Below are 144,179 nucleotides of genomic sequence, written 5' to 3'. Positions count from 1 at the left end.
AGCTTGTCTGGCGGCAGTGTGTTGCGGTGTCTCCCGTTTCCGACATTGTCTGTGAGATTCCGCATCCTGGGCTTGTCTGGCGGCAGTATGTTGTGGTGTCTGTTGCTCTCGACGTTGTCGTTGTCTTGCTGCTTCTGCTGCTTTTCTGTCTTCCTCCGTGGCGTATTTTCGCTTACGACCCATTATAAAACAGGAAGTGTAAAGAAGTATCTCTTTAGCGCGCTGTCACTGGCAGAACGTGTTCAGTAAACCTGACAGAAGTCCCTCGCACAGTGTGACTGAAGTCCCTCGCACAGTGTGACTGAAGTCCCTCGCACAGTGTGACTGAAGTCCCTCGCACAGTGTGACTGAAGTAACCTCGCACAGTGTGACTGAAGTCCCTCGCACAGTGTGACTGAAGTCCCTCGCACAGTGTGAGTGAGAAAACCTGCTCAGTACGTTATGAGCAGTTTGTGAGTCACATGACCACATGGGCGGAGTTAGCCCTGCTATCTCCCGAAGGTGGCGTAGCTATTTGAAATGTTGCGGTAATTGGCCGGAGAGCGTGTTTAAAATTGGCGCGAAAATCTGTGATTGGTTGCGGGCGGCGTCCGCGACCAATCATAGAAGCGGGTTTTAAATCTCGCGTGCCATGTTACTAAGGAGCGGACAGCGAATTTCTGGTCGCGCCCTCCTGCCGCGACCAATCAGCGTATCGTATTGGTGAGGACCAGGGAGCGGCTGCCTGTGCGGTTACTTCTGCTGCGAACAGTCGCTCATGTCCCGGCTTCTCGGAGCGGAAGTATCCCGACCCGCAGCGGCGCTCCCCGTTCCTCCCTTCACACCCTAGCCGCATGGATGTCAGCGCCGCTCCCCAGTCCTCCCTTCCGCATGGATATCAGCGTCGCTACCTGTGCGGATACTTCCGTTGCGAGATGCCGTAACATGAGCGACTGCTCGCAGCAGAAGTATCCCGACCTGCAGCGCCGCTCCCCGGTCCTCCCTTCACACCCTAGCCGCTGATCTCCCGACAGTAGCCGCATGGTGTTACTAAGGACCGGACATTTGTGTCAAAAATCTCTGATTGGTCGCGAGCGCTGCCCGCGACCAATCACCGATTTGGGCGCCACATTTAAATAGCGGCCGCGACCAAACACAGATCTTGCAGAGAAATTTAAACACCGCTGTGCTGATTGGTCGCCGACGCTGCCCGCGACCAATCACCGATTTGGGTGCCACATTTAAATAGCGGCCGCGACCAAACACAGATCTTGCAGAGAAATTTAAACACTGCTGTGCTGATTGTTCGCGGACGCTGCCCGCGACCAATCACCGATTTGGGCGCCACATTTAAATAGCGGCCGCGACCAATCACAGATCTTGCAGAGAAATTTAAACACTGCTGTGCTGATTGTTTGCGGACGCTGCCCGCGACCAATCACCGATTTGGGTGCCACATTTAAATAGCGGCCGCGACCAATCACAGATCTTGCAGAGAAATTTAAACACTGCGGGCAGCGTTGGCAACCAATCAGCACAGCAGTGTTTAACTTTAGCGGCAAGATCAGTGATTGGTCGCGGCCGAAGACCAATCATCGAATCGTATTGGTGAGGACCGGGGAGCGTCGCTGCCTGTGCGGCTACTTCCGCTCCGAGAACCCGGGACATGAACGACTGCTCGCAGCAGAAGTATCCCGACCTGCAGCGCCGCTCCCCGGTCCTCCCTTCCTCATGGAGGTCAGCGGCGCCGGCGGTTGGGGTCCTTCTGCTGCTACCGGCCGGGAGATGAGCGCCTCGCGCCGGTCATCTCCCGGCTGCATCTCCGTCCCGCAGATGAGCCGCTAACGGCCGCCATCTTTTTTCAGAAATCCCGCGGCGCTGATTGGCCGCTGCCAGACCAATGAGCGACGCGGGATTTCCAGGACAGACAGAAAGACAGACAGACAGACAGACGGGATAAGACGATTATATATATATATATATATAGATGTATCAGTAAGTGTAACCTAAAAGTGTGTCCTCCACCCTCACCCACTACATGGTTCCCCCTATCTTTGGTCCCCCCCCATCTCCTTTATCCCGGCTGGGGCAGCACCCTGGTGCATATAAGCCCCCCACAGGACAGGAGTGGTGTAGTGTTGAGTTCTGAGGCTGGGTCCCGTGTGGTGCTCCATCCTTACCTTGGAGAGGAGATACCACACCTCGGTCTGAGGTGCAGTACCCATGTGGCGACTGAACCCTCAGGGGCGCCACAGTTCCAACCGATTCATATAGAAACTACACTTTTAGATATCTGCCTAATTGTTTCTAAGCATGGCTTTGAAAGAAGGGGCATGGCTTTGAATTAAGGGGCATGGCTCTGAAGGAAGGGGCATTGCTTTGAAAGAAGGGGCATTGCTTTGAAAGAAGGGGCATGGCTTTGAAGAAGGGGCATGGCTTTGAAAGAAGGGGCATGGCTTTGAAAGAAGGGGCATTGCTTTGAAAGAAGCGGCATGGCTTTGAGGAAGGGGCATGGCTTTGAAAGAAGGGGCATTGCTTTGAAAGAAGGGGCATGACTTTGAAGAAGGGGCATGGCTTTGAAGAATGGGCATGGCTTTGAAAGAAGGGGCATGGCTTTGAAAGAAGGGGCATTGCTTTGAAAGAAGGGACATTGCTTTGAAAGAAGGGGCATGGCTTTGAAGAAGGGGCATGGCTTTGAAAGAAGGGGCATGGCTTTGAGGAAGGGGCATGGCTTTGAAAGAAGGGGCATTGCTTTGAAAGAAGGGGCATGACTTTGAAGAAGGGGCATGGCTTTGAAAGAAGGGGCATGGCTTTGAAAGAAGGGGCATTGCTTTGAAAGAAGGGGCATGGCTTTGAAGAAGGGACATGGCTTTGAAAGAAGGGGCATGGCTTTGAAAGAAGGGGCATGGCTTTGAAAGAAGGGGCATGGCTTTGAAAGAAGGGGCATTGCTTTGAAAGAAGGGGCATGGCTTTGAAAGAAGGGGCATGGATTTGAAAGAAGGGGCATGGTTTTGAAAGAAGGGGCATTGCTTTGAAAGATGGGCATGGCTTTGACAGAAGGGGCATGGCTTTAAATGCCACAGCATGCACTAAATTGTTTGAAAATTGGGGGGCAAAAAAAGTGATGCAAGGCAAGCCAGCAAAAGAGTCTAAAGTATGACACATTTTCTCATTTACATGTCCATATTTAACCACGTACATGGAAAAAATGGCCCTGGTGTCAGCAGTGTTTGTTCCGTGTGTCATCAGTGTTCGGTCTGTGTGTCCGTTTTTCCCATCAATGTTTGACGGATGGATAAATAAATCCTTGAATTACAGAGCTTCTCCTATTCTTTGCCATCCGGGTGCTGAATGTTTTTGCACAGACCCATAGACTTGTATCGGCTCTTTTCATCTGTGATATCGGAAAAAGACAGACAGATGCACAACAATCAGACACAATCCGTGTGGCAGGTATGTTTTACCGGACGCACTGCATAGATTACATAGGAAAGTGTGTCTGGCCTTCTATTAGGTTTTTTTTTAGTTATGGATGACAAATGGACGCTGTACGGATCAAAAATGGCCTTTTTTTCCCCTGAACACAAAGCATTGTGCTTGTGTGAATTTGCGCTTCGGCAGGGAATTGTGCACTGAGCCTATATGAAGGCGTTTTGTGCGCTGCCGCCAAAATGCAACATTCAGTTGGACGCAGCAATATTTTATGTGTGAATACTGTTTAATACAGATTTTAGCATTTCCCTTTTTCTGAAAATGCGTCGGGCCTCATGCAGAAACAAACTTTTTGTCGAAACGGACAGTGATACCCATAACAACCAATCAGAGCTCTTCTTTTATTGTCCTGGTAAAATGAAACGTGGCATCTGGTTGGCTGTCATGGAGAACACTGACACATTCTGAAACTTAGTGCCGATTCTTCCACACTTCATGCCACACGTACAGTGTAAAAACTGATCGTCTGAATGGTCTCTTTACAGCAGCTGTTGCCTATGATGGCACAGAGAGGCATTGCACCAAACATCCATACCTTTTGCAATCTCGCTAGGGCATGCCTTAAAGAAAAAGATGGTTTACAGCTCCTGGAAGACATGGCGGTAATGACATTGCTAGTTTACATAGTTTATTTAGTGTCTTTTTTTTTTACTCCTACTTGATAAAGTCTAGAAAATAATGTCATTTTTAAACTGATTTGCCTTTTTATAGAAAACAAGTGACAAGGATCTTTTTGCATATCTGATCGGTAACTTGTTTTACAGATTTGTGGATTCCATCCAAATATCAATGTATACAGCACATTGATTAATGCGGCCATAAAGAGGTTAGATGACGTCTACTTGACCAATATTCTGCGGGACATGAGGAACAGAAACGTGGCTCCTAATGAAGTGGTGGTCCGTCAGCTGGAGTTTGCAGCACAGTACCCACTAAACTTTGATAAAGTGAGTATACGATCTGATAAAACCAATAATGGAGGCTGGTGAAGAGGAGGGAATTCGCCTCCATATCGGTAAAAATGTGTTGTTTTTTATCAAAATGGAAACTTGTATTCGGTAAAAATACTCCGCACCACACGCCATCAACCAAGAAGGCCAATAACTAGTAATAGATTAGAAACAAGCGTTTGAAGACTTTTCCTGTTGTGAACATGATCCTTTAAGTTAAAGGGAACCTGTCACATTGGATAACGCTATTAACCTGCTGATGTAGGGTTAATCTGCAGGGTAATACCATTAGGAAGTGCTTGGCCACTATACTGAATGTGCAGCACATGGGAGTAAATGAACTTTATTCCTCCCGTGAGCCGCCGGCTTTCAGTCATGCAGGGCGTGCCTTTATTCACCACTCCATACAATGTGAGCAGTGGCAGTAAGCACGCCCTGGAACTTCCACTGACAGGTGGCTCTGCACTGATGCACTGTAGAGCTAGCTGTCAGTCAAAGGGCTGGGGCGTGCTTACAACCATTGCTTACTGTGTACAGATTGGTGACAAAAGGCACACCTGCATGACTGAAAGCTGGCGACTCACAGGAGGAATGTGCTCATTCTGGGGATGGCAGCCAGTCACCTTCCTAACGCTATTAACCTGGAGATTAGCCCGATGTCTGCAGATAAGTCATGACTAAGGGTGATCTGTCACCTGAAACGCGTTGACGTCGCATTCCTTCTGGCTGTAATGCTAACCTTGTACTCTGTTACGCACTTTGTGTGAAAAAGAGCCTATTCACGGTTCGTTGAGCTGGATTATCTTCATTTTATGATTCCCTTTAAAATGACTAGCAATTTGTATATAACAAAAAATATATAACAGGATGGAGGAATAAAGGGGCTGTCCGAAACGGATGACTTTATTTCGACACCTGCACACTCACTGAATGGATCAGTTACATGTTCAAGGCCCCAAGAGTGACGAAATAATGTTAAAATATCACATTATTTATCCCACAGCTGTGACAAATGCAGAGATTGCCTGTCAAACAGGCAATCTCTGCATGTATCACAGCTGTCTAACAGCCGTGACACTTGCAGGCGCAGCGACATTAAAAGAAATGCTAAGCACACCAAAATACTCGGCGAGCACACGAGCATGCTCACAGAAAGAGTTAATGAAACCTACTCGCTCATCACTAGTACTGACATGAAAGGAGTTAACATATCATTGCTACTGCACTGTGAATGCCGTAACAAGACCAAAGCATTAATGGCAAATTGTGTGTGTTCTTTTTTTCTTTTTTTTTTCATGTTTCACCCCACAACATTTACAGCGCCTTTCCACTGAACCTTTCCGTCAACCTTCCCACATTTTTTCATGTTACACCCATGAACTTAAAGTATTTTATTGGGATTTTATGTGATTTACCAACACTAAGTAGCAAGTATTTGTGAAGTGTAAAGGAATTGATACATGGTTTTAGAATTACTTTTAAAAATATAAATCTGAATATTGTGATGTGCATTTGTATTCAGCCCCCCTGAGTCAATACTTTGTAGGACCACCTTTTGCTGCAATTACTGCTGCAAGTCTTTTGGGGTCTGCCTCTACCAGCTTTGCACATCTAGCTCTTAAGGGTTTTTATCAGAAATAAGCCAGAAATGGGCCAGAAGTGACCAGAAGGTACGAGTGACCATCTACTAATTGTGCTTAGTTTCTCTTTCTCAATCAAATATAGATTGGGAAGGGAAAAGAGGAAAAGATGGATATGGATCACAGGTTAGCCAGAGAAGCTTTAATCAGAGTTGCTCAGAATGTTACACTGTTATTCATTGGTATAATCAATTTCCCTATCCACCTATACTATCAGAACACGGGACTCGGTCCCTGACGCGCGTTTCGCCGGTATACCGGCTTTTTCTAAGGGCCTCATTGGGCTAATTTAGGTGTATAATATACAGCCATGACCCAATAATTAGGGGCTGGGTTAGGCATTTCTAATACTATTTTATCCACCTCACTACGGACCGGGTTTTGTGGGTCACCATTTGGAAGCTGGTGACCCTGTATGCATTTATTAATGCACGTTTTGCACAAATGTATCTATTTTAATAGTAATTTTCAATAAACGTTATATTTTATTTTCCATTCACATCTTTTCCTCTTTTCCCTTCCCAGTCTATACTCGATATAATTATGGTGGTGTACACCAGTGAATGGTAGTCTAATGAGATATGATCCTCTTTTCTTTCTCTTTCTCATTCACACTTAAACCTTCATTATACTTACATACGCCCTTAGTTTCTTGGCACCACTAAACCTTACTCTCCTTCGCTGTCCTCAAACCCCAGCACCCTCTAACCAAATAATCATCTCTCCTTCCCTCTTACCTCCCCACCTGACCTCATCTGCAGACCTGCTCCTCAAGCTCAGATCTATCCTAACAAAACATAAAACAAGCCGGACACTCTCCTTCTCCCACCTGCTCTCCCTCTCTCTGCTTCTCCTCACTGCTGGCGACATATCTCCCAATCCTGGACCCAAACAGCTCACACCTCCCACCAATACCCCCTCCTATCGCTTCCAACCAACTGCAAACTACCGCAACCTCTCCTACTTAAAACCCATGCCGCTGATGCCCACCCACCCTGCTCCCTCTCTTTGGAGCACTCTGGAACGCCCGCTATGTCTGCAACAAGCTCCATGTTATTTAATATAGGCCCAATGTTATTTAATATCTTTATTAACGACATAGTCAACGGGATAAATAGTAAAATATCAATATTTGCAGATGACACAAAGTTATGTAAAACAATTAATACAAAAGAGGACAGTGCAGACCTACAGAGGGATTTGGATAAGCTGGGTAGGTGGAGCATTAAATGGCAAATGAGGTTTAACGAGGAGAAATGTAAGGTCATACATATGGGAAGGAAAAATGGAAGTCACCAGTACTCACTGAATGGGAAATCATTGGGGAATTCAGAGATGGAGAAGGACTTGGGCATCTTGATTGATAGCAAACTAAATTGGAGTGCCCAAAGTCAGGCCGCTGCTGTAAGGGCAAACAGGGTAATGGGATGTATCAGAAGAGGTATAGCTGCAAAGGATGAGAACATTGTTCTTCCACTGTACAAAGCACTGGTCAGACCACACTTGGAATACTGTGCTCAGTTATGGGCCCCAATATATAGAAAGGATATAAATGAGCTTGAAAAGGTACAAAGGAGGGCAACAAAATTAATAAAGGGAATGGAGGGACTGCAATAGCCAGAGAGGTTGGCAAAACTAGGACTATTCAGCCTGGAAAAGAGAAGGTTGAGGGGGGACATAATAAATGTGTACAAATATGTTAGGGGACAGTATAGAGATCTTGCTCGGGATTTGTTCAAAAGGAGGGATATTACGGTAACAAGAGGGCACTCACTAAGACTGGAAGAGAAAAGGTTTCAGCACCAGCATAGGAAGGGGTTCTTTACGGTAAGAGCAGTGAGAATATGGAATTCACTGAGTGAGGAGACGGTAATATCGGATTCACTAAACCAGTTCAAGCGGGGACTGGATGCATTTCTAGATACCAGGCAGATTTCAGCATATACTTAAAAATAAAATAAAATAGTATGTTGATACAGGGATTTATTCTGACTGCTGGTTTCAGAGTCGGGAGGGAATTTTTCCTCAGGTGAAGATTGGCCAAATCATTTGGGGTTTTTGCCCTCCTCTGGATCAACTTTAGCAATTACAGAACTAACAGGTCGAACTTGATGGACGCAAGTCTTTATTCGGCTTTACTAACTATGTAACTATTTTGTCCACGACCTCTTTACCTCTCGTTATCTCTTTTTCCTGGGCATCACAGAGACATGGTTGACACCCTCCGACACTGCCTCCCCTGCTGCGCTGTGTTACAGTGGCCTCCACTTCACCCACACTCCTCGCCCTGGTAATAGACATGGCGAAGGAGTGGGTCTTCTCCTTTCTACCAACTGCACCTTTAGCCCTTTCCCACCTCTACCCTCCCTTACTCTCCCTTCTTTTGAAGTCCACTCTGTCCTCATCTACTCTCCTTCCAAGTAGCTGTCATATACTGACCTCCAGGCCCAGTCACTGCCTTTATTGACCAATTCTCCACCTGGCTTCTTTACTTTCTCTCTGCTGACATTGCACAATCATCATGGGCGATTTCAACATCCCCACTGACACTCGCCAGTCAAAAGCATCCAAATTCCTGTCGCTTACTTCATCCTTTGGACTTACTCAGTGGTCCTCCTCAGCCACCCACACAGACGGAACACACTAGACCTCATCTTCTTCACCCAACTCTGCTCCCTATCTAACCTCACAACCTCCCCCCTACCCCTATCTGACCACCGTCTACTCACTTTCTCATCCCTGTCCTCCTCACCTGTCACACATGTCCAGCAACTAGCACACCCCCTCAGAAACCTTGCATATCTAGACACTCACACACTCTCTGACTCTGTTCTACCACTGACATCCATATCTTTACTCCACGACACTGTCAGCACCACTGCTTTCTACAATGCCACTCTCGCATCAGCTATTGACTCAGTCGCCCCTCTTGTGCATGGCAGAGTGCGACAAGTCAATAGGCAACCCTGGCACAACACCCTCACTAAACCGCTTCGGCAAGCGTCCAGGGTTGCGGAACGGCGTTGGAAGAAAAAACAATCGCAAGATGACTTCACTGCATTCAAACAACAACACTCGCATTCAAATCAGCCCTCGCCTCTGTTAGGCAGGCCTACTTCACAACCCTCATATCTTCCTTATCCTACAACCTCAAACAGTTATTCAACACTTTTAACTCTCTCCTCCGCCCACCACTGTCCCCTCCGACCTCCGTCATCTCTGCTGAGGAGTTCGCCACACACTTCAAAAACAAGATTGACCAAACACGGCAAATCTTTACTATCCGACCACCACAACCCCTTTGTTTCCCAGACCATTGCCCTTCCCCCATAACCTCCCTTTTCAACATCATGGAAGGAGACCTCACTCGTCTCCTTTCCAAATCACATCTCACCACTTGTGCACTCGACCCCATCCCATCCCCCCCAACCTCACCCCCACACTCATCCCATCCCTAACCCATCTTTTCAACCTATCACTAACTTCTGGTACCTTCCACCCTGCCTTCAAACATGCCACAATCACTCCCATTCTCAAAAAGCCATCTCTCAACCCAACCGCCTTGTCCAGCTACCGCCCCATATCACTTCTCCCATTTGCCTCCAAACTCCTTGAGCAACACGTTCACGCTGAACTTTCCTCTCACTTCTCATCTATCTCTCTTCAATAACCAACAATCTGGTTTCCGCCACCACCATTCCACCAAAACTGCCCTTACAAAAATTACTAATGACTTTCTTACAGACAAAGCTAACAGACAATTCACTGTACTGTTTCTTCTTGACCTGTCCTCTGCCTTCGACACAGTTGACCACTGCCTCCTACTGCAGATCGTCTCTTCCTTTGGAGTCAAAGACCCTGCCCTATCCTGGATCTCCTCATACCTTTCCAACCGCACATTTAGCGTCTCCCACTCCCACACTACCTCCTCATCCCCCCACCTCTCTGTTGGAGTCCCTCAAGGTTCAGTCCTAGGACCCCTACTTTTCTCAATCTATACCCTTGGCCAGGGACAGCTCATAAAATCCCATGGCTTCCAGTCATGAAGAGCATGGTCAGTCATCCTTTTGATGAGGACACAGAAGTCTTGCCTGTTAGCAATCTGGCACGCATGGCTGAGTTTATGTTACACTGCCTTTCCCCTGATCCTTGCTTTGTCCAAACTTTGGATGACAGTCCTTACTGGTTGGTGACACTTCTAAACCCTCGCTACAAGGAGAACTTTCTGTCTCTTATTCCCTTGCAGGAGAGGCCTAATAAAATGGTGCAGTACGAGAAGGCTCTTGTTGCGGAATCATTTAAAAAATTCCCATCTGAAAACGCTGGCGGCAGAGGTCACAGTTCGTTTGACAACCAAGGAGTACAGGCGAGAGAGACACAAATTCAATCCAGCAGAGGCAGGGGAACACTGTCAAAGTTCTGGGACAGTTTTCTCAGACCCTCCCACCGCACAGGTCCTGAGGCACGGGGTACTCTCCCAAAGAGGGGAAAGTTTCGGAAGATGGTGAGGGAGTACCTTGCCGGCTGTGCCAACGTAGTCCTTGATTCCTCTGTGCCTTATAATTATTGAGTATCCAAGCTGGACTCGTGGCATGAACTGGCTCTATACACCTTGGAGGTCCTGGCCTGCCCTGCCGCTGTCAACTGAAAATGCTGACAGGCTGACTCATAAAAATTATCAAAGGCTGGTTTGGGCCAGACTTCTCAACATCACTGAATGATAGCAGCGTAACATAAACTCAAATACAGTGTCTTTTTTGGGGAGGTCTAACTGTATTCCCATGCACCTCTGTCTTCACACCCAGACATGGGTATACGCTTCCTGATTTTGTCTATTTGCTCTTGTCCTCCTCCTTCTCCTCATCCTTCACATCCTCCTCCATATCACTACCATATCACCGTATCTACGTCTCTTGCAAGGGGCATTGGAGTTCCTCCAAATTTTTGGCAGCCGTTGCATTCACTGCATAGGCAAAGAGTATGGGAGACCCACTTCCTAATAATGGGAACATTGTTTTCTGGAGGCCCTCCAACCTCTACATCTCTTGCAAGGGGCATTGGAGTGCCTCGTAATTTTTGGCAGCCTTTGCATTCACTGCATAGGCAAATAGTATTGGAGACCCACTCCTTTTTAATGGGAACATGTCATACTCATTACTGTAGCCCAGCTCCATGTGTCTTTAAATTGGTAATAGGGTTTTTTCTAAATTTTGGCAGCCGTTGGACTCACTGCATACCCTATAACTGGATAGGAGACCCTCTCCTTTCTAATGGGAACATGTCATTACTGTGGTCCAGCTCTATGTGTCTTTAAATTGTTAGTGGGGTTTTTCCCAAATTTTGGCGGCTGTTGGACTCACTGCATACCCTATAACTGTATAGCAGATCCTTAACCTTTCTAATGGGAACATGTCATTACTGTGGCCCAGCTCTATGTGTCTTTAAATTGTTAGTGGGGTTTTTCCCAAATTTTGGCAGCCCTTGCAGTCACAGCATGGGTATTACCACTATAGGAGACCCACTCCTTTATAATGGGAATATTTTTTTTTACTGAGACCCTCCTCTATGTCTCTTCAAAGAGGTATTGGGTTGCGTCCAAATTTTTGGCAGCCCTTGCAGTCACTGCATATGCAATAACAGTATAGGAGACCCACTCTTTAATAATGGGAACAACAAAGCATAGCCGACTGCTGGCCCTTTAAGAATAGTAAGGCAGTAAAAACAGTGTTTGTGACTTTCACAATCCCTACTTCATAAATGAAACAGGATGTGTCTGATGATGTTTCACACACCACATGGCCAGATAAGGTTGTAAAATGTTAAAATGCCATTTCCCGGTGAATGCATTTGTCACGGTTGAAAGCAATGCAAAAATGCAAAAAAACGCATCAAAAACGCTATGTGTGAACATAGCCCAAGGTGTGAAGGAGCATTTTTGTTTTTGGTTATTTATTTTGCCTTGTATACAATTCATTACCCTGGAAAGGATGTTCCTTAACATATTTCCCAGGAAAATCCATTTTGGTTTAGTTTTTGTATGTTTTATTGTGAGTCTGTAAAAGTGGCGTAATACCTCTGACAACATTGTTGATATTATTGACCTGGGAGTCAGAAATGCTTCCAGGAGTCTTCCCCATGCTGTTCCCATGTCATTTTAGTACTGTTCCCATCGATTTGGGCAATTTTTAGGCCCTCTGCAGACCACCGGGGGGGGGGGCCGCCGAAAGAATGCTCGAGTTTCCCATAGACTTACATTGGGCTCGTTACTTGGACCGAGCACCTGAGTATTCCAATTTGCTTGACTTGAGCAGCGAGCACCCGAGCATTTTAGCGCTCGCTCGTCACTAGTTTTCAGCTATACCATTTCTATTTCCATTCAACTTTTTGATCGTGTTTTATTCCACTCTTTGTTTGGTGGTAAGATGAAAAAGAATAGTTTTTTTTTTTACAGTGTTCACTGAAGGCGTTAAGTAGTGTGATCGTTTTATAGGCCATGGACGTGATGATAACAAATATGTGGACCTTTTTGGTTTATTTTAGTTTTTATATGAATTTACCCATTTATTGATATAACATTATTTTCATTTTCTTTTCTGTTTATTTTTTGATTAGGTTTTTTTTATATTTTTTCACATTCTTTTTTTTACTTTTTCATTTAGTCCCTCTATGGGACTAGCTTTTATTAGTATAATCACTGTTATAAAGCATTGCAATGAATTCTACCTGTCAGTGTTACAGTGATAGAAGCCTCTGAGACCATGCTCCTAGCTCGGTCTAAGCAGGCCACCGTCGCTGGGATACCTGGAGGCTCGGGTTGTCATGACAACAGGATCACTGACTAAGGGCGTAACCAGAAACGCGTCGAGATTGCGTCTCCGCTATCATGGACTTTTATATATTTTAATATTTTGCACCAATAAAGTGAGAATTATTTTTTATTGGAGACTTTTCCCACTTTCTCCTTATGTACACTGGCCGAGAGTCACGGCATTGTGGGTCTGAGCCCAGAAGATATGAGCAGCAGGATGGATTAAATGCATGGTGAGGCATATATTGTTTTTTTGTAAAGAATTGTCCAATCAGTCAGTAAGGATTTAGGGCCCTTTTACATGGCGATATTTTGCATCAGTATTTGTTAACAGACGCCACGAGAGGATCCAAAACACAGAAGAGGTGAGAGTGGTACAGTTATTATTTTTCTCTGTGTTTGTTCCCCTCTGGTTTTTAGCTTACAAATACTAATGTAAATTACTGCCCAAAATACTCCCTGTGTGAATGAGGCGAGGAAGCTGCTTGTAATACTGTAATATAAGTCCTTATTCTGAGGATGAGCGCTCACTTGCAGGTGCTGTGCTGTAATGCTTATCTTCTCTGCTCCATCATACTCCCCAGAGCAGGGGCGACCCCTGGGGCTAAACTGCGGCCGGCAGATGTCAGACGTGTCACTCAGTGATATGTGATGGAGCCCGACTCCCAAACAAAATCAGACAGAAGCATACAAAATAAATACATGAAGCATTGCAATTAGGTGTCAAACGTTCTCAACTTTATTTAAATTTACATGACACTGAACCATCACCTATCAGGATAAAGAAGATTCTGTGTAGCCTCTGTTCCTATAGACCATCTTGCTTGCAGCCTTCTCCATTGAAGACTACGGAAATTACACGAATAGATGAGTAATCTGCTTATACTGCTGTAATACAATTCTTTTATCCAATGATGAGAGCATGCGTCCAGGAGTTGTGCTGTAATGTTTGTCTCCTCTTCACCATCATCATCAGAGCAGGGGCGACCCCTGGGGCAAAATGTGCTTACTGGGATCTGTGCAGCCGGCAGATGTCCAGCCGTATGTGATAGACCCCGTCCCCCAAACAAAATTAATCAGACAGAAGCACACAAAATAAATACACGAAGCATTGCAATTAGGTGTCAAATGATCAAAATTTTATTTAAATTTACATGACACCGAAAATAGCACAACCCCCGACTCACGAAGAGTCACCCTCCAGCACTCAGGAGAGGAAAACCCCCTGTGGAGGAAACCTCTATGGAACCATGGATGGAGGGCTGCCCTTCCATTGGGCTTAGAGAGTTTGTGCCAATATATAACAGATGTAACTGCAGAATTGTACAATTTGTACATTTTACCAGATTTACAAAGAATGACATAACAAATACAGACTATAAATGTGATAAAGCGGATGTGGGAGAGATCTGGCTGCAATATCTGTCACCACATTGATTGATGGAGCGAATTTGGTTGATCTGATTGGCCAGGTGGATGTATAATTTCTCCCTTACAGATCCAGGTCCGCCTCTCAAAAAATTGGACATTTGGTTACAGTTCGTTATGCCTAATCCCTAATAGGATAAATAATCCCTCCCAATTTATCACCCATTAAAGTCATAGATCAGTCCATGAACTCCCAAAGGAGAGCTGCTCTATATAGAGGGTAACAGAAGGGGATCCTGGTCTAGGGACCCCCCTTTGTTACCTTCCCATGCCCTAGGGGTGTCTAAAGCAGACAACCCCTTTCCCTGCTAGAACCTCCAAATTACACCAAGTTTGGCACATTACGTGGGTGGTCAAGCTCAAGGTCCTCAGGCGCATCAGTAATGGCGCTGATCGTGGCAGCGCGGAATTCTTTTATGGAATCTTCTTTATGACACTGGTTTATGACCTCATAACAGTTGTCATGGTGACTACAGGGTCTATTACTGATGCAGGGCACAAGTATTAACCCTTTCATCATTGGTAATTTGCTATTGTTATAGAGGCAGATAACTGCACTTGTTACCAAGCAGGGGCCTTATCATTATTGCTTCCCTTAGGCACCATAAGAAATACAGATTACAAATTAAACGTGCAAGTTTGTCATGAGTGTTTTGCACTTTCTAGATCCAGAGATTGGGTTTATTACTAGCACTTTACAAAGAAAAAAAAAAAAAGAGGAAATTACTTGTAAAATAATATTATTGGGAATTGCATTTCAAGCATTTTCCTAATGTGCATTCTACATAGTTACATAGGTTGAAAAAAGTAGGGGTGGACATTAACAGCTTGGGGCCCAAGTGCAAGAAATGTGTCCGAGCCCCCATCTTTTTATGGCGACAAAGCTACAGATATATATATATACACACACACAGTGGGGGAAATAAATGTTTGATCCCCTGCTGTTTTTCTAAGTTTGCCCACTGACAAAGACATGAACAGTCTATAATTTTAAGGGTAATTTTAACATTGAGAGATAGAATATCCCCCCCCCCAAAAAAAAATAAAAAATCAAGAAAATCACACTGTATAAATTAGATAATTTTTTTTTGCATTTTGCAGTGAGAAATAAGTATTTCATCCCCTACAAACCATTATGAGTTCTGGCTGCTACAGACCAGTTAGACGCTCCTAATCAACTCATTACCTGCAGTAAAGACAGCTGTCTTACATAGTCACCTGTATAAAAGACTCTTGTCCACAGACTCCATTAATCAGTCAGACTCTAACCTCTACCACATGGGCAAGACCAAAGAGCTTTCTAAGGATGTCGGGGACAAGATCATAGACCTGCACAATGCTGGAATGGGCTACAAAACCATAAGTAAGACTCTGGGTGAGAAGGAGACAACTGTTGGTGCAATTGTAAGAAAATGAAAGAAATACAAAATGACTGTCAATAGACATTGATCTGGGGCACCATGCAAAATCTCACCTCGTGGGGTATCCTTGATCATGAGGAAGGTGAGAGATCAGTCTAAAACTACACGGGGGGAACTTGCTAATGATCTCCAGGCAGCTGGGACCACAGTCACCAAGCAAACCATTGGTAACACATTACGCTTTAAAGGTTAAAAATCCTGCAGTGCCCTCAAGGTCCCCCTGCTCAAGAAGGCACATGTGCAGGCCCATCTGAAGTTTGGCAATGAATACCTGGATGATTCTGTGAGTTATTGGGAGAAGGTGCTGTGGTCAGATGAGACAAAAATTGAGCTCTTTAGCATTAACTCAATTGGCCGTGTTTGGAGGAAGAAGGAAGTACAACCCTAAGAACTTCATTCCAACCGTGAAGCATGGTGGGGGAAACATACCTTGGGGGTGCTTTTCTGCAAAGGGGACATGACGACTGCACCGTATTGAAGGGAAGATGGATGGCGTCATGTATCGCGAGATTTTGGCCAACAACCTCCTTCCCTCGGTAAAAGCATTGAAGATGGGTCGTGGCTAGGTCTTCCCAGCAAGGCAATGACCCAAAACATACAGCCAAGGCAACAAAGGAGTGGATCAAAAAGAACTACAGTAAGGTCATGGAGTGGCCTAGCCAGTCTCCAGACCTTAATCCCATAGAAAACTTATGGAGGGGGTTAAATCTCCGATTTGCCAAGCAACAGCCTCAAAATCTTAATGATTTAGAGATGATCTGCAAAGAGGAGTGGACCAAAATTCCTCCCGACATGTGCACAACCCTCATCATCAGCTACAAACAACGTCTGACTGCTGTGCTGCCAACATGTGTTTTACCACCAAATATTAAGTGTTGTTTTCCAGAGGGATCAAATACTTATTTCTCACTGCAAAATGCAAAAAAATGTATCTAATTTATACAATGTGATTTTCTTGATTTTTTTGGGGATATTCTATCAATGTTAAAATTAACCTACCATTAAAATTATAGACTGTTCCTGTCTTTGTCAGTGGGCAAACTAAGAAAGACAGCAGGGGATCAAATAATTATTTCCCCCACTGTGTATATAATTATATATATACAGTATGTAGATTGTATGTATCTACCTCCTTCTAGGTTGTGCCTGGATATGTACACCCACTATATACTGTGTATGTGTGCACCACTTCAGTGCAGTAAGGCGACATTACTGACCACGGAGCAGCCGTGCTCTTTAGAGCTGATGTATTTTTATTTTTGTGAATTGTTTCAGCTGCCTGAAGACCATTGCTCGCCATCTACCATGGGCATGCTGCAGATCCTCGCTAAGTTGCCATCTTACTCCCTGGCATCAGGATGGTTAATAACAGTACAACCCATGTGCAGACAGATTTGTCTGACTCCTTACCGGACTCCAGCAACGCATCGGCTGTGATCCCAGCAGAGAGTACTGCGATTCAGGACTATCTCCCACCATGCCGGTCGTGGTCATAATTCACCGGTATCAGAGGAGGACAACTTTGGGACATTGTCCAAGACATACTCCTCAAGAACTGTGTTTAAGAAATCGTCTCCAGAGGTCCAGGACTTGAGATATGAAGAGGGTGAGGACATTACTGGGGGCACACAACCCACTCATAATAGGTACAGGGGAAGAAGAAACACTCCGTACTGGTACTTCCTCCAGTGTAAGGCCAATATAAAGGAGGGCAAGGTAAGAATGTCTATATTGTTATTCTACTGGGGATCCGCAGGGGAGGGATCGTACATCACAATGCTAGTTTACAATGAGGCATACTGTAGCGCCGGCGTCCCTGCCCTCTGCTAGGCAGGGACGCTGTTCCCCTCACCGCTCTGCTCCGTGCCCGGCGTCCCTCTCCCGCTCTGCTGGCAGCTCGCGCTCCTTCCCGGCCACTGTGCTTAGGGCGCGCGCGCTCTCCCTCCCTCTTAAAGGGGCCGCGCGCGCCGTCCTAAGGAGTCCCCGGCCAATGGCCGGAGGACTTCACCATATATAAGGCACCTCCTCCAAAATGGAGGTGCCCGAGCAATGTTGTTGCACTGTTCACTACTCTGCTTCAGCCCTCAGGTCCCGTTGTCAGTTACCTGCCTGATTCCTGCCAGCCTGCTGACTTATTCCTGCCTGATTATCTGCTACCTGCCTGCTAGTCTGAGGTCCGACGGTCTGCCTTACTACTCCTGTCAGTCTGTCTAAGGACCAGCCTGCCCGCTCACCTGGGAGCGCACATCAGCCACCTGCCTGCTTGCCTGAGGTCCGACGGTCTGCCTTCCAACTCCTGTCAGTCTGTCTATGGACCAGCTTGCCCGCTCACCTGGTAGCGCACATCTGCTACCTGCCTGCTAGCCTACCTGGAGGCTCCGCCGTCACGTGCTGTGACCACCTGCCTGTCCAGTGACTCCTGCCCGCTCACCTGGGAGCGCTCATCTGCTACCTGTCTGCTAGCCTACCCGGAGGCTCTGCCGTCACGTGCTGTGACCACCCGCCTGTCCAGAGACTTCTGCCCGCTCACCTGGGAGCGCTCATCTGCCGCCTGTCTGTTGGTCTTCCCGGAGGCTCCGCCGTCACATGCTGTGACCACCCGTTCATCCAGAGACTCTCGCCTGCTCACCTGGGAGCTCACGTCTATCATCAGCCGCCACAGGTCGTACCAACCCTTTACCTAGAGACTGCCCCGGTCACTTGCCGTGACCATCTGCCCGTTCATTCAGAGACTGCCCTGGTCACTTGCCGTGACCACCAGCCCGTTCATCCAGAGACTGCCTCGGTCACTTGCCGTGACCTCCAGCCCGTTCACTCAGAGACTGTCCCGGTCACCTGCTGAGACTTCCTGCCCGTCTTCCCTGGTCGCCACCCGCTCCCTTACAAGGACCGCCCCCTTGTATAGTAGCTCAGAGGTTCCGCCTCCCAGACCCGTTACAGTTTGCTCGGGCCATGGAACCCGGTGGCACCCAAGCTCCCTCGCTCTCGGACCTGTGTCATGAACTGTCCCGTCAAAGGTCCCAACAGGAGTCCATCCTGGGTCACCTGCGGAATGTCAATACTCGCCTGGACACTCTGACTGCTCCACCAGCAACCTCCGCCTGTGCCATGTCTCGCAATCCGGCAGCTCCGCTGCCCACTAATACCATGGTATCTTACCCCGGACCCCGGCTTTCTGCACCTCCTCGCTTCGGAGGCGACTCCGCCCAGGCTCGGGGCTTCATAAATCAGTGCACCCTGCACTTTGAACTATTGTCTCACCAGTTTAACTCCGACCGGGCCAAAATTGCATTCATCATGTCCCATCTCACCGGGGAGGCCCTGGCCTGGCTAAATCCTCTATGGGAGAGAGGAGACCCCCTGGTGTCCAACTTGCCTGCTTTTCTCACGGCTTTCCGGAAAGTCTTCGACGAACCCGGACGGAGGACCTCATCCGCATCATCACTGCTACGCCTCCGTCAGGGAGGTCTCACCGTGGGCCAATATGCCATACGGTTCCGTACCCTTGCCTCGGAGCTGGCCTGGGATAACGACGCTCTGGTATCCGTCTTCTGGGAGGGTCTGTCCGGCCGTATTAAAGATGAACTTGCCGGTCGGGACATTCCTACCACTCTCGATGACCTAATAACTCTTGCCACCCGGATTGACCTACGGTTCCAGGAGCGTGCCAAAGAGGTCACCCGTGAGAGGAGGTTACCACGTCTAGCTCCTACTTTTCAGAAACCCGTCACTCCCTCCGTCTCTACCCAGGTACACTCTCCTGAGCCTATGCAGGTCGACCAGACCAAGATGCTCAAAACCCGTCAGGACTTACGCCGTGCCGAGGGGAGCTGCTTCTACTGTGGCAGTAAGGAGCACCGGATCCGTGCCTGCCCGGAGAGGTCGGGAAACGCCTGTGTCTAGGTTCGCTCAGAGAGGTCGACCTAGACAAGAATAAATCCTCTCCATCTCTGCTGTTGTCAGTCTCAATCGTCTGCGGGGAGAACCATTATTTCGAACTAGCCCAACTTGACTCTGGAGCAGCCGGGAATCTTATTTCACAGTCCCTGGTAGAGAAATACCGCATCCCCACCAAACCTCTGGCTGTACCCTTGTCTGTTGCTGCCGTGGATGGGGGTCTCTTACCACGCCCCATCCAACTCATCACCGAATCCATTACTCTGCAGGTGGGAATGCTGCATTCTGAGAGTATCTCCTTTCATGTTCTGCCTGGACTCTCTCACGCCCTCTTGCTAGGCCTACCTTGGCTCCAGAGACATGCACCCGTGCTTGACTGGCAGACCGGAGAAGTCCTTCGCTGGGGACAGGACTGCCATAAGACCTGTCTGGTTCCCGTCCATCCCGTCCGTCCTTCTCCTACCCCAGCTAATCTACCTGGACTTCCGATTCCTTATTGGTCTTATGCTGATGTCTTTAATAAAAAGGAGGCAGAGACACTACCCCCTCATAGACCATACGACTGCCCTATCGACCTGTTACCTGGTACTACTCCTCCCCGTGGGCGTATTTATCCTTTATCCGCTGCTGAGACCCGGTCGATGTCCGAATATATTGAGGAGAATCTGGCCAGAGGATTCATCCGGAAATCTACCTCCCCGGCGGGAGCAGGCTTCTTTTTCGTCAAAAAGAAGGACGGCTCTCTCCGTCCCTGTATAGACTATAGAGGTCTTAACCAGATCACGGTGAAGAATAAGTACCCCCTTCCGCTCATTCCGGAGTTATTTGATCGTCTGAGGGGGGCTAGAATCTTCACCAAACTGGACCTCCGTGGGGCGTACAACCTGGTTCGTATCCGTCAGGGGGATGAATGGAAGACGGCATTCAACACCCGGGACGGCCACTATGAATATCTGGTAATGCCCTTTGGCCTCTGTAACGCTCCTGCCGTCTTTCAAGAGTTGGTCAATGACATCTTCCGGGACCTTCTCTACTCCTGCGTAGTGGTGTACCTGGACGACATCTTGGTCTTCTCTCCGGATCTCCAGACTCACCGGAGGGACGTTCGTCAGGTCCTGCTCAGGCTCAGGCAGAATCACCTCTTCGCTAAATACGAGAAGTGCCTCTTTGAGCAGACCTCGCTTCCGTTTTTAGGCTACATTATTTCTCAGACCGGCCTACAAATGGATCCAGAGAAACTGTCTGCCATCGAGAAATGGCCTCGACCGGAGGGGTTGAAGGCCATTCAGCGATTCCTGGGCTTCGCCAACTACTACCGCCTCTTCATACCACACTTCTCTTCCCGGACTGCCCCAATTTCCGCGCTCACCCGTAAAGGTACTAATCCCAAAGAGTGGCCACCCGAAGCTGAGGAGGCCTTTCTTTCCCTAAAACAGGCCTTCTCTTCCGCCCCGGTGCTGCATCGCCCAGATGGCAACAAGCAGTTCTTCCTGGAAGTTGACGCCTCCTCCTCTGGAGCCGGAGCGGTACTTACTCAAAAATCATCTTCCGGGAGAATGGTAACTTGTGGCTTCTTCTCTAAACTCTTCTCCTCCTCAGAGCGCAATTATTCCATAGGAGACCGAGAGTTATTGGCCATCAAACTGGCATTGGAGGAGTGGCGTTACCTGCTCGAGGGGGCTCTTCACCCGGTAATAATTTACACCGACCACAAGAACTTGGCTTACCTCCAGCATGCCCAGAGACTTAACCCGCGCCAAGCCCGGTGGTCCTTGTTTTTTGCTCGCTTTGATTTTGTTCTTCATTTTCGCCCGGCTGACAAAAACGTCAAAGCAGACGCCTTGTCCCGATCCTTTCTGGTGTCCGATCTCGAGGAAGAACCTAAACATATCATCGATCCCGCCAGAGTAATGCAGGTGGCTCCCGTGAGTCTAAATCGTCTCCCTCCCGGTAAGACGTTTGTTTCAGTACCTGATCGGGAGAAGATCCTACACTGGGGCCATTCGTCTAAACTAGCTGGCCACGCCGGTCAGAAAAAGACCCTCCAGCTTATTGCCCGGCACTACTGGTGGCCTACCCTGCACAAGGACGTAATAGACTTTGTTTCTACCTGTGTGTCCTGCGCCCGCAACAAAGTCCCGAGACACCTGCCAGCCGGTCGCCTCCTTCCGCTTCCTGTGCCTGCTGCCCCCTGGCAGCATATTGCTATGGACTTCATAACTGATCTCCCCGTCTCTGCCGGTTGTACGGTCATTTGGGTGGTCGCTGACCGCTTTTCCAAGATGGCTCACTTTATTCCCCTGCCAGGCCTCCCGTCTGCACCCGAGCTGGCTAAAGACTTTATCCGCCACATCTTCCGTCTTCATGGCCTGCCCCTCCACATCGTGTCGGATCGTGGGGTACAGTTCACCTCACGTTTCTGGAGAGCCACTTGTAAACTGCTAGACGTCACCCTGGACTTCTCTTCCGCTTACCACCCACAGTCCAATGGTCAAGTGGAGCGGATCAATCAGAACCTGACCAGTTACCTCCGGCACTTCGTTAATGCCCATCATTCAGACTGGGTGGATCTCCTACCATGGGCCGAGTTCTCTTATAATAATCACCAGAGCGAATCCTCATCCAAATCCCCGTTTTTTGTAGTCTTCGGTCAGCATCCTCGGATTCCTTTTCCTGTCTCCACCTCTGTGGACAACCCGGCTGCGGAATCTCTCGTTAGCAAATTTTCCTCCATTTGGGAGAGTACCCGATCCGCACTCCTTCAGTCGTCCGAACGGATGAAAAGACACGCTGACCAAAAACGCCTGGATCCTCCACAATTTCGTCCTGGAGATAAAGTCTGGCTCTCATCTAAATATGTCCGACTCAAGATACCTTCTTACAAGTTAGGGCCTCGGTTCATCGGCCCTCTGGAGGTCATCAGTCAGATCAACCCGGTGGCCTATAAATTGAAACTCCCGGCCAACTTACGGATCCCTAACTCCTTCCATGTATCTCTCCTCAAACCTGTGGTTCTTAACTCTTTTTCCAAGTCTACAGGTACGCCTCCTGCTCCGGTTTCTGCTGAGGACGAGTTTGAGGTAGAGAACATTCTTGCCACCAAAAGGGTAAGAGGAAAGACCTTTTTTCTAGTAGATTGGAAGGGGTTTGGTCCTGAGGAGAGAACGTGGGAGCCCCGGGAGAACATCCATGCCCCTCTTATCCTTGCTAAATTCTGTCTGGCCTAAAGAAGGGGGGGCCTAAAGGGGGGGGTACTGTAGCGCCGGCGTCCCTGCCCTCTGCTAGGCAGGGACGCTGTTCCCCTCACCTCTCTGCTCCGTGCCCGGCGTCCTCCTCCCGCTCTGCTGGCAGCGCGCGCTCCTTCCCGGCCACTGTGCTTAGGGCGCGCGCGCTCTCCCTCCCTCTTAAAGGGGCCGCGCGCGCCGTCCTAAGGAGTCCCCGGCCAATGGCCGGAGGACTTTACCATATATAAGGCACCTCCTCCAAAATGGAGGTGCCCGAGCAATGTTGTTGCACTGTTCACTACTCTGCTTCAGCCCTCAGGTCCCGTTGTCAGTTACCTGCCTGATTCCTGCCAGCCTGCTGACTTATTCCTGCCTGATTATCTGCTACCTGCCTGCTAGTCTGAGGTCCGACGGTCTGCCTTACTACTCCTGTCAGTCTGTCTAAGGACCAGCCTGCCCGCTCACCTGGGAGCGCACATCAGCCACCTGCCTGCTTGCCTGAGGTCCGACGGTCTGCCTTCCAACTCCTGTCAGTCTGTCTATGGACCAGCTTGCCCGCTCACCTGGGAGCGCACATCTGCTACCTGCCTGCTAGCCTACCTGGAGGCTCCGCCGTCACGTGCTGTGACCACCTGCCTGTCCAGTGACTCCTGCCCGCTCACCTGGGAGCGCTCATCTGCTACCTGTCTGCTAGCCTACCCGGAGGCTCTGCCGTCTTGTGCTGTGACCACCCGCCTGTCCAGAGACTTCTGCCCGCTCACCTGGGAGCGCTCATCTGCCGCCTGTCTGTTGGTCTTCCCGGAGGCTCCGCCGTCACATGCTGTGACCACCTGTTCATCCAGAGACTCTCGCCTGCTCACCTGGGAGCTCACGTCTATCATCAGCCGCCACAGGTTGTACCAACCCTTTACCTAGAGACTGCCCCGGTCACTTGCCGTGACCATCTGCCCGTTCATTCAGAGACTGCCCCGGTCACTTGCCGTGACCACCAGCCCGTTCATCCAGAGACTGCCTCGGTCACTTGCCGTGACCTCCAGCCCGTTCACTCAGAGACTGTCCCGGTCACCTGCTGAGACTTCCTGCCCGTCTTCCCTGGTCGCCACCCGCTCCCTTACAAGGACCGCCCCCTTGTATAGTAGCTCAGAGGTTCCGCCTCCCAGACCCGTTACACATACCAGACAATATATGTCCTTCTATAATATATCCTCATATAATTTCCTATTGTGTCAAATATTATGCAATTACATTGTCCTAAATGATTGTATTTGCTGATCGTAACCTTAACGGTACGATGGTAGAGTCACCACTAGCACCTAAGAAACACAGTGAAGCCTGGTAAGTGTCCGGACGGAGGAGATAGCCATTGATGAGAAGCATTATTTTTTAGGATCATAGCCATGACTGTTATAGCATTTGCATAAGTCGCCCTTGTGCCATGTTGTTCTCCTTTTTTCAAGCAATGTCTGTAATCACAGTAAAACTATTGCAGTCTTCACAACACAGCCCGGCTCTGCTACGATTATGGAAGTCATGTCCAAGAGCAATAAAGAAAAATATTCACATGTGTTTTTAAGAAATTGCTACTGTTTTTTTTTGTTTGGATTATTTATTTCTTTTTTTATGTTTGCATTATTTTGCATTATTTTGTCTTTTTGCTACTTTTGTTGCATCTGTGCATTTTTACGTTTTTTCTTTTGTTGCTAATCACAGCATGTTCTAAGTTTCGTGATTTACTTATTTTTTTTCTTTCTTTGCTTTTTCTATAAATTTTACCATTAGAAAATGCACCTAAAAAAATCATACACCTGTCTGTGTGTGTCAGAGTTGTCTTGGGGTCTCATCTGTTTATTTAGTAGAGTAAAGAGGGAGGAGGTGAGTAAGGACATAAGTGTGAAGTGCTGGGTCCTGATTGCTTGTACAGTTAGGTCCATATATATTTGGAGAGAGACAACATTTTTCTAATTTTGGTTCTAGACATTACCACAATGAATTTTAAACAAAACAATTCAGATGCAGTTGAAGTTCAGACTTTCAGCTTTCATTTGAGGGTATCCACATTAAAATTGGATGAAGGGTTTAGGAGTTTCAGCTCCTTAACAAGTGACACCCTGTTTTTAAAGGGACCAAAAGTAATTGGACAGATTAAATAATTGAAAATAAAATGTTCATTTCTAGTACTTGGTTGAAAACCCTTTGTTGGCAATGACTGCCTGAAGTCTTGAACTCATGGACATCACCAGACTCTGAGTTTCCTCCTTTTTGATGCTCTGCCAGGCCTTCACTGCGGGGGTTTTCAGTTGCTGTTTGTTTGTGGGCCTTTCTGTCTGAAGTTTAGTCTTTAACAAGTGAAATGCATGCTCAATTGGGTTGAGATCAGGTGACTGACTTGGCCATTCAAGAATATTCCACTTCTTTGCTTTAATAAACTCCTGGGTTGCTTTGGCTTTATGTTTTGGGTCATTGTCCATCTGTAGTATGAAATGACGACCAATCAGTTTGGCTGCATTTGGCTGGATCTGAGCACACAGTATGGCTCTGAATACATCAGAATTCATTCGGCTGCTTCTGTCCTGTGTCACATCATCAATAAACACTAGTGAGCCAGTGCCACTGGCAGCCATGCATGCCCAAGCCATCACACTGCCTCCGCCGTGTTTTACAGATGATGTGGTATGCTTTGGATCATGAGCTGTACCACGCCTTCGCCATACTTTTCTCTTTCCATCATTCTGGTAGAGGTTGATCTTGGTTTCATCTGTCCAAAGAATGTTCTTCCAGAACTGTGCTGGCTTTTTTAGATGTTTTTTAGCAAAGTCCAGTCTAGCCTTTTTATTCCTGATGCTTATGAGTGGCTTGCACTGTGCAGTGAACCCACTGTATTTACTTTCATGCAGTCTTCTCTTTATGGTAGATTTGGATATTGATACACCTACCTCCTGGAGAGTGGTGTTCACTTGGTTGGCTGTTGTGAAGGGGTTTCTCTTCACCATGGAGATTATTCTGCGATCATCCACCACTGTTGTCTTCCGTGGGCGCCCAGGTCTTTTTGCATTGATGAGTTCACCAGTGCTTTCTTTCTTTCTCAGGATGTACCAAACTCAAGATTTTGCCACTCATAATATTGTAGCAATTTCTCGGATGGTTTTTTTCTGTTTTTGAAGGTTAATGATGGCTTGTTTCACCTGCATGGAGAGCGCCTTTGATCGCATGTTTACTTCACAGCAAAACCTTCCAAACGCAAGCACCACACCTCAAATCAACTCCAGGCCTTTTATCTGCTTAGTTGAGAATGACATAACGAAGGGATTGTCCACACCGGTCCATGAAATAGCCTTGGAGTCAATTGTCCAATAACTTTTGGTCCCTTTAAAAGCAGGGTGTCACATGTTAAGGAGCTGAAACTCCTAAACCCTTCATCCAATTTTAAGGTGGATACCCTCAAATGAAAGCTGAAAGTCTGAACTTCAACTGCATCTAAATTGTTTTGTTTAAAATTCATTGTGGTAATGTCTAGAACCAAAATTAGAAAAATGTTGTCTCTGTCCAAATATATATGGACCTAACTGTATATCCTGCTCTGCTTCTAGCACTTCTATTGCTCTCCTCTGAAGACATGTCCCTCTTGTGTGCAGCTGGCCGAAGCCCTGGACCTCTTCCAGGAACAGATGCTGAAAGAGGAGCGGCTGCAGCCGGAGGAAAGTAACTACACTGTTCTCATCGGAGGCTGCGGAAGAGTTGGATATATCGTATATATAACGTATTGACGGCTCTGTCTGACAGTCTAATATGTATGGGGTCCCGGACAATTTTTTGGGGGAGTTAATGATCCAGCATAACTGATCATTTAATTTGGCTGATCATTATGTTCTGGAGATAAGGTGCCAGTAGACATGTCTGGTGGTGACTCTCATAGAGAACACAGGAGTGTATGGGAGAGATGGCTGCCAGACAACTGTTAAGCGCGGGCCGTCTTTCATCCAAGAGCCATCTAATGTGTGTGGCGGGCTTTATAAGGTTGATCTGTGACCCCTTGATAATGAGCCATGATAAAGCAGCATTGGGTAAGCTCCAAGGAGTGGCCAGTAAAGTCCTTCTGCCTGTGTTCACATGGATGGGATTAGCCGGGGTCCATGCCGTGGTGGCTGTGCTCATCAGGCCCTGGACACATTAGTCAGATCTGTACAGCATGTTGCAGCTTATTCTGAAATATTTATAACAAAGCCCAGATAATGGTCACATTAACTGTGGCATGTTTGTAGCTTTTTAATGATTTAATACCAAAATGATCTTATTTACTCTGTGAAACAACCTTTAAAGGGACTTTCTTGTTTCACAAAACCGCTGTTCCTGGCTGCAGTTTGTTTAAAGAAATTACAAAAACAGTCTGTTCTCTATTCATCCTCCCCAGGTCCAGCGCAAAGTTTCTCCTGCTGCTCCCGCTGTCTGTTATTGTCTGCAGCGCTGACAACACATCTACAGCTCTGCAGCCTGTAGCTACGCTCAGCGGCTCGTGCCGTTAACTCGGGCCGACCTTCAGAGCTCACTGACTGACTGCAGTGCTTTCACCGTCACGTCAGCGCTGCAGACAATGACTTACACCAAAGCATTATTATTATTACTATTTATTATTATAGCGCCATTTATTCCATGGAGCTTAACATGTGAAAAAGGGGATATACATAACAAACAACAAGTACAATAATCTTGAACAAAAATGCAACGGCAAACTGTTACAGAAGGAGAGAGGGTCTCCCCGCGAGGGCTCACAGTCTACCAGGGATAGGTGAGGGTACAGCAGGTGAGGGTAGAGCTAGTCATGCAGCGGTGTGGTGGAGCGGTGGTTACTGCAGGTTGTAGGCTTGTCGGAAGATGTGGGTCTTCAGGTTCCTTTTGATGGTTTCCACGGTAGGCGAGAGTCTGACATGTTGGGGTAGAGAGTTCCAGAGTAGGGGGGAAGCACAGGAGAAATCTTGTATGCAATTGTGGGCAGAGGAGATAAGAGGGGAGTAGAGAAGGAGATCTTGTGAGGATCGGAGGCTGCGTGCAGGTAAGTACTGGGAGACTAGGTCAGAGATGTATGAAGGTTTATAAAAAATTTCAATAAAAAACATTGAAACACAGATATATGGGGGAGACAGGTTGTGAATGGCTTTGTATGCCATGGTTAGGGTTTTGAACTGGAGTCTCTGGGTACATGGGAGCCAGTGCAGGGATTGACAGAGAGGAGAGGCCGGGGAACAGCGGGGGGACAGGTGGATTAGTCAGGTAGCCGAGTTTAGGATAGATTGGAGGGGTGCAAGAGTGTTGGAAGGGAGGCCACAGAGCAGGAGGTTGCAGTAGTCGAGGCGGGAGATGATGAGGGCGTGCACTAGTGTTTTTGCAGATTCGTGGTTGAGGAATGTGCGGATCCGGGAGATGTTTTTGAGTTGACGTTGGCAGGAAGTGGAAAGGGCTTGGATATGTGGCTTGAAGCACGGTTTGTTTCTTAAAAAAAAGAAATGCTGTGTTGGAATAAGGGTTGTCTGAAATAGGATAACCCCCTTAAAGTGAATCTGTCACCAGGTTTTTGCTATCTAATCTGACAGTAGCATAATGTATGGGCAGAGACCCTGATTCCAGCGATGTGTCATTTACTGGGCTGCTTGCTGTAGTTTTTATAAAATCACAGTTTTATCAGCAGGAGATTATCACTAGAGGACTAGTAAGCCTTCTGCTAGGTAGTCCGGGGCATTCATGTGCTCTGTATAACCCCATCCCCACCACTGACTGGAGGAAAGCTGCTGATCAGTGGTGTGGGTGGGGTTATACAAAGCTCAGCATTCAGAGAACTACTAGAGCTGCAGCAGATAAAACACTGATTTTATCAAAATAGCAGTAAGCAACAAAAAGCGTGAGATATCACTGTAATCAGGGTCTCACCCCTTATATCATGCTGCTCTCAGATGGGGCATCTAAAACCGGGTGGCAGATTCCCTTATGATTTAACAGCACTTTCAGATGACTTTTTAGAATAAGGAGAACTATATAAGGAATAATTGCCACTCATTATACACTCCTGAGTGTACATGAATGTATGGGGAGTGTACATTATATGATGGGTATCCTGCATTTTTTCTCTACATTATAAGCCTCAGCATTTACCTTTTCTGTGCTTTGCTTTTTATCCCTCCGGCTCCCCCTTCCATAGGTTTATAGGGGCATCGCAGACATTTTTGTTGAAATGAACCTGTCGCGTTCCTCCCGGTAGCGTTCGACTTCCAGTCACCGGGGTGGCACTGCTCTGTGTATAGAAAGTGGCGCCTGTAACTGCGACCCCTGTAGTGACTGATGGCAGCTCAGCATTAGGGCCGGCTGTCAATCAGGGCTGGGGGCACGGTTACAGCCGTCACTCTCTATACACAGAGCGGTGACTGAACCAGTGCCGCCCCCATGACTGATACCCAAACACTACTGTGGCACCCTGCTACCCACAGGTACCACAGGACCCAAAAGGGTGCATGGACGGACTTCTCCACAAGAGGCCCTTACTACACACAGACACCTCCACCCTTCCACCTCATACCACCAGAAGGAGCCCTGTTAGGGATATATATATACTGGAGGGTGGAGTTAGGTAGGGAGAGTGTGCTCGCACTTGAGATCAGTGAAGAGGCAGCACCTGTTGAGCTGCTGTGCTGAGGGTAAGCTAAGGCCTAAGCACGTGCTGAAGCCTGAGGGCCTAGAGCGTGGCCGGAGGCAAGGAGAGAAGAGAGGAGTTAAGGGGGCAGAGGAGCATCATAAGCTCACCCCAGAACACAAGCCGGACGCCGGGTCCGTGCCTATAGGGTCCTCTATGCCCAGTAGGAATAACTTGTATATCAGGAGGATTCCAGACCCCTCTTCAACCTGAAGCTACAATCATCTACAGAAATAGGAACCACGAAGGCCCCAGCATCCAGGGATAGTGGTAGCCAGAGAAAAGTTCTTACTACCAAGCAGACAGGTGAGAGAGTGAAACAGTACAGATGCTAGGTCTAGTTCCAGGCTGGTCAGGAGCTTCAGAGAGAGAGAGAGGAAGAAACCGATCAGGAGTCCTACTACCTGCTCACTGGGGAGATTTCAGAAGTGCACCCTTCCTATCAAGTACCCTGGACCATACCTGCCGTTTACAGCAGTAAAGGTACTGAAGCGAATCCCCTCTGTGCGTGCCTGTTATTCTCCCCTGACCCAGCTGGGCCACCTCTCACCTGTGTCCCTTCCATCAAGCCTGCCCTGGGGCCCACTCCGCCTGCGGGGAGCAGAAACATCTCAGCTGCCATCCCATCACCCCTGGAGGTCTGCAGCGCGCTGGTACCCATTACGAGGAACCACAGGTGGCGTCACGAGACAAAACTGTTATTCATCCCTTCATGTAACAAACCCCTTTTAAAGAGTGACCTCAGGGTATGGGCCCCGGAGCCGACTGCCGTGACAGCCCACAGAAGGTCAAGGCCTGGGTACCGAGTTTCCCCCATATCCCCCTGGGCGAGTCACTACCAGGTACAATAAAGTTCATTTCCTCCTGGCAGAGGGAGTCTAAATGCCGGCACCGGGCAGTTTCAGAATGCTATTAACCTGCAGAGTAGCCCCATATCTACAGGTTGATAGCGTTTGTTCACGTGACAGGTTCCCTTCCCTTCTCCCACAGATTTAGCAGATATTGAGAGTGAATGATTAGTGCAGGAGACCAAAAAATGTCTTTTAAGTGACAAAAGAAGAAGGTTTATCTGATAATGTATATTACAAAGTGTCTTATCTTTACTTGCACTATTGATTAATGAAATCAGGTTAGGCTGGAGCAGGAGCACAGTGATAGGACAATCAGAGGGAGACACGGGCAGATCGTGCTGCAGCTTATTCTAGTAAGGAGTTTATCTCACTTCAGTGCTGAGCACTTCTACACAACCATATCACTGCCACTGCTTCTGAACATGTGCTGAATGGAAAGCGGGAATCCCTCCCGCCTGTGTGCGATGTGTACGTGAGCAGACAGTGCAGCATTCTCTACCCACTAGCTGAGAGATAACTGAAGCTTAGCGCTAGAGCCTGCAGAGGGGAGAACTGGTGACAATTGCAGGACACACAGGGGCCAGAATAGAATATACACATAGCAGTAGCCACCTGACATGACTGTTATGCCCTCAATATAACATTCATTGTGTACGCTGTCCATCAGTGTACAAGCTGTGGGGATCTGACCGAGGCCGGCAGTACCAGGCGCACACACTTATATGGATCTTGCTGTGAAGGGGCGTCAGCGCCCCAGTGAGCACCATGGACCATTTGTTCTGTTAATTGGGAGGACCAATAACGTAATGCAGTAAAGTACCTGTACATTATCTGATAATGCCCTGTATATTATGTACTTACATTATTATTGCTATTATTACATACAGTTTTTACAGTACAGACTCATTTCTTGTTACATCATTTAGATGAAAAAGCGAGGTCTGGTTCCCACAGATGCCACATATACTGCCCTGTTCAACGCCTGCGCGGAGTCGCCATGGAAAGACTCGGGTCTGCAGCACGCACTGAAGCTGCGGAAAGAATTGATGGACAAGAACATTGAGCTTAATCCCATCACTTACCGGAGCTCGCTGAAGGTCTGCACACTGAGCTCAGGACTGCAGGGGAGCTGTGAGCTATTTAAGGTAAGTCAAGGTCACAGTCCTGGTCACCCACAATGGAGTCCTTATAAGATGCCCCTATCGTAGATTAACCGGGAGGGAACAGCATCATTGTAATCATTCCGCGGGGAATCACCAGTGCACCATGTCTGGCCGGGGACTTAGCAGCCATCAGAAGGCACCACCAGAGTTCAGTTCTTCTGTGGGGACCAGGGGGTCACTTACTAAATCTGAGAAAAGTGGACAGCTTTGTACTATCTGCTACCAACACATCCACTGTCAGCTTAGGAGATAGGAAGATGGTGCTGGGGTGTAAATTTTCAGCTAGTTAGTATGTGACCTGTTAGGGGGGCACAGGGACCCCACTGATCCTGGGCACTGGTGCAGCACTGCGCCCCCTTCACTGTGTTTTTCACTGGCCACCCGGCTGTTCTGAGAACGGCAAAGTGACACTTTCCCTGAGATTTTGATTTTTGTTAGATTTCTCTTGCAATACTCAAGCAGTGATGTCGCGAGCTGGATAATAACAAGCTAATATGGTCTTCTTGGGTTTATAGGAAATTGCACAAAAATTCCGTGTCGTTGGCCCTGAAACATTCAGCGTCCTGTTTATGGGATGCATAAAGGATGAAGAGCTGGGCTTCCTACAAGCTCTGCAGGTATGGCTTGCTGCACACATCCTACATCCTATATCCGTACAGTGCACACTTACCTGGGAATTATGTCTCACACTTCCGACATGATGAGAGACGCAAAAACATTGAGGAATCATGGAGCAACTGTTCATTTTACTAATACAGATATTTCTTGCTGCAGTATTTCTGCTGAAGTGACGATGGGGCATGCCGGCTGAGGGTGGGACTCTTGGATTCTCTGATGACTCTGTTGGGCTCGGTGCACATTACGTTTGTGGCCATTGTTGGGCGCATACACATAGAAGGTGTGTGCCCCCTAGTGGCCACTGTCAGGATGGATGATGAGGCATCCCTCCACTATTGGGACCCATTGTAAAGAAATGTATACCGCATTGCAGAGGTCGCTCTACATTTTTTACAGAAGAGTAAAAATCCTCCTCATAGTATTTTTCAGGAGTATTTTTAGCCAGTCTTTGAATATTAGAGAAGAGGCTGCAACCTGTGCTTTGCTCTACCGCTTCACCATCTTTGACGTATATTTATGTCAAAGGTCGTGTCTCTGCCTTTGATGTGATCTCGCACACCGAGCCCACATATTTCCCTGCACATGATGACTGATTTAATCAACCATCATCTGCCTTTAATAGCTGCTGATGTACTGTTGCTCCGCCTGCTGCTATTAACCCGTTAAATCCAGCTGTCAATCGCTGACAGCGGGATATAGCGCACGTCGGCTGGAAGCGCGTCATACATCCTGCCACGTGATTGTGGGGCACCGATGGGTTGTCATGACAGCTGGGGGTCTGCTGATGACCTCCCATACATGTCATTATGACCCTCCTATGGGCCGGCGTTCATAGGAGATGGTGATTTCTGCTATAGATAGCAGTGTATGTACAGCACAAGCGATCAGACGATGGCCGCTCCAAGTCTCCTAATTAATCTGATCAGTAAACATTGTAATGGGGAAAAAAAACAAAATGCCAGAATGACGTTTTTTTTGGCTGCCACAGCATTGCAGTAAAGTGCAACATCAAAGTGGTTGCAGGGAGTATATAAGGATATGTAGCTCACAAACTCCTAAATATATGATGTTTTCATTTACAATGTATCTAATTTATACATGTATATAGAGAGTACTGAGCATGGATTTGTAAGGTTTCATAACTTCCATGCTAGACAAAATTCTATAAAATAAATAATGTGACAATTCTTTCATGGCCGGAGGTGATAATAATCTGATATAACAGTGTACACTAGTAATTAGAATTCCCTGGGCTCGGGGGTAAGAGGCAATATTCCTGATGATCAGGGTCCCGTGTAGGGACGGTCACTGCTGTATACCATCTAGTACAGAGATACAGAAGCTGGCGGCGCTCCCATAACCTCCGGGCTGCTGGATTCTATCAAACATCTCCATGTTATTCTGTATACAGTTATATTCTTCTTTCCATCACAATGCGGTGGGATATCACTACAATATGCCAACATGGTGTGATTAGTGGAGGGCGGCTGTCAGTATCCCCCGACTTTAGAATTAGATTGAATAATCCTTCAAAGGGGGTGTACAAAGTTTAAAAGATATCTCCTATCCATAGGATAACTTCCCGATGGATGGGGTCTGACTGCTGGGAGCCTCACCAATCCTGAAAACTGGGGATTTGAAGAGTCCTTAGTGACTGATGTGATGGTCGATCATTGCTGCACCATACATTCTCTATGGGACGACTGTAGCTCTGTGCTCGGCTGGTCTTCAGCACTCCCATTAAGAATGAACGGAGCGGCAGTGCGTATACTCAACCACCACTCCATTCATCGTGTGTGGGACTGCCAGAACTAGTGGAGCACTGCTCTTGGCTATTTTTGGGCAGTCCTATAGACAGTGAATCCTGCCAAAGGAACACAGTTATTCCTGCACCGGACCTGCATCTCCGGTGTGCGGCGGCCGGGAAGGTGCCCGCTCTCCTCAGGGAAGATGCTGACGGCCCGCAGGCACATACCCGTCCTTGTGCCAATGCACAGGAGATAAAGCAGGACATTTATCTAAGTAGAGATGTGGCGTCTCCCACCCGCCTGTCATATTTGTAGATGACGCGTGGCGGAGGGCAGAAGCCGGGGCAGGACTCCTGTCCGGCTGCAGAAGTCTCATGTGTAGTGATACTCATGTGACTTTTCTAAAAGCATAAATCGGCCCGCAGAGGTGTCAGCGACGCTGGCTCAGACGTTACTGTGAGCGGAATAACAAGGCTTTGGTAACAGTTTCACCTCTTTATATTGTATTAGCTCCTTTACTTAGTCCTAGTTCAGACTGGTCTAAGAGATCGCCTGCTGATTCCTTTCTTGCGATTCTGATAGGAGATTTCTGTTAGAAGTTTGGCGCAAGGCTAGTGATTAGACTGGCTAGTGATTAGACTGGCCAGTGATTAGACTGGCTAGTGATTAGTCTGGCTAGTGATTAGACTGGCTAGTGATTAGACTGACTAGTGATTAGACTGGCTAGTGATTATAGACTGGCCAGTGATTAGACTGGCTAGTGATTAGACTGGCTAGTGATTAGACTGGCTAGTGATTAGACTGGCTATTGATTAGACTGGCTAGTGATTAGACTGGCCAGTGATTAGACTGGCTAGTGATTAGACTGGCTATTGATTAGACTGGCTAGTGATTAGACTGGCTAGTGATTAGACTGGCCAGTGATTAGACTGGCTAGTGATTAGACTGGCAAGTAGATAAGGATTTTGTGCCAGATTTTTAGTAACAAAGGGAATACAGCGGTCAGCCACTTTAGGTGGACTGTTCCAGTAGGCAGCATGCTGATAAGTTATTTTTTGACGTTTTGCATGATTTCCGCTGTCTTTGGTTGGCATATCCCCCCCCAATGGCACTTCCATCTGCAACCTGTAATGGCCAGTCGGGATACCCGCGCTGGCATCGGGGTCTTATTGCATGGATAGGCACGCTGGTGACTCGCCCCCAGGGGGCCGGTGGCTGATCGCCGGGGTTATATCACGTTGGCTGGCCCAGGGCGGTCAGTACACAAAAAGGGGGTATAAAATTCTAATAAAAGTTCGGGGAATTCGTAACGCCACCTGTGGTGTCTGGTGAAGGTCACCAACGCCGCAACAGTACTCCGAGGCCGGTGTCAGGGCAGCTAAGATGAAGCGGGCCTCAGGGCAGTATAGAACGATGCAGTTTGCGCTGGGCGTTGTGGTGCAGGGAGAGGACGATAGCGCAGCAGAAGTAACGGACAGAGACAGGGGGTTTGCTTTGTTACCTTTTACTGGTACAGCTGTTAAGTACGGTCCGGGGTACTCCAGGTGAAGGGCACACTTTTGGACTTCTCCCCAGTGAGCGGGTATAAGGCCTCCTGTCTCTATGTATGCTCCTGGCCAGCCTGCAACTGGGCCTAGCTTATGTGTCCTGCTTTTTCTTAACCTGTTGCTCTGAGGTAGGACCTGCGGTTGGTAACCACTTTCCCTGGACGTCGGGGTTCCTGGTCCTGTACGTGTCTATCTTCAGGTTTGCCAGGGACTTGTAGTCCTCCTGGGATTCCGGTTGTTCCTACTGGGTGTAATGGATCCCTGTAGGCACGGACCCGGTGTCCGGTAAATATAGCGGGGTGAGCTTACTGATCTCCTCTGCCCACTTGGTTTCTCTCTCTTTATCTCCTCGCCGTCGGCCACGCTCGGGGCCTTCACTACAAGGCAGCTGGTGTGCTGCGTCTTCACCGCTCTCTGAGCGTCGGCACGCTCTCAGACACCTTCTGTCTGACTGCTCTGCACACTCACTCACTGCAGACTGAAGACTAATCTGTTCTGAAGACTGAGCTGCCTGGCTCCACCTTCCCTTTATATATCCCTATCCGAGCTCCCTCTGGTGGTATGAGGTGGAAAGTGGAGGTGTATGAAAGTAGTGAGGGCCTCTTGTGAAGAAATCCAGCCATGCCCCCTTCTGGGTTCTGTGGCACCATGCGCAGCAGGGCACCACATTCCCCCCTAGTAAAACTCAGTACTCCCGGACTGAAGCAATTTTGCAAAACAGGTTAAACAATAATAACATTTCTTCCCTTTTTGGGAGGCACATCTCTTGAACATTACAGGTGTAAAAACATAATAAATATATACAAATATAGAGCGTCCTCAGAATTTAAGTCTGTTCCGGTGAGGTCCCCTGACAGGGTGTCCATCTCACAGGTAAAGTACAAGGGTAGCTTGAGGGACCTGTCCAAAGCAAACCCTCCACGTAGGCCCTTGGGTGGCTGCAAGGCATGGCGATTCTGAGTTGGACCTCCACTTCTGCCACCCAGACAGGTTTTTATTCTGAGGTCACCTAAAGGGGGCACTCCAGGGAGCGCAATTATTTACAGGAAACAGTTTTTGGGCTGCACACAGTCCTCTTCCACAAACTTCTTTATGTATATACCCTTACTGGTAACTAGATGCAAGTTAAGTGTCCATATCACTTGAATTGTTCATTAGCAAGGCAAAAACACATATGAATAATGAAATACACGAAAATTACATACAAATAACATACCCCAGGGACAACTATCTACACTGTCAGAGTTTCCTTTCTATTCTCTCTATCTGACAGGGGTCTGACCTTTGGTGCTACATGTCGACCTACGTGGTACTGGGATGCTTGTGGTACTGGTAGTTGCACTACTTTCCATTCTGTCAGCACTAGGTGTGGAGGGGCTACAAGACTGCCTTGACCTCTCTGCGGGACTGGCAAGTGTACCATTAGTTGGCCTTCTTGCTCTGCTCCAACCTGGGATCCTTCTTCCGGGGATTCTTCTTGAGCAGGCTCTTCTGGGGCACCTACAGGTTCTTCTTGCTGTGGGTAGAAGGTGATTACAGGTATGATTACTGCTCCTCCTAGTTGGGGCCAATCTGCCGGGAAATCTCCTAATTCAGTATGTATTACTGCTTCTTTAGGCTCCTCTGGTACGGTGAGAGGCACTTCCTCCTGGGGCTTTAGCAGACCTGGACACAACTTCAGATGGTCTCTGGATACTGTTGCAGTCGTTCTTCCTCCGTCCTTAGTTATTAAACAGGTCTTCCGGTTATCAAACCTTGAGTTTAACACAGTGTAGGGTTCTCTCTCCCACTGGTCATCAAGTTTGTGGTTTCTCCTTTTTCTTTTTAACACCACTTCTCCTGGTGTGACGGGTTCTGCGGGCGCACTTCTATTGTAGTGGGCTTCCTGTTTGTCCCTCACCCGAGTGAGACTGTCTTCGACACAGGCCTGTACTCTTCTGTACTGCTCTTGTCTGGTCGTGTCCCAGTCCTCAGTGGACATATCTGCTTCGGGTTCTACTACACCAAGCTCCAGGTCCATGGGCAACTTCCCGGGTCTTGCTCGCATGAGATATGCTGGAGTACAATTGGTGGAACTCACAGGTATGTGGTTGTACAGATCTACCAGGTCAGGTAGTAGGTCTGGCCACTAATTTCTCTCCTCTAGTGGTAGGGTCTTCAGCAGGTCGATGATGATGTTGTTCATCTTTTCACAGAGACCGTTGGTTTGGGGGTGGTACTGTGTAGTCCGGATCTTTTTACACCCGTACAGATGGCAGAACTCCTTGAACAATTCGGCCTCAAAGGCTGAGCCTTGATCTGTCAGCACCTGCTCCGGGTATCCATGTGGCCTGTTGAAGTACGCCTGAAACGTCTTTGGCACGGTTTCTGCCGTCAGATCCTTGCGGGGGCGACCACCAGGAACCGGGAGTAGTGATCCACCATGGTCAGTGTTATGCACATGCCCGGACTGACTGGCGTGTGCGTGTTTAGTGATCCCACTGGACCAAGAACCGGAGAGTGCCTGGAGGGGCGTAACTAAGTATCTACCCGATCCGACCAAGGTCGCACGACGGCTAACGACGCCAGTGCACCAGGGAGGAACTGAGCAGAGGGACCAGGTGCTACTCCAGGTCAGACCCCGGACACGGCTGTTGACCCACACCGGAGAATACAGGAACAGGCAGGTTAGGCTGGCACACTGACTGGTGGGTATAGGCAGGCACGGCTGGTATGCAGACAGGCGGGCACTGGTAAGCACGACTGGTATGCAGGCAGGGGGTACTGGCAAGCACGGCTGGAGTGCCGACAGGGAGGCACTAGCAGGTTGGAGCACAGACTGGATAAGTTCCAGTACAGACTGGGACTCAGGAACAGAACCGCAGATGCGGTAGACAAGCAGAGCAGAGCGAGACCGCCTGGAGCGGCGAGCAAAGGCAGAGCAGAGCGAGACCGCCTGGAGCGGCGAGCAAAGGCAGAGCAGAGCGAGACCGCCTGGAGCGGTGAGCAAAGGCAGAGCAGAGCGAGACGGCCTGGAGCGGCAAGCAAAGGCAGAGCAGAGCGAGACGGCCTGGAGCGGTGAGCAAGGCAGAGCAGGCAAGAACCGCCGGAGCGGTGAGCAAGGCAGAGCAGGCAAGAACCGCCGGAGCGGTGAGCAAAGGCAGAGCAGAGGGGACAGGGCTCTGTTCACACGGAACAGACTGGAAGGAAAGGCAGAACCAGATACACACAAGATACTTGCAATGAAATAGCGAGTGGACTCTAAACTCACAAACGGGAGTACAGGGACAACGAGTAGGAGTTAGGTACGGGTTCAGACTCTGCAGGAAAAGGGAAGGTACGGACATAGAGAAAAACAGGTAACAGGCTAGGAGAGTATTCAGACAAGAACAGACACAGCAGCAAGATACAGGAGCGGGTCTAGGTATGCGGCCCCTAAAAGGCGGAACGAACAGGCTAGGAGCGTGTTCAGACAGGAACAGGCAAGATACAGGAGCGGGTCTAGGTATGCAGCCCCTAGAAGGCGGAAAGAACAGGCTAGGAGCGTGTTCAGACAGGAACAGGCTAGATACAGGAGCGGGTCTAGGTATGCGGCCCCTAGAAGGCGGAAAGAACAGGCTAGCAGCGTGTTCACACTGGCCTGGAAATACAGCCTCCAGGATAGGCAGACAGACAACAGGCTAGAATATAGTTCAGACAGGACCTGGCACATCAGCAGCGAAAAGCCATCTGACGGAATGCATTGCTCAGGCACCAGCTTGTATGAGGAGCTGGTTTAAATATCCAATGACTGATAGCAATAGGCTGAGGACGCATTAGGGGTGTGCCCACAGCAGCTACACGAAACAGGAAGTGACCGGGCCGCCGCCCTAAGCAGCCAGAACAGAGGCAAGCAGACAGCATGGAAAGAAGCCAGGCTAGCAGACTGGACTGATGATCAAGTTTGCGATCTTGCATATTGGGAGATGGTGCCCTATGCAAGAACGCCGCCAGGTATGTTAGAGTCAGGGCATAGGAATATCCTGACCTGCTGGGTGACAGCTTGACATGATCCAGGGCCACGATCTCCAAGGGTCGAGTCGTCTTGATGGGTTGCAGGGGTGCCTTCTGGCTGCTGTAGTCTTTTCTCCTGAGGCTACGGGGTCCACAGTCCCGGCACCACCTCTCAATGGAACTGCGCATTCCTACCCAATAAAACCGACACTTCAGCAGGGCTTCTAGCTTCTTCCAGCCAAAGTGCCCCGCCTGATCGTGGTAGGTCTCCAACACCATCTGGATGTCCATCCTGGGCACTACAATCGGCCATACCATCTCATGGGTCCTCGGGTTGACGTACCTCCGGCACAGCTTCTCTCTATAGATGAACAGCCGGCTTCTCTCATTCCACAGTTGCTTGGCTTGTAGAGACGCGTCTTTCTCCAGGGAGGAACCTTCCTGGGTTATCAGTTCCTTAATACGACTGACAACCGGGTCACTGTCCTGGGTCTCCTTCCAGCTGTGGTGAGGCAAAGGGTTTAACGTCCTACCGCGATGGCTACTGGAGGCTCGTTGCTCTTGGACCATTCCATTACGGTGAAAGGCAGGTAGCTCAATCTCCTCCAGGTCATCCACTTCCTCTTCAGTGTCCGACTGGTGAGGCCTCCTGGACAGGGCATCGGCGTTGGCATTATTGCGGCCTGCCCGGTACTTAACTGCTTCCCGACCGCCCACTGTATATAAATGTCGGCGCTGCCTGGGCTCTGTGCAGCGCCGACGTTTAAAAACGGTGGTTGGTCCCGCAGTGCTCAGGACCCCCAGGGTCCTGCAAGCGCTGCGGGTGCGGTGCAGAGCGATAGCTCTGACAGGGGACATCATCGGGACCTGATTGGATCAGGTCCCAATGATGTTAACCCTTTGCTATCTTCTATATGCCGCAATCTATAGTGATGGCGGCATATAGAAGATAGTGAGAGGAGAGGGGGTCGTCCACTTACCTCTCCGACGGCCCCCTGATACCTTCCAGGACCTGCCGTTGAAATGGCAGCTGGAGGTCACATGACCGCCTCCAGATCTGCCATATACGGTGTCCTGCTAGGCTCAGCCTGCAGCTGAGTCGAGCAGGAGAAGGACAGTGTGAAACTGTCAGCATAGATCTCAACCAATGCAATACATATCTATTGCATTGGATGAGATCAGTGATTAGAAAAATAAAAATTAATATCCCATACAGGGACTAAATAAAAATGTAAAAAAAAAATCACAAAATAAATAAAAATAAATAAATAAAATATTAAACCAATAAATCCATATATTTATGCAAAAACAAAAAAAGTACACATATTTGGTATCGCCGCGTCCAAAACAACCCGATCTATAAAACTGTCACACTAATTAACTCCTGTGCACACCGTAATAAAAATAAATAAAAAACGGAGCAAAAAACTATGCTTTTTCATCATATCGCCAAACAAAGAGTCGAAAAAAATGCGATCAAAAAGCAAAATGGAAATAAAAATGGTACCGCTGAAAACGTCATCTTGTTCCGCAAAAAAACGCTCCATACAGCTCCATCAGCTGAAAAATAAAAAAAGTTATAGCTCTCAGAATAAAGCGATGCAAAAAAAATATTTTTTCTATAAAATTGTTTTATTGTGTAAAAGCGCCAAAACATAAAAAAATATACAGTAAGTGTAGTATCTCTGTAAACGTACAGACCCGAAGAATAACGCTGCCTTATCACTTTTACCACACACAGAACGGCATAAAAAAAACTCAAAAAACAATTCCTGAATTGTTGGTTTTTGTTAATTTTACCTCACAAAAAACAGAATAGAAAGCGATCAAAAAATGTCACGTACCCAAAAATGGTACCAATAAAAACGTCAACTCGTCCCGCAAAAAACAAGCGGTCACATGACTCTGTAGGCCGAAATATAGAAAAATGATAGCTCTCAAAATATGGCGATGCAAAAACTAGATTTTGCAAAAAAAAGCGTCTCTTAGTGTGTGACAGCTGTCAGTCATAAAAACCCGATATAAATCTGGTATCGCTGTAATCGCACCGACCCGAAGAATAAAGTAATCTCATCACTTATACCGCACGAGAAACGGCGTAAAAAAAAAAAATAAAACCAATTCTTCACCTGCTACTGATTTTGTTTATTATGTCTCCCAAAGATCGCAGTAAGGCTCTGCTCACATTTATCCTGCGCTCTGCGCTGAGCACTTACACCAGAGTTTCCGTGTAAATCTCTGAGATACGTGATTCAGACGGAACCCATGACGGAAGATTCCCTGTAATGAGGCAGATATAGGCCACTGTGGATGCCATCTGGCCTGTGAGCCCACGGTGTCAGTTTTTTAGGCGTGCATAAAAGTGCGGTTGACCACAGTTTTGTGCACTTCTGAAAAAAAGGACACCGCTAAACAGAGGCCAGACGGAGTCCAGAGTAACTCTGCTGCCTCATTACAGTGAATGGATCCCACAGGGGTTTCATCTGAATTACATCACTTGGAAATTTAGATGGAAACCCCGATGTAAGTGCTCAGCCTCGAGCGCCGGATAAATGTTATTTAAAATGTTCCCAATAAAAGCTTCAACTCAGTCCTCAAAAAAAGCTAGTCCCCACTCAGGTCCGTCATCTGTCAAAAATATTCCAAGTTACTGGTAGCAGAAAGGCTCTGGAAAAGCGAAATGGCCCTTGCCCCCCAAAAGAAATTCAGAAAATTTGGTGCTCCCAAATCCAAATGCCTATTCTACAATAATTTGTTCTCCAATTGTCAAATAGCGCTCCGTCCCTCCCAGATCTCGCCGTATGGCTGAGCGGTACGATACAGCCAGATATGGGGTATTGCCACTTTTAGAAGAAATTGTGTGACGCATTTCGGGACCATTTTTACCCATTGCCCTGTGTGAAAACGTAAAATCTGAGGGTAAAACATTTTTTTGTGGTAAAAATACAATTATGTTTTCTTCACTGCCCAATGGTATAAATTTAAAAATTAAAAAATACTCACTACTTCCCTAGATGAATTCCTTGTGAGGTGTAGTTTACAAAATGTGGTCACTTGTCGGGGTTTCTGCTGTTTCGGCATGTCAGCGACTCTTCAAATGTGACATGGTGTCTGCAACCTATCCCAGCCAACATAGCGCTCCTTTCTCTTCCGAACCCTGCCGTACACCAAAGCAGTGGTTTTCCTCCACATATGGGGTATCGGCGTACTCAGGAGAAATTGCACAACAAATTTCATGGTGCAATTTCTCCTATTACCCTTATGTTAATCCAAAATTAAGGGATGAAAAACGTTTTTGAGGGAAAAATGTGAAAATTTTATTTTTACAGCTCAATATTATAAACTTCTCTGAAGCACCTGGGGGTGCGAGGTGCTCACCAAACATCTAGATAAGTTCCCTAAGGGGTCTAGTTTCCAAAATGGTGTCACTTGTGGGGGATTTCCACTGTTTAGGGGCATCAGGAGCTCTCCAAACGCAACATGGCGTCCGCTAATTATTCAAGCAAATTTTACATTGAAAAAGTCAAATGGCGCTCCTTCCCTTCCAAACCCTGCCGTGCGCACCAACAGTGGTTTTCCTCCACATATGGGGTATCGGCGTGTTCAGGAGAAATTGCACAACAAATTTCATGGTGCAATTTATCCTATTACCCTTATGATAATGCAAAATTAAGGGATGAAAAACGTTTTTGAGGGAAAAATGTGAACATTTTATTTTTACAGCTCAATATTATAAACTTCTGTGAAGCACCTGGGGGTGCAAGGTGCTCACCACACATCTAGATAAGTTCCCTAAGCAGTCTAGTTTCCAAAATGGTGTCACTTGTGGGGTGTTTCCACTGTTTAGGGACATCAGGGGCTCTCCAAACGCAACATGGCGTCTTCTAATTATCCAAACAAATTTTTCTTTCAAAAAGTCTAATGGCGCTCCTTCCCTTCCGAACCCTGCAGTGCGCCCAAACAGTGGTTTTCCCTCACCTATGGGGTATCAGCGCGCTAATGAGAAATTGCACTACAAATTGTATATTCCATTTTTTCCTGTTACCCTTGTGAAAATAAAAAAATTGGGTCTAAAGTAACATTTTTGTGAAAAAAAGTTAAATGTTCATTGTTTTCTTCCACATTCCAAAAATTTCCGTGAAACACCTGAAGGGTTAATAAACTTCTTGAATGTGGTTTTGAGCACCTTGAGGGGTGCAGTTTTTAGAATGGTGTCACTTTTGGGTATTTTCTGTCATAAAGGCCCCTCAAAGTCACTTCAAATAAGATGTGGTCCCTAAAAAAATGTCTTTGTAAATTTTAATGGAAAAATGAGAAATCGCCGGTCAACTTTTAACCCTTATAGCTTCCTAACAAAAAAAAATTTTGGTTACAAAATTGTGCTGATGTAAAGTAGACATGTGGGAAATGTTATTTATTAACTATTTTGTGTGACATATCTCTCTGATTTAAGGGCATGAAAATTCAAAGTTTGAAAATTGGATAATTTTCAAAATTTTCACCAAATCTCCGATTTTTTCACAAATAAACGCAAGTGATATCGAAGAAATTTTACCACTATCATGAAGTACAATATGTCACGAAAAAACATTCTCAGAATCAGAGGGATCTGTTGAAGCGTTCCAGAGTAATTACTTCATAAAGTGACAGTGGTCAGAATTGAAAAAATTGGCCCGGTCACGAAGGCAAAACCAGGCTCTGGGGCGAAGTGGTTAAATAAATATTGATTTTATTGGCATCTGTGCTTCATTTATCTTGATTGGATTGCTCTAAGACTGAAGTATTGCATTTAATAGACCCCTTTACGCTTTTGGATTAAAATGTGATATGTTGCAGTTGTGAAAAGTACTTTTGCAAAAGACATGTAAATTATACTTGTGACGAATGCAAACAGTAAATTTAGCACCGTGAACCTTATTTACCATTTTATATAGAAAAAACTGAACTTTTTTTTTTTAAATATATTTACATACAGTTTGATGTGATTAGTGATAGTCTACAGTTATATAAAGATTATTTTTTTATGTGCAAATGTGCAATATGCATGAATATTGCAATAAGGCCATGTAACATATTTTGATACAAAAAAAAAAAAAAATTAAGTTTTTGATTTAATTTTTCATTTGTTTATGGACAACCATGTTCACATACAGTATAATAATGCAACAGGTATTCAAAGAAAACACTTAAATTAGCTAAAAATCAAGACTTTAATATGTCCGGTCAAAAATGACCAGAACATTATAAGTGTATAGTCGAACAGAACAGCAGGGTTAAGTCAAAAAAAATTTGAGCAGCTCGGAATTTGTTTTCCATTTTTTAGACTTTTTAAGTTTGGCTGCAGTGGCACAGAGAACGCGGACTCAGTGCTACAATAAAACAAGTTGTTTATTAACTATTTACAAAATTATTCAATTATATATCAGTGACAATACAGACAGTGTAGAGCGACCTCTGCGCTCTCTCTCTGTCTCGTGCTTGTGGTCACCGTCTGGCCCTGTTTATGGGCCTGGTTATCTGAACGATGCCCTATAAAATATCAAACCCAGCGCTACAGCACTAAGAAGTATGACACCAATAGCTTAGTTGTCGACTATATATCCTTGATTTTCCCTGATACAGGTAACCACTGTCTGTTAAGCTCACTAAACCTTGCGTGGCTCGGTTATACTCCTACTGAGCTTCACACCAAGAACATGTACTGAGTACAATTACCGCTGTAACATCAATATTCACATAAAGTATATGCAACATACATCGTTGTATGAATATTGGTATAAATGCACACTAACCTATAATAGTTAAAGATACACTGGACTGTCAGCCAATAGTGTCTGGGTCGAATCAGTATGGGCCTCCGTCAACCCGCTGTATTTTCCAATGGCAGTCGCCACCCCAGACCCTAACAGGTGCCCACACTACACTTTCCTGCAAGGATGAAAGTCTCACACTGTGGGCCACAGTCAATTTCTTCTACCACAGACCTTCTGTCCTTGCCTCCAATTTCCAGAGAGACAACTCATGCTCCCTTCTGCTCACATAACCGAATTTCTGTCCTTCCAATTGGGTCTACGCTCACACGACCGAATTTCCATTTCTGCAATAGGGTCTGCGCTATCTGCTATCTTTAGCCTCGACAATCAGGATCTCTTAGCCTTTGTAAGGACTCTGCACCCCTTGCTTAATCCACTTCCAATACTGATCTTGTGTTTCTGGACATACTCATCACCTACGTCAGGCCTAGCTACCACAGGTGACTTGTTACAAGTCGGGACGACGACTGACTTCCTGGCCTGACCCCTGTGGCTCTTGTATTTTTCTGCTGCAGATCACATGTCCCCTGTGCACCTAGCTCTGCTTTCCTCTCATTCAGCCGGCCTTCTGTCCCTTGGTTCCAATACCATTTCAGGTTCCTACACCTAAAGTCTCTGATCACTACATGACAGCATCTGCCCACAAATACCTTACAGCTCATTTCTATTATATGAGTCACTCACTCTCCTTACATTCCTCCACTCTTTAAACTCACCATTACTTGGATGAGAAAGGTTACTTATGCTTTAGACGCTCCTTGGTGGTGGTCTCAGAGTCGCCAATATCCAAACACACTCCTGTGTCTGCTGTATTACATACTGCCATATGAAATCATCTTCTGCATACCTCCTGGGTGAAACACCAGCATTGGTACATTCAGATCTGTGAAGTCCCTCCTGACCTGTCTCTTCTGGAACACTTAGGCCCTGAGACACTCTTCCTGTGATTTTGACCTCTAGCCTACCCTCTAAGCTAGCCCCGGTCATTCTCTCTTCATCAGACACATGTGGCGGTAGCATGTAAGGGTGCCGCACTCTCTCTGGTGCGACGCCTTCTCCTTTCGGGGTGTACTCTCCTTGTCACTCGATGAGGAACAGCCTCCCACGTGTAGTCCAATTTTCCCCAAGGGTGCTTCACTTGAACCAAAACTCGATTCCCCAGCTGTAATGGTGCCTCCTGCACAGGAGTTACTACAGGATGCCTTTTCCCCTGGGGCTTCTGTACAATCTTAAGTCTCAGTGTCTCTAACCGATGATGGTGTTTCCACACCAAAGTTGTGGTGTTTATCTTCGTACTATCTTCCTCTGGATCAAGCTCTAGCTCAGTAACCTTACGGCTGTTACGTCCAAACAGCAACGTGTAATGCGTGTACCCTGTCATGGCATGAACCTGGTTACTGTACACCCAGACCAGTTCTGGTACAAATTCAGGCCATTGCATCTTCCTGTGTCACGGTGTAGGGGAATGCTGGTGAGGAAATAGCAGATACGGGCTGGGTGAGCAGGGAAAACTAATCTGTCCCTGGGAACCCTGAATAGCCCTGACCCCGAAGGTATCTCTGATGGTGAGAAGGTTTGGGTCTCCACCCTAAGCCCTAACTCCTTCACAAGCCCTGCACTAATTCCCCTAATCTCCCTCCTCAGAACAAAGGTACAGCAATCTCAAAGGAAAGGACTTCAGCGGCACAAAAAAACAGGACTGCACAGCACGGCTTCCACGTATAGAGTGAAACTCTATCAGCTGCACCACCTGGTGGAAGGAGAGGCTGCTTAAAGGCTAAGGGGAGTAGACTCACACAGAAACTCACATCCACCAGGACATGTCAATAGAATTGGCATTAACCCATGCAGTACAAGAGGGAATTTCACAGTTTAAGTTACAGCAGCATCTAGAATAGACCGCAGATACACAGCGCTAGACAGTGTGTGACATCCTGTCATCTTCCTGTTGTCCTCCACAATTCTCAGAATGTAGATAAAGTTATGTTGAAACGTTCACAGTCCCCATTTCCCTGTGGGTGCTAGGGTGTAGTCCTGGAATTCTCAATGTTGTACAGTTGGTGCAATTCATCCATGACTTTTCCATGAAAACAGGCTCCTAGCTCAGAGTGAATTCTTTCTGGACACCCGTATACCCACATGAAGTCATGACAGATGGCACAGGCCACTGACTCGGCTGTTTGATTCCCAGTGGGAGTCATGACTGCAAACTTTTTAAAATGATCCATCATCACCAGACAGTACAAACAACCATTATCGGAGCGGCTGATCATAAGATAGTCCACCATCAGCACTTCCAATAGGAAAGAAATCCTCTTCACCTATATAGATGTTCTGTGTTTAGGGGGTTTAGTCATCTCACCCTGATGGGATTTCCGGTAATCTTCTTTCACCACTCGATTTACTTGTGGCCAATACAGAAACCGTTGTAGTCATTGGAAAGTTCTCTCTGTTCTGAAGTGGGTATCACTCTCATGGGCTTTCTTCTTCACTCTGGGCTTCATTCCTTGTGAAATCATTAGCAGACTACAATGAGGCAATCTGGGCTACCGCCCAGGGCCAAAGGCTCCTGGGTACTTTGGCCATATTGTCCTCATTATAATGCATTTTTTCACCACTGTCGGCGGTGCACATCTCCGGACAGGTAGCTTTCCTAAAGCTCAGCTGCCAGCAATTCACAATGGTTTACTGGCATCTACAAGGCTATGTGTGTATGTACTCTTAGGAATAACAGAATCTTTGGTCCTCTCCTCCACTTTTAGCTGAGGTTTAGAGGATTAATCGGAGACATAGAACTGCTGTTCTCCACTTTGGAATCCTACCCTTCAGATATATGGTACATGATGTATAGTATTGATATACCAAAAATATCAGTAATAATCAATTAAATTCTGAAAGACATTAATCAATTTAAAATTTGTATTTATTTAGTTTAATTAAATCTTGCATGGAAGGATGAAGACGTGTTCTTGGAGAAGCCTTCAACTTTAGCAGGTGTTTCTTGCTGGTCAGGAGGCCACGGGTAGATGGTTCAAATCCTTCCATACAGGTACAGCATTGATGGTGGACATGCTGTAGTTTCTTCAGGGAGCTAGATGTGGGGGTTTTCTGTCCTCGAGATGTCTAAGGTGCCCTGGTGACAGCAGGCAAAAATGCAGCTTCCTCTGACAGCGCGAGCAGCCCTGGATAATCCACGCCGGCAGGATGATATCATCCGGCGGAAGATGGAACCTATGAGAAAAGATGTAAAACTAATGTAAGTAATGGGACTCCATATTAGAGGGTACTACTGTGGTGTCACTGTGGGAGAACGTTAGAGGAATCTCATCACACAGAGGGCAGGGATCTTTGCCAGTCATCATACATGTGACAATCCCACCACTGATAGATAACATCTGCTCCACATGACTTCTTCTCACTGACATCATACAACATGGAGATTATTGTCACACTTACCTCGCCTACTTTCCCCCTCTTCTACTTTCTCTGTTTTTTCTTGTCTTCTCAGTTTTAGAAAATATTTTCTTTTCTTCTGAACTGGAGATTCTAATCAAAAAGTCAGAAACAAATATTAATTATAAACTTCTAAAATATTTTCTTTGTATCTATATAGAGTTATGCAACTGATTAATATGCACCTGTAGCATTTCTGTGTGCCGCCATGTGGTGTCTCCAAGGAACTATGTCCCCTTATTATCATGACATTACTTGCAGCAAGCCACTGTGTTATTATATAATCAGTTAGATAATAATTCAATGCAACTTTAAAGAGGACCCGTCACTACATCAAAAGTGTCTGAGATTCACTATTATCTTATGTCTGCTTCTTCCCCGAGTATTCTGATATTTGTTTTGCTAAAATCCACCCTATGGTTGTAGAGATATGGGCATTTATATTTAGTGCTAATTTTTATGGTCTTTTCCAAGGGGGCATGGCTCACAATTTTATATTGCAGAGCAACCTAAAGACACGCCCCAGAGGATCCTGTGAGCACTGCCCTCTTGGAAAAGACGATAAAAATTAGCACTAAATAAGACCCGTAACTCAAAAAACGGAATACTCAGGGGAGCAACGGGAATAAAGTAAGTAATTTTTGGAGCCTTCATGTGCTGATTCACATTATAATTTTGGATTATAGGCTATAATTGGATGGCCTATAAACCTGTACATACCTGACAATGAGGACGAGGATGACTCGTTGTTTTTAGCAGTGAAACTCTGATTGTCTCCATTAGTTTTGGAAGAGGAAGACTCTTTCTGCCTGTTTGGTAGAAGAAAGACCAGTAAATTAAAAGGAAAAACAATAGAAAAAATGAAGAACACCTGTTTGTGAGGCCAATTAGGACAACCTAGAGGGGATACCCTGCCCAGGCCCTCAACTAGTAATATTGGCCTGAAATGAGCAGGAAATGAATGGCTGGTCACAATCATCAACTGTTATTGCAGTGTTATCACAAGCCAGATGCACAGAGGGGTGGTGGATGCTGGATTTAGATTTGTGTTACTCGTGTCTTGTATTTGGTTCTGAACATATATCAGAACTAAATCTCATAATAATAATAATCTACTCACATGTCTGAGTGTTTTTCACTGTTCTCTTGGGAACACTGTGGAGGTGACATAGGCTCTACATTGGTCATCATCCCGGTATTGGTGATATTTAGCTAAAACACACGGAGAAAAATAAATTGATTTATTTTTAAGCATTTTTGTAATTATAGGTTTTAGACATATTAGTAGCCACATACTTACTTTAGAAAACCTTTGATAATATGATACAAAGTTTTTTATTTCTGGCCAGTCATTGTCCTCTCTTGTGTCTGCCTCATCTGAATTCATGTGTCTGCTACAACGAGCTACAAAGTACAAGTGTTATCAGAGATAATTAGTATAAGACCCGGTCAGACAGTCACCCTGCTATCACTAATAATGATGAGAATTATTTTCACATAAAATGAAAGACAAGACACACAGCAGTTTTCTGCAGATGACGTCTCATTTTACTTACTGATAAAGTAGCGGGTGTCCTCATCTGACTTTAGCTCAGGAACGAACAGGGGCTTCTGACTTAGAAGATTGTCAAAGTCTAAGTGATGCAGAAATGGATGCATTTTGATCTCATTTGCTCCTCCTGGAAAAGGAAGACAAGAAAGAAAGTGATAGTCATTTTTAGAGAAACTGCTCCATATCGGTACAGTTTATGTTAACCTGAACTGAAGATGTAACAGCAGACATGAAGGAAATGTACTGAAAGTCATAGCATGAAAAATGGGGAATGGATAAGTAGGTAGAATACTGAACCTCATGGACGCAACCATTTGTCTGGTCACAGAGGTGTAATAAGTCATAATACTATTATAATATTACCTGTCCCAAGTCTATCTGCTGGATCTTTTCTGAGCAGCTGAGTGATGATGTCCTGAGCATCGGGTGGAGTAGAGTATTTATGATATGTCCAAATTAATTTATCTGTTATATAAAAAGCAAATATTACAGGAAATGAAACATTTTCATTTATTTTCATAAAAAATGTCCTTAATAAGGCTAGAAATTAAACCAGAAAACCAATGAAACCAAATAACAGTGACATCACAAGCATTCAGATTATTTTACTTACCCTCAAGGACACTGCGTAAAATATCTCTTTTTAAAGCCCCTTTAAATGGTGTACGTCCAAAAAGAAATTTATGTAGGGTGATCCCTACTGACCACCAATCAACGGGCCTTCCATAGCCTTTCCTTTGGATAATTTCTGGGGCCATGTAACTAGGGGTGCCAAAAGTCTGGAAACCAACAGAAGAATGAGATGATGATCAATAAGTATAATTGCGTCAAATAAGATCAGTGCAAACGTTTTATAGAGAAATTGTCAGAGAAGGAGAAAGAGATGAAATCTGTAAAGTGCAAGATCTTGTAAGTAAAGCCTACCTCTTCATCAAGGAACTCGCTGGTGATGTCCTCAGTTGAAGCCTTGTAGATATCTGAGCTTGGTCTCATGAGGCCGAGTTTTGAAACCCCAAAATCGGTGACCTTAATATGTCCTGTTGATGATATCAGGAGGCTGTGAAAGAAAGAAATGGTGTCAGACCCAAGTAATTACCCATAGACTGTATAAAAATTATATATTTTTTTCCCCTTTATTATACTACTGGGGTCACTTACTTGCCAGGCTTCAGGTCTCTGTGCACCACACCATAACTGTGCAGGTATTCTACAGCAAGAACCGTTTCCGCAATGTACATACGGGCCAGGGGGACTGGTAAAGGACCCCTGCGCTTTATAAGACTGGCACAGTCTCCTCCTATAGAAGAAAGCAAATATGAGAGGTGAGGGTTTGTTACAATGTAAATTACACATGATGAGGGTGAATATGAAATAAGTGGAAATATTGGGACAAGATGGCCTATATAGAGATATACTGTGTAATGTAGAGCGTATACTGTATAATACATGTAGCCATCCATGTGGGCACATTATGGTCATATATAGGTGCTAGGATTAAACAGATGTGGGCTGGATATAGATACAATGGATGTGTCCTACCTGGTACATACTCCATGACCATACACAGATGAAGTTTAGTTGGAAAAGAGCAGAACATGGAGGCCACAAAGGGACAATCGGCGAATGCTGAGATGTCCCTCTCCAGAAAGGCCAATTCAAGTCTCTTTGGCTTTTTCAGGTTCTCCTTGTCCATTGTCTTCATAGCACAAATCTGGTTTGTGTCTTTATGGCGCACTAAGTGGACGGCCCTGGAGACGAAGAAAATCCATGATTTATTACAAATTCTTATTAACAGTCCATCTATAGACCTCATCAAACGATCTCCTGTACTAATGGTTAATACTAGATGTGAGGCCATCACTATAAATCCATGTCTAGAAATGCATAAAATAATACTCCATAAATGATTATCAATGGAGGGTCCACATCCACGTCACATCCTAACTGACCTGACAGATAGATGTGGACAGTGATGTGGACTCCTGATTTCTCTATGGGAATATTACATGGGCAGGACACCGAGGCATCATCATAAGGAGCCCTGGGAAATAAATATTATACCAAAGTAAAGCTCACCCAAAGGCGCCACTGCTGATCAGTTTGATCGGTTTATAGTCGCTCTTACAAGGATTTCTCACTTGGTTCAATGATCCGATCAAGGCCTAAAAAGGAATAAGAAATGACATTAAGACAGAAAATGCAGGAGAATAAAAGCTCAAGATGCAGGAACGTCTCTCTTCTATATTATGTCCCCACTGATTACACTGTAGAGAACGTGATACCAGCCGGACCCTCCACAGACCCCATTATATTATAAAGGGAAATCCCCCATACACATAAATCAATACTGCAGGGAAGGATAAGGGACATCACACAGAGGGGGCAGGAAGAATAACGCCATTATCACACATAATATGTCTGATCTACATGACGAACAGTGATATCCCATTGTCATATGGGATATAACATGGGATGTATAATTCACACCCGTCATCTGATGATATACAGACGTCCCTCTGATACTTACACTGGCAGATTCCTGGATGATCTCTGGTGTCTCACATATTCCACCATCAGTATTTGCCGGCACAGTTATTCCTAAAATAATGAAGAAACGTCATTTATTAAATGTCTGTATCAGCACTTAATAACCAAAAGAAAAGGAAGCAAAAAAGTCAAATATCAAAAAACATAACAAATTGTATTGATTAATCAGCACAATTCATGATAAAAAAATAATAAGAGAATGTCAGACACAGAGAACGCTCTCTCTTTCCAACCAAGAACAACTGATCAAAATCACTTCAAAACCTATTCATAATCGTATTCATACAAGTTTGTGTCTGTTTAGAATGTAGAAGATATAGGAACAATCTGTAGTCCTCAAAATAAATAAGACAAATAAAAAAGAGAAACCTGTACAGTCTGGGAGGGTGGGGAGCAAGACCCCGACATGTGTTTCGCATAGGCTTCTTCCAAGGGGTATTGAAGAAGTTTTGCGTAGGCTTCTTCCAGGGGGTGTGGAAGAAGCCTAGATGAAACGCGCATCAGGGGCTCACTCCACACCCTCCCAGACCATGCAGGTTTCTCCTATTTATTTGCTTATTTATTTATACAGAGGATGAAGAATAAATCAACATATTCTTTGCCGTTCTCAATAATGTAATATTTGAATGTAAAATATTAGATGATCGTTTTACCTTCTATCAGATCGGATTTTGGCCCTGGCTGACTGTTATCAGGGTCAGCAACATTTAGGATTTGCCCCTCTGCGGAGTCGCCTTTTGATGTTTCCTGATGGATATAAGATATACAATTAATATAACATTTCTCAAACACTAGATTACCATATATATAAAGCGGGAAGGATTAAACCTGGATTTACTTGACAAGTTCAGTATTGGACGGACAATTCACGGCCGCTCTATCAAGCAAATTTACATTAATATTTAAGGGACTTGTATCTACAACTGTTCTCTAATAACTTCTATCAGAACTGCAGCATTTACAAGGAGGAAGATTGTGATGATGGAGTGAGACAGAGGTAGAAATACAAGCTCCGCACCGCTGAGTGCAGACTATCACCACCGAGGATGGAGCCGCAGAGACAGGCCGCCATAGAATATCCTGTGTCTGCCTGGAGCGGAGAGGGGAAGGCCTCTACCATCATAAATCTGACCTTCTGCTATATGACTGGTAATCTGGAGAAGATCAGACAACAAGGACATGAGATGTAGAAGATGATGGATCCTTACCAGGCGCTCCAGTGAGTAGGCCGGATACTCCAGTACATACAGGACATTCTGGGCCAGTTGTTTAAAAAAGGCCAATTCTCCACTTTGGGATTTTTCTTCAGCCTATAAAGATGAAAATTAATAAGAAATGAAAATAATCAATAAAATTCATGAACATATATGGTATTGCCACGTTTGTTAAAGTCTGATCTGATAGGTGTTTGGTATCAATAAAAAACTGAGTTCACTTCGCAAAAAAAGGCTTTACTTAGTCCTATCAACAGAAAAATTACAATGTTATGGGTCTCTGAATATAGTGACACAAAGAACCATTTCATCTCAATTGGAATTTTTTTCCCCTTGTTTCAATACAATGTATGGTAAATAGGATGGAGCCATTGAAAGCTGCAACTCATCCCAAAAAAACAAGCCCTCACATGTCTATGCCAATGGAGAAATAACAAAGTTATGGCTCTTGAAAGAGAGTGAGGAAAAAATGAGAGCGGAAAAATGAAAAATTTTGTGGTCCATAAAGGGTTAACCAATCCTATTCCCTCCTCCCCCCGCATCCAGGACCTTCCCACCCCTAATTCAACTAACCCTTTAGATCCCACCCTCTCCTTTGTCATGTAGCCTGATTGCCCTGTTTTGACTCCAGGCTATTCTTATCTGGGTATTTGGCACAGGTTAAACTTAAACTTGTGTTCCATTATTATTTTCCATTATTATTATATATAATTTGTGCAGATTGTCTGCTACTTACCTGCTGTACTAATGTCCAGATGTTCTGCTGTAAATGCTCAAGATATTCTGAGCTTATACAACCTTGGTGGTATTTGGTCAGGCAATCTCTCACAAGCTCCATAACCAGCCGGTAAGTGAAGCTGAGGACGCCATCGGGTAGTGGTAGCACAAAGTCAGGGTCATAGGTGGTAAGAATCCCCTGGAGTAGTGCTAACACCTGAAGTCTGTCTGGAGGAATTCCAGACATTTCAAGTAATCCAAGTGCGGTCAGTATATGACTAGCTATATGGCTTATCACACCAACAGCAATGACACCGGAATGTCAAAGTGACAACAGGAGTGTAAAGACTTGTAGAAGTAGTGATGGTTAATTGTGATGTCATAATGGAAACTTGTGTTCTAATCTTAAAGGGGCATCTTACCTTATAAGGAAGTTGCCTTGCAACCCTTAAGTAGGCAACAATACAGGCTCAGCATCAGTACCAGATGCAGGCAAGGAGGAAAGCGCTATAGGTGCTTTACTCTTCTGATCAATTAGAGTCTTTTTATGTGAGATAAATTATTTATATCTGTTATACATAATAAAAATTATAGCATTTGTATCAATAAGAAATTCAGATTCCAGCGTCCAGCGTGAGCGTCCGAGCGTGAGCGTCAGAGTGTCCGAGCGTGAGCGTCAGAGAGTGAGCGTCAGAGCGTGAGCGTGAGAGTCCGAGCGTGAGAGTCCGAGCGTGAGCAGCCGAGCGTGAGCGTCAGAGCGTGAGCATCAGAGCGTCAGAGTGTGAGTGTCAGAGTGTGAGAGCGTGAGTGTCTAAGGGTGAGTGTCTGAGGGTGTGAGGGTGAGTGTGTGAGGGTGAGCGTGTGAGTGTGAGCCGCTAAAAGGCCGCCATCTTGTTCTGAAATCCCGCGTCGCTGATTGACCGCGGCCTGACCAATCAGCGACGTGGGATTTCCAGGACAGAAAGACAGACAGACAGAAAGACAGACAGACGGGATAAGGCAATTATATATATTAGATTACTATGAGGCTGATTCCACGGTATTACTATGAGGCTGATTCTATGGTATTACTATGAGGCTGATTCTATGGTATTACTATGAGGCTGATTCTATGGTAATACTATGAGGCTGATTCTATGGTATTACTATGAGGCTGATTCTATGATATTACTATGAGGCTGATTCTATGGTATTACTATGAGGCTGATTTGATGGTATTACTATGAGGCTGATTCTATGGTATTACTATGAGGCTGATTATATGGCATTACTATGAGGCTGATTCTATGATATTACTATGAGGCTGATTCTATGGTATTACTATGAGGCTGATTCGATGGTATTACTATGAGGCTGATTAAATGGTATTACAATGAGGCTGATTCTATGGTATTACTATGAGGCTGATTCTATGGTATTACTATGAGACTGATTAAATGGTATTACTATGAGGCTGATTCTATGGTATTACTATGAAGCTGATTCTATGGCATTACTATGAGGCTGATTCTATGGTATTACTATGAGGCAGATTCTATGGTATTACTATGAGGCTGATTCTATGGTATTACTATGAGGCTGATTATATGGTATCACTATGAGGCTGATTAAATGGTATTACTATGAGGCTGATTAAATGGTATTACTATGAGGCTGATTAAATGGTATTACTATGAGGCTGATTCTATAGTATTACTATGAGGCTGATTCTATGCTACTACTATGAGGCTGATTAAATGGTATTACTATGAGGCTGATTAAATGGTATTACTATGAGACTGATTTTATGGTATTACTATGAGGCTGATTTTATGTTATTACAATGAGGCTGAGTATATGGTATTACTATGAGGCTGATTCTATGCTACTACTATGAGGCTGATTAAATGGTATTACTATGAGGCTGATTAAATGGTATTACTATGAGGCTGATTCTATGGTATTACTATGAGGCTGATTTTATGTTATTACAATGAGGCTGAGTATATGGTATTACTATGAGGCTGAGTATATGGTATTACTATGAGGCTGATTCTATGGTATTACTATGAGGCTGATTATATGGTATTACTATGAGGCTGATTTTATGGTATTACTATGAGGCTGATTATATGGTATTACTATGAGGCTGATTTTATGTTATTACAATGAGGCTGAGTATATGGTATTACAATGAGGCTGATTATATGGCATTACTATGAGGCTGATTTTATGTTATTACAATGAGGCTGAGTATATGGTATTACCAAGATGCTGATTATATTTTATCACTATGAGGCTGATTCTATGGTATTACTATGAGGCTGATTATATGGTATTACTATGAGGCTGATTACATGGTATTACCATGAGGCTGATTCTATGGTATTACTATGAGGCTGATTTTATGGCATTACTATGAGGCTGATTATATGGTATTACTATGAGGCTGATTATATGGTATTACCAAGATGCTGATTATATTTTATCACTATGAGGCTGATTACATGGTATTACTATGAGGCTGATTTTATGGCATTACTATGAGGCTAACACTATAAAGTTGACATGGTCATTACTAAGAGGGTGACATGGTATTATTATAATCATGAAAGCGCTCATATCATGTGGTGCAAGTGTACCTCTCTATATTCCTACAACTTTCAGAGAAGAACGGTGAGAAAATAACTTTCTGCCTCGAGCAAGACAAGACTGGCATCACCATTGCCAACAAGCATCTTAAGAAAACTAATCCCATATCTCACTGCCAAAAAGTATGTCATCCTTTCTTAAATTATCTTTTTTTTACGCTACTACCACTCTTACTTTAGAAAACCCAATGTTATACAAAATTGTTAAATGTGATCATTCAAATGGCATTAGATGTGATTTTTAGCAGGGCAATAATACACACAAAATACAAGGTTTTATCTCTTTTTTGAGATTGTGAGCATGTGCGACCACCAATCCTATAGTAAATAGAGCTGTGGTCGCACATGCTCACTAAGGCGTCATTCACACGATGCTCTTTGGGATCCTCGTTCTCATGATCGGAGACGGTCCCAGCGATCAGACCCTCATTGATCGTACATTCATCACCTAACCTGTGCATAAGTGATATATGTGTTGATTATGAGATAGCCCCTTTAATAGGCAGCCATATTTGGTTTCAAGATCATCCTAAAATAATAGGGAATCCTTTTTCTTACCGAGACAGAAGAGTAAGATGACGCAGAGAAGACACAGACCTCCCATGGCGCCCTGGAGTCGTTCTCAGTAACGATTCCAGTAATGTGAAAGCCGCTGGTGAATTTAATGTGCGGGGGAGGTGACACCTGCAAGGCAATAGCAACTGAATCCTCTTAATTGCATTGTATAAAAATTGCATAGAAATCACGTGTCTCATTAAATGTAGAATTTATATTTATTTTCTATTATTTTTTTTTCTTTTGGATCCCAGCCAGGGAAGAAATTAATGTGGATCCTTATTTACCTCAAAATCTGATGCAATTTAACCCATGCATGCCCTGGACCATAGGCGGATTATGAGGGCAATCTGGGCTACCGCCAGGGGTCTGATGCTACGGGGGAGCCCATGGCCAGATTGCCCTCAATATGGTGGTGCACATATCCCGGCAGGGAGCTTTCCTGGAGCTCCGCTGCCGACAATACAGAATAGCAGCGCAGCTCCGGGAGAGCCCCTGTCGCCTGTGCTGTGACGTGCCGACGCAATGACATCATCAGCCTGCACGCGCCATGCAAGGTTAGCATCTGTTTTTTTTTATTAATATGTGTATGGGATGTGTGCCTATATATATGGGCTATGTGAGGGCTCGTACTGTATATAGGAGCCTATGTGGGTGCTTATTCTGTATATAGGAGGCTTTGTGGGGGCTTATACTGTATATAGGAGGCTATGTCAGGGCTCATACTGTATATATGGAGGCTATGTGGGGCTCATACTATAGATAGGGAGCTATGTGCAGGCTCATACTATATATTGAAGGCTATGTGAGGGCTCATACTGTATATAGGAGGCTATGTGGAAGCTCATACTGTATATTGAAGGCTATGTGGGGGCTCATACTGTATATTGGAGGCTATGAGGGGGCTCATACTGTATATTTGGGGTTATGTGAGGGTTCATACTGTATCTAGGGGGCTGTGCGGGGGCTCATACTGTATGTAGAGGCTCAAACTGTATATAGGGGAACTGTGTGTGGGCTCATATTGTATGTAGGGGCCATGTGGGGGCATATTGCCCTGGGCTTCTGAGCTGTTATCCTTATTGCAGTACGGCTTATGGTGGTCTCCTTTTCTTGTCCTGATTGAAGGAATTCCCTGATGAACCACTGAATGACCAAAAGAGGGGAAAACGCGTCGGAAGAAGATGCCATTAAGCTAAGTACATAACTGTTTAGGCCATATAGGGTATATATGTATATGTATGTAAAAACACATCTGTTTAGACAAGCCTATCACCTCAACTCACCAACCTAACTCTCCCCTGTCCCCTCCTAAATGTTAATCTTAATCTGCTCCTGCCTATTCACCTGTCTCCACATCCTCCATGCCCCCAAATACCACACGGTAAATGCCCTTAGACAAATTCTGACTGATGACCATGTTCTTCCTATTGTGTCCCCCTATTTCCATATAGATTGTAAGCTTGCGAGCAGGACCCTCACTGCTCCTGTAACTGTTGAAATGTCATACATTGTATTGTTTATATTGTCTGTACATACATATATATATATATATATATATATATATATATATACAGTACAGACCAAAAGTTTGGACACACCTTCTCTTCTGCTAAGGACAGGCAACAAGCAGAAGAGACTTGTTTGGGCTAAAGAACACAAGGAATGGACATTAGACCAGTGGAAATCTGTGCTTTGGTCTGATGAGTCCAAATTTGAGATCTTTGGTTCCAACCACCGTGTCTTTGTGCGACGCAGAAAAGGTGAACGGATGGCTCTACATGCCTGGTTCCCACCGTGAAGCATGGAGGAGGAGGTGTGATGGTGTGGGGGTGCTTTGCTGGTGACACTGTTGGGGATTTATTCAAAATTGAAGGCATACTGAACCAGCATGGCTACCACAGCATCTTGCAGCGGCATGCTATTCCATCCGGTTTGCGTTTAGTTGGACCATCATTTATTTTTCAACAGGACAATGACCCCAAACACACCTCCAGGCTGTGTAAGGGCTATTTGACCAAGAAAGAGAGTGATGGGGGCTACGCCAGATGACCTGGCCTCCACAGTCACCAGACCTGAACCCAATCGAGATGGTTTGTGGTGAGCTGGACCGCAGAGTGAAGGCAAAAGGGCCAACAAGTGCTAAGCATCTCTGGGAACTCCTTCAAGATTGTTGGAAGACCATTTCCGGTGACTACCTCTTGAAGCTCATCAAGAGAATGCCAAGAGTGTGCAAAGCAGTCATCAAAGCAAAAGGTGGCTACTTTGAAGAACCTAGAATATAAGACATATTTTCAGTTGTTTCACACTTTTTTGTTAAGTATATAATTCCACATGTGTTAATTCATAGTTTTGATGCCTTCAGTGTGAATGTACAATTTTCATAGTCATGAAAATACAGAAAAATCTTTAAATGAGAAGATGTGTCCAAACTTTTCGTCTGTACTGTATATATGTACAATGGGGAAAAAAGTATTTAGTCAGCCACCAATTGTGCAAGTTCTCCCACTTAAAAAGATGAGCGAGGCCTGTAATTGACATCATAGGTCGACCTCAGCTATGAGAGACAAAATGAGAAAACAAATCCTGAAAATCACATTGTCCGATTTGGAAAGAACTTTTTTTTTAAAATTTTGGTGGAAAATAAGTATTTGGTCAATTACAAAAGTTCTTCTCAATACTTTGTTATATATCCTTTGTTGGCAATGACAGAGGTGAAACTTTTTCTGTAAGTCTTCACAAGGTTGGCACACACTGTTGCTGGTATGTTGGCCCATTCCTCCATGCAGATCTCCTCTAGAGCGGTGATGTTTTGGGGCTGTCGCTGGGAAACACGGACTTTCAGCTCCCTCCAAAGGTTTTCTATAGGGTTTAGATGTGGAGACTGGCTAGGCCACTCCAGGACCTTGAAATGCTTCTTACAAAGCCACTCCTTCATTGCCCTGGCGGTGTGCTTGGGATCATGGTCATGCTGAAAGACCCAGCCACATTTCATCTTCAATGCCTTTGCTGATGGAAGGAGGTTTGCACTCAAAGTCTCACGATACATGGCCCCATTCATTCTTTCATGTACACGGATCAGTCGTCCTGGTCCCTTGGCAGAGAAACAGCCCCAAAGCATGATGTTGCCACCCCCATGCTTCACAGTAGGTATGGGACCCAGACATGTAATGGCTTAAGCAGGGGGACACATCTGGCTCTGCAGGATCCCTGGCGGAGTAGTGTGTTACTGATGGTAGCCTGTGTAACATTGGTCCCAGCTCTCTGCAGGTCATTCACTAGGTCCCCCGTGTGGATCTAGAATTTTTGCTCACCGTTCTTGAGATCATTTTGACCCCACGGGGTGAGATCTTGTGTGGAGCCCCAGATCGATGGAGATTATCAGTGGTCTTGTATGTCTTCCATTTTCTAATTATTGCTCCCACAGTTGATTTCTTCACACCAAGCTGCTCGCCTATTGCAGATTCAGTCTTCCCAGCCTGGTGCAGGGCTGCAATTTTGTTTCTGGTGTCCTTCGACAGCTCTTTGGTCTTCACCATGGTGGAGTTTGGAGTGTGACTGTATGAGGATGCGGAAAGGTGTCTTTTATACTGATAACAAGTTCAAACAGGTGCCAGTACTACAGGTAATGAGTGGAGGACAGAGGAGCCAGTACTACAGGTAAATGAGTGGAGGACAGAGGAGCCAGTACTACAGGTAATGAGTGGAGGACAGAGGAGCCAGTACTACAGGTAATGAGTGGAGGACAGAGGAGCCAGTACTACAGGTAAATGAGTGGAGGACAGAGGAGCCAGTACTACAGGTAATGAGCGGAGGACAGAGGAGGCAGTACTACAGGTAAATGAGTGGAGGACAGAGGAGCCAGTACTACAGGTAATGAGTGGAGGACAGAGGAGGCAGTACTACAGGTAAATGAGTGGAGGACAGAGGAGCCTCTTAAAGAAGAAGTTACAGGTCTGGGAGAGCCAGAAATCTTGCTTGTTTGTAATTGACCAAATACTTATTTTCCACCAAAATTTGAAAAAAAAAATTCTTTCCAAATCGGACAATGTGATTTTCAGGATTTGTTTTCTCATTTTGTCTCTCATAGTTGAGGTCGACCTATGATGTCAATTACAGGCCTCGCTCATCCTTTTAAGTGGGAGAACTTGCACAATTGACGGCTGACTAAATACTTTTTTCCCCATTGTGTATATATATATATATATGTGTATATATATATATATATATATATATATATATATATATATATACACACATACACACACACACATATACATTACCAACGGGCCTCACGAGAGACTGTTGTGGAGGCCACATCAAAAGGCTGAAACTAATTCTGCTCAATATTAATATTAACATATTAATTATAATTTTTTTATATTAATTGTATGACTTCATATTGAGCAGAATTAAGTATGCTGATATCCCCTATATACAGTATGAGCCCCCACGTACAATATATATATATATGATAGTCCATATCCATAGAAACATTACTATGAGGTATATGGGTTTTTAAACTAACTAAACAGAGAATTTTTTAATGTTTTAATTTGTTATGGTTTACATGTTTAAGGGCCCCATGGGTTGACTGCTTTGGTTGTTGATTGAGGGGGCTATGTGGGGGCTCATACTGTATACAGGGGATGTCAGCATACTTAATTCTGCTCAATATTAAGTCATACAATTAATATAGAAAAACAATTATAAATAATATGTTAATATTAATATTGAGCAGAATTAGTTTCAGCCTTTTGGTGCATCCTCCACAACAGTCTCTCATATGGCCCCTTGGGAAAATTAATCTCCCCCCTGCTCTATTATGAATAGCGCTAGGTTATGTATTCTGTTGTGCGATGCGCTTTGACATGTGATGTGATACATCGAGTATCGAGAGGGGGGGGGGCACACCTTCTAAACTGCCCAGGGTCCTGGCTACTCTTAGACCACCACTTCTCTGGACAAATGGGAACGCATTATGACACATGACTTTGGGATAATCTGCAACAGAGTGACTGCCATGGTGCAGTTTTAAGGTGAATGCTGATGAAATCTGTAACAATGATACTCACTTGGGAGCGATGGGAGGTAAAACAGGAACCGTTTGTATTTAAAGTCTGGCTGGTTTATTTAAGTCCTCATAAACCGCATCACAGAAAAATTTCCTGCAGGGCTCTCCTCACCGCCTTCCGGATAGAAAAATCATCAGCTGACTTTGGGAGTCAGAGCTGCTACCATGCCTTGAACCTCCTCTGTAATTCAATCTGCAGCTTTTGCTGAAGCAGTTTACTTGTCTGTTGTGCCAGCTGTCGCGGCTGTAGCTGTTGCGGTTGCAGCTGATGGGCTTGCACCAGGTGTTTAATCAGGTCCTCCATGCTGCCTGATGCTGCTCCGTGGCCTATAGCCACCGTCACCCACGACATGCAGTACTTCTGTAGTAATCACACGTGTTCCCTAGGAACGCTGCCCGCATTCTAAACCAAATGTAACAATGCTACTCACTTGGAGGCGATCCGAGGAATAACAGGAACCTTTACTATTTAAAGTCCGGCTGGTTTATTTCAGTCCTCATAAACCACATGACAGAAAACTTAAATACCACCTTTGTCCAGCAGCAAGTAAAACATAAAGTAATAAGTCCATACAATAGTGCTGGTTAGCCCAGCTGGCTTCTTAGTCCTTTAGCAAATTAACACAATCCAGGCGATCTGCAACCTCCATACCCCCAGTATGTGTGAGACAAACAGCTCTCAATTTACCCAGTGAATCACACCCAGGGGAGGAGACATGGTGAGCAGCCATTTAGCTGCTCATAATCAACCTGTCATGGATGATTAATCCCTTTTAGTCCTATATGCACTAAGGCATTACTCCAAGTTTATCTCCCAGACACTAGGTGTCTGACAGTCACCTTACACAACAGTGTTTATTTTACCGTTCAAGGTACAAAAAAGTGGGAAAAAATAAGACCAAGTGTAAAATGTTGAAAATAAACCGCAATTCCGCCTGTTTGAGTTTTGTACGGCAGGTCAGTATGATTATGTATTATATATATACAAAACTGATTTTTAAAATTCAGAATTTTGTAAAAACATTTGTTTTTTGTTGCCAACTACTATTTTACTTCTCTGTGGAGGTAGCTGTAGGTTTTATTGCTACCATTTTGGAGTACATATGATTTTATAACTTTTTATTGCATTTTTTTTTTTTTAGACTTGCAGCAACTAAAAAAACTGCATGTCTGGCACTTCATTTTTTGGTCTTTATATCATTTATGGGTTAATTAATTTTATATTACAATGAATCAGTATTCTGCCACCGATGTACGTGGGTGAGATGTGTCTGGGGGATGTGAGCACGGATCTCTGTACATGCAATGACAGGTAGTGTTACTCGCTAACCTCCACCCTTATTCTTGACCGACTGCATGTGGTAAATCCGGGAAGGACGATGTAGTGATAGTGAAGAATTTTAAGAACTTTAATTCACAGCACCTTGATGAGATGAGGGAAGATGAAGGGATGAAGATGAGGTAGAACGTGGAAGGTGGAGCGTAGAGGTGACACGAGAATCCTCTCTAAAGTCCTAATGCACGTGTTGCCAATATGGCTCTGACCACAAGAAAGGATGTGAGGAAACAAGATAGAAGGAGTTAAATAGAGAGAGGCATTGTGGGAATTACAGCTTCAACTTTATTATAACAATGGCCAAAAGATGTCAGCAAAGTACAACAAACACTGTGACCATAATATCTATATGTAAAAGATGATAGCAGTAAACCATATAACATTAGTCAAATGTCCCTGAAATGGCTGAAAGCTTTTGCAGACGATTAGCTAACAGCACAATCAGACTTTTATGGGTGTAGAAATAACAAATATACCTCCCTTTTGTTATGTTATTCACTTCTTTATTTTTAGGTTGAGGAAAAGGAGTTAGTTTTAAACTTATAAGGTCCCCGTCGCCCCAACGCGCGTTTCGCCCTTTCTTCATCAGAACCTCATGTGTACCACCTTCTATCTATGTAAGTGCAATTATTCACCTTGACCCTCTTTTCTTTGGTGCTTATTATGGCATTTCTCTATAATAATGACAAGTAGATCTATGAGATGACGGTGTATATTTCTTTTTGTTACCTAAATCATAACTATACCAAGGCACTTGTCACTTTATATATTACTATGGTTTGGTAATTTAAAGCGCACCTGTCAGCAGGATTGTGCTTAGTGAACCACATACACTGCGAGGTGGGCGCCATTACACTGATTAAAATGATACCTTTGTTGATGAAATCCGTCCTGTGGTTCTTTTTTAATCTTTATTTTCATTCCTGAGATAATGAGATGCTCGTGCTTTGGGGCAACCTGTGAGGAGGGGCTATAACTGGTGCTCTGCTAATGTATTCCTATCTCTGCCTTCTGACAGGTCACTGTGCCTTCAGTGACCTGCCTCCTATTTTAAATACTGTCTTTGTAATTGTGGTAGAAATCTAGAAATTTACGTGTAGCAAATCGGCCCCGCCGCCCGCACATGCGCAGTAGCATCTCTTGTTCGTCGAGAGATGCTACTGTGCAAGCGCGGCCCGTGGTGCCATACTGCTGCAGGCAAATTTCTTTTTCTCCAGAGAAATGGTACCGCTAGCAGCGTTTGCTCAGTAGCATTTCTCGTCAACCGATAGATGCTACTGCGCACGCGGTCCAAAAATGACTTGCAGTCCTCTACTACTGCGCAGTGCGTAGAGCGAGTGGTTATGGAGCGGTTCGTGCATTCCCTGCCCAGGCCAATACAGACTTGGGTTGCCCAGGGTGATCCCCGGAACGCTGATGAACTGGTTGGTCTGGTCGAGAGGTATCAGGGGGCCGAGGGTTCCTTGGTAAAGCAGCTCACTCCATAGTGGGGAACTCACCAGGGGGCGGAGGCCCAAAAAGGGGTAGAGCGTCCAAGGGCCAAAGGGTTGGGGGAGGTAATGCCCAAGGTCCCTGCTGAAGATATATGTTGGAGATGTCACGGCCCAGGCCATATAGCCCCCCGCTGCCCCCTGGCCCCCGAGCAAATGGATGTAGCCTGGGCCGCCAGTGTTCTTACTATGCCTACCTCACCTGCAGTGTGGACAATCAGCCCAGTGAGGGGCCACAGCAGCATTGCTAATCTGCCCTACTGGGCACTTTCCCGGTGGGCCGCGGTGTGGCACTGCTTGGGGGGCCGCCAGCCCGTTTTTACGGCTGCCGGCCCCTATAATTTTCTGGGTGCCTGCCCAGGTAGCTCGGCATCACCGGGGGCAGGGCGCTCGCGCACACAGCGAACGCTGTGACGCACACAGGTGGCTGGAGCTGGGAACGCACTGACACTGCTAAGTGTCAGCGCATTCTGTGAGCAGAGAGCATGCACTCTGCTCTCCCACCCGTGGCCCCAGGTCGCCCGCACACAAAGCAGCAGCGGCCTCGCCGGAACTGCAGGAAAAAAGGTAAACAGTACTTTGTGGGGCCATCATACCAAGGGGGCCATTGTATGTGGGGGCCATCATACCAAGGGGGCCATTATATGCGGGGGCCATCATACCAAGGGGGCCATTATATGTGGAGGCCATCATACCAAGGGGGCCATTGTATGTGGGGGCCATCATACCAAGGGGGCCATTGTATGTGGGGGCCATCATACCAAGGTGACTATTATATCATCTTTATCAATGATTTAGGTGAAGGAATTGAGGGTAAACTGATTAAATTTGCTGATGACACAAAGCTAGGAGGGATAGCTAACACTAGAGAAGAGAGAGAGAGGATTCAAAAAGACCTAAATAAACTGGAGCAGTGGGCAGCAACTAACAGAATGTTTTTTAACAGGGAAAAATGCAAAGTACTACATCTGGGCAATAAAAATGAAAAAAGCATATACAGAATGGGAGGAATAGAGCAAACAACAGTACATGTGAAAAAGACTTAGGTATACTAATAGATCATAGACTGAACATGAGTCAACACTGTGATGCAGCAGCAAAAAAGGCAAATACAATTTTGGGATGTATTAACAGAAGCATACAGTCTAGATCACGTGAAGAAGAGCGACCGGAATGCTGACCGGTCTGCAAACCATGTCCTATGAGGAACGTTTACAGGATTTGGGAATGTTTAGCTTGCAAAAAAGAAGACTGAGAGGAGACTTAATAGCTGTCTACAAATATCTCAAGGGCTGTCACATTGAAGAAGGATCATCTTTATTCTCATTTGCACAAGGAAAGACTGGAAGCAATGGGATGAAACTGAATGGCAGGAGACACAGATTAGATATTAGAAAAAACTTTTTGACAGTGAGGGTGATCAATGAGTGGAACAGGCGGCCACGAGAGGTGGTGAGTTCCCCTTCAATGGACGTCTTAAAACAGAGGCTGGACAAACATCTATCTGAGAGGGTTTAGTGAATCCTGCTTTGAGCAGGGGGTTGGACCAGATGACCCAGGAGGTCCCCTCCAACTCTACCACTCTGACTCTATGATTCTATATGGGGGCCGTCATACTATGTACAGGGCTGTATGTGGAGCCATCATACTATGTACAGGGCTGTATGTGGAGCCATCATACTATGTACAGGGCTGTATGTGGAGCCATCATACTATGTACAGGGCTGTATGTGGAGCCATCATACTATGTACAGGGCTGTATGTGGAGTCATCATACTATGTACAGGACTGTATGTGGAGCCGTCATACTATGTACAGGACTGTATGTGGAGCCATCATACTATGTACAGGACTGTATGTGGAGCCGTCATACTATGTACAGGGCTGTATGTGGAGCCATCATACTATGTACAGGGCTGTATGTGGAGCCATCATACTATGTACAGGACTGTATGTGGAGCCATCATACTATGTACAGGGCTGTATGTGGAGCCATCATACTATGTACAGGACTGTATGTGGAGCCATCATACTATGTACAGGGCTGTATGTGGAGCCATCATACTATGTACAGGACTGTATGTGGAGCCATCATACTATGTACAGGACTGTATGTGGAGCCATCATACTATGTACAGGGCTGTATGTGGACCCATCATACTATGTACAGGGCTGTATGTGGAGCCATCATACTATGTACAGGGCTGTATGTGGAGTCATCATACTATGTACAGGGCTGTATGTGGAGTCATCATACTATGTACAGGGCTGTATGTGCAGCCATCATACTATGTGCAGGACTGTATGTGGAGCCATCATACTATGTGCAGGGCTGTATGTGGACTCATCATACTATGTACAGGGCTGTATGTGGAGCCATCATACTATGTACAGGACTGTATTTGGACTCATCATACTATGTACAGGACTGTATGTGGACTCATCATACTATGTACAGGGCTGTATGTGGACTCATCATACTATGTACAGGGCTGTATGTGGACTCATCATACTATGTACAGGGCTGTATGTGGACTCATCATACTATGTACAGGGCTGTATGTGGACTCATCATACTATGTACAGGGCTGTATGTGGACTCATCATACTATGTACAGGGTTGTATGTGGACTCATCATACTATGTACAGGACTGTATGTGGACTCATCATACTATGTACAGGGCTGTATGTGGAGCCATCATACTATGTACAGGGCTGTATGTGGAGCCATCATACTATGTACAGGGCTGTATGTGGAGCCATCACACTATGTACAGGGCTGTATGTGGAGTCATCATACTATGTACAGGGCTGTATGTGGAGCCATCATACTATGTACAGGACTGTATGTGGAGCCATCATACTATGTGCAGGACTGTATGTGGAGCCATCATACTATGTACAGGGCTGTATGTGGAGCCATCATACTATGTGCAGGACTGTATGTGGAGCCATCATACTATGTGCAGGACTGTATGTGGAGTCATCATACTATGTGCAGGACTGTATGTGGAGCCATCATACTATGTACAGGACTGTATGTGGAGTCATCATAATATGTACGGGGCTGTATGTGGAGCCATCATACTATGTACAGGACTGTATGTGGGGCCATCATACTATGTACAGAACTGTATGCGGGCCATCTTATTACATGCAGAACTGTATGCGGAGCCATCATACTATGTACAGGGCTGTATGTGGAGCCATCATACTATGTACAGGACTGTATGTGGAGCCATCATACTATGTACAGGGCTGTATGTGGAGCCATCATAATATGTACAGGGCTGTATGTGGAGCCATCATACTATGTACAGGACTGTATGTGGGGCCATCATACTATGTACAGAACTGTATGCGGGCCATCTTATTACATGCAGAACTGTATGTGGAGCCATCATACTATGTACAGGGCTGTATGTGGAGTCATCATACTATGTACAGGACTGTATGTGGAGCCATCTTATTACATGCAGAACTGTATGTGGGGCCATCATACTATGTACAGGGCTGTATGTGGAGTCATCTTATTACATGCAGAACTGTATGTGGAGTCATCATACTATGTACAGGACTGTATGTGGAGCCATCTTATTACATGCAGAACTGTATGTGGGGCCATCATACTATGTACAGGGCTGTATGTGGAGCCATCTTATTACATGCAGAACTGTATGTGGGGCCATCATACTATGTACAGGACTGTATGTGGAGCCATCTTATTACATGCAGAACTGTATGTGGAGTCATCATACTATGTACAGGGCTGTATGTGGAGCCATCATACTATGTACAGGACTGTATGTGGAGCCATCATACTATGTACAGGGCTGTATGTGGAGCCATCATACTATGTACAGGGCTGTATGTGGAGTCATCATACTATGTACAGGGCTGTATGTGGAGTCATCATAGTATGTACAGGACTGTATGTGGAGCCATCATACTATGTACAGGGCTGTATGTGGAGCCATCATACTATGTACAGGACTGTATGTGGAGCCATCATACTATGTACAGGACTGTATGTGGAGCCATCATACTATGTACAGGACTGTATGTGGAGCCATCATACTATGTACAGGGCTGTATGTGGAGTCATCATACTATGTACAGGACTGTATGTGGAGCCATCTTATTACATGCAGAACTGTATGTGGAGTCATCATACTATGTACAGGACTGTATGTGGAATCATCATACTATGTACAGGGCTGTATGTGGAGTCATCATACTATGTACAGGACTGTATGTGGAGCCATCTTATTACATGCAGAACTGTATGTGGAGCCATCATACTATGTACAGGGCTGTATGTGGAGCCATCATACTATGTACAGGACTGTATGTGGAGTCATCATACTATGTACAGGGCTGTATGTGGAGTCATCATAATATGTACAGGACTGTATGCGGGCCATCTTATTACATGCAGAACTGTATGTGGAGCCATCATACTATGTACAGGACTGTATGTGGAGTCATCATACTATGTACAGGACTGTATGTGGAGTCATCATAATATGTACAGGACTGTATGCGGGCCATCTTATTACATGCAGAACTGTATGTGGAGTCATCATACTATGTACAGGGCTGTATGTGGAGTCATCATAATATGTACAGGACTGTATGCGGGCCATCTTATTACATGCAGAACTGTATGTGGAGCCATCATACTATGTACAGGACTGTATGTGGAGTCATCATACTATGTACAGGACTGTATGTGGAGTCATCATAATATGTACAGGACTGTATGCGGGCCATCTTATTACATGCAGAACTGTATGTGGAGCCATCATACTATGTACAGGACTGTATGTGGAGTCATCATACTATGTACAGGGCTGTATGTGGAGCCATCATACTATGTACAGGACTGTATGTGGAGCCATCATACTATGTACAGGGCTATATGTGGAGTCATCATACTATGTACAGGACTGTATGTGGAGCCATCATACTATGTACAGGGCTGTATGTGGAGCCATCATACTATGTGCAGGACTGTATGTGGAGCCATCATACTATGTACAGGGCTGTATGTGGAGCCATCATACTATGTACAGGACTGTATGTGGAGCCATCATACTATGTACAGGGCTGTATGTGGAGCCATCATACTATGTACAGGACTGTATGTGGAGTCATCATAATATGTACAGGACTGTATGCGGGCCATCTTATTACATGCAGAACTGTATGTGGAGTCATCATACTATGTACAGGGCTGTATGTGGAGCCATCATACTATGTACAGGACTGTATGTGGAGCCATCATACTATGTACAGGACTGTATGTGGAGCCATCATACTATGTACAGGACTGTATGTGGAGTCATCATACTATGTACAGGACTGTATGTGGAGTCATCATACTATGTACAGGACTGTATGTGGAGTCATCATAATATGTACAGGACTGTATGCGGGCCATCTTATTACATGCAGAACTGTATGTGGAGTCATCATACTATGTACAGGGCTGTATGTGGAGCCATCATACTATGTACAGGACTGTATGTGGAGCCATCATACTATGTACAGGGCTGTATGTGGAGTCATCATACTATGTACAGGGCTGTATGTGGAGCCATCATACTATGTACAGGGCTGTATGTGGAGCCATCATACTATGTACAGGGCTGTATGTGGAGTCATCATACTATGTACAGGACTGTATGTGGAGCCATCATACTATGTACAGGGCTGTATGTGGAGTCATCATACTATGTACAGGACTGTATGTGGAGCCATCATACTATGTACAGGGCTGTATGTGGAGCCATCATACTATGTACAGGGCTGTATGTGGAGCAATCCTAATATGTACAGGACTGTATGCGGGCCATCTTATTACATGCAGAACTGTATGTGGAGCCATCATACTATGTACAGGACTGTATGTGGGGCCATCATACTATGTACAGGACTGTATGCGGGCCATCTTATTACATGCAGAACTGTATGTGGAGCCATCATACTATGTACAGGACTGTATGTGGGGCCATCATACTATGTACAGGACTGTATGCGGGCCATCTTATTACATGCAGAACTGTATGTGGAGCCATCATACTATGTACAGGACTGTATGTGGGGCCATCATACTATGTACAGGACTGTATGCGGGCCATCTTATTACATGCAGAACTGTATGTGGAGTCATCATACTATGTACAGGACTGTATGTGGAGCCATCATACTATGTACAGTGCTGTATGTGGAGCCATCATACTATGTACAGGGCTGTATGTGGAGTCATCATACTATGTACAGGGCTGTATGTGGAGCCATCATACTATGTACAGGGCTGTATGTGGAGTCATCATACTATGTACAGGACTGTATGTGGGGCCATCATACTATGTACAGGACTGTATGCGGGCCATCATACTATGTACAGGACTGTATGCGGGCCATCTTATTACATGCAGAACTGTATGTGGAGTCATCATACTATGTACAGGACTGTATGTGGAGCCATCATACTATGTACAGTGCTGTATGTGGAGCCATCATACTATGTACAGGGCTGTATGTGGAGTCATCATACTATGTACAGGGCTGTATGTGGAGCCATCATACTATGTACAGGGCTGTATGTGGAGCCATCATACTATGTACAGGACTGTATGTGGGGCCATCATACTATGTACAGGACTGTATGCGGGCCATCTTATTACATGCAGAACTGTATGTGGAGCCATCATACTATGTACAGGGCTGTATGTGGAGCCATCATACTATGTACAGGGCTGTATGTGGAGTCATCATACTATGTACAGGGCTGTATGTGGAGCCATCATACTATGTACAGGGCTGTATGTGGAGCCATCATACTATGTACAGGACTGTATGTGGGGCCATCATACTATGTACAGGACTGTATGCGGGCCATCTTATTACATGCAGAACTGTATGTGGGGCCATCATACTATGTACAGGGCTGTATGTGGAGCCATCATACTATGTACAGGGCTGTATGTGGAGCCATCATAATATGTACAGGGCTGTATGTGGAGCCATCATACTATGTACAGGACTGTATGTGGGGCCATCATACTATGTACAGAACTGTATGCGGGCCATCTTATTACATGCAGAACTGTATGTGGAGCCATCATACTATGTACAGGACTGTATGTGGGGCCATCATACTATGTACAGAACTGTATGCGGGCCATCTTATTACATGCAGAACTGTATGTGGAGCCATCATACTATGTACAGGGCTGTATGTGGAGCCATCATACTATGTACAGGACTGTATGTGGAGTCATCATACTATGTACAGGGCTGTATGTGGAGCCATCATACTATGTACAGGACTGTATGTGGAGCCATCATACTATGTACAGGGCTATATGTGGAGTCATCATACTATGTACAGGACTGTATGTGGAGCCATCATACTATGTACAGGGCTGTATGTGGAGCCATCATACTATGTACAGGGCTGTATGTGGAGCCATCATACTATGTGCAGGACTGTATGTGGAGCCATCATACTATGTACAGGGCTGTATGTGGAGCCATCATACTATGTACAGGGCTGTATGTGGAGTCATCATACTATGTACAGGGCTGTATGTGGAGCCATCATACTATGTACAGGACTGTATGTGGAGTCATCATAATATGTACAGGACTGTATGCGGGCCATCTTATTACATGCAGAACTGTATGTGGAGTCATCATACTATGTACAGGGCTGTATGTGGAGCCATCATACTATGTACAGGACTGTATGTGGAGCCATCATACTATGTACAGGACTGTATGTGGAGCCATCATACTATGTACAGGACTGTATGTGGAGTCATCATACTATGTACAGGACTGTATGTGGAGTCATCATAATATGTACAGGACTGTATGCGGGCCATCTTATTACATGCAGAACTGTATGTGGAGTCATCATACTATGTACAGGGCTGTATGTGGAGCCATCATACTATGTACAGGACTGTATGTGGAGCCATCATACTATGTACAGGGCTGTATGTGGAGTCATCATACTATGTACAGGGCTGTATGTGGAGCAATCATAATATGTACAGGACTGTATGCGGGCCATCTTATTACATGCAGAACTGTATGTGGAGCCATCATACTATGTACAGGACTGTATGTGGGGCCATCATACTATGTACAGGACTGTATGCGGGCCATCTTATTACATGCAGAACTGTATGTGGAGCCATCATACTATGTACAGGACTGTATGTGGGGCCATCATACTATGTACAGGACTGTATGCGGGCCATCTTATTACATGCAGAACTGTATGTGGAGCCATCATACTATGTACAGGACTGTATGTGGGGCCATCATACTATGTACAGGACTGTATGCGGGCCATCTTATTACATGCAGAACTGTATGTGGAGTCATCATACTATGTACAGGACTGTATGTGGAGCCATCATACTATGTACAGTGCTGTATGTGGAGCCATCATACTATGTACAGGGCTGTATGTGGAGTCATCATACTATGTACAGGGCTGTATGTGGAGCCATCATACTATGTACAGGGCTGTATGTGGAGTCATCATACTATGTACAGGACTGTATGTGGGGCCATCATACTATGTACAGGACTGTATGCGGGCCATCATACTATGTACAGGACTGTATGCGGGCCATCTTATTACATGCAGAACTGTATGTGGAGTCATCATACTATGTACAGGACTGTATGTGGAGCCATCATACTATGTACAGGACTGTATGTGGAGCCATCATACTATGTACAGGGCTGTATGTGGAGCCATCATACTATGTACAGGGCTGTATGTGGAGTCATCATACTATGTACAGGGCTGTATGTGGAGCCATCATACTATGTACAGGGCTGTATGTGGAGCCATCATACTATGTACAGGGCTGTATGTGGAGCCATCATACTATGTACAGGGCTGTATGTGGAGCCATCATAATATGTACAGGGCTGTATGTGGAGCCATCATACTATGTACAGGACTGTATGTGGGGCCATCATACTATGTACAGAACTGTATGCGGGCCATCTTATTACATGCAGAACTGTATGTGGAGCCATCATACTATGTACAGGACTGTATGTGGGGCCATCATACTATGTACAGAACTGTATGCGGGCCATCTTATTACATGCAGAACTGTATGTGGAGCCATCATACTATGTACAGGGCTGTATGTGGAGCCATCATACTATGTACAGGACTGTATGTGGAGCCATCATACTATGTACAGGGCTGTATGTGGAGCCATCATAATATGTACAGGGCTGTATGTGGAGCCATCATACTATGTACAGGACTGTATGTGGGGCCATGATACTATGTACAGAACTGTATGCGGGCCATCTTATTACATGCAGAACTGTATGTGGAGCCATCATACTATGTACAGGGCTGTATATGTACAGAACTGTATGCGGGCCATCTTATTACATGCAGAACTGTATGTGGGGCCATCATACTATGTACAGGGCTGTATGTGGAGCCATCATACTATGTACAGGACTGTATGTGGAGTCATCATACTATGTACAGGGCTGTATGTGGAGCCATCATACTATGTACAGGACTGTATGTGGAGTCATCATACTATGTACAGGGCTGTATGTGGAGCCATCATACTATGTACAGGACTGTATGTGGAGTCATCATACTATGTACAGGGCTGTATGTGGGGCCATCATACTATGTACAGGACTGTATGTGGAGCCATCATACTATGTACAGGGCTGTATGTGGAGCCATCATACTATGTACAGGACTGTATGTGGGGCCATCATACTATGTACAGGACTGTATGTGGAGTCATCATACTATGTACAGGGCTGTATGTGGAGTCATCATACTATGTACAGGGCTGTATGTGGAGCCATCATACTATGTACAGGACTGTATGTGGAGCCATCATACTATGTACAGGGCTGTATGTGGGGCCATCATACTATGTACAGGACTGTATGTGGAGCCATCATACTATGTACAGGACTGTATGTGGAGCCATCATACTATGTACAGGACTGTATGTGGAGCCATCATACTATGTACAGGACTGTATGTGGAGCCATAATACTATGTACAGGGCTGTATGTGGAGCCATCATACTATGTACAGGACTGTATGTGGAGCCATCATACTATGTACAGGGCTGTATGTGGAGCCATCATACTATGTACAGGAATGTATGTGGAGCCATCATACTATGTACAGGGCTGTATGTGGAGCCATCATACTATGTACAGGAATGTATGTGGAGCCATCTTACTATGTACAGGGCTGTATGTGGAGCCATCATACTATGTACAGGGCTGTATGTGGAGCCATCATACTATGTACAGGGCTGTATGTGGAGCCATCATACTATGTACAGGAATGTATGTGGAGCCATCATACTATGTACAGGACTGTATGTGGAGCCATCATACTATGTACAGGGCTGTATGTGGAGTCATCATACTATGTACAGGAATGTATGTGGAGCCATCATACTATGTACAGGACTGTATGTGGAGCCATCATACTATGTACAGGGCTGTATGTGGAGTCATCATACTATGTACAGGACTGTATGTGGAGCCATCATACTATGTACAGGGCTGTATGTGGAGTCATCATACTATGTACAGGAATGTATGTGGAGCCATCATACTATGTACAGGGCTGTATGTGGAGTCATCATACTATGTACAGGAATGTATGTGGAGCCATCTTACTATGTACAGGGCTGTATGTGGAGTCATCATACTATGTACAGGGCTGTATGTGGAGCCATCATACTATGTGCAGGGCTGTATGTGGAGCCATCATACTATGTACAGGACTGTATGTGGAGTCATCATACTATGTACAGGGCTGTATGTGGAGCCATCTTACTATGTACAGGGCTGTATGTGGAGCCATCATACTATGTACAGGACTGTATGTGGAGCCATCATACTATGTACAGGACTGTATGTGGAGCCATCATACTATGTACAGGGCTGTATGTGGAGCCATCTTACTATGTACAGGGCTGTATGTGGAGCCATCATACTATGTACAGGACTGTATGTGGAGCCATCATACTATGTACAGGGCTGTATGTGGAGTCATCATACTATGTACAGGACTGTATGTGGAGCCATCATACTATGTACAGGACTGTATGTGGAGCCATCATACTATGTACAGGACTGTATGTGGAGCCATCATACTATGTACAGGACTGTATGTAGAGCCATCATACTATGTACAGGACTGTATGTGGAGCCATCATACTATGTACAGGAATGTATGTGGAGCCATCATACTATGTACAGGAATGTATGTGGAGCCATCATACTATGTACAGGAATGTATGTGGAGCCATCATACTATGTACAGGAATGTATGTGGAGCCATCATACTATGTACAGGAATGTATGTGGAGCCATCATACTATGTACAGGGCTGTATGTGGAGTCATCATACTATGTACAGGAATGTATGTGGAGCCATCTTACTATGTACAGGGCTGTATGTGGAGTCATCATACTATGTACAGGGCTGTATGTGGAGCCATCATACTATGTGCAGGGCTGTATGTGAAGCCATCATACTATGTACAGGACTGTATGTGGAGCCATCATACTATGTACAGGACTGTATGTGGAGTCATCATACTATGTACAGGGCTGTATGTGGAGCCATCTTACTATGTACAGGGCTGTATGTGGAGCCATCATACTATGTACAGGACTGTATGTGGAGTCATCATACTATGTACAGGGCTGTATGTGGAGCCATCTTACTATGTACAGGGCTGTATGTGGAGCCATCATACTATGTACAGGGCTGTATGTGGAGTCATCATACTATGTACAGGGCTGTATGTGGAGCCATCATACTATGTACAGGACTGTATGTGGAGCCATCATACTATGTACAGGGCTGTATGTGGAGTCATCATACTATGTACAGGACTGTATGTGGAGCCATCATACTATGTACAGGGCTGTATGTGGAGTCATCATACTATGTACAGGGCTGTATGTGGAGTCATCATACTATGTACAGGGCTGTATGTGGAGTCATCATACTATGTACAGGGCTGTATGTGGAGCCATCATACTATGTACAGGACTGTATGTGGAGCCATCATACTATGTACAGGGCTGTATGTGGAGTCATCATACTATGTACAGGACTGTATGTGGAGCCATCATACTATGTACAGGACTGTATGTGGAGCCATCATACTATGTACAGGACTGTATGTGGAGCCATCTTACTATGTACAGGGCTGTATGTGGAGTCATCATACTATGTACAGGGCTGTATGTGGAGCCATCATATTATGTACAGGACTGTATGTGGAGCCATCATACTATGTACAGGACTGTATGTGGAGCCATCATACTATGTACAGGACTGTATGTGGAGCCATCATACTATGTACAGGGCTGTATGTGGAGCCATCATACTATGTACAGGACTGTATGTGGAGCCATCATACTATGTACAGGACTGTATGTGGAGCCATCATACTATGTACAGGACTGTATGTGGAGCCATCTTACTATGTACAGGGCTGTATGTGGAGTCATCATACTATGTACAGGGCTGTATGTGGAGCCATCATATTATGTACAGGAATGTATGTGGAGCCATCTTACTATGTACAGGGCTGTATGTGGAGCCATCATACTATGTACAGGACTGTATGTGGAGCCATCATACTATGTACAGGACTGTATGTGGAGCCGTCATACTATGTACAGGGCTGTATGTGGAGCCATCATACTATGTACAGGAATGTATGTGGAGCCATCATACTATGTACAGGACTGTATGTGGAGCCATCATATTATGTACAGGAATGTATGTGGAGCCATCTTACTATGTACAGGGCTGTATGTGGAGTCATCATACTATGTACAGGGCTGTATGTGGAGCCATCATATTATGTACAGGACTGTATGTGGAGCCATCATACTATGTACAGGAATGTATGTGGAGCCATCATATTATGTACAGGAATGTATGTGGAGCCATCTTACTATGTACAGGGCTGTATGTGGAGCCATCATACTATGTACAGGACTGTATGTGGAGCCATCATACTATGTACAGGACTGTATGTGGAGCCGTCATACTATGTACAGGGCTGTATGTGGAGCCATCATACTATGTACAGGAATGTATGTGGAGCCATCATACTATGTACAGGACTGTATGTGGAGCCATCATATTATGTACAGGAATGTATGTGGAGCCATCTTACTATGTACAGGGCTGTATGTGGAGTCATCATACTATGTACAGGGCTGTATGTGGAGCCATCATACTATGTACAGGGCTGTATGTGGAGCCATCATACTATGTACAGGGCTGTATGTGGAGCCATCATACTATGTACAGGGCTGTATGTGGAGCCATCATACTATGTACAGGACTGTATGTGGAGCCATCATATTATGTACAGGAATGTATGTGGAGCCATCTTACTATGTACAGGGCTGTATGTGGAGTCATCATACTATGTACAGGACTGTATGTGGAGCCATCATACTATGTACAGGGCTGTATGTGGAGTCATCATACTATGTACAGGGCTGTATGTGGAGCCATCATACTATGTACAGGGCTGTATGTGGAGCCATCATACTATGTACAGGGCTGTATGTGGAGCCATCATACTATGTACAGGGCTGTATGTGGAGTCATCATACTATGTACAGGACTGTATGTGGAGCCATCTTACTATGTACAGGGCTGTATGTGGAGCCATCATACTATGTACAGGACTGTATGTGGAGCCATCTTACTATGTACAGGGCTGTATGTGGGGACATCATACTATGTACAGGGCTGTATGTGGAGCCATCATACTATGTACAGGGCTGTATGTGGAGTCATCATACTATGTACAGGGCTGTATGTGGAGCCATCATACTATGTACAGGGCTGTATGTGGAGCCATCATACTATGTACAGGGCTGTATGTGGAGCCATCATACTATGTACAGGGCTGTATGTGGAGCCATCATACTATGTACAGGACTGTATGTGGAGCCATCATACTATGTACAGGACTGTATGTGGAGCCATCATACTATGTACAGGGCTGTATGTGGAGCCATCATACTATGTACAGGACTGTATGTGGAGCCATCATACTATGTACAGGACTGTATGTGGAGCCATCATACTATGTACAGGACTGTATGTGGAGCCATCTTACTATGTACAGGGCTGTATGTGGAGTCATCATACTATGTACAGGGCTGTATGTGGAGCCATCATATTATGTACAGGAATGTATGTGGAGCCATCATACTATGTACAGGGCTGTATGTGGAGTCATCATACTATGTACAGGAATGTATGTGGAGCCATCTTACTATGTACAGGGCTGTATGTGGGGACATCATACTATGTACAGGGCTGTATGTGGAGCCATCATACTATGTACAGGGCTGTATGTGGAGTCATCATACTATGTACAGGGCTGTATGTGGAGCCATCATACTATGTACAGGGCTGTATGTGGAGCCATCATACTATGTACAGGGCTGTATGTGGAGCCATCATACTATGTACAGGACTGTATGTGGAGCCATCATACTATGTGCAAGACTGTATGTGGAGCCATCATACTATGTACAGGGCTGTATGTGGAGTCATCATACTATGTACAGGGCTGTATGTGGAGCCATCATACTATGTACAGGGCTGTATGTGGAGCCATCATACTATGTACAGGGCTGTATGTGGAGTCATCATACTATGTACAGGGCTGTATGTGGAGCCATCATACTATGTACAGGACTGTATGTGGAGTCATCATACTATGTACAGGGCTGTATGTGGAGCCATCATACTATGTACAGGGCTGTATGTGGAGCCATCATACTATGTACAGGGCTGTATGTGGAGCCATCATACTATGTACAGGGCTGTATGTGGAGTCATCATACTATGTACAGGGCTGTATGTGGAGCCATCATACTATGTACAGGGCTGTATGTGGAGCCATCATACTATGTACAGGGCTGTATGTGGGGCCATCATACTATGTACAGGACTGTATGTGGAGCCATCATACTATGTACAGGGCTGTATGTGGGGCCATCATACTATGTACAGGACTGTATGTGGGGCCATCATACTATGTACAGGGCTGTATGTGGAGTCATCATACTATGTACAGGGCTGTATGTGGAGCCATCATACTATGTACAGGGCTGTATGTGGGGCCATCATACTATGTACAGGGCTGTATGTGGGGCCATCATACTATGTACAGGGCTGTATGTGGGGCCATCATACTATGTACAGGACTGTATGTGGAGTCATCATACTATGTACAGGGCTGTATGTGGAGCCATCATACTATGTACAGGACTGTATGTGGAGTCATCATACTATGTACAGGGCTGTATGTGGAGCCATCATACTATGTACAGGGCTGTATGTGGAGTCATCATACTATGTACAGGGCTGTATGTGGAGTCATCATACTATGTACAAGGCTGTATGTGGAGCCATCATACTATGTACAGGGTTGTATGTGGAGCCATCATACTATGTACAGGGCTGTACGTGGAGCCATCATACTATGTGCAAGACTGTATGTGGAGCCATCATACTATGTACAGGGTTGTATATGGAGCCATCATACTGTATACAGGGCTGTATGTGGGGCCATCATACTATGTACAGGGCTGTATGTGGAGTCATCATACTATGTACAGGGCTGTATGTGGAGCCATCATACTATGTACAGGGCTGTATGTGGGGCCATCATACTATGTACAGGGCTGTATGTGGGGCCATCATACTATGTACAGGACTGTATGTGGAGTCATCATACTATGTACAGGGCTGTATGTGGAGCCATCATACTATGTACAGGGCTGTATGTGGAGTCATCATACTATGTACAGGGCTGTATGTGGAGTCATCATACTATGTACAGGGCTGTATGTGGAGCCATCATACTATGTACAGGGTTGTATGTGGAGCCATCATACTATGTACAGGGCTGTACGTGGAGCCATCATACTATGTGCAAGACTGTATGTGGAGCCATCATACTATGTACAGGGTTGTATATGGAGCCATCATACTATATACAGGGCTGTATGTGGAGCCATCATACTATGTACAGGGTTGTATGTGGAGCCATCATACTATATACAGGACTGTATGTGGAGCCATCATACTATGTACAGGGCTGTATGTGGAGCCATCATACTATGTACAGGACTGTATGTGGAGCCATCATACTATGTACAGGGCTGTATGTGGAGCCATCATACTATGTACAGGGCTGTATGTGGAGCCATCATACTATGTACAGGGCTGTATGTGGAGTCATCATACTATGTACAGGACTGTATGTGGAGCCATCATACTATGTACAGGGCTGTATGTGGAGCCATCATACTATGTACAGGGCTGTATGTGGAGCCATCATACTATGTACAGGGCTGTATGTGGAGTCATCATACTATGTACAGGACTGTATGTGGAGCCATCATACTATGTACAGGACTGTATGTGGAGCCATCATACTATGTACAGGGCTGTATGTGGAGTCATCATACTATGTACAGGACTGTATGTGGAGCCATCATACTATGTACAGGACTGTATGTGGAGTCATCATACTATGTACAGGGCTGTATGTGGAGCCATCATACTATGTACAGGACTGTATGTGGAGCCATCATACTATGTACAGGGCTGTATGTGGAGTCATCATACTATGTACAGGACTGTATGTGGAGCCATCATACTATGTACAGGACTGTATGTGGAGTCATCATACTATGTACAGGGCTGTATGTGGAGTCATCATACTATGTACAGGACTGTATGTGGAGCCATCATACTATGTACAGGGCTGTATGTGGAGTCATCATACTATGTACAGGGCTGTATGTGGAGCCATCATACTATGTGCAGGAGTGTATGTGGGGCCATCATACTATGTACAGGACTGTATGTGGAGCCATCATACTATGTACAGGACTGTATGTGGAGTCATCATACTATGTACAGGGCTGTATGTGGAGTCATCATACTATGTACAGGGCTGTATGTGGAGTCATCATACTATGTACAGGGCTGTATGTGGAGTCATCATACTATGTACAGGGCTGTATGTGGAGCCATCATACTATGTGCAGGACTGTATGTGGGGCCATCATACTATGTACAGGACTGTATGTGGAGCCATCATACTATGTACAGGGCTGTATGTGGAGCCATCATACTATGTACAGGACTGTATGTGGAGTCATCATACTATGTACAGAGCTGCATGTGGAGCCATCATACTATGTACAGGACTGTATGTGGAGTCATCATACTATGTACAGGACTGTATGTGGAGTCATCATACTATGTACAGGGCTGTATGTGGAGTCATCATACTATGTACAGGGCTGTATGTGGAGCCATCATACTATGTACAGGGCTGTATGTGGGGCCATCATACTATGTACAGGACTGTATGTGGAGCCATCATACTATGTACAGGACTGTATGTGGAGCCATCATACTATGTACAGAACTGTATGTGGAGCCATCATACTATGTACAGGACTGTATGTGGAGTCATCATACTATGTACAGAGCTGCATGTGGAGCCATCATACTATGTACAGGACTGTATGTGGAGTCATCATACTATGTACAGGACTGTATGTGGAGTCATCATACTATGTACAGGGCTGTATGTGGAGTCATCATACTATGTACAGGACTGTATGTGGAGCCATCATACTATGTACAGGGCTGTATGTGGGGCCATCATACTATGTACAGGACTGTATGTGGAGTCATCATACTATGTACAGGACTGTATGTGGGGCCATCATACTATGTACAGGGCTGTATGTGGGGCCATCATACTATGTACAGGACTGTATGTGGAGTCATCATACTATGTACAGGACTGTATGTGGAGTCATCATACTATGTACAGGGCTGTATGTGGAGTCATCATACTATGTACAGGGCTGTATGTGGAGCCATCATACTATGTACAGGGCTGTATGTGGGGCCATCATACTATGTACAGGACTGTATGTGGAGACATCATACTATGTACAGGACTGTATGTGGAGCCATCATACTATGTACAGAACTGTATGTGGAGCCATCATACTATGTACAGGACTGTATGTGGAGTCATCATACTATGTACAGAGCTGTATGTGGAGTCATCATACTATGTACAGGGCTGTATGTGGAGCCATCATGCTATGTACAGGACTGTATGTGGAGCCATCATACTATGTACAGGGCTGTATGTGGAGCCATCATACTATGTACAGGGCTGTATGTGGAGCCATCATACTATGTACAGGGTTGTATGTGGAGCCATCATACTATGTACAGGGTTGTATGTGGAGCCATCATACTATGTACAGGGCTGTATGTGGAGCCATCATACTATGTACAGGGCTGTATGTGGAGCCATCATACTATGTACAGGGTTGTATGTGGAGCCATCATACTATGTGCAAGACTGTATGTGGAGCCATCATACTATGTACAGGGTTGTATGTGGAACCATCATACTATGTACAGGGTTGTATGTGGAGCCATCATACTATGTACAGGGCTGTATGTGGCGCCATCATACTATGTGCAAGACTGTATGTGGAGCCATCATACTATGTACAGGGTTGTATGTGGAGCCATCATACTATGTACAGGGCTGTATGTGGAGCCATCATACTATGTGCAAGACTGTATGTGGAGCCATCATACTATGTACAGGGCTGTATGTGGAGCCATCATACTATTTACAGGGCTGTATGTGGAGCCATCATACTATGTACAGGGCTGTATGTGGAGCCATCATACTATGTACAGGGCTGTATGTGGAGCCATCATACTATGTACAGGACTGTATGTGGAGCCATCATACTATGTACAGGACTGTATGTGGGGCCATCATACTATGTACAGGACTGTATGTGGAGTCATCATACTATGTACAGGACTGTATGTGGAGTCATCATACTATGTACAGGACTGTATGTGGAGTCATCATACTATGTACAGGGCTGTATGTGGAGTCATCATACTATGTACAGGGCTGTATGTGGAGCCATCATACTATGTACAGGGCTGTATGTGGAGCCATCATACTATGTACAGGGCTGTATGTGGGGCCATCATACTATGTACAGGACTGTATGTGGAGCCATCATACTATGTACAGGACTGTATGTGGAGCCATCATACTATGTACAGGACTGTATGTGGAGTCATCATACTATGTACAGAGCTGTATGTGGAGCCATCATACTATGTACAGGACTGTATGTGGAGCCATCATACTATGTACAGAACTGTATGTGGAGCCAACATACTATGTACAGGACTGTATGTGGAGTCATCATACTATGTACAGAGCTGTATGTGGAGTCATCATACTATGTACAGGGCTGTATGTGGAGCCATCATGCTATGTACAGGACTGTATGTGGAGCCATCATACTATGTACAGGGCTGTATCTGGAGCCATCATACTATGTACAGGGCTGTATGTGGAGCCATCATACTATGTACAGGGTTGTATGTGGAGCCATCATACTATGTACAGGGTTGTATGTGGAGCCATCATACTATGTACAGGGCTGTATGTGGAGCCATCATACTATGTACAGGGCTGTATGTGGAGCCATCATACTATGTACAGGGTTGTATGTGGAGCCATCATACTATGTACAGGGCTGTATGTGGAGCCATCATACTATGTGCAAGACTGTATGTGGAGCCATCATACTATGTACAGGGTTGTATGTGGAGCCATCATACTATGTACAGGGTTGTATGTGGAGCCATCATACTATGTACAGGGCTGTATGTGGAGCCATCATACTATGTGCAAGACTGTATGTGGAGCCATCATACTATGTACAGGGTTGTATGTGGAGCCATCATACTATGTACAGGGCTGTATGTGGAGCCATCATACTATGTGCAAGACTGTATGTGGAGCCATCATACTATGTACAGGACTGTATGTGGAGCCATCATACTATTTACAGGGCTGTATGTGGAGCCATCATACTATGTACAGGGCTGTATGTGGAGCCATCATACTATGTACAGGGCTGTATGTGGAGCCATCATACTATGTACAGGACTGTATGTGGAGCCATCATACTATGTACAGGACTGTATGTGGAGCCATCATACTATGTACAGGACTGTATGTGGAGCCATCATACTATGTACAGGACTGTATGTGGAGCCATCATACTATGTACAGGGCTGTATGTGGAGCCATCATACTATGTACAGGGCTGTATGTGGAGCCATCATACTATGTACAGGACTGTATGTGGAGCCATCATACTATGTACAGGGCTGTATGTGGAGCCATCATACTATGTACAGGACTGTATGTGGAGCCATCATACTATGTACAGGGCTGTATGTGGAGCCATCATACTATGTACAGGACTGTATGTGGAGCCATCATACTATGTGCAGGGCTGTATGTGGAGCCATCATACTATGTGCAGGGCTGTATGTGGAGCCATCATACTATGTACAGGGCTGTATGTGGAGCCATCATACTATGTACAGGGCTGTATGTGGAGCCATCATACTATGTACAGGACTGTATGTGGAGCCATCATACTATGTGCAGGACTGTATGTGGAGCCATCATACTATGTGCAGGGCTGTATGTGGAGCCATCATACTATGTACAGGGCTGTATGTGGAGCCATCATACTATGTGCAGGGCTGTATGTGGAGCCATCATACTATGTACAGGACTGTATGTGGAGCCATCATACTATGTACAGGGTTGTATGTGGAGCCATCATACTATGTACAGGGTTGTATGTGGAGCCATCATACTATGTGCAAGACTGTATGTGGAGCCATCATACTATGTACAGGGTTGTATGTGGAACCATCATACTATGTACAGGGTTGTATGTGGAGCCATCATACTATGTACAGGGTTGTATGTGGAGCCATCATACTATGTACAGGGTTGTATGTGGAGCCATCATACTATGTGCAAGACTGTATGTGGAGCCATCATACTATGTACAGGGTTGTATGTGGAACCATCATACTATGTACAGGGTTGTATGTGGAACCATCATACTATGTACAGGGTTGTATGTGGAGCCATCATACTATGTGCAGGGCTGTATGTGGAGCCATCATACTATGTACAGGGCTGTATGTGGAGCCATCATACTATGTGCAGGGCTGTATGTGGAGCCATCATACTATGTACAGGACTGTATGTGGAGCCATCATACTATGTACAGGGTTGTATGTGGAGCCATCATACTATGTACAGGGCTGTATGTGGAGCCATCATACTATGTACAGGGCTGTATGTGGAGCCATCATACTATGTACAGGGTTGTATGTGGAGCCATCATACTATGTGCAAGACTGTATGTGGAGCCATCATACTATGTACAGGGTTGTATGTGGAACCATCATACTATGTACAGGGTTGTATGTGGAGCCATCATACTATGTACAGGGCTGTATGTGGAGCCATCATACTATGTGCAAGACTGTATGTGGAGCCATCATACTATGTACAGGGTTGTATGTGGAGCCATCATACTATGTACAGGGCTGTATGTGGAGCCATCATACTATGTGCAAGACTGTATGTGGAGCCATCATACTATGTACAGGGCTGTATGTGGAGCCATCATACTATTTACAGGGCTGTATGTGGAGCCATCATACTATGTACAGGGCTGTATGTGGAGCCATCATACTATGTACAGGGCTGTATGTGGAGCCATCATACTATGTACAGGACTGTATGTGGAGCCATCATACTATGTACAGGACTGTATGTGGGGCCATCATACTATGTACAGGACTGTATGTGGAGTCATCATACTATGTACAGGACTGTATGTGGAGTCATCATACTATGTACAGGACTGTATGTGGAGTCATCATACTATGTACAGGGCTGTATGTGGAGTCATCATACTATGTACAGGGCTGTATGTGGAGCCATCATACTATGTACAGGGCTGTATGTGGAGCCATCATACTATGTACAGGGCTGTATGTGGGGCCATCATACTATGTACAGGACTGTATGTGGAGCCATCATACTATGTACAGGACTGTATGTGGAGCCATCATACTATGTACAGAACTGTATGTGGAGCCATCATACTATGTACAGGACTGTATGTGGAGTCATCATACTATGTACAGAGCTGTATGTGGAGTCATCATACTATGTACAGGGCTGTATGTGGAGCCATCATGCTATGTACAGGACTGTATGTGGAGCCATCATACTATGTACAGGGCTGTATCTGGAGCCATCATACTATGTACAGGGCTGTATGTGGAGCCATCATACTATGTACAGGGTTGTATGTGGAGCCATCATACTATGTACAGGGTTGTATGTGGAGCCATCATACTATGTACAGGGCTGTATGTGGAGCCATCATACTATGTACAGGGCTGTATGTGGAGCCATCATACTATGTACAGGGTTGTATGTGGAGCCATCATACTATGTACAGGGCTGTATGTGGAGCCATCATACTATGTGCAAGACTGTATGTGGAGCCATCATACTATGTACAGGGTTGTATGTGGAGCCATCATACTATGTACAGGGTTGTATGTGGAGCCATCATACTATGTACAGGGCTGTATGTGGAGCCATCATACTATGTGCAAGACTGTATGTGGAGCCATCATACTATGTACAGGGTTGTATGTGGAGCCATCATACTATGTACAGGGTTGTATGTGGAGCCATCATACTATGTGCAAGACTGTATGTGGAGCCATCATACTATGTACAGGACTGTATGTGGAGTCATCATACTATGTGCAAGACTGTATGTGGAGCCATCATACTATGTACAGGGCTGTATGTGGAGCCATCATACTATTTACAGGGCTGTATGTGGAGCCATCATACTATGTACAGGGCTGTATGTGGAGCCATCATACTATGTACAGGGCTGTATGTGGAGCCATCATACTATGTACAGGACTGTATGTGGAGCCATCATACTATGTACAGGACTGTATGTGGAGCCATCATACTATGTACAGGACTGTATGTGGAGCCATCATACTATGTACAGGACTGTATGTGGAGCCATCATACTATGTACAGGGCTGTATGTGGAGCCATCATACTATGTACAGGGCTGTATGTGGAGCCATCATACTATGTACAGGACTGTATGTGGAGCCATCATACTATGTACAGGGCTGTATGTGGAGCCATCATACTATGTACAGGACTGTATGTGGAGCCATCATACTATGTACAGGGCTGTATGTGGAGCCATCATACTATGTACAGGGCTGTATGTGGAGCCATCATACTATGTGCAGGGCTGTATGTGGAGCCATCATACTATGTACAGGGCTGTATGTGGAGCCATCATACTATGTACAGGGCTGTATGTGGAGCCATCATACTATGTACAGGACTGTATGTGGAGCCATCATACTATGTGCAGAACTGTATGTGGAGCCATCATACTATGTGCAGGGCTGTATGTGGAGCCATCATACTATGTACAGGGCTGTATGTGGAGCCATCATACTATGTGCAGGGCTGTATGTGGAGCCATCATACTATGTACAGGACTGTATGTGGAGCCATCATACTATGTACAGGGCTGTATGTGGAGCCATCATACTATGTACAGGGCTGTATGTGGAGCCATCATACTATGTACAGGACTGTATGTGGAGCCATCATACTATGTACAGGGTTGTATGTGGAGCCATCATACTATGTACAGGACTGTATGTGGAGCCATCATACTATGTGCAGGGCTGTATGTGGAGTCATCATACTATGTACAGGGTTGTATGTGGAGCCATCATACTATGTACAGGACTGTATGTGGAGCCATCATACTATGTACAGGGCTGTATGTGGAGCCATCATACTATGTACAGGACTGTATGTGGAGCCATCATACTATGTGCAGGACTGTATGTGGAGCGATCATACTATGTGCAGGGCTGTATGTGGAGCCATCATACTATGTACAGGGCTGTATGTGGAGCCATCATACTATGTGCAGGGCTGTATGTGGAGCCATCATACTATGTACAGGGCTGTATGTGGAGCCATCATACTATGTACAGGGCTGTATGTGGAGCCATCATACTATGTACAGGGCTGTATGTGGAGCCATCATACTATGTACAGGACTGTATGTGGAGCCATCATACTATGTACAGGGTTGTATGTGGAGCCATCATACTATGTACAGGGCTGTATGTGGAGCCATCATACTATGTACAGGGCTGTATGTGGAGCCATCATACTATGTACAGGGCTGTATGTGGAGCCATCATACTATGTACAGGGCTGTATGTGGAGCCATCATACTATGTACAGGGCTGTATGTGGAGCCATCATACTATGTACAGGGCTGTATGTGGAGCCATCATACTATGTACAGGACTGTATGTGGAGCCATCATACTATGTACAGGGCTGTATGTGGAGCCATCATACTATGTGCAGGGCTGTATGTGGAGCCATCATACTATGTACAGGGCTGTATGTGGAGCCATCATACTATGTGCAGGACTGTATGTGGAGCCATTATACTATGTACAGGGCTGTATGTGGAGCCATCATACTATGTGCAGGACTGTATGTGGAGCCATCATACTATGTGCAGGGCTGTATGTGGAGCCATCATACTATGTACAGGGCTGTATGTGGAGCCATCATACTATGTACAGGGCTGTATGTGGAGCCATCATACTATGTGCAGGACTGTATGTGGAGCCATTATACTATGTACAGGGCTGTATGTGGAGCCATCATACTATGTACAGGACTGTATGTGGAGCCATCATACTATGTACAAGACTGTATGTGGAGCCATCATACTATGTACAGGGCTGTATGTGGAGTCATCATACTATGTACAGGACTGTATGTGGAGTCATCATACTATGTACAGGGCTGTATGTGGAGTCATCATACTATGTACAGGGCTGTATGTGGAGCCATCATACTATGTACAGGGCTGTATGTGGAGTCATCATACTATGTACAGGGCTGTATGTGGAGTCATCATACTATGTACAGGGCTGTATGTGGAGTCATCATACTATGTACAGGGCTGTATGTGGAGTCATCATACTATGTACAGGGCTGTATGTGGAGTCATCATACTATGTACAGGACTGTATGTGGAGTCATCATACTATGTACAGGGCTGTATGTGGAGTCATCATACTATGTACAGGGCTGTATGTGGAGTCATCATACTATGTACAGGACTGTATGTGGAGTCATCATACTATGTACAGGGCTGTATGTGGAGCCATCATACTATGTACAGGGCTGTATGTGGAGCCATCATACTATGTACAGGGCTGTATGTGGAGTCATCATACTATGTACAGGGCTGTATGTGGAGTCATCATACTATGTACAGGGCTGTATGTGGAGTCATCATACTATGTACAGGGCTGTATGTGGAGTCATCATACTATGTACAGGGCTGTATGTGGAGTCATCATACTATGTACAGGACTGTATGTGGAGTCATCATACTATGTACAGGGCTGTATGTGGAGTCATCATACTATGTACAGGGCTGTATGTGGAGTCATCATACTATGTACAGGACTGTATGTGGAGTCATCATACTATGTACAGGGCTGTATGTGGAGCCATCATACTATGTACAGGGCTGTATGTGGAGCCATCATACTATGTACAGGGCTGTATGTGGAGTCATCATACTATGTACAGGACTGTATGTGGAGTCATCATACTATGTACAGGGCTGTATGTGGAGTCATCATACTATGTACAGGGCTGTATGTGGAGCCATCATACTATGTACAGGGCTGTATGTGGAGCCATCATACTATGTACAGGGCTGTATGTGGAGTCATCATACTATGTACAGGGCTGTATGTGGAGCCATCATACTATGTACAGGACTGTATGTGGAGCCATCATACTATGTACAGGGCTGTATGTGGAGCCATCATACTATGTACAGGACTGTATGTGGAGCCATCATACTATGTACAGGACTGTATGTGGAGCCATCATACTATGTACAGGGCTGTATATGGAGCCATCATACTATGTACAAGACTGTATGTGGAGCCATCATACTATGTACAGGGCTGTATGTGGAGTCATCATACTATGTACAGGACTGTATGTGGAGTCATCATACTATGTACAGGGCTGTATGTGGAGTCATCATACTATGTACAGGGCTGTATGTGGAGTCATCATACTATGTACAGGACTGTATGTGGAGTCATCATACTATGTACAGGGCTGTATGTGGAGTCATCATACTATGTACAGGACTGTATGTGGAGTCATCATACTATGTACAGGGCTGTATGTGGAGCCATCATACTATGTACAGGGCTGTATGTGGAGCCATCATACTATGTACAGGGCTGTATGTGGAGTCATCATACTATGTACAGGGCTGTATGTGGAGTCATCATACTATGTACAGGGCTGTATGTGGAGCCATCATACTATGTACAGGACTGTATGTGGAGTCATCATACTATGTACAGGACTGTATGTGTAGCCATCATACTATGTACAGGGCTGTATGTGGAGTCATTATACTATGTACAGGACTGTATGTGGAGTCATCATACTATGTACAGAGCTGTATGTGGAGTCATCATACTATGTACAGGACTGTATGTGGAGCCATCATACTATGTACAGGACTGTATGTGGAGTCATTATACTATGTACAGGACTGTATGTGGAGTCATCATACTATGTACAGGGCTGTATGTGGAGTCATCATACTATGTACAGGGCTGTATGTGGAGTCATCATACTATGTACAGGGCTGTATGTGGAGTCATCATACTATGTACAGGGCTGTATGTGGAGCCATCATACTATGTACAGGGCTGTATGTGGAGTCATCATACTATGTACAGGACTGTATGTGGAGTCATCATACTATGTACAGGGCTGTATGTGGAGTCATCATACTATGTACAGGGCTGTATGTGGAGCCATCATACTATGTACAGGGCTGTATGTGGAGTCATCATACTATGTACAGGACTGTATGTGGAGCCATCATACTATGTACAGGGCTGTATGTGGAGTCATCATACTATGTACAGGGATGTATGTGGAGCCATCATACTATGTACAGGGATGTATGTGGAGCCATCATACTATGTACAGGGCTGTATGTGGAGCCATCATACTATGTACAGGGATGTATGTGGAGCCATCATACTATGTACAGGGCTGTATGTGGAGTCATCATACTATGTACAGGACTGTATATGGAGCCATCATACTATGTACAGGGCTGTATGTGGAGTCATCATACTATGTACAGGGCTGTATGTGGAGTCATCATACTATGTACAGGACTGTATGTGGAGTCATCATACTATGTACAGGGCTGTATGTGGAGTCATCATACTATGTACAGGGCTGTATGTGGAGCCTTCATACTATGTGCAGGACTGTATGTGGAGCCATCATACTATGTACAGGGCTGTATGTGGAGCCATCATACTATGTACAGGGCTGTATGTGGAGCCATCATACTATGTACAGGGCTGTATGTGGAGTCATCATACTATGTACAGGACTGTATGTGGAGCCATCATACTATGTGCAGGGCTGTATGTGGAGCCATCATACTATGTACAGGACTGTATGTGGAGCCATCATACTATGTACAGGACTGTATGTGGAGCCATCATACTATGTACAGGACTGTATGTGGAGCCATCATACTATGTACAGGACTGTATGTGGAGTCATCATACTATGTGCAGGGCTGTATGTGGAGTCATCATACTATGTACAGGACTGTATGTGGAGCCATCATACTATGTACAGGACTGTATGTGGAGCCATCATACTATGTACAGGACTGTATGTGGAGCCATCATACTATGTACAGGACTGTATGTGGAGCCATCATACTATGTACAGGACTGTATGTGGAGTCATCATACTATGTGCAGGGCTGTATGTGGAGCCATCATACTATGTACAGGGCTGTATGTGGAGCCATCATACTATGTACAGGACTGTATGTGGAGCCATCATACTATGTACAGGACTGTATGTGGAGCCATCATACTATGTACAGGACTGTATGTGGAGCCATCATACTATGTACAGGGCTGTATGTGGAGCCATCATACTATGTACAGGGCTGTATGTGGAGCCATCATAGTATGTACAGGGCTGTATGTGGAGCCATCATACTATGTACAGGACTGTATGTGGAGCCATCATACTATGTACAGGACTGTATGTGGAGCCATCATACTATGTACAGGGCTGTATGTGGAGCCATCCAACTATGTACAGGACTGTATGTGGAGCCATCATACTATGTACAGGGCTGTATGTGGAGCCATCATACTATGTACAGGGCTGTATGTGGAGCCATCATACTATGTACAGGACTGTATGTGGAGCCATCATACTATGTACAGGACTGTATGTGGAGCCATCATACTATGTACAGGGCTGTATGTGGAGCCATCATACTATGTACAGGACTGTATGTGGAGCCATCATACTATGTACAGGGCTGTATGTGGAGCCATCATACTATGTACAGGGCTGTATGTGGAGCCATCATACTATGTACAGGGCTGTATGTGGAGCCATCCAACTATGTACAGGACTGTATGTGGAGCCATCATACTATGTACAGGACTGTATGTGGAGCCATCATACTATGTACAGGGCTGTATGTGGAGCCATCCAACTATGTACAGGACTGTATGTGGAGCCATCATACTATGTACAGGACTGTATGTGGAGCCATCATACTATGTACAGGGCTGTATGTGGAGCCATCATACTATGTACAGGGCTGTATGTGGAGCCATCATACTATGTACAGGGCTGTATGTGGAGCCATCATACTATGTACAGGGCTGTATGTGGAGCCATCATACTATGTACAGGGCTGTATGTGGAGCCATCCAACTATGTACAGGACTGTATGTGGAGCCATCATACTATGTACAGGACTGTATGTGGAGCCATCATACTATGTACAGGGCTGTATGTGGAGTCATCATACTATGTACAGGGCTGTATGTGGAGCCATCATACTATGTACAGGACTGTATGTGGAGCCATCATACTATGTACAGGGCTGTATGTGGAGCCATCATACTATGTACAGGGCTGTATGTGGAGCCATCATACTATGTACAGGGCTGTATGTGGAGCAATCATACTATGTACAGGACTGTATGTGGAGACATCATACTATGTACAGGACTGTATGTGGAGCCATCATACTATGTACAGGGCTGTATGTGGAGCCATCATACTATGTACAGGACTGTATGTGGAGCCATCATACTATGTACAGGACTGTATGTGGAGCCATCATACTATGTACAGGACTGTATGTGGAGCCATCATACTATGTACAGGGCTGTATGTGGAGCCATCATGCTATGTACAGGGCTGTATGTGGAGCCATCATACTATGTACAGGACTGTATGTTGAGCCATCATACTATGTACAGGGCTGTATGTGGAGCCATCCTACTATGTACAGGACTGTATGTGGAGCCATCATACTATGTACAGGGCTGTATGTGGGGCCATCATACTATGTACAGGGCTGTATGTGGAGCCATCATACTATGTGCAGGGCTGTATGTGGGGCCATCATACTATGTACAGGGCTGTATGTGGAGCCATCATACTATGTACAGGACTGTATGTGGAGCCATCATACTATGTACAGGGCTGTATGTGGAGCCATCATACTATGTACAGGACTGTATGTGGGGCCATCATACTATGTACAGGGCTGTATGTGGAGCCATCATACTATGTACAGGACTGTATGTGGAGCCATCATACTATGTACAGGGCTGTATGTGGAGCCATCATACTATATACAGGACTGTATGTGGAGCCATCATACTATGTACAGGGCTGTATGTGGAGCCATCATACTATGTACAGGACTGTATGTGGGGCCATCATACTATGTACAGGACTGTATGTGGAGCCATCATACTATGTACAGGGCTGTATGTGGAGCCATCATACTATGTACAGGGCTGTATGTGGAGCCATCATACTATGTACAGGACTGTATGTGGAGCCATCATACTATGTACAGGGCTGTATGTGGAGCCATCATACTATGTGCAGGACTGTATGTGGAGCCATCATACTATGTACAGGACTGTATGTGGAGCCATCATACTATGTACAGGACTGTATGTGGAGCCATCATACTATGTACAGGACTGTATGTGGAGCCATCATACTATGTACAGGACTGTATGTGGAGCCATCATACTATGTACAGTTCTGTATGTGGAGCCATCATACTATGTACAGGGTTGTATGTGTTGCCATCATACTATGTGCAGGACTGTATGTGGAGCCATCATACTATGTACAGGACTGTATGTGGAGCCATCATACTATGTACAGGGCTGTATGTGGAGCCATCATACTATGTACAGGGCTGTATGTGGAGCAATCATACTATGTACAGGACTGTATGTGGAGTCATCATACTATGTACAGGACTGTATGTGGAGTCATCATACTATGTGCAGGACTGTATGTGAAGTCATCATACTATGTACAGGGCTGTATGTGGAGTCATCATACTATGTGCAGGGCTGTATGTGGAGCCATCATACTATGTACAGGGCTGTATGTGGAGTCATCATACTATGTACAGGGCTGTATGTGGAGCCATCATACTATGTACAGGATTGTATGTGGAGTCATCATACTATGTACAGGACTGTATGTGGAGTCATCATACTATGTGCAGGACTGTATGTGAAGTCATCATACTATGTACAGGGCTGTATGTGGAGTCATCATACTATGTGCAGGGCTGTATGTGGAGCCATCACACTATGTACAGGGCTGTATGTGGGGCCATCATACTATGTACAGGGCTGTATGTGGGGCCATCATACTATGTACAGGGCTGTATGTGGGGCCATCATACTATGTACAGGGCTGTATGTGGAGCCATCATACTATGTACAGGGCTGTATGTGGGGCCATCATACTATGTACAGGGCTGTATGTGGGGCCATCATACTATGTACAGGGCTGTATGTGGAGCCATCACACTATGTACAGGACTGTATGTGGAGCCATAATACTATGTACAGGGCTGTATGTGGGGCCATCATACTATGTACAGGACTGTATGTGGAGTCATCATACTATGTACAGGACTGTATGTGGAGCCATCATACTATGTACAGGGCTGTATGTGGAGACATCATACTATGTACAGGACTGTATGTGGAGCCATCATACTATGTACAGGGCTGTATGTGGGGCCATCATACTATGTACAGGGCTGTATGTGGAGACATCATACTATGTACAGGGCTGTATGTGGAGACATCATACTATGTACAGGACTGTATGTGGAGCCATCATACTATGTACAGGGCTGTATGTGGAGACATCATACTATGTACAGGACTGTATGTGGAGCCATCATACTATGTACAGGGCTGTATGTGGGGCCATCATACTGTGTACAGTGCTGTATGTGGAGCCATCATACTATGTACAGGGCTGTATGTGGAGACATCATACTATGTACAGGACTGTATGTGGGGCCATCATACTATGTACAGGGCTGTATGTGGGGCCATCATACTATGTACAGGGCTGTATGTGGAGACATCATACTATGTACAGGACTGTATGTGGGGCCATCATACTATGTACAGGGCTGTATGTGGGGCCATCATACTATGTACAGGGCTGTATGTGGAGCCATCATACTATGTACAGGGCTGTATGTGGGGCCATCATACTATGTACAGGGCTGTATGTGGGGCCATCATACTATGTACAGTACTGTATGTGGAGTCATCATACTATGTACAGGGCTGTATGTGGAGCCATCATACTATGTACAGGGCTGTATGTGGAGACATCATACTATGTACAGGACTGTATGTGGGGCCATCATACTATGTACAGGACTGTATGTGGAGCCATCATACTATGTACAGGGCTGTATGTGGAGCAATCATACTATGTATAGGACTGTATGTGAAGTCATCATACTATGTACAGGGCTGTATGTGGAGCCATCATACTATGTACAGGGCTGTATGTGGAGCCGTCATACTATGTACAGGACTGTATGTGGAGCCATCATACTATGTACAGGACTGTATGTGGAGCCATCATACTATGTACAGGGCTGTATGTGGAGTCATCATACTATGTACAGGGCTGTATGTGGAGTCATCATACTATGTACAGGACTGTATGTGGAGTCATCATACTATGTACAGGACTGTATGTGGAGTCATCATACTATGTACAGGGCTGTATGTGGAGCCATCATACTATGTACAGGGCTGTATGAGGAGACATCATACTATGTACAGGACTGTATGTGGGGCCATCATACTATGTACAGGACTGTATGTGGAGCCATCATACTATGTACAGGGCTGTATGTGGAGCCATCATACTATGTACAGGACTGTATGTGGAGCCATCATACTATGTACAGGGCTGTATGTGGAGTCATCATACTATGTACAGGACTGTATGTGGAGCCATCTTATTACATGCAGAACTGTATGTGGGGCCATCATACTATGTACAGGGCTGTATGTGGAGTCATCATACTATGTACAGGACTGTATGTGGAGCCATCTTATTACATGCAGAACTGTATGTGGAGTCATCATACTATGTACAGGACTGTATGTGGAGCCATCTTATTACATGCAGAACTGTATGTGGAGTCATCATACTATGTACAGGACTGTATGTGGAGCCATCTTATTACATGCAGAACTGTATGTGGAGTCATCATACTATGTACAGGGCTGTATGTGGAGTCATCATACTATGTACAGGACTGTATGTGAGTCATCATACTATGTACAGGGCTGTATGTGGAGTCATCATACTATGTACAGGGCTGTATGTGGAGTCATCATACTATGTACAGGGCTGTATGTGGAGCCATCATACTATGTACAGGACTGTATGTGGAGTCATCATACTATGTACAGGACTGTATGTGGAGCCATCACACTATGTACAGGACTGTATGTGGAGTCATCATACTATGTACAGGGCTGTATGTGGAGTCATCATACTATGTACAGGGCTGTATGTGGAGTCATCACACTATGTGCAGGACTGTATGTGGAGCCATCACACTATGTACAGGACTGTATGTGGAGTCATCATACTATGTACAGGACTGTATGTGGAGCCATCTTATTACATGCAGAACTGTATGTGGAGTCATCATACTATGTACAGGGCTGTATGTGGAGTCATCATACTATGTACAGGACTGTATGTGAGTCATCATACTATGTACAGGGCTGTATGTGGAGTCATCATACTATGTACAGGGCTGTATGTGGAGTCATCATACTATGTGCAGGACTGTATGTGGAGCCATCACACTATGTACAGGACTGTATGTGGAGTCATCATACTATGTGCAGGACTGTATGTGGAGTCATCACACTATGTACAGGGCTGTATGTGGAGTCATCATACTATGTGCAGGACTGTATGTGGAGTCATCACACTATGTACAGGGCTGTATGTGGAGTCATCATACTATGTACAGGGCTGTATGTGGAGCCATCATACTATGTACAGGGCTGTATGTGGAGCCATCATACTATGTACAGGGCTGTATGTGGAGCCATCATACTATGTACAGGGCTGTATGTGGAGTCATCATACTATGTACAGGGCTGTATGTGGAGTCATCATACTATGTACAGGGCTGTATGTGGAGCCATCATACTATGTACAGGGCTGTATGTGGAGTCATCATACTATGTACAGGACTGTATGTGGAGCCATCATACTATGTACAGGACTGTATGTGGAGCCATCATACTATGTACAGGGCTGTATGTGGAGCCATCATACTATGTACAGGGCTGTATGTGGAGTCATCATACTATGTGCAGGGCTGTATGTGGAGCCATCATACTATGTGCAGGGCTGTATGTGGGGTCATCATACTATGTACAGGGCTGTATGTGGGGTCATCATACTATGTACAGGGCTGTATGTGGAGCCATCATACTATGTACAGGGCTGTATGTGCAGTCATCATACTATGTACAGGGCTGTATGTGGAGTCGTCATACTATGTACAGGACTGTATGTGGAGTCATCATACTATGTACAGGACTGTATGTGGAGCCATCATACTATGTACAGGACTGTATGTGGAGCCATCACACTATGTACAGGGCTGTATGTGGAGTCATCATACTATGTACAGGACTGTATGTGGAGCCATCATACTATGTACAGGGCTGTATGTGGAGCCATCATACTATGTGCAGGACTGTATGTGGAGCCATCATACTATGTGCAGGACTGTATGTGGAGTCATCATACTATGTACAGGGCTGTATGTGGAGCCATCATACTATGTACAGGGCTGTATGTGGAGTCATCATACTATGTACAGGACTGTATGTGGAGCCATCATACTATGTACAGGGCTGTATGTGGAGCCATCATACTATGTACAGGGCTGTATGTGGAGTCATCATACTATGTACAGGGCTGTATGTGGAGCCATCATACTATGTGCAGGACTGTATGTGGAGTCATCATACTATGTACAGGGCTGTATGTGGAGCCATCATACTATGTACAGGGCTGTATGTGGAGTCATCATACTATGTACAGGGCTGTATGTGGAGCCATCATACTATGTACAGGACTGTATGTGGAGCCATCATACTATGTACAGGACTGTATGTGGAGCCATCATACTATGTACAGGACTGTATGTGGAGCCATCATACTATGTACAGGACTGTATGTGGAGTCATCATACTATGTACAGGGCTGTATGTGGAGTCATCATACTATGTGCAGGGCTGTATGTGGAGCCATCATACTATGTACAGGGCTGTATGTGGAGTCATCATACTATGCGCAGGGCTGTATGTGGAGTCATCATACTATGTGCAGGGCTGTATGTGGGGCCATCATACTATGTACAAGGCTGTATGTGGAGCCATCATACTATGTACAGGACTGTATGTGGAGCCATCATACTATGTACAGGACTGTATGTGGAGCCATCATACTATGTACAGGACTGTATGTGGAGCCATCATACTATGTACAGGACTGTATGTGGAGCCATCATACTATGTACAGGACTGTATGTGGAGTCATCATACTATGTACAGGGCTGTATGTGGGGCCATCATACTATGTACAGGGCTGTATGTGGAGCCATCATACTATGTACAGGACTGTATGTGGAGTCATCATACTATGTACAGGGCTGTATGTGGAGCCATCATACTATGTACAGGACTGTATGTGGAGCCATCATACTATGTACAGGGCTGTATGTGGAGCCATCATACTATGTACAGGACTGTATGTGGAGTCATCATACTATGTACAGGGCTGTATGTGGGGCCATCATACTATGTACAGGACTGTATGTGGAGCCATCATACTATGTACAGGGTTGTATGTGGAGTCATCATACTATGTACAGGACTGTATGTGGAGCCATCATACTATGTACAGGGCTGTATGTGGAGCCATCATACTATGTACAGGACTGTATGTGGGGCCATCATACTATGTACAGAACTGTATGCGGGCCATCTTATTACATGCAGAACTGTATGTGGAGCCATCATACTATGTACAGGGCTGTATGTGGAGCCATCATACTATGTACAGGACTGTATGTGGAGCCATCATACTATGTACAGGGCTGTATGTGGAGCCATCATAATATGTACAGGGCTGTATGTGGAGCCATCATACTATGTACAGGACTGTATGTGGGGCCATCATACTATGTACAGAACTGTATGCGGGCCATCTTATTACATGCAGAACTGTATGTGGAGCCATCATACTATGTACAGGGCTGTATGTGGAGTCATCATACTATGTACAGGACTGTATGTGGAGCCATCTTCTTACATGCAGAACTGTATGTGGGGCCATCATACTATGTACAGGGCTGTATGTGGAGTCATCATACTATGTACAGGGCTGTATGTGGAGCCATCATACTATGTACAGGACTGTATGTGGAGTCATCATACTATGTACAGGGCTGTATGTGGAGCCATCATACTATGTACAGGGCTGTATGTGGAGCCATCATACTATGTACAGGACTGTATGTGGAGTCATCATACTATGTACAGGGCTGTATGTGGAGCCATCATACTATGTACAGGGCTGTATGTGGAGCCATCATACTATGTACAGGACTGTATGTGGAGCCATCATACTATGTACAGGGCTGTATGTGGAGCCATCATACTATGTACAGGACTGTATGTGGAATCATAATACTATGTACAGGGCTGTATGTGGAGCCATCATACTATGTACAGGACTGTATGTGGAGTCATCATAGTATGTACAGGGCTGTATGTGGAGTCATCATAGTATGTACAGGGCTGTATGTGGAGCCATCATACTATGTACAGGGCTGTATGTGGAGCCATCATACTATGTACAGGACTGTATGTGGAATCATAATACTATGTACAGGGCTGTATGTGGAGCCATCATAGTATGTACAGGACTGTATGTGGAGCCATCTTATTACATGCAGAACTGTATGTGGAGTCATCATACTATGTACAGGACTGTATGTGGAATCATAATACTATGTACAGGGCTGTATGTGGAGCCATCATACTATGTACAGGACTGTATGTGGAGTCATCATACTATGTACAGGGCTGTATGTGGAGCAATCATACTATGTACAGGACTGTATGTGGAGTCATCATACTATGTACAGGGCTGTATGTGGAGTCATCATACTATGTACAGGTCTGTATGTGGAGTCATCATACTATGTACAGGGCTGTATGTGGAGTCATCATACTATGTACAGGGCTGTATGTGGAGCCATCATACTATGTACAGGACTGTATGTGGAGCCATCATACTATGTACAGGATTGTATGTGGAGCCATCATACTATGTACAGGACTGTATGTGGAGCCATCATACTATGTACAGGACTGTATGTGGAGCCATCATACTATGTACAGGGCTGTATGTGGAGCCATCATACTATGTACAGGACTGTATGTGGAGCCATCATACTATGTACAGGATTGTATGTGGAGCCATCATACTATGTACAGGGCTGTATGTGGAGCCATCATACTATGTACAGGACTGTATGTGGAGCCATCATACTATGTACAGGGCTGTATGTGGAGCCATCATACTATGTACAGGACTGTATGTGGAGCCATCATACTATGTACAGGGCTGTATGTGGAGCCATCATACTATGTACAGGGCTGTATGTGGAGTCATCATACTATGTACAGGGCTGTATGTGGAGCCATCATACTATGTACAGGACTGTATGTGGAGACATCATACTATGTACAGGGCTGTATGTGGAGCCATCATACTATGTACAGGACTGTATGTGGAGCCATCATACTATGTACAGGGCTGTATGTGGAGCCATCATACTATGTACAGGGCTGTATGTGGAGCCATCATACTATGTACAGGGCTGTATGTGGAGCCATCATACTATGTACAGGACTGTATGTGGGGCCATCATACTATGTACAGGGCTGTATGTGGAGCCATCATACTATGTACAGGGCTGTATGTGGAGCCATCATACTATGTACAGGGCTGTATGTGGAGCCATCATACTATGTACAGGACTGTATGTGGGGCCATCATACTATGTACAGGACTGTATGTGGGGCCATCATACTATGTACAGGACTGTATGTGGAGCCATCATACTATGTACAGGACTGTATGTGGAGTCATCATACTATGTACAGGGCTGTATGTGGAGCCATCATACTATGTACAGGACTGTATGTGGGGCCATCATACTATGTACAGGACTGTATGTGGAGCCATCATACTATGTACAGGGCTGTATGTGGAGCCATCATACTATGTACAGGACTGTATGTGGAGTCATCATACTATGTACAGGGCTGTATGTGGGGCCATCATACTATGTACAGGACTGTATGTGGAGCCATCATACTATGTACAGGGCTGTATGTGGAGCCATCATACTATGTACAGGACTGTATGTGGGGCCATCATACTATGTACAGGACTGTATGTGGGGCCATCATACTATGTACAGGGCTGTATGTGGAGTCATCATACTATGTACAGGACTGTATGTGGAGCCATCATACTATGTACAGGGCTGTATGTGGAGCAATCATACTATGTACAGGACTGTATGTGGAGTCATCATAATATGTACAAAACTGTATGCGGGCCATCTTATTACATGCAGAACTGTATGTGGAGCCATCATACTATGTACAGGACTGTATGTGGAGTCATCATACTATGTACAGGACTGTATGTGGAGTCATCATAATATGTACAGGACTGTATGCGGGCCATCTTATTACATGCAGAACTGTATGTGGAGTCATCATGCTATGTACAGGACTGTATGTGGAGCCATCATACTATGTACAGGACTGTATGTGGAGCCATCATACTATGTACAGGGCTGTATGTGGAGTCATCATACTATGTACAGGGCTGTATGTGGAGTCATCATACTATGTACAGGGCTGTATGTGGAGCCATCATACTATGTACAGGGCTGTATGTGGAGCCATCATACTATGTACAGGACTGTATGTGGAGCCATCATACTATGTACAGGACTGTATGTGGAGCCATCATACTATGTACAGGACTGTATGTGGAGCCATCATACTATGTACAGGGCTGTATGTGGAGTCATCATACTATGTACAGGGCTGTATGTGGAGTCATCATACTATGTACAGGGCTGTATGTGGAGCCATCATACTATGTACAGGGCTGTATGTGGAGCCATCATACTATGTACAGGACTATATGTGGAGCCATCATACTATGTACAGGGCTGTATGTGGAGTCATCATACTATGTACAGGGCTGTATGTGGAGCCATCATACTATGTACAGGACTATATGTGGAGCCATCATACTATGTACAGGGCTGTATGTGGAGTCATCATACTATGTACAGGGCTGTATGTGGAGTCATCATACTATGTACAGGGCTGTATGTGGAGCCATCATACTATGTACAGGGCTGTATGTGGAGCAATCATAATATGTACAGGACTGTATGCGGGCCATCTTATTACATGCAGAACTGTATGTGGAGCCATCATACTATGTACAGGACTGTATGTGGGGCCATCATACTATGTACAGGACTGTATAAGGGCCATCTTATTACATGCAGAACTGTATGTGGAGCCATCATACTATGTACAGGGCTGTATGTGGAGCCATCATACTATGTACAGGGCTGTATGTGGAGCCATCATACTATGTACAGGGCTGTATGTGGAGCCATCATAATATGTACAGGGCTGTATGTGGAGCCATCATACTATGTACAGGGCTGTATGTGGAGCCATCATACTATGTACAGGACTGTATGTGGGGCCATCATACTATGTACAGAACTGTATGCGGGCCATCTTATTACATGCAGAACTGTATGTGGAGCCATCATACTATGTACAGGACTGTATGTGGGGCCATCATACTATGTACAGGACTGTATGCGGGCCATCTTATTACATGCAGAACTGTATGTGGAGCCATCATACTATGTACAGGACTGTATGTGGGGCCATCATACTATGTACAGAACTGTATGCGGGCCATCTTATTACATGCAGAACTGTATGTGGAGCCATCATACTATGTACAGGGCTGTATGTGGAGCCATCATACTATGTACAGGACTGTATGTGGAGCCATCATACTATGTACAGGGCTGTATGTGGAGCCATCATACTATGTACAGGACTGTATGTGGAGCCATCATACTATGTACAGGGCTGTATGTGGAGCCATCATAATATGTACAGGGCTGTATGTGGAGCCATCATACTATGTACAGGACTGTATGTGGAGCCATCATACTATGTACAGGGCTGTATGTGGAGTCATCATACTATGTACAGGACTGTATGTGGAGCCATCTTATTACATGCAGAACTGTATGTGGGGCCATCATACTATGTACAGGGCTGTATGTGGAGCCATCATACTATGTACAGGACTGTATGTGGAGTCATCATACTATGTACAGGGCTGTATGTGGAGCCATCATACTATGTACAGGACTGTATGTGGAGTCATCATACTATGTACAGGGCTGTATGTGGGGCCATCATACTATGTACAGGACTGTATGTGGGGCCATCATACTATGTACAGGACTGTATGTGGAGTCATCATACTATGTACAGGGCTGTATGTGGGGCCATCATACTATGTACAGGACTGTATGTGGGGCCATCATACTATGTACAGGACTGTATGTGGAGTCATCATAATATGTACAGGGCTGTATGTGGAGCCATCATACTATGTACAGGGCTGTATGTGGAGCCATCATACTATGTACAGGGCTGTATGTGGAGCCATCATAATATGTACAGGGCTGTATGTGGAGCCATCATACTATGTACAGGACTGTATGTGGAGCCATCATACTATGTACAGGGCTGTATGTGGAGTCATCATACTATGTACAGGACTGTATGTGGAGCCATCTTATTACATGCAGAACTGTATGTGGGGCCATCATACTATGTACAGGGCTGTATGTGGAGCCATCATACTATGTACAGGACTGTATGTGGAGTCATCATACTATGTACAGGGCTGTATGTGGAGCCATCATACTATGTACAGGACTGTATGTGGAGTCATCATACTATGTACAGGGCTGTATGTGGGGCCATCATACTATGTACAGGACTGTATGTGGGGCCATCATACTATGTACAGGACTGTATGTGGAGTCATCATACTATGTACAGGGCTGTATGTGGGGCCATCATACTATGTACAGGGCTGTATGTGGAGCCATCATACTATGTACAGGACTGTATGTGGAGTCATCATACTATGTACAGGGCTGTATGTGGAGCCATCATACTATGTACAGGACTGTATGTGGGGCCATCATACTATGTACAGGACTGTATGTGGAGTCATCATACTATGTACAGGGCTGTATGTGGAGCCATCATACTATGTACAGGGCTGTATGTGGGGCCATCATACTATGTACAGGACTGTATGTGGGGCCATCATACTATGTACAGGGCTGTATGTGGAGCCATCATACTATGTACAGGACTGTATGTGGAGTCATCATACTATGTACAGGGCTGTATGTGGAGCCATCATACTATGTACAGGACTGTATGTGGGGCCATCATACTATGTACAGGACTGTATGTGGAGTCATCATACTATGTACAGGGCTGTATGTGGGGCCATCATACTATGTACAGGGCTGTATGTGGAGCCATCATACTATGTACAGGACTGTATGTGGAGTCATCATACTATGTACAGGGCTGTATGTGGAGCCATCATACTATGTACAGGACTGTATGTGGGGCCATCATACTATGTACAGGACTGTATGTGGAGTCATCATACTATGTACAGGGCTGTATGTGGAGCCATCATACTATGTACAGGGCTGTATGTGGAGTCATCATACTATGTACAGGGCTGTATGTGGGGCCATCATACTATGTACAGGACTGTATGTGGGGCCATCATACTATGTACAGGACTGTATGTGGAGCCATCATACTATGTACAGGGCTGCATGTGGAGCCATCATACTATGTACAGGACTGTATGTGGAGTCATCATACTATGTACAGGGCTGTATGTGGAGCCATCATACTATGTACAGGACTGTATGTGGAGCCATCATACTATGTACAGGACTGTATGTGGAGCCATCATACTATGTACAGGGCTGTATGTGGAGTCATAATACTATGTACAGGACTGTATGTGGAGCCATCATACTATGTACAGGACTGTATGTGGAGCCATCATACTATGTACAGGACTGTATGTGGAGCCATCATACTATGTACAGGACTGTATGTGGAGTCATCATACTATGTACAGGGCTGTATGTGGAGTCATCATACTATGTACAGGGCTGTATGTGGAGTCATCATACTATGTACAGGGCTGTATGTGGAGTCATCATACTATGTACAGGGCTGTATGTGGAGTCATCACACTATGTACAGGGCTGTATGTGGAGCCATCATACTATGTACAGGGCTGTATGTGGAGTCATCATACTATGTACAGGGCTGTATGTGGGGCCATCATACTATGTACAGGACTGTATGTGGGGCCATCATACTATGTACAGGACTGTATGTGGAGCCATCATACTATGTACAGGGCTGCATGTGGAGCTATCATACTATGTACAGGACTGTATGTGGAGTCATCATACTATGTACAGGGCTGTATGTGGAGCCATCATACTATGTACAGGACTGTATGTGGAGCCATCATACTATGTACAGGACTGTATGTGGAGCCATCATACTATGTACAGGGCTGTATGTGGAGTCATAATACTATGTACAGGACTGTATGTGGAGCCATCATACTATGTACAGGACTGTATGTGGAGCCATCATACTATGTACAGGACTGTATGTGGAGCCATCATACTATGTACAGGACTGTATGTGGAGTCATCATACTATGTACAGGGCTGTATGTGGAGTCATCATACTATGTACAGGGCTGTATGTGGAGTCATCATACTATGTACAGGGCTGTATGTGGAGCCATCATACTATGTACAGGACTGTATGTAGAGTCATCATACTATGTACAGGGCTGTATGTGGAGTCATCATACTATGTACAGGGCTGTATGTGGAGCCATCATACTATGTGCAGGACTGTATGTGGGGCCATCATACTATGTACAGGACTGTATGTGGAGCCATCATACTATGTACAGGACTGTATGTGGAGCAATCATACTATGTACAGGGCTGTATGTGGAGCCATCATACTATGTACAGGACTGTACGTGGAGCCATCATACTATGTACAGGGCTGTATGTGGAGTCATAATACTATGTACAGGACTGTATGTTGAGCCATCATACTATGTACAGGACTGTATGTGGAGCCATCATACTATGTACAGGACTGTATGTGGAGCCATCATACTATGTACAGGACTGTATGTGGAGTCATCATACTATGTACAGGGCTGTATGTGGAGTCATCATACTATGTACAGGGCTGTATGTGGAGTCATAATACTATGTACAGGACTGTATGTTGAGCCATCATACTATGTACAGGACTGTATGTGGAGCCATCATACTATGTACAGGACTGTATGTGGAGCCATCATACTATGTACAGGACTGTATGTGGAGTCATCATACTATGTACAGGGCTGTATGTGGAGTCATCATACTATGTACAGGGCTGTATGTGGAGTCATCATACTATGTACAGGGCTGTATGTGGAGCCATCATACTATGTACAGGACTGTATGTGGAGTCATCATACTATGTACAGGGCTGTATGTGGAGTCATCATACTATGTACAGGGCTGTATGTGGAGCCATCATACTATGTGCAGGACTGTATGTGGGGCCATCATACTATGTACAGGACTGTATGTGGAGCCATCATACTATGTACAGGGCTGTATGTGGAGCCATCATACTATGTACAGGACTGTATGTGGGGCCATCATACTATGTACAGGACTGTATGTGGAGTCATCATACTATGTACAGGGCTGCATGTGGAGCCATCATATTATGTACAGGACTGTATGTGGAGTCATCATACTATGTACAGGACTGTATGTGGAGTCATCATACTATGTACAGGGCTGTATGTGGAGTCATCATACTATGTACAGGGCTGTATGTGGAGCCATCATACTATGTACAGGGCTGTATGTGGGGCCATCATACTATGTACAGGACTGTATGTGGAGCCATCATACTATGTACAGGACTGTATGTGGAGCCATCATACTATGTACAGGACTGTATGTGGAGCCATCATACTATGTACAGGACTGTATGTGGAGTCATCATACTATGTACAGGGCTGTATGTGGAGTCATCATACTATGTACAGGGCTGTATGTGGAGCCATCATACTATGTACAGGGCTGTATGTGGAGCCATCATACTATGTACAGGGTTGTATGTGGAGCCATCATACTATGTACAGGGCTGTATGTGGATCCATCATACTATGTACAGGGTTGTATGTGGAGCCATCATACTATGTACAGGGCTGTATGTGGAGCCATCATACTATGTACAGGGCTGTATGTGGAGCCATCATACTATGTACAGGGCTGTATGTGGAGCCATCATACTATGTACAGGGCTGTATGTGGAGCCATCATACTATGTACAGGGTTGTATGTGGAGCTATCATACTATGTACAGGACTGTATGTGGAGCCATCATACTATGTACAGGGTTGTATGTGGAGCTATCATACTATGTACAGGGCTGTATGTGGATCCATCATACTATGTACAGGGTTGTATGTGGAGCCATCATACTATGTACAGGGCTGTATGTGGATCCATCATACTATGTACAGGGCTGTATGTGGAGCCATCATACTATGTACAGGGCTGTATGTGGAGCCATCATACTATGTACAGGGCTGTATGTGGAGCCATCATACTATGTACAGGGCTGTATGTGGAGCCATCATACTATGTGCAGGGCTGTATGTGGAGCCATCATACTATGTACAGGGCTGTATGTGGAGCCATCATACTATGTACAGGGCTGTATGTGGAGCCATCATACTATGTACAGGACTGTATGTGGAGCCATCATACTATGTACAGGACTGTATGTGGAGCCATCATACTATGTACAGGACTGTATGTGGAGCCATCATACTATGTACAGGGCTGTATGTGGAGCCATCATACTATGTACAGGACTGTATGTGGAGCCATCATACTATGTACAGGACTGTATGTGGAGCCATCATACTATGTACAGGACTGTATGTGGAGCCATCATACTATGTACAGGACTGTATGTGGAGTCATCATACTATGTACAGGACTGTATGTGGAGCCATCATACTATGTACAGGGCTGTATGTGGAGCTATCATACTATGTACAGGGCTGTATGTGGATCCATCATACTATGTACAGGGCTGTATGTGGAGCCATCATACTATGTACAGGGCTGTATGTGGAGCCATCATACTATGTACAGGGCTGTATGTGGAGCCATCATACTATGTACAGGGCTGTATGTGGAGCCATCATACTATGTGCAGGGCTGTATGTGGAGCCATCATACTATGTACAGGGCTGTATGTGGAGCCATCATACTATGTACAGGGCTGTATGTGGAGCCATCATACTATGTACAGGACTGTATGTGGAGCCATCATACTATGTACAGGACTGTATGTGGAGCCATCATACTATGTACAGGACTGTATGTGGAGCCATCATACTATGTACAGGGCTGTATGTGGAGCCATCATACTATGTACAGGACTGTATGTGGAGCCATCATACTATGTACAGGACTGTATGTGGAGCCATCATACTATGTACAGGGCTGTATGTGGAGCCATCATACTATGTACAGGACTGTATGTGGAGCCATCATACTATGTACAGGGCTGTATGTGGAGCCATCATACTATGTACAGGGCTGTATGTGGAGCCATCATACTATGTACAGGGTTGTATGTGGAGCTATCATACTATGTACAGGACTGTATGTGGAGCCATCATACTATGTACAGGGTTGTATGTGGAGCTATCATACTATGTACAGGGCTGTATGTGGATCCATCATACTATGTACAGGGTTGTATGTGGAGCCATCATACTATGTACAGGGCTGTATGTGGAGCCATCATACTATGTACAGGGCTGTATGTGGAGCCATCATACTATGTGCAGGGCTGTATGTGGAGCCATCATACTATGTACAGGGCTGTATGTGGAGCCATCATACTATGTACAGGACTGTATGTGGAGCCATCATACTATCTACAGGACTGTATGTGGAGCCATCATACTATGTACAGGGCTGTATGTGGAGCCATCATACTATGTGCAAGACTGTATGTGGAGCCATCATACTATGTACAGGGTTGTATGTGGAGCCATCATACTATGTACAGGGCTGTATGTGGAGCCATCATACTATGTACAGGACTGTATGTGGAGCCATCATACTATGTACAGGACTGTATGTGGAGCCATCATACTATGTACAGGACTGTATGTGGAGCCATCATACTATGTACAGGACTGTATGTGGAGCCATCATACTATGTACAGGGCTGTATGTGGAGCCATCATACTATGTGCAAGACTGTATGTGGAGCCATCATACTATGTACAGGGTTGTATGTGGAGCCATCATACTATGTACAGGGCTGTATGTGGAGCCATCATACTATGTACAGGACTGTATGTGGAGTCATCATACTATGTACAGGGCTGTATGTGGAGTCATCATACTATGTACAGGGCTGTATGTGGAGTCATCATACTATGTACAGGGCTGTATGTGGAGCCATCATACTATGTATAGGACTGTATGTGGAGCCATCATACTATGTACAGGGCTGTATGTGGAGCCATCATACTATGTACAGGGCTGTATGTGGAGCCATCATACTATGTACAGGACTGTATGTGGAGCCATCATGCTATGTACAGGGCTGTATGTGGAGCCATCATACTATGTGCAGGGCTGTATGTGGAGCCATCATACTATGTACAGGGCTGTATGTGGAGCCATCATACTATGTACAGGGCTGTATGTGGAGCCATCATACTATGTGCAGGGCTGTATGTGGAGTCATCATACTATGTACAGGACTGTATGTGGAGCCATCATACTATGTGCAGGACTGTATGTGGAGCCATCATACTATGTACAGGGCTGTATGTGGAGCCATCATACTATGTGCAGGGCTGTATGTGGAGCCATCATACTATGTGCAGGACTGTATGTGGAGCCATTATACTATGTACAGGGCTGTATGTGGAGCCATCATACTATGTGCAGGACTGTATGTGGAGTCATCATACTATGTACAGGACTGTATGTGGAGCCATCATACTATGTACAGGGCTGTATGTGGAGCCATCATACTATCTACAGGGCTGTATGTGGAGACATCATACTATGTCCAGGACTGTATGTTGAGCCATCATACTATGTACAGGACTGTATGTGGAGCCATCATACTATGTACAGGGCTGTATGTGGAGCCATCATACTATGTACAGGACTGTATGTGGAGCCATCATACTATGTGCAGGGCTGTATGTGGAGCCATCATACTATGTACAGGACTGTATGTGGAGCCATCATACTATGTACAGGGCTGTATGTGGAGCCATCATACTATGTACAGGGCTGTATGTGGAGCCATCATACTATGTACAGGACTGTATGTGGAGCCATCATACTATGTACAGGGCTGTATGTGGAGCCATCATACTATGTACAGGACTGTATGTGGAGCCATCATACTATGTGCAGGGCTGTATGTGGAGCCATCATACTATGTACAGGGCTGTATGTGGAGCCATCATACTATGTACAGGGCTGTATGTGGAGCCATCATACTATGTACAGGGCTGTATGTGGAGCCATCATACTATGTACAGGGCTGTATGTGGAGCCATCATACTATGTATAGGACTGTATGTGGAGCCATCATACTATGTACAGGGCTGTATGTGGAGCCATCATACTATGTACAGGGCTGTATGTGGAGTCATCATACTATGTACAGGGCTGTATGTGGAGCCATCATACTATGTACAGGGCTGTATGTGGAGTCATCATACTATGTACAGGACTGTATGTGGAGTCATCATACTATGTACAGGGCTGTATGTGGAGCCATCATACTATGTACAGGGCTGTATGTGGAGCCATCATACTATGTACAGGACTGTATGTGGAGCCTTCATACTATGTACAGGACTGTATGTGGAGTCATCATACTATGTACAGGGCTGTATGTGGAGTCATCATACTATGTACAGGGCTGTATGTGGAGCCATCATACTATGTACAGGACTGTATGTGGAGCCTTCATACTATGTACAGGACTGTATGTGGAGTCATCATACTATGTACAGGACTGTATGTGGAGCCATCATACTATGTACAGGGCTGTATGTGGAGTCATCATACTATGTACAGGACTGTATGTGGAGCCATCATACTATGTACAGGACTGTATGTGGAGCCATCATACTATGTACAGGGCTGTATGTGGAGTCATCATACTATGTACAGGACTGTATGTGGAGTCATCATACTATGTACAGGGCTGTATGTGGAGCCATCATACTATGTACAGGGCTGTATGTGGAGTCATCATACTATGTACAGGACTGTATGTGGAGCCATCATACTATGTACAGGGCTGTATGTGGAGTCATCATACTATGTACAGGGCTGTATGTGGAGTCATCATACTATGTACAGGACTGTATGTGGAGCCATCATACTATGTACAGGACTGTATGTGGAGCCATCATACTATGTACAGGGCTGTATGTGGAGCCATCATACTATGTACAGGGCTGTATGTGGAGTCATCATACTATGTACAGGACTGTATGTGGAGGCATCATACTATGTACAGGGCTGTATGTGGAGTCATCATACTATGTACAGGGCTGTATGTGGAGTCATCATACTATGTACAGGGCTGTATGTGGAGCCATCATACTATGTACAGGGCTGTATGTGGAGTCATCATACTATGTACAGGACTGTATGTGGAGTCATCATACTATGTACAGGGCTGTATGTGGAGCCATCATACTATGTACAGGGCTGTATGTGGAGTCATCATACTATGTACAGGACTGTATGTGGAGCCATCATACTATGTACAGGACTGTATGTGGAGCCATCATACTATGTACAGGGCTGTATGTGGAGTCATCATACTATGTACAGGACTGTATGTGGAGTCATCATACTATGTACAGGGCTGTATGTGGAGCCATCATACTATGTACAGGGCTGTATGTGGAGTCATCATACTATGTACAGGGCTGTATGTGGAGTCATCATACTATGTACAGGGCTGTATGTGGAGTCATCATACTATGTACAGGACTGTATGTGGAGTCATCATACTATGTACAGGGCTGTATGTGGAGTCATCATACTATGTACAGGACTGTATGTGGAGTCATCATACTATGTACAGGGCTGTATGTGGAGCCATCATACTATGTACAGGGCTGTATGTGGAGTCATCATACTATGTACAGGACTGTATGTGGAGCCATCATACTATGTACAGGGCTGTATGTGGAGCCATCATACTATGTACAGGGCTGTATGTGGAGTCATCATACTATGTACAGGACTGTATGTGGAGTCATCATACTATGTACAGGGCTGTATGTGGAGTCATCATACTATGTACAGGACTGTATGTGGAGTCATCATACTATGTACAGGACTGTATGTGGACTCATCATACTATGTACAGGGCTGTATGTGGAGCCATCATACTATGTACAGGGCTGTATGTGGAGCCATCATACTATGTACAGGGCTGTATGTGGAGTCATCATACTATGTACAGGGCTGTATGTGGAGTCATCATACTATGTACAGGGCTGTATGTGGAGCCATCATACTATGTACAGGACTGTATGTGGAGTCATCATACTATGTACAGGACTGTATGTGGAGCCATCATACTATGTACAGGGCTGTATGTGGAGTCATCATACTATGTACAGGACTGTATGTGGAGCCATCATACTATGTACAGGACTGTATGTGGAGCCATCATACTATGTACAGGACTGTATGTGGAGCCATCATACTATGTACAGGACTGTATGTGGAGTCATCATACTATGTACAGGACTGTATGGGGAGCCATCATACTATGTACAGGACTGTATGTGGAGTCATCATACTATGTACAGGACTGTATGTGGAGTCATCATACTATGTACAGGGCTGTATGTGGAGTCATCATACTATGTACAGGACTGTATGTGGAGCCATCATACTATGTACAGGGCTGTATGTGGAGTCATGATACTATGTACAGGGCTGTATGTGGAGTCATCATACTATGTACAGGGCTGTATGTGGAGCCATCATACTATGTACAGGGCTGTATGTGGAGTCATCATACTATGTACAGGGCTGTATGTGGAGCCATCATACTATGTACAGGACTGTATGTGGAGCCATCATACTATGTACAGGACTGTATGTGGAGTCATCATACTATGTACAGGACTGTATGTGGAGCCATCATACTATGTACAGGGCTGTATGTGGAGTCATCATACTATGTACAGGACTGTATGTGGAGTCATCATACTATGTACAGGGCTGTATGTGGAGTCATCATACTATGTACAGGGCTGTATGTGGAGTCATCATACTATGTACAGGGCTGTATGTGGAGTCATCATACTATGTACAGGGCTGTATGTGGAGTCATCATACTATGTACAGGGCTGTATGTGGAGTCATCATACTATGTACAGGGCTGTATGTGGAGCCATCATACTATGTACAGTGCTGTATGTGGAGCCATCATACTATGTACAGGGCTGTATGTGGAGTCATCATACTATGTACAGGACTGTATGTGGAGTCATCATACTATGTACAGGACTGTATGTGGAGCCATCATACTATGTACAGGACTGTATGTGGAGCCATCATACTATGTACAGGGCTGTATGTGGAGCCATCATACTATGTACAGGACTGTATGTGGAGCCATCATACTATGTACAGGGCTGTATGTGGAGTCATCATACTATGTACAGGGCTGTATGTGGAGCCATCATACTATGTACAGGGCTCTATGTGGAGCCATCATACTATGTGCAGGACTCTATGTGGAGCCATCATACTATGTACAGGGCTGTATGTGGAGCCATCATACTATGTACAGGGCTGTATGTGGAGCCATCATACTATGTGCAGGACTGTATGTGGAGCCATCATACTATGTACAGGACTGTATGTGGAGCCATCATACTATGTACAGGACTGTATGTGGAGCCATCATACTATGTACAGGACTGTATGTGGAGCCATCATACTATGTACAGGACTGTATGTGGAGTCATCATACTATGTGCAGGACTGTATGTGGAGTCATCATACTATGTGCAGGGCTGTATGTGGAGTCATCATACTATGTACAGGACTGTATGTGGAGCCATCATACTATGTACAGGACTGTATGTGGAGTCATCATACTATGTGCAGGGCTGTATGTGGAGCCATCATACTATGTACAGGACTGTATGTGGAGCCATCATACTATGTACAGGACTGTATGTGGAGCCATCATACTATGTACAGGGCTGTATGTGGAGCCATCATACTATGTACAGGACTGTATGTGGGGCCATCATACTATGTACAGGGCTGTATGTGGAGCCATCATACTATGTACACGGCTGTATGTGGAGCCATCATACTATGTACAGGACTGTATGTGGAGCCATCATACTATGTACAGGGCTGTATGTGGGGCCATCATACTATGTACAGGACTGTATGTGGAGTCATCATACTATGTACAGGACTGTATGTGGAGCCATCATACTATGTACAGGGCTGTATGTGGGGCCATCATACTGTGTACAGGACTGTATGTGGAGCCATCATACTATGTACAGGACTGTATGTGGAGCCATCATACTATGTACAGGGCTGTATGTGGGGCCTTCATACTATGTACAGGACTGTATGTGGAGTCATCATACTATGTACAGGACTGTATGTGGAGCCATCATACTATGTACAGGGCTGTATGTGGGGCCTTCATACTATGTACAGGACTGTATGTGGAGCCATCATACTATGTACAGGGCTGTATGTGGAGCCATCATACTATGTACAGGACTGTATGTGGAGTCATCATACTATGTACAGGACTGTATGTGGAGCCATCATACTATGTACAGGGCTGTATGTGGAGTCATCATACTATGTACAGGGCTGTATGTGGGGCCATCATACTGTGTACAGGACTGTATGTGGAGTCATCATACTATGTACAGGACTGTATGTGGAGCCATCATACTATGTACAGGGCTGTATGTGGAGTCATCATACTATGTACAGGACTGTATGTGGAGCCATCATACTATGTACAGGACTGTATGTGGAGCCATCATACTATGTACAGGGCTGTATGTGGAGTCATCATACTATGTACAGGACTGTATGTGGAGTCATCATACTATGTACAGGGCTGTATGTGGAGCCATCATACTATGTACAGGACTGTATGTGGAGCCATCATACTATGTACAGGACTGTATGTGGAGTCATCATACTATGTACAGGACTGTATGTGGAGTCATCATACTATGTACAGGGCTGTATGTGGAGCCATCATACTATGTACAGGGCTGTATGTGGAGTCATCATACTATGTACAGGGCTGTATGTGGAGTCATCATACTATGTACAGGACTGTATGTGGAGCCATCATACTATGTACAGGGCTGTATGTGGAGTCATCATACTATGTATAGGGCTGTATGTGGAGCCATCATACTATGTACAGGGCTGTATGTGGAGTCATCATACTATGTACAGGACTGTATGTGGAGCCATCACACTATGTACAGGGCTGTATGTGGAGTCATCATACTATGTACAGGACTGTATGTGGAGCCATCATACTATGTACAGGGCTGTATGTGGAGTCATCATACTATGTACAGGACTGTATGTGGAGTCATCATACTATGTACAGGGCTGTATGTGGAGCCATCATACTATGTACAGGGCTGTATGTGGAGTCATCATACTATGTACAGGGCTGTATGTGGAGCCATCATACTATGTACAGGGCTGTATGTGGAGCCATCATACTATGTACAGGGCTGTATGTGGAGTCATCATACTATGTACAGGGCTGTATGTGGAGTCATCATACTATGTACAGGACTGTATGTGGAGTCATCATACTATGTACAGGACTGTATGTGGAGTCATCATACTATGTACAGGGCTGTATGTGGAGCCATCATACTATGTACAGGGCTGTATGTGGAGTCATCATACTATGTACAGGACTGTATGTGGAGCCATCATACTATGTACAGGACTGTATGTGGAGTCATCATACTATGTACAGGACTGTATGTGGAGCCATCATACTATGTACAGGGCTGTATGTGGAGTCATCATACTATGTACAGGACTGTATGTGGAGTCATCATACTATGTACAGGGCTGTATGTGGAGTCATCATACTATGTACAGGACTGTATGTGGAGTCATCATACTATATACAGGACTGTATGTGGAGTCATCATACTATGTACAGGGCTGTATGTGGAGCCATCATACTATGTACAGGGCTGTATGTGGAGCCATCATACTATGTACAGGGCTGTATGTGGAGTCATCATACTATGTACAGGGCTGTATGTGGAGTCATCATACTATGTACAGGGCTGTATGTGGAGCCATCATACTATGTACAGGACTGTATGTGGAGTCATCATACTATGTACAGGACTGTATGTGGAGCCATCATACTATGTACAGGGCTGTATGTGGAGTCATCATACTATGTACAGGGCTGTATGTGGAGCCATCATACTATGTACAGGACTGTATGTGGAGCCATCATACTATGTACAGGACTGTATGTGGAGCCATCATACTATGTACAGGACTGTATGTGGAGTCATCATACTATGTACAGGACTGTATGTGGAGCCATCATACTATGTACAGGACTGTATGTGGAGCCATCATACTATGTACAGGACTGTATGTGGAGCCATCATACTATGTACAGGGCTGTATGTGGAGTCATCATACTATGTACAGGACTGTACGTGGAGTCATCATACTATGTACAGGGCTGTATGTGGAGTCATCATACTATGTACAGGGCTGTATGTGGAGTCATCATACTATGTACAGGGCTGTATGTGGAGTCATCATACTATGTACAGGGCTGTATGTGGAGCCATCATACTATGTACAGTGCTGTATGTGGAGCCATCATACTATGTACAGGGCTGTATGTGGAGTCATCATACTATGTACAGGACTGTATGTGGAGTCATCATACTATGTACAGGGCTGTATGTGGAGTCATCATACTATGTACAGGGTTGTATGTGGAGTCATCATACTATGTACAGGGCTGTATGTGGAGCCATCATACTATGTACAGTGCTGTATGTGGAGCCATCATACTATGTACAGGGCTGTATGTGGAGTCATCATACTATGTACAGGACTGTATGTGGAGTCATCATACTATGTACAGGACTGTATGTGGAGCCATCATACTATGTACAGGGCTGTATGTGGAGTCATCATACTATGTACAGGGCTGTATGTGGAGCCATCATACTATGTACAGGGCTGTATGTGGAGCCATCATACTATGTACAGGACTGTATGTGGAGCCATCATACTATGTACAGGGCTGTATGTGGAGTCATCATACTATGTACAGGGCTGTATGTGGAGCCATCATACTATGTACAGGGCTGTATGTGGAGCCATCATACTATGTGCAGGGCTGTATGTGGAGCCATCATACTATGTACAGGGCTGTATGTGGAGTCATCATACTATGTACAGGACTGTATGTGGAGCCATCATACTATGTGCAGGGCTGTATGTGGAGCCATCATACTATGTACAGGGCTGTATGTGGAGTCATCATACTATGTACAGGGCTGTATGTGGAGCCATCATACTATGTACAGGACTGTATGTGGAGCCATCATACTATGTACAGGGCTGTATGTGGAGTCATCATACTATGTACAGGGCTGTATGTGGAGCCATCATACTATGTACAGGGCTGTATGTGGAGCCATCATACTATGTGCAGGACTGTATGTGGAGCCATCATACTATGTACAGGACTGTATGTGGAGCCATCATACTATGTACAGGACTGTATGTGGAGCCATCATACTATGTACAGGACTGTATGTGGAGCCATCATACTATGTACAGGACTGTATGTGGAGTCATCATACTATGTGCAGGGCTGTATGTGGAGTCATCATACTATGTGCAGGGCTGTATGTGGAGCCATCATACTATGTACAGGACTGTATGTGGAGCCATCATACTATGTACAGGACTGTATGTGGAGCCATCATACTATGTACAGGACTGTATGTGGAGCCATCATACTATGTACAGGACTGTATGTGGAGCCATCATACTATGTACAGGACTGTATGTGGAGTCATCATACTATGTACAGGACTGTATGTGGAGCCATCATACTATGTACAGGGCTGTATGTGGGGCCATCATACTATGTACAGGACTGTATGTGGGGCCATCATACTATGTACAGGGCTGTATGTGGGGCCATCATACTATGTACAGGGCTGTATGTGGAGCCATCATACTATGTACAGGGCTGTATGTGGGGCCATCATACTATGTACAGGGCTGTATGTGGGGCCATCATACTATGTACAGGACTGTATGTGGAGTCATCATACTATGTACAGTACTGTATGTGGGGCCATCATATTATGTACAGGACTGTATGTGGAGTCATCATACTATGTACAGGGCTGTATGTGGAGCCATCATACTATGTACAGGGCTGTATGTGGAGTCATCATACTATGTACAGGGCTGTATGTGGAGTCATTATACTATGTACAGGGCTGTATGTGAAGTCATCATACTACGTACAGGGCTGTATGTGGAGCCATCATACTATGTACAGGGCTGTATGTGGAGCCATCATACTATGTACAGGGCTGTATGTGGAGCAATTATACTATGTGCAGGACTGTATGTGGAGCCATCATACTATGTACAGGACTGTATGTGAAGTCATCATACTATGTACAGGGCTGTATGTGGAGTCATCATACTATGTACAGGGCTGTATGTGGAGCCATCATACTATGTACAGGACTGTATGTGGACTCATCATACTATGTACAGGGCTGTATTTGGAGTCATCATACTATGTACAGGGCTGTATGTGGAGCCATCATACTATGTACAGGACTGTATGTGGAGCCATCATACTATGTACAGGGCTGTATGTGGAGTCATCATACTATGTACAGGGCTGTATGTGGAGCCATCATACTATGTACAGGACTGTATGTGGAGCCATCATACTATGTACAGGACTGTATGTGGAGCCATCACACTATGTACAGGGCTGTATGTGGAGTCATCATACTATGTACAGGACTGTATGTGGAGCCATCATACTATGTACAGGACTGTATGTGGAGCCATCACACTATGTACAGGGCTGTATGTGGAGTCATCATACTATGTACAGGACTGTATGTGGAGCCATCATACTATGTACAGGACTGTATGTGGAGTCATCATACTATGTACAGGGCTGTATGTGGAGCAATTATACTATGTGCAGGACTGTATGTGGAGCCATCATACTATGTACAGGACTGTATGTGAAGTCATCATACTATGTACAGGGCTGTATGTGGAGCAATTATACTATGTGCAGGACTGTATGTGGAGTCATCATACTATGTACAGGGCTGTATGTGGAGCAGTTATACTATGTGCAGGACTGTATGTGGAGCCATCATACTATGTACAGGGCTGTATGTGGAGTCATCATACTATGTACAGGACTGTATGTGGAGCCATCATACTATGTACAGGACTGTATGTGGAGCCATCACACTATGTACAGGGCTGTATGTGGAGCCATCATACTATGTACAGGACTGTATGTGGAGCCATCATACTATGTACAGGACTGTATGTGGAGCCATCACACTATGTACAGGGCTGTATGTGGAGTCATCATACTATGTACAGGACTGTATGTGGAGCCATCATACTATGTACAGGGCTGTATGTGGAGCCATCATACTATGTGCAGGACTGTATGTGGAGCCATCATACTATGTACAGGACTGTATGTGGAGTCATCATACTATGTACAGGACTGTATGTGGAGCCATCATACTATGTACAGGACTGTATGTGGAGCCATCATACTATGTGTAGGACTGTATGTGGAGTCATCATACTATGTACAGGACTGTATGTGGAGCCATCATACTATGTACAGGACTGTATGTGGAGTCATCATACTATGTGCAGGACTGTATGTGGAGTCATCATACTATGTACAGGGCTGTATGTGGAGCCATCATACTATGTACAGGACTGTATGTGGAGCCATCATACTATGTACAGGGCTGTATGTGGAGCCATCATACTATGTGCAGGACTGTATGTGGAGCCATCATACTATGTACAGGACTGTATGTGGAGTCATCATACTATGTACAGGGCTGTATGTGGAGTCATCATACTATGTACAGGACTGTATGTGGAGCCATCATACTATGTGCAGGACTGTATGTGGAGCCATCATACTATGTACAGGACTGTATGTGGAGTCATCATACTATGTACAGGGCTGTATGTGGAGTCATCATACTATGTACAGGGCTGTATGTGGAGCCATCATACTATGTGCAGGACTGTATGTGGAGTCATCATACTATGTACAGGACTGTATGTGGAGCCATCATACTATGTACAGGACTGTATGTGGAGTCATCATACTATGTACAGGACTGTATGTGGAGCCATCATACTATGTACAGGGCTGTATGTGGAGTCATCATACTATGTACAGGACTGTATATAGAGCCATCATACTATGTACAGGGCTGTATGTGGAGCCATCATACTATGTACAGGGCTGTATGTGGAGTCATCATACTATGTACAGGGCTGTATGTGGAGCCATCATACTATGTGCAGGACTGTATGTGGAGCCATCATACTATGTACAGGGCTGTATGTGGAGCCATCATACTATGTACAGGGCTGTATGTGGAGTCATCATACTATGTACAGGGCTGTATGTGGAGCCATCATACTATGTACAGGGCTGTATGTGGAGCCATCATACTATGTACAGGGCTGTATGTGGAGTCATCATACTATGTGCAGGACTGTATGTGGAGCCATCATACTATGTACAGGGCTGTATGTGGAGTCATCATACTATGTACAGGACTGTATGTGGAGCCATCATACTATGTACAGGACTGTATGTGGAGCCATCATACTATGTACAGGGCTGTATGTGGAGTCATCATACTATGTGCAGGACTGTATGTGGAGCCATCATACTATGTACAGGACTGTATGTGGAGTCATCATACTATGTACAGGACTGTATGTGGAGCCATCATACTATGTACAGGGCTGTATGTGGAGTCATCATACTATGTACAGGACTGTATATAGAGCCATCATACTATGTACAGGGCTGTATGTGGAGCCATCATACTATGTACAGGGCTGTATGTGGAGCCATCATACTATGTACAGGGCTGTATGTGGAGCCATCATACTATGTGCAGGACTGTATGTGGAGCCATCATACTATGTACAGGAAGTATGTGGAGTCATCATACTATGTACAGGGCTGTATGTGGAGCCATCATACTATGTACAGGACTGTATGTGGAGCCATCATACTATGTACAGGGCTGTATGTGGAGCCATCATACTATGTACAGGGCTGTATGTGGAGCCATCATACTATGTGCAGGACTGTATGTGGAGCCATCATACTATGTACAGGGCTGTATGTGGAGCCATCATACTATGTACAGGGCTGTATGTGGAGTCATCATACTATGTACAGGACTGTATGTGGAGCCATCATACTATGTACAGGGCTGTATGTGGAGCCATCATACTATGTACAGGACTGTATGTGAAGTCATCATACTATGTACAGGACTGTATGTGAAGTCATCATACTATGTACAGGGCTGTATGTGGAGCCATCATACTATGTACAGGACTGTATGTGGAGCCATCACACTATGTACAGGACTGTATGTGGAGCCATCATACTATGTACAGGACTGTATGTGGAGTCATCATACTATGGGCAGGGCTGTATGTGGAGTCATCATACTATGTGCAGGGCTGTATGTGGAGTCATCATACTATGTACAGGACTGTATGTGGAGCCATCATACTATGTACAGGGCTGTATGTGGAGTCATCATACTATGTGCAGGGCTGTATGTGGAGTCATCATACTATGTACAGGACTGTATGTGGAGTCATCATACTATGTGCAGGGCTGTATGTGGGGCCATCATACTATGTACATGGCTGTATGTGGAGCCATCATACTATGTACAGGACTGTATGTGGAGCCATCATACTATGTACAGGACTGTATGTGGAGCCATCATACTATGTACAGGACTGTATGTGGAGTCATCATACTATGTACAGGGCTGTATGTGGAGCCATCATACTATGTACAGGGCTGTATGTGGGGCCATCATACTATGTACAGGACTGTATGTGGAGTCATCATACTATGTACAGCACTGTATGTGGAGCCATCATACTATGTACAGGGCTGTATGTGGAGTCATCATACTATGTACAGGGCTGTATGTGGAGCCATCGTACTATGTACAGGGCTGTATGTGGAGCCATCGTACTATGTACAGGACTGTTTGTGGAGTCATCATACTATGTACAGGGCTGTATGTGGAGCCATCATACTATGTACAGGACTGTATGTGGAGCCATCATACTATGTACAGAACTGTATGTGGAGCCATCATACTATGTACAGGGCTGTATGTGGAGTCATCATACTATGTACAGGACTGTATATAGAGCCATCATACTATGTACAGGGCTGTATGTGGAGCCATCATACTATGTACAGGGCTGTATGTGGAGTCATCATACTATGTACAGGGCTGTATGTGGAGCCATCATACTATGTGCAGGACTGTATGTGGAGCCATCATACTATGTACAGGGCTGTATGTGGAGCCATCATACTATGTACAGGGCTGTATGTGGAGTCATCATACTATGTACAGGGCTGTATGTGGAGCCATCATACTATGTACAGGGCTGTATGTGGAGCCATCATACTATGTACAGGGCTGTATGTGGAGTCATCATACTATGTGCAGGACTGTATGTGGAGCCATCATACTATGTACAGGGCTGTATGTGGAGTCATCATACTATGTACAGGACTGTATGTGGAGCCATCATACTATGTACAGGACTGTATGTGGAGCCATCATACTATGTACAGGGCTGTATGTGGAGTCATCATACTATGTGCAGGACTGTATGTGGAGCCATCATACTATGTACAGGACTGTATGTGGAGTCATCATACTATGTACAGGACTGTATGTGGAGCCATCATACTATGTACAGGGCTGTATGTGGAGTCATCATACTATGTACAGGACTGTATATAGAGCCATCATACTATGTACAGGGCTGTATGTGGAGCCATCATACTATGTACAGGGCTGTATGTGGAGCCATCATACTATGTACAGGGCTGTATGTGGAGCCATCATACTATGTGCAGGACTGTATGTGGAGCCATCATACTATGTACAGGACTGTATGTGGAGTCATCATACTATGTACAGGGCTGTATGTGGAGCCATCATACTATGTACAGGACTGTATGTGGAGCCATCATACTATGTACAGGGCTGTATGTGGAGCCATCATACTATGTACAGGGCTGTATGTGGAGCCATCATACTATGTGCAGGACTGTATGTGGAGCCATCATACTATGTACAGGGCTGTATGTGGAGCCATCATACTATGTACAGGGCTGTATGTGGAGTCATCATACTATGTACAGGACTGTATGTGGAGCCATCATACTATGTACAGGGCTGTATGTGGAGCCATCATACTATGTACAGGACTGTATGTGAAGTCATCATACTATGTACAGGACTGTATGTGAAGTCATCATACTATGTACAGGGCTGTATGTGGAGCCATCATACTATGTACAGGACTGTATGTGGAGCCATCACACTATGTACAGGACTGTATGTGGAGCCATCATACTATGTACAGGACTGTATGTGGAGTCATCATACTATGGGCAGGGCTGTATGTGGAGTCATCATACTATGTGCAGGGCTGTATGTGGAGTCATCATACTATGTACAGGACTGTATGTGGAGCCATCATACTATGTACAGGGCTGTATGTGGAGTCATCATACTATGTGCAGGGCTGTATGTGGAGTCATCATACTATGTACAGGACTGTATGTGGAGTCATCATACTATGTGCAGGGCTGTATGTGGGGCCATCATACTATGTACATGGCTGTATGTGGAGCCATCATACTATGTACAGGACTGTATGTGGAGCCATCATACTATGTACAGGACTGTATGTGGAGCCATCATACTATGTACAGGACTGTATGTGGAGTCATCATACTATGTACAGGGCTGTATGTGGAGCCATCATACTATGTACAGGACTGTATGTGGAGTCATCATACTATGTACAGGACTGTATGTGGAGTCATCATACTATGGGCAGGGCTGTATGTGGAGTCATCATACTATGTACAGGGCTGTATGTGGAGTCATCATACTATGTACAGGACTGTATGTGGAGTCATCATACTATGTACAGGACTGTATGTGGAGCCATCATACTATGTACAGGACTGTATGTGGAGCCATCATACTATGTACAGGACTGTATGTGGAGTCATCATACTATGTACAGGACTGTATGTGGAGTCATCATACTATGGGCAGGGCTGTATGTGGAGTCATCATACTATGTACAGGGCTGTATGTGGAGTCATCATACTATGTACAGGGCTGTATGTGGAGTCATCATACTATGGGCAGGGCTGTATGTGGAGTCATCATACTATGTGCAGGACTGTATGTGGAGCCATCATACTATGTACAGGACTGTATGTGGAGCCATCATACTATGTACAGGACTGTATGTGGAGTCATCATACTATGGGCAGGGCTGTATGTGGAGCCATCATACTATGTACAGGACTGTATGTGGAGCCATCATACTATGTGCAGGACTGTATGTGGAGTCATCATACTATGTACAGGGCTGTATGTGGGGCCATCATACTATGTACAGGGCTGTATGTGGAGCCATCATACTATGTACAGGACTGTATGTGGAGCCATCATACTATGTACAGGACTGTATGTGGAGCCATCATACTATGTACAGGACTGTATGTGGAGTCATCATACTATGTACAGGGCTGTATGTGGAGCCATCATACTATGTACAGGACTGTATGTGGAGCCATCATACTATGTACAGGACTGTATGTGGAGCCATCATACTATGTACAGGGCTGTATGTGGAGCCATCATACTATGTACAGGACTGTATGTGGAGCCATCATACTATGTACAGGACTGTATGTGGAGTCATCATACTATGTACAGGGCTGTATGTGGAGTCATCATACTATGTACAGGACTGTATGTGGAGTCATCATACTATGTACAGGGCTGTACGTGGAGCCATCATACTATGTACAGGACTGTATGTGGAGCCATCATACTATGTACAGGGCTGTATGTGGAGCCATCATACTATGTACAGGACTGTATGTGGAGCCATCATACTATGTACAGGGCTGTATGTGGAGCCATCATACTATGTACAGGGCTGTATGTGGAGCCATCATACTATGTACAGGGCTGTATGTGGAGCCATCATACTATGTGCAGGACTGTATGTGGAGCCATCATACTATGTACAGGGCTGTATGTGGAGCCATCATACTATGTACAGGACTGTATGTGGAGCCATCATACTATGTACAGGACTGTATGTGGAGTCATCATACTATGTACAGGGCTGTATGTGGAGCCATCATACTATGTACAGGACTGTATGTGGAGTCATCATACTATGTACAGGACTGTATGTGGAGTCATCATACTATGTACAGGGCTGTATGTGGAGCCATCATACTATGTACAGGACTGTATGTGGAGTCATCATACTATGTACAGGGCTGTATGTGGAGCCATCATACTATGTACAGGACTGTATGTGGAGCCATCATACTATGTACAGGACTGTATGTGGAGTCATCATACTATGTACAGGGCTGTATGTGGAGCCATCATACTATGTACAGGACTGTATGTGGAGTCATCATACTATGTACAGGGCTGTATGTGGAGTCATCATACTATGTACAGGGCTGTATGTGGAGCCATCATACTATGTACAGGGCTGTATGTGGAGTCATCATACCATGTACAGGACTGTATGTGGAGCCATCATACTATGTACAGGGCTGTATGTGGAGTCATCATACTATGTACAGGGCTGTATGTGGAGTCATCATACTATGTATAGGGTTGTATGTGGAGCCATCATACTATGTACAGGGCTGTATGTGGAGCCATCATACTATGTGCAAGACTGTATGTGGAGCCATCATACTATGTACAGGGCTGTATGTGGAGCCATCATACTATGTACAGGGCTGTATGTGGAGCCATCATACTATGTACAGCGCTGTATGTGGAGCCATCATACTATGTACAGGGCTGTATGTGGAGCCATCATACTATGTACAGGGCTGTATGTGGAGCCATCATACTATGTACAGCGCTGTATGTGGAGCCATCATACTGTGTACAGGGCTGTATGTGGAGCCATCATACTATGTACAGCGCTGTATGTGGAGCCATCATACTATGTACAGGGCTGTATGTGGAGTCATCATACTATGTACAGGGCTGTATGTGGAGTCATCATACTATGTACAGGGCTGTATGTGGAGCCATCATACTATGTACAGGGCTGTATGTGGAGTCATCATACTATGTACAGGGCTGTATGTGGAGTCATCATACTATGTACAGGACTGTATGTGGAGCCATCATACTATGTACAGGGCTGTATGTGGAGCCATCATACTATGTATAGGGTTGTATGTGGAGCCATCATACTATGTACAGGGCTGTATGTGGAGCCATCATACTATGTGCAAGACTGTATGTGGAGCCATCATACTATGTACAGGGCTGTATGTGGAGCCATCATACTATGTACAGCGCTGTATGTGGAGCCATCATACTATGTACAGGGCTGTATGTGGAGCCATCATACTATGTACAGGGCTGTATGTGGAGCCATCATACTATGTACAGCGCTGTATGTGGAGCCATCATACTGTGTACAGGGCTGTATGTGGAGCCATCATACTATGTACAGCGCTGTATGTGGAGCCATCATGCTATGTGCAAGACTGTATGTGGAGCCATCATACTATGTACAGGGCTGTATGTGGAGCCATCATACTATGTACAGGTCTGTATGTGGAGTCATCATACTATGTACAGGACTGTATGTGGAGCCATCATACTATGTACAGGGCTGTATGTTGAGCCATCATACTATGTACAGGGCTGTATGTGGAGTCATCATACTATGTACAGGACTGTATGTGGGGCCATCATACTATGTACAGGACTGTATGTGGGGCCATCATACTATGTACAGGACTGTATGTGGAGCCATCATACTATGTACAGGACTGTATGTGGGGCCATCATACTATGTACAGGACTGTATGTGGAGTTATCATACTATGTACAGGGCTGTATGTGGGGCCATCATACTATGTACAGGACTGTATGTGGAGTCATCATACTATGTACAGGGCTGTATGTGGAGCCATCATACTATGTACAGGACTGTATGTGGAGCCATCATACTATGTTCAGGGCTGTATGTGGAGCCATCATACTATGTACTGGACTGTATGTGGAGCCATCATACTATGTACAGGGCTGTATGTGGAGTCATCATACTATGTACAGGACTGTATGTGGAGCCATCATACTATGTACAGGGCTGTATGTGGAGCCATCATACTATGTACAGGGCTGTATGTGGAGTCATCATACTATGTACAGGACTGTATGTGGAGTCATCATACTATGTACAGGGCTGTATGTGGAGCCATCATACTATGTACTGGACTGTATGTGGAGCCATCATACTATGTACAGGGCTGTATGTGGAGCCATCATACTATGTTCAGGGCTGTATGTGGAGCCATCATACTATGTACTGGACTGTATGTGGAGCCATCATACTATGTACAGGGCTGTATGTGGAGCCATCATACTATGTACAGGACTGTATGTGGAGCCATCATACTATGTTCAGGGCTGTATGTGGAGCCATCATACTATGTACAGGACTGTATGTGGAGCCATCATACTATGTTCAGGGCTGTATGTGGAGTCATCATACTATGTACAGGACTGTATGTGGAGCCATCATACTATGTACAGGGCTGTATGTGGAGCCATCATACTATGTACAGGACTGTATGTGGAGCCATCATACTATGTTCAGGGCTGTATGTGGAGTCATCATACTATGTTCAGGGCTGTATGTGGAGCCATCATACTATGTACTGGACTGTATGTGGAGCCATCATACTATGTACAGGGCTGTATGTGGAGCCATCATACTATGTACAGGACTGTATGTGGAGCCATCATACTATGTACAGGGCTGTATGTGGAGCCATCATACTATGTTCAGGGCTGTATGTGGAGCCATCATACTATGTACTGGACTGTATGTGGAGCCATCATACTATGTACAGGGCTGTATGTGGAGCCATCATACTATGTACAGGACTGTATGTGGAGCCATCATACTATGTTCAGGGCTGTATGTGGAGCCATCATACTATGTACAGGACTGTATGTGGAGCCATCATACTATGTTCAGGGCTGTATGTGGAGCCATCATACTATGTACAGGGCTGTATGTGGAGTCATCATACTATGTACAGGGCTGTATGTGAAGTCATCATACTATGTACAGGACTGTATGTGGAGCCATCATACTATGTACAGGGCTGTATGTGGAGTCATCATACTATGTACAGGGCTGTATGTGGAGTCATCATACTATGTACAGGGCTGTATGTGGAGTCATCATACTATGTACAGGACTGTATGTGGAGTCATCATACTATGTACAGGGCTGTATGTGGAGCCATCATACTATGTACAGGGCTGTATGTGGAGCCATCATACTATGTACAGGACTGTATGTGGAGTCATCATACTATGTACAGGGCTGTATGTGGAGCCATCATACTATGTACAGGACTGTATGTGGAGACATCATACTATGTACAGGGCTGTATGTGGAGCCATCATACTATGTACAGGACTGTATGTGGAGCCATCATACTATGTACAGGACTGTATGTGGAGCCATCATACTATGTACAGGGCTGTATGTGGAGCCATCATACTATGTACAGGACTGTATGTGGAGACATCATACTATGTACAGGGCTGTATGTGGAGCCATCATACTATGTACAGGACTGTATGTGGAGCCATCATACTATGTACAGGACTGTATGTGGAGCCATCATACTATGTACAGGGCTGTATGTGGAGCCATCATACTATGTACAGGACTGTATGTGGAGCCATTATACTATGTACAGGGCTGTATGTGAAGTCATCATACTATGTACAGGGCTGTATGTGGGGCCATCATACTATGTACAGGGCTGTATGTGGAGCCATCATACTATGGGCAGGGCGGTATGTGGAGCCATCATACTATGTACAGAACTGTATGTGGAGCCATCATACTATGTACAGGACTGTATGTGGAGTCATCATACTATGTACAGCACTGTATGTGGAGCCATCATACTATGTACAGGACTGTATGTGGAGCCATCATACTATGTACAGAACTGTATGTGGAGCCATTATACTATGTACAGGACTGTATGTGGAGCCATCATACTATGTACAGGGCTGTATGTGGAGTCATCATACTATGTACAGGACTGTATGTGGGGCCATCATACTATGTACAGGACTGTATGTGCAGCCATCATACTATGTACAGGACTGTATGTGGAGCCATCATACTATGTACAGGGCTGTATGTGGGGCCATCATACTATGTACAGGGCTGTATGTGGAGCCATCATACTATGTACAGGGCTGTATGTGGGGCCATCATACTATGTACATGGCTGTATGTGGAGCCATCATACTATGTACAGGACTGTATGTGGAGCCATCATACTATGTACAGGACTGTATGTGGAGCCATCATACTATGTACAGGACTGTATGTGGAGTCATCATACTATGTACAGGGCTGTATATGGGGCCATCATACTATGTACATGGCTGTATGTGGAGCCATCATACTATGTACAGGACTGTATGTGGAGCCATCATACTATGTACAGGACTGTATGTGGAGCCATCATACTATGTACAGGACTGTATGTGGAGTCATCATACTATGTACAGGGCTGTATGTGGAGCCATCATACTATGTACAGGGCTGTATGTGGAGCCATCATACTATGTACAGGACTGTATGTGGAGTTATCATACTATGTACAGGGCTGTATGTGGAGTCATCATACTATGTACAGGGCTGTATGTGGAGCCATCATACTATGTACAGGGCTGTATGTGGAGCCATCGTACTATGTACAGGACTGTATGTGGAGCCATCATACTATGTACAGGACTGTATGTGGAGTCATCATACTATGTACAGGGCTGTATGTGGAGCCATCATACTATGTACAGGACTGTATGTGGAGCCATCATACTATGTACAGGACTGTATGTGGAGCCATCATACTATGTACAGGGCTGTATGTGGAGCCATCATACTATGTACAGGACTGTATGTGGAGCCATCATACTATGTACAGGACTGTATGTGGAGCCATCATACTATGTGCAGGACTGTATGTGGAGCCATCATACTATGTACAGGGCTGTATGTGGACTCATCATACTATGTACAGGGCTGTATGTGGAGTCATCATACTATGTACAGGGCTGTATGTGGAGTCATCATACTATGTACAGGACTGTATGTGGAGCCATCATACTATGTACAGGGCTGTATGTGGAATCATCATACTATGTACAGGGCAGTATGTGGAGCCATCATACTATGTACAGGACTGTATGTGGAGCCATCATACTATGTACAGGGCTGTATGTGGAGCCATCATACTATGTACAGGACTGTATGTGGAGCCATCATACTATGTACAGGACTGTATGTGGAGCCATCATACTATGTACAGGACTGTATGTGGAGTCATCATACTATGTACAGGACTGTATGTGGAGTCATCATACTATGTACAGGGCTGTATGTGGAGCCATCATACTATGTACAGGACTGTATGTGGAGCCATCATACTATGTACAGGACTGTATGTGGAGCCATCATACTATGTACAGGACTGTATGTGGAGTCATCATACTATGTACAGGACTGTATGTGGAGTCATCATACTATGGGCAGGGCTGTATGTGGAGTCATCATACTATGTGCAGGACTGTATGTGGAGCCATCATACTATGTACAGGACTGTATGTGGAGTCATCATACTATGGGCAGGGCTGTATGTGGAGCCATCATACTATGTACATGACTGTATGTGGAGCCATCATACTATGTACATGACTGTATGTGGAGCCATCATACTATGTACAGGGCTGTATGTGGAGCCATCATACTATGTACATGACTGTATGTGGAGTCATCATACTATGTGCAGGGCTGTATGTGGAGTCATCATACTATGTGCAGGGCTGTATGTGGGGCCATCATACTATGTACAGGGCTGTATGTGGAGCCATCATACTATGTACAGGACTGTATGTGGAGCCATCATACTATGTACAGGGCTGTATGTGGAGCCATCATACTATGTACAGGGCTGTATGTGGAGCCATCATACTATGTACAGGACTGTATGTGGAGCCATCATACTATGTACAGGACTGTATGTGGAGTCATCATACTATGTACAGGGCTGTATGTGGAGCCATCATACTATGTACAGGACTGTATGTGGAGTCATCATACTATGTACAGGGCTGTATGTGGAGCCATCATACTATGTACAGGGCTGTATGTGGAGCCATCATACTATGTACAGGACTGTATGTGGAGCCATCATACTATGTACAGGGCTGTATGTGGAGCCATCATACTATGTACAGGACTGTATGTGGAGCCATCATACTATGTACAGGACTGTATGTGGAGTCATCATACTATGTACAGGGCTGTATGTGGAGTCATCATACTATGTACAGGACTGTATGTGGAGTCATCATACTATGTACAGGGCTGTATGTGGAGTCATCATACTATGTACAGGACTGTATGTGGAGCCATCATACTATGTACAGGGCTGTATGTGGAGCCATCATACTATGTACAGGACTGTATGTGGAGCCATCATACTATGTACAGGGCTGTATGTGGAGCCATCATACTATGTACAGGGCTGTATGTGGAGCCATCATACTATGTACAGGGCTGTATGTGGAGCCATCATACTATGTGCAGGACTGTATGTGGAGCCATCATACTATGTACAGGACTGTATGTGGAGCCATCATACTATGTACAGGACTGTATGTGGAGTCATCATACTATGTACAGGGCTGTATGTGGAGCCATCATACTATGTACAGGACTGTATGTGGAGTCATCATACTATGTACAGGGCTGTATGTGGAGTCATCATACTATGTACAGGGCTGTATGTGGAGCCATCATACTATGTACAGGACTGTATGTGGAGCCATCATACTATGTACAGGGCTGTATGTGGAGCCATCATACTATGTATAGGGTTGTATGTGGAGCCATCATACTATGTACAGGGCTGTATGTGGAGCCATCATACTATGTGCAAGACTGTATGTGGAGCCATCATACTATGTACAGGGCTGTATGTGGAGCCATCATACTATGTACAGGGCTGTATGTGGAGCCATCATACTATGTACAGGGCTGTATGTGGAGCCATCATACTATGTACAGCGCTGTATGTGGAGCCATCATACTATGTACAGGGCTGTATGTCGAGCCATCATACTATGTACAGGGCTGTATGTGGAGCCATCATACTATGTACAGCGCTGTATGTGGAGCCATCATACTATGTACAGGGCTGTATGTGGAGCCATCATACTATGTACAGCGCTGTATGTGGAGCCATCATACTATGTGCAAGACTGTATGTGGAGCCATCATACTATGTACAGGGCTGTATGTGGAGCCATCATACTATGTACAGGTCTGTATGTGGAGCCATCATACTATGTATAGGGTTGTATGTGGAGCCATCATACTATGTACAGGGCTGTATGTGGAGCCATCATACTATGTGCAAGACTGTATGTGGAGCCATCATACTATGTTCAGGGCTGTATGTGGAGCCATCATACTATGTACAGGGCTGTATGTGGAGCCATCATACTATGTACAGGGCTGTATGTGGAGCCATCATACTATGTACAGGGCTGTATGTGGAGCCATCATACTATGTACAGGGCTGTATGTGGAGCCATCATACTATGTGCAGGGCTGTGTGTGGAGCCATCATACTATGTACAGGGCTGTATGTGGAGTCATCATACTATGTACAGGACTGTATGTGGAGCCATCATACTATGTACAGCGCTGTATGTGGAGCCATCATACTATGTACAGGGCTGTATGTGGAGCCATCATACTATGTACAGGGCTGTATGTGGAGCCATCATACTATGTGCAGGGCTGTATGTGGAGCCATCATACTATGTACAGGGCTGTATGTGGAGCCATCATACTATGTACAGGACTGTATGTGGAGCCATCATACTATGTACAGGGCTGTATGTGGAGCCATCATACTATGTACAGGGCTGTATGTGGAGTCATCATACTATGTGCAGGACTGTATGTGGAGCCATCATACTATGTGCAGGGCTGTATGTGGGGCCATCATACTATGTGCAGGGCTGTATGTGGAGCCATCATACTATGTACAGGACTGTATGTGGAGCCATCATACTATGTACAGGACTGTATGTGGAGCCATCATACTATGTACAGGACTGTATGTGGAGCCATCATACTATTTGCAGGGCTGTATGTGGAGCCATCATACTATGTACAGGACTGTATGTGGAGTCATCATACTATGTACAGTGCTGTATGTGGAGTCATCATACTATGTACAGGGTTGTATGTGGAGTCATCATACTATGTACAGGACTGTATGTGGAGTCATCATACTATGTACAGGACTGTATGTGGAGCCATCATACTATGTACAGGGCTGTATGTGAGGCCATCATACTATGTACAGGGCTGTATGTGAGGCCATCATACTATGTACAGGGCTGTATGTGGAGTCATCATACTATGTACAGGGCTGTATGTGGAGCCATCATACTATGTTCAGGACTGTATGTGGAGTCATCATACTATGTACAGGGCTGTATGTGGAGTCATCATACTATGTACAGGACTGTATGTGGAGCCATCATACTATGTACAGGACTGTATGTGGAGTCATCATACTATGTACAGGGCTGTATGTGAGGCCATCATACTATGCACAGGGCTGTATGTGGAGCCATCATACTATGTACAGGGCTGTATGTGGAGCCATCATACTATGTACAGGGCTGTATGTGGAGCCATCATACTATGTACAGGACTGTATGTGGAGCCATCATACTATGTACAGGGCTGTATGTGGAGCCATCATACTATGTACAGGGCTGTATGTGGAGCCATCATACTATGTGCAGGGCTGTATGTGGGGCCATCATACTATGTGCAGGGCTGTATGTGGAGCCATCATACTATGTACAGGACTGTATGTGGAGCCATCATACTATGTACAGGACTGTATGTGGAGCCATCATACTATGTACAGGACTGTATGTGGAGCCATCATACTATTTGCAGGGCTGTATGTGGAGCCATCATACTATGTACAGGACTGTATGTGGAGTCATCATACTATGTACAGTGCTGTATGTGGAGTCATCATACTATGTACAGGGTTGTATGTGGAGTCATCATACTATGTACAGGACTGTATGTGGAGTCATCATACTATGTACAGGACTGTATGTGGAGCCATCATACTATGTACAGGGCTGTATGTGAGGCCATCATACTATGTACAGGGCTGTATGTGAGGCCATCATACTATGTACAGGGCTGTATGTGGAGTCATCATACTATGTACAGGGCTGTATGTGGAGCCATCATACTATGTTCAGGACTGTATGTGGAGCCATCATACTATGTACAGGGCTGTATGTGGAGTCATCATACTATGTACAGGACTGTATGTGGAGCCATCATACTATGTACAGGACTGTATGTGGAGTCATCATACTATGTACAGGGCTGTATGTGAGGCCATCATACTATGCACAGGGCTGTATGTGGAGCCATCATACTATGTACAGGGCTGTATGTGGAGCCATCATACTATGTACAGGGCTGTATGTGGAGCCATCATACTATGTACAGGACTGTATGTGGAGCCATCATACTATGTACAGGACTGTATGTGGAGCCATCATACTATGTACAGGACTGTATGTGGAGTCATCATACTATGTACAGGACTGTATGTGGAGTCATCATACTATGTACAGGACTGTATGTGGAGCCATCATACTATGTGCAGGACTGTATGTGGAGCCATCATACTATGTACAGGACTGTATGTGGAGCCATCATACTATGTACATGACTGTATATGGAGTCATCATACTATGTACAGGACTGTATGTGGAGTCATCATACTATGTACAGGGCTGTATGTGGAGTCATCATACTATGTACAGGGCTGTATGTGGAGTCATCATACTATGTACAGGACTGTATGTGGAGCCATCATACTATGTACAGGACTGTATGTGGAGTCATCATACTATGTACAGGACTGTATGTGGAGCCATCATACTATGTGCAGGGCTGTATGTGGAGCCATCATACTATGTACAGGACTGTATGTGGAGCCATCATACTATGTACAGGGCTGTATGTGGAGACATCATACTATGTACAGGACTGTATGTGGAGTCATCATACTATGTACAGGACTGTATGTGGAGCCATCATACTATGTACAGGGCTGTATGTGGAGCCATCATACTATGTACAGGACTGTATGTGGAGTCATCATACTATGTACAGGGCTGTATGTGGAGCCATCATACTATGTACAGGACTGTACGTGGAGCCATCATACTATGTGCAGGGCTGTATGTGAGGCCATCATACTATGCACAGGGCTGTATGTGGAGCCATCATACTATGTACAGGGCTGTATGTGGAGCCATCATACTATGTACAGGACTGTATGTGGAGTCATCATACTATGTACAGGGCTGTATGTGGAGCCATCATACTATGTACAGGGCTGTATGTGGAGCCATCATACTATGTACAGGACTGTATGTGGAGCCATCATACTATGTACAGGACTGTATGTGGAGCCATCATACTATGTACAGGACTGTATGTGGAGTCATCATACTATGTACAGGACTGTATGTGGAGTCATCATACTATGTACAGGACTGTATGTGGAGCCATCATACTATGTGCAGGACTGTATGTGGAGCCATCATACTATGTACAGGACTGTATGTGGAGCCATCATACTATGTACATGACTGTATATGGAGTCATCATACTATGTACAGGACTGTATGTGGAGTCATCATACTATGTACAGGGCTGTATGTGGAGTCATCATACTATGTACAGGGCTGTATGTGAGGCCACCATACTATGCACAGGGCTGTATGTGGAGCCATCATACTATGTACAGGGCTGTATGTGGAGCCATCATACTATGTACAGGGCTGTATGTGGAGCCATCATACTATGTACAGGACTGTATGTGGAGCCATCATACTATGTACAGGACTGTATGTGGAGCCATCATACTATGTACAGGACTGTATGTGGAGTCATCATACTATGTACAGGACTGTATGTGGAGTCATCATACTATGTACAGGACTGTATGTGGAGCCATCATACTATGTGCAGGACTGTATGTGGAGCCATCATACTATGTACAGGACTGTATGTGGAGCCATCATACTATGTACATGACTGTATATGGAGTCATCATACTATGTACAGGACTGTATGTGGAGTCATCATACTATGTACAGGGCTGTATGTGGAGTCATCATACTATGTACAGGGCTGTATGTGGAGTCATCATACTATGTACAGGACTGTATGTGGAGCCATCATACTATGTACAGGACTGTATGTGGAGTCATCATACTATGTACAGGACTGTATGTGGAGCCATCATACTATGTGCAGGGCTGTATGTGGAGCCATCATACTATGTACAGGACTGTATGTGGAGCCATCATACTATGTGCAGGGCTGTATGTGGAGCCATCATACTATGTACAGGGCTGTATGTGGAGCCATCATACTATGTACAGGACTGTATGTGGAGCCATCATACTATGTACAGGGCTGTATGTGGAGCCATCATACTATGTACAGGGCTGTATGTGGAGTCATCATACTATGTGCAGGACTGTATGTGGAGCCATCATACTATGTGCAGGGCTGTATGTGGGGCCATCATACTATGTGCAGGGCTGTATGTGGAGCCATCATACTATGTACAGGACTGTATGTGGAGCCATCATACTATGTACAGGACTGTATGTGGAGCCATCATACTATGTACAGGGCTGTATGTGGAGCCATCATACTATGTACAGGGCTGTATGTGGAGCCATCATACTATGTACAGGGCTGTATGTGGAGCCATCATACTATGTACAGCGCTGTATGTGGAGCCATCATACTATGTACAGGGCTGTATGTCGAGCCATCATACTATGTACAGGGCTGTATGTGGAGCCATCATACTATGTACAGCGCTGTATGTGGAGCCATCATACTATGTACAGGGCTGTATGTGGAGCCATCATACTATGTACAGCGCTGTATGTGGAGCCATCATACTATGTGCAAGACTGTATGTGGAGCCATCATACTATGTACAGGGCTGTATGTGGAGCCATCATACTATGTACAGCGCTGTATGTGGAGCCATCATACTATGTGCAAGACTGTATGTGGAGCCATCATACTATGTACAGGGCTGTATGTGGAGCCATCATACTATGTACAGGTCTGTATGTGGAGCCATCATACTATGTATAGGGTTGTATGTGGAGCCATCATACTATGTACAGGGCTGTATGTGGAGCCATCATACTATGTGCAAGACTGTATGTGGAGCCATCATACTATGTTCAGGGCTGTATGTGGACTCATCATACTATGTACAGTGCTGTATGTGGAGTCATCATACTATGTACAGGGCTGTATGTGGAGCCATCATACTATGTACAGGGCTGTATGTGGAGCCATCATACTATGTACAGGGCTGTATGTGGAGCCATCATACTATGTACAGGGCTGTATGTGGAGCCATCATACTATGTGCAGGGCTGTGTGTGGAGCCATCATACTATGTACAGGGCTGTATGTGGAGTCATCATACTATGTACAGGACTGTATGTGGAGCCATCATACTATGTACAGCGCTGTATGTGGAGCCATCATACTATGTACAGGGCTGTATGTGGAGCCATCATACTATGTACAGGGCTGTATGTGGAGCCATCATACTATGTGCAGGGCTGTATGTGGAGCCATCATACTATGTACAGGGCTGTATGTGGAGCCATCATACTATGTACAGGACTGTATGTGGAGCCATCATACTATGTACAGGGCTGTATGTGGAGCCATCATACTATGTACAGGGCTGTATGTGGAGTCATCATACTATGTGCAGGACTGTATGTGGAGCCATCATACTATGTGCAGGGCTGTATGTGGGGCCATCATACTATGTGCAGGGCTGTATGTGGAGCCATCATACTATGTACAGGACTGTATGTGGAGCCATCATACTATGTACAGGACTGTATGTGGAGCCATCATACTATGTACAGGACTGTATGTGGAGCCATCATACTATTTGCAGGGCTGTATGTGGAGCCATCATACTATGTACAGGACTGTATGTGGAGTCATCATACTATGTACAGTGCTGTATGTGGAGTCATCATACTATGTACAGGGTTGTATGTGGAGTCATCATACTATGTACAGGACTGTATGTGGAGTCATCATACTATGTACAGGACTGTATGTGGAGCCATCATACTATGTACAGGGCTGTATGTGAGGCCATCATACTATGTACAGGGCTGTATGTGAGGCCATCATACTATGTACAGGGCTGTATGTGGAGTCATCATACTATGTACAGGGCTGTATGTGGAGCCATCATACTATGTTCAGGACTGTATGTGGAGCCATCATACTATGTACAGGGCTGTATGTGGAGTCATCATACTATGTACAGGACTGTATGTGGAGCCATCATACTATGTACAGGACTGTATGTGGAGTCATCATACTATGTACAGGGCTGTATGTGAGGCCATCATACTATGCACAGGGCTGTATGTGGAGCCATCATACTATGTACAGGGCTGTATGTGGAGCCATCATACTATGTACAGGGCTGTATGTGGAGCCATCATACTATGTACAGGACTGTATGTGGAGCCATCATACTATGTACAGGGCTGTATGTGGAGCCATCATACTATGTACAGGGCTGTATGTGGAGCCATCATACTATGTGCAGGGCTGTATGTGGGGCCATCATACTATGTGCAGGGCTGTATGTGGAGCCATCATACTATGTACAGGACTGTATGTGGAGCCATCATACTATGTACAGGACTGTATGTGGAGCCATCATACTATGTACAGGACTGTATGTGGAGCCATCATACTATTTGCAGGGCTGTATGTGGAGCCATCATACTATGTACAGGACTGTATGTGGAGTCATCATACTATGTACAGTGCTGTATGTGGAGTCATCATACTATGTACAGGGTTGTATGTGGAGTCATCATACTATGTACAGGACTGTATGTGGAGTCATCATACTATGTACAGGACTGTATGTGGAGCCATCATACTATGTACAGGGCTGTATGTGAGGCCATCATACTATGTACAGGGCTGTATGTGAGGCCATCATACTATGTACAGGGCTGTATGTGGAGTCATCATACTATGTACAGGGCTGTATGTGGAGCCATCATACTATGTTCAGGACTGTATGTGGAGCCATCATACTATGTACAGGGCTGTATGTGGAGTCATCATACTATGTACAGGACTGTATGTGGAGCCATCATACTATGTACAGGACTGTATGTGGAGTCATCATACTATGTACAGGGCTGTATGTGAGGCCATCATACTATGCACAGGGCTGTATGTGGAGCCATCATACTATGTACAGGGCTGTATGTGGAGCCATCATACTATGTACAGGGCTGTATGTGGAGCCATCATACTATGTACAGGACTGTATGTGGAGCCATCATACTATGTACAGGACTGTATGTGGAGCCATCATACTATGTACAGGACTGTATGTGGAGTCATCATACTATGTACAGGACTGTATGTGGAGTCATCATACTATGTACAGGACTGTATGTGGAGCCATCATACTATGTGCAGGACTGTATGTGGAGCCATCATACTATGTACAGGACTGTATGTGGAGCCATCATACTATGTACATGACTGTATATGGAGTCATCATACTATGTACAGGACTGTATGTGGAGTCATCATACTATGTACAGGGCTGTATGTGGAGTCATCATACTATGTACAGGGCTGTATGTGGAGTCATCATACTATGTACAGGACTGTATGTGGAGCCATCATACTATGTACAGGACTGTATGTGGAGTCATCATACTATGTACAGGACTGTATGTGGAGCCATCATACTATGTGCAGGGCTGTATGTGGAGCCATCATACTATGTACAGGACTGTATGTGGAGCCATCATACTATGTACAGGGCTGTATGTGGAGACATCATACTATGTACAGGACTGTATGTGGAGTCATCATACTATGTACAGGACTGTATGTGGAGCCATCATACTATGTACAGGGCTGTATGTGGAGCCATCATACTATGTACAGGACTGTATGTGGAGTCATCATACTATGTACAGGGCTGTATGTGGAGCCATCATACTATGTACAGGACTGTACGTGGAGCCATCATACTATGTGCAGGGCTGTATGTGAGGCCATCATACTATGCACAGGGCTGTATGTGGAGCCATCATACTATGTACAGGGCTGTATGTGGAGCCATCATACTATGTACAGGGCTGTATGTGGAGCCATCATACTATGTACAGGACTGTATGTGGAGCCATCATACTATGTACAGGACTGTATGTGGAGCCATCATACTATGTACAGGACTGTATGTGGAGTCATCATACTATGTACAGGACTGTATGTGGAGTCATCATACTATGTACAGGACTGTATGTGGAGCCATCATACTATGTGCAGGACTGTATGTGGAGCCATCATACTATGTACAGGACTGTATGTGGAGCCATCATACTATGTACATGACTGTATATGGAGTCATCATACTATGTACAGGACTGTATGTGGAGTCATCATACTATGTACAGGGCTGTATGTGGAGTCATCATACTATGTACAGGGCTGTATGTGAGGCCACCATACTATGCACAGGGCTGTATGTGGAGCCATCATACTATGTACAGGGCTGTATGTGGAGCC

The sequence above is a fragment of the Phyllobates terribilis genome, unplaced genomic scaffold (genome assembly GCF_046119375.1).
Source record: "Phyllobates terribilis strain yellow unplaced genomic scaffold, ASM4611937v1 Scaffold_3__8_contigs__length_932513732, whole genome shotgun sequence".
NCBI classification, from domain to species: Eukaryota; Metazoa; Chordata; class Amphibia; order Anura; family Dendrobatidae; genus Phyllobates; species Phyllobates terribilis.
Note: the sequence above shows the minus strand (reverse complement) of the source record.